This window comes from Eupeodes corollae, chromosome 1 (genome assembly GCF_945859685.1).
Source record: "Eupeodes corollae chromosome 1, idEupCoro1.1, whole genome shotgun sequence".
Taxonomy (NCBI): Eukaryota; Metazoa; Arthropoda; class Insecta; order Diptera; family Syrphidae; genus Eupeodes; species Eupeodes corollae.
In genome coordinates, this window is record NC_079147.1 from 39,884,768 (window position 1) to 40,028,946 (window position 144,179).

At 36.2% G+C, this 144,179-nt stretch overlaps 8 protein-coding genes across 14 annotated transcripts; 4 read left to right on the forward strand and 4 right to left on the reverse strand.

Moving 5' to 3' along the window:
* The first annotated feature begins 430 nt into the window (after positions 1-430).
* Positions 431-4,714, forward strand: LOC129954198 (uncharacterized). Its single transcript, XM_056067945.1, has 2 exons — positions 431-4,378; positions 4,448-4,714. The coding sequence occupies exons 1-2, from the start codon at positions 431-433 to the stop codon at positions 4,712-4,714; spliced, it is 4,215 nt and encodes a 1,404-aa protein (XP_055923920.1).
* Positions 4,715-10,284: 5,570 nt separating this feature from the next.
* On the forward strand, positions 10,285-34,915 carry LOC129939456 (actin nucleation-promoting factor WASL). Its single transcript, XM_056047512.1, has 7 exons — positions 10,285-11,278; positions 31,600-31,827; positions 31,904-32,003; positions 32,065-32,579; positions 32,649-32,801; positions 33,048-33,227; positions 33,295-34,915. The coding sequence occupies exons 1-7, from the start codon at positions 11,105-11,107 to the stop codon at positions 33,559-33,561; spliced, it is 1,617 nt and encodes a 538-aa protein (XP_055903487.1). The 5' UTR covers positions 10,285-11,104; the 3' UTR covers positions 33,562-34,915.
* A 5,858-nt stretch (positions 34,916-40,773) lies between these two features.
* LOC129939547 (DNA repair protein XRCC3) lies at positions 40,774-42,382 on the reverse strand. Its single transcript, XM_056047629.1, has 5 exons — positions 42,035-42,382; positions 41,835-41,966; positions 41,433-41,776; positions 41,164-41,367; positions 40,774-41,091 (listed from the first exon to the last, which is right to left on the reverse strand). The coding sequence occupies exons 1-5, from the start codon at positions 42,087-42,089 to the stop codon at positions 40,852-40,854; spliced, it is 975 nt and encodes a 324-aa protein (XP_055903604.1). The 5' UTR covers positions 42,090-42,382; the 3' UTR covers positions 40,774-40,851.
* Positions 42,383-49,087: 6,705 nt separating this feature from the next.
* LOC129939347 (uncharacterized) lies at positions 49,088-65,952 on the reverse strand. Its single transcript, XM_056047323.1, has 5 exons — positions 65,708-65,952; positions 65,380-65,526; positions 54,396-54,958; positions 53,992-54,303; positions 49,088-53,925 (listed from the first exon to the last, which is right to left on the reverse strand). Exons 1-5 carry the CDS (start codon positions 65,885-65,887, stop codon positions 49,515-49,517), a joined length of 5,613 nt encoding a protein of 1,870 aa, XP_055903298.1. The 5' UTR covers positions 65,888-65,952; the 3' UTR covers positions 49,088-49,514.
* Positions 65,953-72,610: 6,658 nt separating this feature from the next.
* Positions 72,611-87,837, forward strand: LOC129953894 (pre-mRNA-processing factor 39). 2 transcript variants are annotated; one of them, XM_056067426.1, is made up of 8 exons: positions 72,611-72,727; positions 72,983-73,089; positions 73,379-74,531; positions 74,596-74,768; positions 80,220-80,345; positions 85,491-85,765; positions 85,827-86,966; positions 87,035-87,837. In XM_056067426.1, exons 1-8 carry the CDS (start codon positions 72,685-72,687, stop codon positions 87,306-87,308), a joined length of 3,291 nt encoding a protein of 1,096 aa, XP_055923401.1. In that variant the 5' UTR covers positions 72,611-72,684; the 3' UTR covers positions 87,309-87,837. The 2 variants fall into 2 exon arrangements, with proteins under 2 accessions (XP_055923401.1, XP_055923400.1); XM_056067425.1 differs by having other exon boundaries at positions 72,652-72,784.
* A 6,883-nt stretch (positions 87,838-94,720) lies between these two features.
* On the reverse strand, positions 94,721-113,479 carry LOC129942958 (serine-arginine protein 55). 6 transcript variants are annotated; one of them, XM_056052139.1, is made up of 10 exons: positions 113,312-113,477; positions 112,999-113,148; positions 112,729-112,799; positions 112,528-112,638; positions 112,066-112,155; positions 104,309-104,390; positions 100,778-100,851; positions 100,422-100,718; positions 100,169-100,321; positions 94,721-95,674 (listed from the first exon to the last, which is right to left on the reverse strand). In XM_056052139.1, exons 2-10 carry the CDS (start codon positions 113,122-113,124, stop codon positions 95,572-95,574), a joined length of 1,107 nt encoding a protein of 368 aa, XP_055908114.1. In that variant the 5' UTR covers positions 113,125-113,148; positions 113,312-113,477; the 3' UTR covers positions 94,721-95,571. The 6 variants fall into 6 exon arrangements, with proteins under 6 accessions (XP_055908114.1, XP_055908111.1, XP_055908112.1 ...); XM_056052136.1 differs by having other exon boundaries at positions 104,309-104,405; XM_056052137.1 differs by having other exon boundaries at positions 104,309-104,405; positions 112,999-113,190.
* Positions 113,480-118,881: 5,402 nt separating this feature from the next.
* On the forward strand, positions 118,882-129,198 carry LOC129942061 (protein VAC14 homolog). Its single transcript, XM_056050856.1, has 13 exons — positions 118,882-119,125; positions 119,192-119,342; positions 119,402-119,632; positions 119,696-119,916; positions 119,986-120,106; positions 120,191-120,314; positions 120,380-120,582; positions 127,678-127,801; positions 127,872-127,980; positions 128,050-128,346; positions 128,405-128,484; positions 128,539-128,701; positions 128,768-129,198. The coding sequence occupies exons 1-13, from the start codon at positions 119,025-119,027 to the stop codon at positions 128,910-128,912; spliced, it is 2,070 nt and encodes a 689-aa protein (XP_055906831.1). The 5' UTR covers positions 118,882-119,024; the 3' UTR covers positions 128,913-129,198.
* Positions 129,199-136,864: 7,666 nt separating this feature from the next.
* LOC129941091 (uncharacterized) lies at positions 136,865-137,489 on the reverse strand. The gene is made up of 2 exons (XM_056049636.1): positions 137,330-137,489; positions 136,865-137,260 (listed from the first exon to the last, which is right to left on the reverse strand). The coding sequence occupies exons 1-2, from the start codon at positions 137,340-137,342 to the stop codon at positions 136,920-136,922; spliced, it is 354 nt and encodes a 117-aa protein (XP_055905611.1). The 5' UTR covers positions 137,343-137,489; the 3' UTR covers positions 136,865-136,919.
* Between the last annotated feature and the right edge of the window lie 6,690 nt (positions 137,490-144,179).

Here is a 144,179-nt window from a genome sequence, read left to right on the forward strand (position 1 = left end):
TCAAAATAAACGAAAACTTGTAAATACGCAAATCAAAAATTTGTTGGAACAAAAAAAACTAAATATCGAATCTGCAGACTCTTTAAAATCGCTTCACGATAAAAGTGTCGAATGTGTACATGCTCTTGCCAACTTAGGAATTGCGGTAGATATGTGGGATGCTATTTTAATTTTCATAGTATTTCAAAAATTACCATACCAAACCCAAAAAGATTGGGAAAACAAGCTAGGTGCAACAAAAAGTTTGCCTGACTGGAAAACCTTTCTAGCATTTATAGAAGGTCGATTTAACTCTCTAGAAAATATTCTAGACATGAATGAAAATCAAAGAAACCTTCCACCAACCAATTTTGTTCGAAAAAACGTTCAATTATCGCACCATACCCAGCCGGGAAATAAAAATACAAATTTCAATTGTCGCATTTGTAAAATGCCTCATAGCACACGTCATTGCAGAAAGTTTTTAAATTTGGATGTTAAAACTCGTACAGATGTCGTGAAAAAACATTCAATTTGCTCTAACTGCTTAGGCTATGATCATCATGCTTCAGTGTGCAGCAGCACAAATCGATGCTACAAGTGCGGACTCAAACATCATACCTTATTACATATTGAGTCTCAAAATAATTATCAACCAACTAAATCATTAAACACATACCAAGCAAATGCATCTCAGTCGAAACAAAATGTACAATCCTCAAATAATGAACCTCAACCACACTGCTCTAATACAGAGCCAATAAACTATAAAACGCATTTAAATCAAATGCAATCACAATCCTTATTGGCTACTGCCCTTGTTAAAGTTTTCAAACCAAATGGAGCTCAACTTATTTTAAGGGCTCTTATAGACCCAGGATCTCAAGCTACATTCATAACCGAAGATGCAGCTCAAATCTTAAAACTTAAAAAACATAAAACACATGCGATTGTTAAAGGACTAGGAAATACTGAAACTGGTACATCAAAATATGAAGTCAATTTTAAGTTATTCTCAGTACATGATTCTGATTTCTCTGTAGATGTTAGGGCTCTAGTATTCAATAACTTAACCACTACATTGCCCACCCAGAAATTTGATGCATCTAACTTCAATCATGTATCAAACCTGTTACTTGCTGATCCAACTTACAATACACCCCGAAAGGTTGATCTTTTAATAGGTGCCGATGTGTATTCGACAATAATTTTGGATGGCGTAGTCAAGGGAAGTACAGGAACACCTGTAGCCCAGTTGACCGAATTAGGGTGGATCTTAACTGGAAACATTCACACACAAAAAATTCCAATAACTATCCAAAGTCATCATACACAATTGGATGTCCAACTTGCTAAGTTTTGGGAAATTGAAGAAAATCTTGATGAGAGAAAATGGACTGAAGATGAGATTATGTGCGAAAAACATTTTAAGGATACATGCAAGAGAAGATTAGATGGTAGATATGAGGTACACCTTCCATTCAAAAACAACAAAAGGCCAGTCTTAGGTAATTCCAAACGAGCTGCATTAGCAAGATTTCTACAAATTGAAAAACGAATGAAAGCAGATAGTAACTTTAAAAAACTTTATGTAGATTGCATGAATGAGTACCTTACCTTAGGTCACATGAAAGAAGTGAAAGTTGAGGATGAACTAGGTCCAAACTATTTTTATTATCTTCCACATCATGCGGTTCTGAAAGAATCAAGTACTACAACCAAACTACGGGTAGTATTTGATGGTTCTTGCAAATCATCAAATGGACTTTCATTAAATGAATGTCTTATGGTAGGCCCACGCCTCCAACTCGATATAATTGATCTGGTGGCAAGATGGAGGAAATTTAAAATTGCTCTTGTTGCAGATATAAGCAAAATGTATCGTCAAATTTGGGTGGCTCAAGAAGACACACCATATCAAATGATCTTATGGAGATCATCCCCAAATGAATCCATAAAATGTTATTGTTTAAATACAGTTACCTTTGGAACTGCTTCTGCTCCCTTCTTAGCTGTACGAACATTACAAAGGTTAGCTGAAGATATTGAATATAATTATCCTCATGTAGCAAAGGCAATCATGGATGGTTTTTTTGTCGATGATCTTATATATGGATCAGATAATGAAGTTGAAGCCATTAGATTGCAAAAGGATATCGTTTCAAATTTACAAGCAGCAGGGTTTCCTCTCAGAAAATGGGCAAGCAACTCACAAAGAGTTATGGAGGGAATTCCTGAAAATTATAGAGAGATTAATCTTCCTCTTGATTTAAAATCAACAGATGCCATAAAAACATTGGGGATTCAATGGCATCCTAGTATGGACTACTTTAGCTTTAAAATAAACTTACCTGAAACTTCAAAATTATCAAAGCGATCAGTTTTAGCCGATATCGCTCGCCTGTTCGATCCATTGGGATTGATTTCTCCTTGCATTGTCAAGGCAAAACTTATACTCCAACAACTTTGGACTAGAAATTTGGCTTGGGATACACCTTTACCACAAGATATAGAAAAGTCTTGGACAGATCTTCGCAGTACCCTGCCAAAAATTTCACAAATACAAATACCACGTTGGATTGATTATGAAATCTCGTCCGAGGTGGAGCTGCATGGCTTTAGCGATGCTTCAGAAAAAGCTTATGCAGCAGTCATCTATATACGTGTCATACAAAATAACATTGAAAAAATACACTTAATAGCATCTAAAACAAGAGTAGCTCCAGTAAAATGCATTTCTTTACCACGCCTTGAACTTTGTGCAGCACTACTCCTGTCTAAACTAATATTCAGAATTATTAAAGCCATGCAATTTGAAAACATTAAAACATATGCATGGACCGACTCTATGATTACTTTAGCATGGATAAAAGGAAGCCCAACCACGCGCACCACTTTCGTTGCTAATCGAATAAGCGAAATTCAAAGTTTAACTAACATCGAATCCTGGTATCATGTAAACACAAAACAGAATCCTGCAGATCTAGGATCGCGAGGATTAACAACTGAAGAGCTCATTAACAATGAGATGTGGTGGGATGGGCCAACATTTCTAAGAAACTTTAATCCGCAAGATTATTCATCAAAAACTACTTTTGAAACACAACAAGAAACTAAAAAGGAAAGCAAAATCAATACAAAAACATTATACAATAAGAATTTTGCAACACTATTAAACTTTTCTTGTGTTGCAGCTTACTGTGTTACAACAGAAAACGAATTTTTAAGGAGAGTCTCCGATTTAAGAAGATTGATTCGCATCGTTGCAATATGGCAAAGATACATATCTAACTTAAGATCAAAATTAAATTCAAAAATGAAATTAGGATTAGAGAACAATCCACTTAAAATTGAAGAACTAAATGTATCTAGAACAACAATTACCAAATTAGTACAAAACGAACTATTTTATGAAGAAATAAAGGCATTAAATGAATCAAGAGCTATCCCTAAAGGAAGTGGAATTTTGAACTTAAATCCCTTCCTTGATAAAAACGGTATCTTACGTGTAGGTGGTCGACTTCAAAACTCCTATTTACCTTACAGTCAGAGGCATCCAATCATCCTCAAGGATCAACATCACTTTTCAAAACTAATTGCATGCGATGCTCATCAACGTACTCTACATGGTGGACAGCAACTCATGATGGCAGATATTCGAAACTATTATTGGATAACCAACCTTAAACGACTAGTAAAATTTACAATACACAAATGTGTAAGGTGTCATAGACATGATGCTATAATGCAAAACCAACTAATGGGAAGCCTTCCAACTGAACGTGTTATAATCACAAGACCCTTTACAAATACTGGTGTGGACTATGCTGGACCTGTTGAGATTAAAATGTGGAAGGGTAGGTGTAACAGATTCTCAAAAGGGTACATCGCCGTATTCGTATGCCTATCTACAAAGGCCTTACATCTCGAACTGGTCAGTGATTTGACCGCAGCAACCTTCATAGCTGCTTATAGGAGATTCGTAGCCAGGCGCGGAATATGCAACAACTTATTTAGTGATTGCGGAACTAACTTCAAGGGTGCAAGCAATGATCTCAAAAGAGACAGTAAATTCATAACTTCTGAATGGTCATCCACAGTTTCAAAAACTCTGGCCACGCTCTATACCACTTGGCATTTTAATCCTCCACTATCCCCCCATTTTGGTGGACTATGGGAGGCAGGGGTGAAATCCATTAAACATCACCTTAAAAGAACAATTGGCACTGCGAAGTTGACTTTTGAAGAATACTCTACATTACTAACTCAAATTGAGGGGTGCCTTAACTCACGACCTCTTTGTCCAATGACATCTGATCCAAATGATCTTAATGTCTTGACACCAGGACACTTCCTTATTGGAGGTCCACTCAATGTATTGCCTGACAGAAATCATACAGTAAAAAATTTAAATAATCTTGATAAATATAAATATATACAAAAAATTACACAAGATTTTTGGAAGCAGTGGAGCACAAGCTATCTTCACTTGCTTCAACAAAGACCAAAATGGTTACAACAAAAACCAAACATCAATGTTGGAGACATTGTCATAGTAAAGGACGACAATTTGCCACCCTCATTATGGTTACTCGCGCGGGTTATCGAATTACATCCGGGAACTGATGGTCTAACGCGCGTCGCTACCATCAAAACACAAAATTCAACGTTCAAACGGCCGATAACAAAATTATCCCCTTTGCCGGTAACAAATCCGTCGAATCCGAATACATAAAAAGCAATAGAAACTATACCTGAATATGTACATATGTATATATGAAATAAACACTACAGTGGAGCAGGAATTAAAGTCACTTTTAATTCTCAATACAATTCATGAACTTTAAAAAAAAAAATCAAATTTAATTCTAAAGCCCATATCAATTACCTATTTATAATACAACGTTATAATGCCCATATCAAAACAAACCTGCAATACACTTCTGTTTATATCAATAACGTCGAATAAAATCTTAACCTCAACTCTATGAATATCACTCAAGCCAAACAGATAACTATATTCAATTATAATTATCCTTGTCGTTTTATTGGGTCTAAGAACTAACTAACCTTGTTTCCTTCTTTTCTATAATTTTCATGATAAATCCGATGAATATTGTACTGAGATAAATCCAACAAAAACAAGGAGATTCTGGACGTCATGCAGAAGTCACCAACAGCATCCAAATACTTTGGGCGGGAGCAAACACTTTGGGCGGGAGCATGTTGCTTCCCAACATATTTTTTGTTATTATATCTTGTTATTTATATCTTAAAATCACTTTTGTTTGATTCGTATCTCAAAATTATATACATTTATTTATTTAATTTATTTAACTCAAAGAATTTAAAAACTTTATCTGCACATTTGACACCAATGATGAAGGCGGGAAAAACATTCGTTGGACTGAGATGCTGAGATGCCTTTTAAGAAATTGAAACACAAGGTTTAACAATCTCAACAACCAGTCAAGCGAATTTTTACCTTGCTCTTCTATATGAGATATTTTGATTTATATAACTAAATTAAAAACAAAACAAAAATCTAAATTTAAAATCACTATTAATTAACGCGTGAAAGAAACAAGCCGAAATCTAATAAACTGTCAAACACGAACTGTCAAATGTGCAGACTAAATATGCAGACTAGATTTGCAGACTATATGTGCAGACTGCAAAGCTAATTATATAATGATCTCTTTTCTTTTCATTAAAATTTAATTGTCATACTTTCATCATTACATGTTTTGTATGTATTAAATTAAATATGTATTTGCTTCACACTGCAAAAAGAAGTTAAGCATGTAATTGTATATGCTAAATTTAATATTATTCCAGTCTGCAAGAAATTTATGAAATGTCAATAACCTTTGAAATACTTATGTAATTATTTATATATCACAGCTGACTTTCATATAACTTTCAATAGCGAGGTGTAAAGTTTTCATACACTTGTAATATTTTCATTCTTCCTTGCAATTTAAAATAAACAAGTCATTTTTATAACGTGAAACAAAAATCCGTATTTTATTAAAACTTAAAATAAAATAATATTATTTCGTTGGTTATACCTTTGCCGCGAAACACGCACACTTTCTCACATTTAGTGTGTACTTAGCTTGTAGGCAAACCGAAATGTCAGTCTGAGATTCCGATCTTGGTAATGGAGTATTTTTGATCGAAAGTTCTGTGGCTCATTCTGAAATGTTGTTCGAAATACTAATCATCGTTCACTAACATTTTACGTTCCCAAATAGTGGTGGTACGTACCTGCATAAAATATTTAGATATATACAACATCATCTTATGGCTATCGGTTGTGATGGTACAAATGTGAATACAGGAAAGTACGGCTGTATTATCAGACTACTTGAGAAAGAAATTCAAAAACCACTTCAATGGATATTATGTTTATTGCTACCATTAAGACACTTATTTCAACATCTTGATGGATGTACTTCGGGACTTAACTCTTATTCTGGACCTTTGGGAAAAGCACTAGAAACCTGTGAACAATTACCTGTTCAAAAATTTCAACGTATTAAAAGGAATGTTCTGCAAGAAATGGCTAAAGATTTAAGTACAGATCAACAGTACTTGCACAAGATTGTGGCAGCGGTTTCATCAGGTGAGTTCCCACAAGATTTGTCAAATAAATCTCCAGGAAAAATGTCACATGCGCTTTGGCTCACCCGTGCCAACCGCATAATGCGTTTACGTTATATGTAACAACAGATAAAACTTGATCACTTTGGCCACATTTGTTGTTAAGGTTTACGCGCCATATTGGTTCTCCATCAAAAATAAATCATCGTGCAAGGATGGTATACAGCATCTTTTTAACATGATTATGGCTTCAAGATATCTTCTAGAAGAACTTAAGAAAGTAATCGATCTTGTCATTCAGCGGAATGGTTATTTCGCGCATCCAGAAAACATTCTTCTTGGCATGGTAACAGATAACAATAGACATAGATATTAGGGAACTGGCAGCTCGGCGTATATTAAAAGCTCGCAATATGCCTCGGTCTTCAACACCAAGGCTGTTTGAAGTGCCTCCTATAAATTTCAATGCATCAACGTATATCGATTTAACAAATTGGCAAGGAAAGGTTTCTGACCCACCGATTTTGTAAAACTTGTGTGACCACGGAAGACAATGCCTAAGTTCAAAACAAAACGAGATTTTCAACCATCTTAATTATAAAATACATATGTATATATATTGTTATTAGAATGAATTTAATTAATATGAATTAAAATTCTAATCATCAGGAGTATATTTTGGACAATGTTTTCTAACTATTTATCTTCAACTATTTTCAGCCATATATGTTTACTAAAATCTTGTATCAACTTTTGATTTTTGAAGTCAGTGCGGAGGCAGAAATTCTTAACCAAATTAATCGAAAAAACTACATTTATTTTTCTTTTAATATAAGGCACCAATGCCCCCCTATTAGAATTTCCAATCTTAAAAAATAAATTTCTTCATACGTTCTTGCTCCACCCTAATGTGGGTATTCTTTTATTTAAAATTTATTTGGGCATCACGACATTCGCTTTGGGTTTCTTTGAAATTTTTTTTTAACTTTTTAGACTTTGTGACCAATTTTGGTCAAGTAACGCCCAAACCTTATGAATTTGTAAGGTTTGGGCGTTATGGTTTGGGGCGAAAAGACTATTCGCTATAAAACAATCGTAGTTTTGCACGAAAAGTTTCGAGGCCATTTTAGGGATTTATAACCTTTTCATGATTTACAAATGGACAAATCGTTTTATAATTTTTTTCCGCATCAAAGTTTTAAAACACTGTTCTCTTTTTTACTATTTTCTAACGATTATTTTAAAGAAAATTGTTAAAGTGTCTTTATTTCAAGTATTATAATTATTTTTCTTTTCTTTTGAATGAAATCTTATTGGGGCCTAGAAACAAGAATTCTCTTTTAAATCTAAATAGGTAGAATCATTTTTAAGTAATCCAGTAGTACCAGTTCATTTCTAGTATGTCATTGATTTGAAATTTCGACACAACGTCAATCAGCTTTTTTAGAGACATGTTCATATTAAAACCCTTCTCGTTAGGCATACGGCTACACCTTGACTGAATAGCAACATCTCAGCTCTGATGTCACGACGAGATGCCGCCTTCAGTCAATGGAGACGTTACAAACTGGAGCACTTCCACAAATTGTATTGCAGACTGCGTAATCAAGTTTTCGTAATGGTCAGAACGGCAAAAAGACTTTGTTATGAAAATAAACTTGATTCTTTAACCTCTGGCTAAAAACTATGAAAAATCTGCGTGAAACCGTCATTAGCAAACAATTTAAAAAGCCTGTTGGTGACTTCGATTGTGATGCACACAGCAAAAAGTTTTCGTCCATGCCCTTAAACGTTGCTTCACCCGTTTATTCCCTTGCTGAGGAGGAACCAACTGCTATCAACAGCTCTCTGAGTTTTATAAGAAGACAAGAGTAAGACATTGTAGATTCAATAATGTCGATTAAATCTAATGCCACTGGCCTGGACCAAATGGACCCTAAGTTCTTGAGATTACTGCTTCCATACATACTGCTCTATATTACCTACATATTTAACAGCATAATGACTACTTCCGAGCTTCCTTTAGAATGGAAGAGGCCTAAGATTATTCCCACACCAAAAAAGCAAACAGGTACTGCTACAGAATTACGGCCGATTGCCATTCTTCCGTTTCTTTCGAAGGTGTTTGAAAAAACTATTTTGGGGCAGATCCTAAAATATCTAAAACAACCTGTTAATTACCTGTCAGTCTGGTTTTTGACCTACGCGCAGCTGCAAATCCGCCGTACTTCTTGTAACTGATGAAATAAGAATGGAAATGGACAGTTATCATGTTACATTGCTTTCAAAGGCTTTTGATACTGTTAACCACTCAATTCTTTGTAAAAAGCTGCGAATTAACTTTGGGGTTTCTTTAGAGTCCTGTAAGCGTGTTTTTGCGTATCTCAGCGAAAGGCAACAATGCGTGGTGGCCAATGGATACTCGTCCACATTTCTCAATGTTTGAGTCGAGTTACCACAAGTTGCTAAGCATTGTTTAATTCGTATTTATGCTGACGATGTGCAACTCCTGATAAGTCGACCTTTTGGGGCTAAATAGGAAGCAGTAGCTTTAATGAACGAGGATCTGCTCCGCATTTCACAGGGGTCAAAAAAGAACAATCTCCGCCTTAACCCTGTTAAATCAACATCCCTGCCCATCTATCACAAAAAATTTATCCTATCGAGTTTAAACCTGTTGAAACTTGGTTTCGTCCATTGAATATGTTAGCACTGCTAGAAACCTAGGAGCTGTATTCAATCGCACTCTCACTTGGAATGACCACATTAATTATGCCGTTGTTAAAGTCTTTGGAAGTCTCCGCCTTCTTTAAGTCACTCGAAATTTCATCCCGATCAAAACTAAACTGCTACTAGCTAATGGCCTTATACTACCAAATGTGGTGTATGGGTGTGAAATTTTTTGTAAACTAGACTGTTGCCCGCTACATTTATAATCTACGTCGATATGATCACATGTCCATTTTTGCAGTACGGATTTCAGATTGTAGCATAGGCAGCTTAATAAACTTTCGCTCTCTGAGTAACCTGCATCAAATCATCTAAGCACAACAACCTGATTATCTATACGGTAAGCTGAATTTTCCTCATTTCACAAGGTCATTTGCTTTAATATTACTCCGATACAATTTTCTAAATACTGGGCGTCAATTTTGTATTCATATTGTACGCCTTTGGAACTCTCTGCCCATCGCTATGGGAAGAATAAGAAGCGTAAGTAGTTTTAAATTTTTACTTTTCAACTATTCGTATTATAATTGATGTTAAATTTCCTTTTCTTTTTATAAATATGTAAATAGAATTCTTAGGTATAAACATAATTCTTATTCAAATTCTGAAATAAATGTAAAGGCTTGCAACATAAGACTCATGTCTTTGCTTGTAAGCGATTTTTGAAATGCATACAATACAAATACAAATACCTACACAAAATGCACTTCAACAATGAGGATATCATGTTGTTACAATTCATAACGTTATCGATTTTTAAAATATAGTACATTTTAGTCACAAATCATAAATACTTTGAATTTGTATCTTCAGTTCGCTTCGCCACTTATTCAACCGCACCAAACAAACATACCCAACAAAATTTCCAAAGCAAACATACTTTTTATACCAATCGCCTTGATTTGACATTTCTCATGAGTATAAAACTATTGGTATAAAAACGACACACAAAAATAAAGGCTGTCATGTCATTCGTTGCCAAACTCAAAACTGACTTTCACTCATTCATACGAACTACGAACGACAATTAATTGTGCAAAAGTGAAAAAAGTGAAAAATACCAAATGTTTTTCTCAGTTTCCCATAAATATTCACCTGAAAAAGTGTTTATGTCTCAATTGCTATCGATAACATTATTCAGATAAGATAATATTTGCCCGCAAAGTGCGATTAGATAAATCGCTAAATTGATTTTAATTATTCACCAAAACCAGAAGGGTTGCTTTTCCATATTCGTTTATTCTGTTTCCTGTTTTCTTCGATTTCAAAATAATAAAAAATAAAAAACTTGTGTGTTATGTGTGACATTTTTATTAACTTCATTTTAAATATTGATCTAATTAAAACCAATAAACATTTGCATTGAGAAACTTACTAAAAGAATTAGAAAAACAAATAGAAAAAGGAAAATCAAGTAAGCTGCAAGTACCTATAAATGTAAAATCCATAAAATCTGCTAATTTTTGTTCGCTGGAACAAAATAAAATAAAAGCAAAAGAAAAACATAAAAAACCTGACCCCCACATCGTCGTGGGTCTGACAACGAGCGTCAAGCTGTGAGTGACTCACGCGATTGTGCATAACTGGGGCTGGAGGTGCTTTTGTTATTTATTTCTTATTCGTTTTGTTTTGTCGTTGTCGTCGTCGTAGTCGTCGTGTTGTACTTGTCCTTTTGTTGTGTTTTAAGCCTCCCCAATGGGAGCTCACACCAAATTAAATTAATTCACATATCTGCAGTCATTCTCTGTCTTGTATATTATTTATAAATAACATTGAATTAAATAAATAAATGAATAAAACAATGAAACAGCAAATGTCATCAAGCGCTGCTGGAAGCGAAGGAGGCGGTGGTGGTGGCGGCGTTGGAGGTGGAGTCGAACGCCAGAAAATAAACAGTAGCAGTGATCTATTGACGACGAGCGAAAACGAGACCGTCTTTGGACTTCTGGGACGAAGATGTCAGGTGAGTTCTAATCTAAATTCAAGGATATTTATATTCATACATTAAGGTTGGTCATGTTCAAGTCAATTTCAAATTTGAACATACTACACACATAAATCAATATGCTGGAACGAAAGGGAAAACAACAAGGAATTGGCAAAGTTATGTGAGAAGAAACTTTCTATTTTTTTTTAGCTTTTTTGCTGTTCAAATGCAAAAATGGACAAAAGAAAAGAAAGCGATTTACGGAGATGTCTTGCTTGCTTCTGGCGTTTTTCATTTTAGTTTGTCCATAAGTTGTACATTTTACAAATCGACAAAAAAAAAACAGTAATAATTCGTAAATATACATAAATCTGTTGACAGTAAATGATTGTTTTGATATCAAAATATGTATATATGTATATATGTATAAAGATATGTAGGTATGTGCATATTTGTTGTTTGCTTTTGGAGGCTGAACAATTTTTTGAGTTATTTTTCACGTATGATAAGACCAAAGGCTAAATTAAGACTTTAACATAAAAACATTACAGTTGGGTGAGCGAACGCGAAAGCCACATTTTTATTTGAACTGATTTGCATACTAAAACACGTAGGAATGTTTAAGATCGAAATATTGTCACAAACTGATCACGTTAACGGTCGCCAGACAAACATACCTTGATTTGACCAGTAGCCTAAAATCTAGAAAAAGGGTAGATATTAGGTAAAGATAATAACAAATAGGAGAATGACCAGAGGCAGTGTCTGAATCCGGTTCTGGTCAAGTTGTAGTGGCTAAATATCGGGACTCAGGACAAAAAATATTTCTACATTAAACCGCTAGGTCTCAGAAAGAAAATAGTCCAAATTTTGATTTAAATACTTCTATTTTCAGTACGCAACTGGTTATTTAACTCAAATATCTAAAGACTAGAATATTAGAATTAAATTCGTCCCGCATTGCCATACACCTTAATAAAATTGTATTACACAATTATATTAGTTTAATTTGGAACATCAAAGAAGCAGTTTCAAAAAGTTCTAATCTATTATCAAAATGTCAACGGACTAATCATAAGGTCTACAAAAATATAACCATTCTACCACAGGATATAATCATTTAGACTGAAACTTGGCTAAACAATACATTCTTGGATACGGAACTCTTCTATTCGAATTATCAAGTGTACAGACGTGATAGACCCTGCTTAAATGAAATCGGCTCTGTAGGAGGTAGACTTTTGCTTGCCGTTAAGGTTTGCTTGATATGCACTTTGGTTGACGACTTTCATCAATCTGATGTAGAAATGATTTGCATAAAAGTTAAAACTAAGACAGGACTGCTATACATTATCGCTACATACATATATACCTCCAAGCTCTCCTAACAACGTTTATGAAAACTTAATTAATTGCATAGACAAAATAAACGATCAAATTGAGCCACAAGACGAGCTACTAGTCTTAGGAGATTTCAATCTTCCAAAGTTGATTTGGACTAAACAGACGAATATCAATTTTGGAACAATTAAACTTTATTTATAGCCGTTTAAGTATAAGCAGATCAAACTATGGTAAAAACAGTCCCCTCAACCAATAGATTTCAGTTTACAGCAAGCATTACTTTTTGGTATATTCCGCAAGCGATGATTTTAAAAGTAAAACATTTAAAGTACATTTTTTGAATACTTCTGTTTAGCTTTTTTTGCAAATTTTTTAAAGTGTTGTAAATCTATAAATCTAAGAATAAATGTAATATTAGTCTTGAGTTCTAACGTTAGTTTGTTTAACGAGCTCAATAAATAAATAAATTATTTGTTCGAGAACCACGTTCTTTTCTGGACCTCATTCCACCGATCTATTTGACTGTTTAATAAGAAGTGATTGACAAAAGATGGTTGATAAATTTATGAGGAAGAGAATCGGAGACAAAACGGAGCAGCAGCATTTATTTTATGATATCAGACTTTAACCCATTCGATACAACTTATATTGAATGGTTAGTAAAGTAGTTTCTATTCCCATGACGAAAGCTTCGTCAATACCAAAAGTTTAGACACACCATTAAATCATCGGTGAACCCAATGCTTCGAAAGTCATACTGACGGTCATTAAGAAGCTTTCGTTCTTTGAGATATTTCTTAAGCTGATAATTAATCATGGTATTGGAAAAAAGGTACGTGACTGCAAGTGGACGATAGTTAAGGGGAGAGAAGGATTCCCCGTTTTTAGGGACAGCTAGACAAATACTGTTATTCATATGCTCCCAAAATGACTCGTAGAGTAAGAAAGTTGGAAAAACATACGCCAGCGATAAAGAATTACTCTTCAGAAAAATTTCTAGGGATGCTAAAACTAAAAATTGCTCTGTCGATCTCTTCCCTATGGATGCTGTCATAAGCGGCTTTAAAATGGATAAAGAGATGGTGGGTATCGATTTGAAGTTTCTGTGTTTATTTCCAACACCTGCCGTACTGTGAATATTTGGTCGATATTGGACTTTCCTCACCTGAAGGTCCCTTACAGCGGAATTCGCTTGCCGGCATTCGTCGTCAAACCAGGGGTTTCGCTGTTGTAGCCGTGTGAAACCTAGCACTTCAGAGGCGGCATCTCTGATGGCTGCAAGGTAATGTTGCCACTGGTTTCCAATGCTTAATGCAAGCAGCATAGTACTTCTTTCCCTAGTTTTAGCTGCCGATGAAGCTGAATTTGACGTTGTTCTAAGGATACTTCGCGAAGTCTTCAGACAAAAGAAGTATTTTTTTATAATTTTTTGATTAAGAGGATGGTTTTTTAAATAATTGCTGACACAATGATCACTTCGATTTTTTTTCGTCGGGCTAAAGCAAAACATTAAAGATATAATACAAAACAACGTTGATTTATTCAATGCTTCTAATTTAAGTAGCCGATTTATTTTTGCATATTTTTGACAATTTGTCATAAAAGTTCAATAAGATAAATCTCTCGTATAAAAAAATAAAAATAAATAAATTGGGTGGCGCAACAGTCCATGAAGAACCAGGGCCTAGTGACTTACATCTCTCAACCATTCCTGTGTGCGAGTAATGTTGTCAGGAATGGAGGGGACCTACAGTTTATATGCCAATTCCGAACGGCTAATTTGAGCAAGCACTTTTTCATGACAAGAGTTACTCTTGGAGAATTTGTCAATTCCTCGCAAGAGGCAGTACCCGTGAAAAGACTTTAGATGGTATAGGCAGGGATCGAACCCAAGACCTCTGGCATGACAGTCCAACGCACTAACCATCATGCCACGGGTACTACAAAATCTCTCGTATACCCAAATTTTATATTTTGTTGTTAACAAAATAGTCCCTCAATTACCATAGTTGTTTTTTTTTCTCATATTCTCGAAAATGTCTGCTTCTTACCTTATGTCCGGCAGTGTATGTACATATATGTTTATTATTTAAATAAAAATAATAATAAATAATATAGCTAGTGTTTGCATACTCAAAATAAATTTACACTTTGACACATTTGTAGCAGAACTTAGGACATTACGTTTATTACAGATTATTACGTAGTCTAAAAGTTAAACTGACTAAACATTTGTATTTATCACTTTCAAAACGTGAATATGTTTTTTGTGAAGAGAGTGGAAATTGTCAGCTCATTTGCTAATTAGGCTTAATACAGTAAGCGCTTAAATATGTATATATCGAAATCATAAGATAGGTATGTACTTGAATATTTTTCGTAGCATTGGCTGTTCAATCTCGTGTTGAATAGGGTATCGTGGATTTTTAGATACCTTGTTGGCAGTATTAAGATAGCTGTCAAAAAATAAAAACAACAGCTTCGAAGTCAAAATTGTTGTTAGATAAAACATTTAATAGATAGTTCAACTGATTCGTCGGACGATGATGAATTGCTAGGTGCGTAACAGTTGAATAAACAAGAGAAAACCTTAATCTGTAATCTATGTCAAATTTCCTCTTAGCTCAATTGGAATTCTATACGATTAAAAATTTACTTGCGAAATCTCAGGTTTTAATAGATTTAAGGTCAACAGAAAACTATCCTAACAGACACGAGGACTATTATGAAGTGACAATACCTATATGTTGATATACAGCGGGGTTCATAGTTATAACCCATTTTAAAAATAGTGAATTTTTGTGTCATTTATAAACAATTTAAAAAAAAGGCTGGGATGCGACCCACACTGATAACTGATTTTAGTATTTTTTTTTAGTGTTTTATTTTTTGTAAAAAAAAACTGTCAATTCGATTTTTCTCAAAATTTGTCCCAATGTTGAAAACAATATTTCTTATAAGAAAAAATTAGTTAGAAGCTATTATCTCAAACTTTTCAACCGAGCCAAAGCCGCAAGACTAGCCTCTCATTGGGATTCCTACAAAGAATCTACAAGAAGGCACTAAGAAAATCCAAGCGATCTTCTTGGCGATCCTTCTGTGGCACGATAGAAGAAACTTCTGAAGCCTCTAGGTTACGGAAAATACTTTCAACTAGTCCAGCTATGCCAAGCTGCTTGAAAAATGCAGACGGCTCCTAGACAAATTCAAGTAATGAATCGCTGAACTTACTATTGGACACTCACTTTCCTGGTAGTTTTCTTACCGAAACTTAGAACAATTATATACGTTCAAGTTCAAATACAACATATCCACAAGGTCTGATCACAAAAGACTTCTGATACAATTGCACCAATCCTTAAGGCAATTTTTACCAGCTGTCTTTACCTGGTCCATGTTTCCTCGGCATGGAGAGAAGTTAAAGTTGTTTTTTTACCTAAAGCAGGTAAATGCTCGCAAGTCAGTCCTAAAGATCTATGACATTTAAGTCTATCATCATTCCTTCTTAAGACCTTGGAAAGATTGATTGATATCCATTTAAGGGCACGTATCGATACAAGACTTCTGTCTTCGTCTCAACATGCCTACTGTAAAGGTAAATCGGTGGAAACAGCGTTACACACTTTAGTACGCACCATCGAATATTCCCTCCATCATAAAGAGTTCACTTTGGTTGCTTTCCTTGTCATCGAAGGTGCCTTTAACAACGTGGACACATCTGCAATCACTTCTGCACTGACATCTCTAAATGTAGAGAGTTCGCTTCGGCAATTAATTCATTTAATGCTTACTAGCAGAATAATTAACTCAAAACTGGGCAACTCTTCTTGCAGACGATTCGTTAGTAGAGGGACACCGCAAGGTGGTGTTCTATCCCCTCTCTTCTGGAACCTAGTGGTGAATGAAATCCTAACTAGTCTAGATGCGGAGGGTTTCAGAGTGATAGCTTATAAGGACGACGTTGCTATAGCAGTTTCAAGAAAGCATCTTAATATCCTAAAAGAACTCTTACAAAATGCCTTAGACAGACTAATACTTTGGGCTGATCGGTGTGGACTGGGTGTTAACCCACACAAAACCGATCTGGTCTTATTTTCGAGGAGATACAAAATTCCATTTGTCAACCCTCCCTATATTAAAGGAATCCAATTAAAATTCTCTGACGAGGCTAAATACCTGGGTCTTGTCTTAGACAAAAAACTAAATTGAAAACGCAACGTACAGGAAAGAGTCAAAAAAGCTACTGTAGTTCTCTTTTCTTGCAAAACAGCTATTGGTAATAAATGGGGTTTACAACCCAGAATCACGCATTGGCTATACACATCGGTAATCAGACCGATTTTAACGTACGGTGTTGCAGTATGGTGGACTGCTTTAGAGAAAGGTATAAACAGGGATAAGTTAAATAAAGTTCAACGTTCAGCCTGCCTATGTATAAGCGGATCGCTTCGCACGACCCCGTCTGCGGCACTGGACACCTTGCTCTACCTTACACCTCTTGACATATTTAGTAAACAAATAGCTGCAAGCTCTGCTATTCGCCTCAAAGCTTCGTCGCAGTGGACTAACAACAACATTGGCCACTCCGTTATTCTAAGGTACTGAGAATCAATTCCAAAGCACACAGACTACACCATCCCCCAACTACAATTCGACAGAAACTTCCAGATTTCTATACCTACCAGATCTTTTTGGGAGGATAGGACATTCTTGGAGGATGAGTCAATCCATTTTTACACAGATGGGTCAAAAACAAAAGAAGGGGTTGGTGGTGTACTCTGATATAAGCTCGATAAAAGGTGTCATTACCGGGCACTGTCTAATAGGAAAGCACGCCACAAAACTAGGCGTATTCTCAAATTACTTTTGCAGAAGCTGAATGGATGAGGAAGAGGAAGAAACAGTTCTTCATCTTCTCTGCACATGCCCTTCTCTAGCTCGAAAACGCAAGAATTACATAGGAGAATTCTTCTTTAACGATCTAAATCATATCGGTATAATGAGCCTCTCACGTTTCGTAAGGGACTCAAACTGGTTCCATTGAGCTTAGGAGGAAGCCTCAAGATTCATGTGGTATCACAACGGGCCATTAAACTGGCCTAAGTATGTCCGTTTCCATCTTGGACAGCCACTATAACCTTACCTAACCTATTATCTCAAAGTTTTGAAAAGATATTTGAGTCGAAAATCTATTTTTACCAACTTTTATTAATTTTTTTTTATTTTAGGTTTTTATTTTTTCTCAACATTTTTCAGAATGTTTAAAACAATATTTCTTATAAGATAAAATAAGTTTGAAGCCTAAATTTCAAGTTTTTGCTCTGATACCGTCTTATATGTCTTTCCTTCCGCATATATTCTAATGACAAGAACTCATGAGAGCATGCGGGCCAATTCATTACATCAATAGTATTTATAACCAATAAATTGCTTTTCTGCTGGTATGGATTCGGGCATTATCCTGCTGCAAAATCCAATATCTCTCATGGTTATCTGCCAAAAAAGGTACCAAACTGAGTCGAAGAACTTGAATATAATCTCCTCTATTCATTTTCGATGAAATGAATTGCATTTCTAGACAACTCTTGGATGAGAAAGCACCCCATATCATTACCGAGCCGCTTCTGAAATGTCGCCTATAGAAATATTTCGTTTCCTTCCGTAAGTCACGCCAATAAGAGTGCACACGCACGATTTATTTTAGACCAATACAAGTTTGGATTCGCTGAATAGCTCTCCAAATCGTTGTTTTTGATTGTTGACGTAAAGAAGTCTTTTTTAGTGAATTTCCACAGTTTAACGCAAAATATAATTTCCATTCATTCCGTAAAAATGTTTAGTTACCAAAGTTCAAGTTACCTTATTATTGTTTTAAGGGTATGTTTAATAAAAGTGCTGCTAATAATAACAAAATTAATGAGTTACGTATATATTAAAAATGCTTTACACAAAGCAATTTATTTTTAAACATAGTCCCTCAAAAAGAAATTTTCAGGAATATTCCTGCAACAAACAAAACTAAAATTTGGCCTTGCAATTATCGAACTGCTTAAATGATGAAAATACTAATTTAATTGAGGAATCTAAACTAGCTAAAGTTGGCAATGGAACTTCACAAGTATGCTTCTCGTAGCATTGTCTGTACAAATAAATAAGGAGGCATCCGCCTATTGTTTTTTACCTGAACTTCTAACGTAGCCAAAAAAATGCTCTGAGCCAACTAAACCTGAAAAATTTGTCTGTTTTGTCGTTTTACAAAGTATTGTGTTACACTTTTGTCCATTTCCAATTATACTTAACCAGTTGCAGCTCATATTGCGTTAGCAAATATGTAATAAGCACTAATAAATTGTTAAACATGTATTTGTTCAATCTTATTTTATATACATTAACAACATTTATTTGGATTGAAATTAAAAAGCTATACAAATCTTCCAATTTAAGACTAAGACTGTGGATGTTCGCATATTTTGACCTTTCTTTCACATGAGCTTTGTTTCTATTCGCAGACAGCGACGAACTGTCAATTTATAATTACCCTTTTCAACAAACAAAATAAGAGAGAAATAATTTTGAGGTTAAGTTGAGCGCGAACAATTTATTCGTTGCAGTGTGGATTGTGGAACGCGAATAGAGTTTGACAGTTCGTAGCAACCACATTGCAATTCGTTGCTAACAAATTGTTTTTACAAAATTGTCTTGTTTTAGAGAACAAAATGCAAATTTTATTATCCTAACATAAGTGTCAATTGGTTTCTTATAATTTAATTGTGTTTTTGTTTCAAATTGACTGTTTGAAATGTGTAAAATCACGTTTGTTCGTCCATTCGTTCATTCGTTGTTCGCTCTCATGTGCAAGGCTCATAAAAGTGAGAATGTGTTTGGTTTTTGCATCATTTCACGCACACTTTCTCACATTAAGTGTGTACTTAGCTTGTAAGCAAACCGAAATGTCAGTCTGAGATTCCGATCTTGGTAATGGAGTATTTTTGATTGTGATGTGGGTTATAAATATAAACTATTATGTAGAGAACATCCTCAAATACAACTTCAACTAGCTTTTTTATCGTTTTGCATACCAACAAATACAAAAAGCTGAAATCAATTTTTAAGTTTCTTGATATTCGACCATGTGTTGGATCAGCTGTTCTATCAGATACCTACATACATATCCCAGAAATTCTTGGATTCCTTTTTTGACATCTGAGCTGTTTTTGATCAGCTGTTATTTTACACGTAAAACACTAACAAAAAGGTATCCGGATACTCTTTCTGTCTGAGATTGAAGGCAGCCATTAAGTTCAAGAAGAAACAATTTTAATTTGTTTGCAAATATTAGCATCAAAAGTATAAAAAAGATTGCAAATTTTATGTTTATTTTTGAAACAACATAAAAGATTTTCTCTGTAATCGCTTTCTTGGGTATCTATTTTTATTTCACGCTTTTGCTGCAATTTAAAAAATCAATTTGTTCTTGTGTTAATAAATATTATGTAGGTTAGATATTTACCCACAAAAAAAACTGTATCAGCAGATTTAACAGTATTTTAACGTTCGCTTGTTTGAAAGTTTGATACAATCTCTTAAATTCTAAAGACATTGTACTTTCAAGATTAACTACAAGCAGAAACCTTTAAAAGAAAAAAACACGTTTAAAGTAATAAAATAAGGATAAAAGTACTCTAATGTAGTGTGGTACATAATAAAACTGTACATCATTGATGGACATGTGAGTATGACAATATCCTCATCATGATGACCATGAAACTTTTTGAAATATATATAAAAATATGATTCTACTTGTGCCAGCTTTTATATTGATCAACAAAGTTATTTTTCCTCTACTTATCTTAAAAGGAGTATTTTTGTGTACCTATTTTGTATGTTTTTTTTACGTTGAAGTTGACGCAACAACAAATTAGGTTATATACAACGAGCAAGAGCAATATGCTTGCAGCAAAATGCGGATAAAGTGCACCAATAGCCCCGAGAATAGATTTGGCAGACGACCTTTATGTGTGCATAGCTCCGCTCCATCAACCATAAGAGCATTTATTTTTATTCTTCTAATTCCTACATAATAGGCCTACATAAATGATGAATGCAAAATAAAATAACCTTTCATTTAAAATACAAAATAAAATTCGATAAGCACTCATCTAAGTTATATCTTATCAAGAACCTCAAAAACATGATAAGTCATTCATTAGTTACAGAATAAATTTCTAAAAATATAATGATAAGTAATTATTTTTATTTGAAATTATTAATATTCTTGCTGAAAAAGGTGCGCTGCTATTGTTGGAATTTACAAATATCTTCTAGGTATAGTAGATAGATAATATAATATGAGTTAGGGTTTGTCATAATCATTCGCACACTTATTTGAGTTTTGCGTGAAATGAATGGTAAATTTGCGACGTTAATTAATTACAAACGAGTGAATCTAATTTATAATATTAAAATACAGAATTATAGTTATTGTGAACTGATTTTTGATAAAAATTTGAATAGGATTATACACTTAGGATAATTTATTTTGTTTATAACTAATAACAGGTTTCAATTCCAGCTTTTAAGAAAATTCTGTCAGTAGGCAGCTTCAGACGACGCGACGTAGGGACTTCATATACAGTCAAATGCAGTCATTAGTACAGAAAGTGCTAAGAGCTTCATTGTTTACAGATAACACTTTCTTAACAAAGTTATTCAATTGTTGTTTTGTTTTTTCTTATTCCATGTTTTTTTTTGTATTATTATTTTTTATAATTATTTTTTTTGTGCCACCATACGTATTTTACTTAAAACTAAACTATAAAACAAGTATGCAAGCCGGACAAGGCTTATAACCCCATTGAAGCCACCAAAACTTGTTCTCTCGCTTCACACTATCAGTTAGCACAGCCTTACTGAACCGAAGGAGCTCTACTCCGCCTTGTGCCATTACGTCCGGATTGTACTGGAGTCGCATATCCACGGTTCGTCGTCTGACATGGTAGATTTGTGGAACTCCCAATCTATCCTGTATCAGGCCGCATCTATCTAAAAAGAGGAATGCCTCTGGTGGAATGAAGCCGGTCAAGCATCGAATAGCATTCTGTGGTTCAACTCGGTAATATTTTTCTTATAGTCTTCGTCTGGTTTGGTTTTTGTGTTTCTTTTATTTGCAATGGCTGGAAATTTCAGGGTAGATTATTGTAATATTCGTGGGCTTAGATCGAATTTTCTTTCTGTGTACTCCCATACTGCTTTAAACAGGCCAGCTGTTTTGGCACTAAGTAAACCCAAGTGGGTGAGGATTCCGATCCCACTGAATTCTTTATTCAAGGGTATAACTTGGTGCCATTATTCTTTTCTCACCATGGTAATATACGTAATATACATTTGGAATGATGTTGCTTATCAATTTTTGCCACAATATGGTCTCTGCAGCAATTCTTTTTTCAATTTTATGTGGTTTAAATTTTCCGTGAACAAGCAAATCATTCACTATTGCTTCCTTTATCGAAGCCCAAATCTAGACAGAGTATCAAATTCTCGTGAATTTGATGCTTTGTCTGATTCCATCCAAAGAATTGTTTCGTCCTATCCTCGCACTGAAATCGTTGTTACGGGCGATTTTAATGTACACAATTCTTCATGGCTTCAACATTCGGGCCAGTCAACACCAGAAGGAGTGTGTGCTGAGATCTTCGCTGAGTTAAACCACCTAACTCAGCTGGTCAACGAGCCCACTCGAATATCGGACGTGGTAGGTCGAGCAGAAAACACTCTTGACTTGTTTCTTACCTCTGATCCTAGTAAGTACACTATTAGTGTTCTATCTCCTCTAGGCACATCTGACCATTGTGTCATATCAGCAAATTTCTCGTGTAAAAACTCTCCAGTTAAAGAAAGAGCTCCTATGAGAACCGTTTGGCAATACGAGAAAGCCAACTGGGACGGTCTCAACAATTACTTCAGGATCTTTAACTGGTCACTATGCTTCCTCGATAGTGACGTTGACGCCAGCGCTGATATGATCACAAGTTTGATTCTCCTGGGAATGAGAACTTTTATACCGAATAGGGTTAAAAGCATCAGACCTAAGGAAAACGCATGGTTCGATGCGAGCTGTAAAGAGGTTATTAGGGTTAAGAAGGTAAGTTTCCGTTGTTTTAAAGCCAATCCAACTGAGGAAAACCGGAATAAGTTCAAGCAAGCCAGGAAGGCCTGCAACGCCCATATTCGACGGACCAAATTTTTACATGACCAACAATTACGGCAAAAAATACTGCAATGTCCCAAAGGCAGTAAAAATTTTTGGTCAATTGTAAAAAATATGAGGAATTCTTCCTCTTCCTCGGTTCCTACGCTCGTTGTGAATGACACTCCATTTGTTAGCTCTTAAGAGAAAGCAAATCTCTTTGCTAGGCAGTTCGCCGCCAATTCAACTCTGCCAGTGAGTGTTATGACTCCGCCTGTACTTGAGCGAGTTAATGATTCTATGGGGCAAATCTTTTTTCGCACTCGTACTGTAGCGAGGGTCCTAAAAGATCTTAACATACACAAATCTGCTGGTCCGGATGGTATCCCCGCTATTGTTCTAAAGAGGTGTTCTTCATCGCTGGCAAAACCACTGTGTAAGCCTTTTCATCTGTCCTACTCCTCAGGTCTCGTTCCGAGCGGATGGAAAACCGCATTTGTCCAGCCTATTCCCAAAAAAGGCGAATCTTCCTCACCGTCTAATTATCAACCGATTGCACTTACGTCCCTTCTTTCCAAGGTCATGGAAACGCTGATTAATTATCAGCTCAAGAAATATCTTGAAGAACGGAAGCTTCTTAATGACCGACAGTATGGCTTTCGTAGCAATAGGTCCACTGGTGATCTCATGGTTCATCTCACCGAACAGTGGAACAAATCTTTACATAGCTTTGGAGAAAGTAAGATTATTGCACTAGATATTTCAAAAGCATTTGATAGGGTTTGGCATCAGGCTATCTTATCGAAAATGCGTGCTTTCGGTTTGCATGAATCCCTCCTTCATTGGATTAGTAATTACCTTTCGAATCGTTCAATATAAGTTGTATTGGATGGATTCAAGTCTGAAAACCACAAAATAAATGCTGGTGTGCCCCAGGGCTCTGTTCTATTTCCAACACTCTTTCTCATTTTTATTAATGATCTCCTGCCTGCAACATCTAATCCAATACATTGTTTCGCTGACGATAGTACTCTTAGCTTTTCATATTCGTTTTCAGATTCACACGCCTCTTCTTCGGATGTGGAACTGCAACGACAAAATATAATAAGCTCATTAAATTCCGACCTAAACAGCATTGTACAATGGGGAATAAGAAACCGCGTGGAATTTAATGCTTCGAAAACGCAATGCTGTCTTGTATCGTTAAAGCGAAATATACCCCCCTGCCATTATCCATAAATGGCACTTGCATCGAGGAAACTGAACATCTGGATATTCTTGGTATGTGTATCACCAACCACCTTTTGTGGAACGATCACATACGCGATGTCGCCAAAAATGCCGTAAGATGTTTGGGTTTTCTAAGGCGATGCAAGAAGTTTTTCTCCCCCTCTGATCTGGCTGTTATTTACAAGTCTTATATACGTCCAAAGCTTGAGTATAACTCCCATATCTGGGCTGGTGCTCCTGCAACTTACTTAAGCCTCTTGGATAGTATTGAACGTAGAGCATTTAGATTGATTGGTGATATTACCATCATAAGATCATTTACGTCACTTGAACATCGTCCAAATGTTTCTTGTCTCACCCTGTTTTACCGTTATTTTAATGGTTTATGCTCTAGAGAAATAGCCAGCTGCATTCCTCCCCTTAAACAGTTTAACCGTAATACTCGCGCTTCTAGGAATGCTCATCAATATACCCTCGAGCCCATCTTCGGTCGTACTGTCAAGTATAGAGATTCGTTCTTTAGCCGTACTATGCACTTAAGAAGATTCGGCTCTTCGATACAAGCCTGTACAGCGTCGCAAACACTGCCGCTCGAACACCCGCAACTACTCCATCTGGGAAGGGGTAACGTTGAACCACACAAGACAACCATAAACAATCATTGGCCGTATGAGGTCCATGTAGCAAATTACCTTCACTCTGGGGTCAAGCCGACTGCTGTAAGACAGCCGTTTCGTCAAAGGGAAGGCTCTTCTAGCCCTGGTCAAAGCAGCATTTATATGTCTGTCGAAATATAAATGCTGATCTAACCAGATACCGAGGTAGGTAGGTAGGTAGGTAGGTAGGTAGAAATGGCGATTTCAAGTCAACCTAGCCTGAGATCCAATTAGCGCTGTAGTGCGCCGTTTTGATCCCAAAAACTCGTTTGACCTTTGATTGAAATGGATAGATTGATAGAGAAGCTACATAGCGATTATGTTAGACCCATTTTGTCGCATTGAGAAAAAAGATTAGGTCTCTAATCTTTGTCTCAGATAGCTCATCAAGTTCGTGAAAGAATGCTTTTCCAATGTATTTCATTCTAGCCAAAGCAGGACATTTGCAGAGGAAGTGGATTATCGTTTCACTTTCTCTTTGGTCACTACAGCTATGGCAAAAAGTGTTGTAAGCGATACCCAACTTCTCTGCATGAACTCTTATAGGCCAATGTCCGGCACAAACCGTAACAATCCTGGCTATGTCTTGCCTTGACCTGCATAGAAGATCGTTTGTACGGGTTTTATTATAGGTGAACCATATCTTCCCAGATATAATGTAGTTGGGTAAATTGCTCCACCTTCGGTTTGATTCAGTTTGGTAGATAGAAAAGATTTTACCCTTCATAGCGCCAAGAGGAATGTTAACCATTTCCGCAAGTGAGCTATGAAGGGCCGATCCTTGCCTGGCTAGCTCGTCAGCCCGTTCATTTCCCACGATACCACTATGGCCCGGAACCCAGATCAGGGTGACACCGAGGTTAATATTCAGGCTCGCAAGCTCATCACGACATTGCTGGACCAATTTAGATGAGGATGTGGCCAAGTTAATGGCTTTGACAGCTGCCTGACTGTCTGTAAAGATAGCCGCATTTCAGTTTTGGTTTGGGCTTTGTTTAAGTATCTTACATGTCTCCTTATTGCCAGCAGTTCAGCCTGAAAAACGCTAGCAAAGTCAGGAAACCTAAAGGATTTAGCTACATTTAGGGACTCAGAAAAGATTCCAGAACCAACTCTGCACTCCATCTTTGAGCCGTCAGTAAAGATGGTTGTGTCGAAACCTATCGACACGATGTCATCCTCCCAATGACAGATACCGAAATACTTCACTACACTTTTGCTCGTTGATCGCTGCCCATGAAGATCAACGATGACCATCTTGCACCAATTCTTGCACGTATCCCTCGTGGCCCTAGCCAACGGAGTCCGGAACAGAATTGTCTCCGACTTCTGGACATTTATTTTCAGTTTCCAGTCGTCGCAATATCGGTGAATCTTGTCGAAATCACGCTGCAAGTGAATTCTAATAACCTAATAACTTACCACACGGTATCAGATGCCTTTTCCAAATCAACCAAAATAGCACCTGTGCATTGTTGTTTTGATTCATTCCATTGGATATCAGAAACGAGTTTAGACGCAGCATGAATTGTGTCATGACCCGCCTTAAACCCGAACTATTTATCCGGAATTATTTTTTTTTCGCAGCCCACTTAGTCAGAGCCCTATTGATGATCTTCTCGAAAATTTTGCTGATGCTCGGAAGAAGACTTATCTGAATAATATGCATGATTGAAAAGTGTGGTATAAATATCGATTGCATCCATCGGTAAATGTCTTAGTACAACGTTGTATATACCATCGACACCTGCTAACTTTTTGTTTTTATTGAATTGAAGATGAGCTGAAGCTCAACCTTCGTCACTAACAAGGGACTTGCTCCCGTTTGCTCGGCGATTATGGCATTTCCAAAGGAGTCGTCATTGAACCGCATGAAACCGCGGTTCTCAGTTCGCCATTGTGTCATATCATTTCGAAAGTAAAAGTGATTGAGTAGGGCTCTATTTTCCAGGTCGTGGTTGGGGAGAATGCTAACATTTACCTTGTACACTTGCTGGGAAGATGCTCCCACTTGAACTAATAAAGGAGAGATTGCCTTAATTTGATAGGAATTTTCCGCAACTTGTCAAAAAGAGACTAAAAATTTACTTAACTTCAAACCAATAATGTCGTCTGGACGTGCTTTTGTCTACGTCTGGAAGTGCTATTGTCTACGAGTTTAATTGATGTACTCAATTTCTCAAAACAACAATATATATTTTTTTGTAAAAACAATGATAAGTTTTACCGGCCGGGATAGAATAACAAAGAATACGTTTAGAAGTAGCCAAATACTAGAGCTCCAATCCAAGAATTTGTGTAGAACAATCAAACACGGTAAAGGTCACGTTATGTTTTTGTAAGTATATGTACTAAGAATATGTATGTACCTAAGCGTATGTCGGGAAGAGAAATAGCTTGTCTGATTCAAGACTGCTCTTTTGTCTTGCAACCGCTCGAAAAGTCACTGGACCTCTATTTCAACTTGTGGTTCAAACTTGAGCGGGAAATTCAAAAGCACAAGATAAAAAATGTCATCATCTGTCATCTTCATAAAGAATTTAGTTATGTCTTTAGAATCCGCACTTTTAACTGTCAAATAATTGAAGTCAGTACTTAGGCACAAAGATTAGTATTTTATTTTATTAGGCTCTCGATTCATTAAGGCCTTTGCTTGAGACACAATCCCCTGGTACGTTGCTTTTAGTCATCCAGGCAAAGGAATTAGTGGTATTTTAGTTTGATTCAACAGTCCACCAATTGAACTATGAATTCAAGGAGTTAACTTCTTATTACACAGAATATGTATACATATAGTTAAAATACATCACAAGAAACCACAACATCAGCAGATGTGCTAACAGAAGAGTGAGTTCTCCTGCCAGGGAAAAATATAAAGGTTTGAAGACACGACTACAGTACAAAAGAGGCTGCACAGCCTTCTAAGCTGCATCACTCTTTGAAGACGGTCATCTCAGCTTATTATACAGATAAAAGAACTTGTTTCTCACGCAATTTCAGAAGATATCTTCAGAAACTTATTGATGAAACAACTGCCAAAGACAACCCAGTCCATCCTATTGTGTAGAAGACCTCAAAACTTAAGATAAAATTTCTGACGTTAACTCCAATTCAAACATTGCTTTCTTACTAACATACTTAAGGTGGCGCTACAGTCCTGTGTGAACCAAGGCAAACAAACTTCTCCATCTAGCTCGGTCCCTATTTAGATGTCTCCAGTTTCGCGCTCCAAGCGCTGTCCTGTGAGTGTGGATTTAAAGACTTTCCGGACAGGAGCATTGATTTCCATGCGCTCTACTTGACCCGGCCATCTTAGTCGGTGGACATTTCCCTTCTGGCTAAGTCTACGTCGCTGTACAGCCCGTACAGCTCGTCGTTCCGTCTTCTCCTCCACTCCACTTCGATGCATAGGGGACCGTAGATCACACGAAGAACTTTTCTCTCGAAGCGACCCAAGGTGCTTTCATCCGCTTTTGTCATGGTCCATGCTTTTGCGCCGTATAGCAGGACGGGGATGATGAGGGTCTTATATAGCGACACTTTGGTCCCTCGATAGAGGACTTTACCACTAAATTGCTTTCTTAGTCCAAAGAAACAGCTTTAGGCAAGAGTAATTATTCGTTTGATCTCAGCGCTGGTGTTGTTTTCTGCGTTTACAGCGGAGCCTAGGTAGACGAAGTCCTTGACTACTTAAAAAGTTACGTCTGTCGATGGTGACGTTTTGCCCTCATTAACCGTTAAACGCATTTTTTACGGCAGAGAAGATTTTATAGGCGATGTTAAGTAGACTGATTCGTCTATAATTGGTGCAGTTTAGAGGGGCTCCTTTTTTCAGGATCGGGAACACAATACTGAGGTTCCATTCATCGGGCATGCTTAATTTATACCATATCTTACAGATAAGTTGGTGCATGCTCCTAACCAACTCATCTCCAGCTGCTTTAAAGAGTTTGGCATTCAAGCCATCTGCTCTAGCGGCTTTGTTAGACTTCAGCTTAGATATGCCAATCTTTACTTCGTCTACTAAGTCGGGAGGACGGGATTCTTGGCTTTCGTCGTCTATGTTGAATGGATCATCCTGCCAGACAGCGGAATTCGGTTCGTCTTCCCCGTTATACAGTTTACAGAAGTGGTCCTTCCATATCCTCAGCATTCACTGCGGTTCCACTATGATGTTTCCACTTTCGTCTTTGCAGCCTTTGGTTCTAGGTTTATGTACCTGTGAATTTCGTTTCACCTGTTCATAAAGCTTTCGAACTTCATTCCTGCTTTTAAAACTCTCAACATCTTCGACCGTACGCTTCTCATGCCCTCTCTTTTTCTTTCGGATAAGTCAGCGTTCCTCTCGCCTCTTCTGCTCAGAGCTCATGAGCAGCTCTCGTCCTTTTATGCAGCGCCGCTTTGCGTGCCTGTTGTTTGGCTGCATTTGCCTCCCAACATTCCTCACTAAACCATGGGTTCCTTGTTGGTGGTTTCTTGATATCCAGCACATCAGATGCGGCTTCTCTGATTGCATCTTGGCAATTTTGCCACTGGTTTTCGATACATTGTGTTGGTGGCAAAGAACTTCGAGAGAGGTTACTTGTAACTCGGTCAGAAAAGGATTTGGCTAACTCTTGCGATTGTAGCCGTTCGACGTTGTACATTCTCCCAGCATCTCCCTGTTTTGCCTTGGGTCTGGAAATCCGTAGTGCTCCCTTGGCTACAACGAGGTAGTGGTCCGAGTCGATGTTAGCTCCTCAAAATATCCATGATGCTGGAAGCGTGTCTGGTTTACGGTAGATTGATCTGGAGAACTCCAAGTTCCTTTGTGGATGTTTAGGTGTGGAAAACGCGTACTGTGGGTGGACCTCATAGTACATAGTATTAACTCAGTCAAAAGCGTCATATTGAGATTTGTCAAGGTGGAAAAGTGAGTCAGACAAAATTATAGGTTTTAGAGCAAACGTTTAGGGGCTGCAATTTCTCAACATAGACAAACTAAAGAAGGATAAGAGAATAGCCCTTCATGCATTACATGTTGTTCTGTACCAACTATCAGTAGACCTACACATTAAATATTTAGTATCGCGCATCGCGCTAAGGCTTTAAGAATCAGACTGTTGATTTTCCAGATACTATAAGTATGATAATATTACAGAATTGATACCATCCGATATTTTAGCCAAAAACAACGACTACTGCACTTCTGCCTTGAACTTTGGTAAGTGTCTTAAAGTCACATTTCTTACCAGAGGGAAAATGGTATGATTACGAAAGACTTCGATAAAACTCTCGTTACTGATGGTTCAAAGATGGAGTTGGTGTTGGCGTTGTGTTAATTTTTCTGACAGAATCCAACCGCAGGTGAAACAGTCTTACGGAATGTATTGTATCCCGCTAGATATGCCTACCTTTATTAAGAACCGGTTTATCGAACTTTTATGCAGACCTACGCATGATATAGCTAAGGCCACTGCACTATGTATCGGATATTGACCGGTAAGAGAGCATGCAGCAAATTTGGGTATCACCCAAAATACTCATTGCCGTAGCTCCGGAGACCAACATAAATGGGATATTGTAATTTAATTTCTCTGTAAATTTCTCTGGTCAGTTCTAGAATGTCAACTTTCAAAATGGCATTCCTTAATGATCTTGATAAACCTTCCGAAATGAAATTCAAAGGCCCAAAATCCTTTCGGAACGCGCTGAGTTGTATTTATATAGTATGTATGTATTAATCCCTTATAAAATATTTTTTTTCAATGCATAGGTCTCACGAGTTTATTTATCAAAACTGCACTTTTCAGCACCTATTAAGCCGCGCCGCGAGGGCTTCTTGGGACTGCCATTTCTAAATACCTACCTTGACATTCTTAACTTCCAAACTAAAGACAATGGGAAGGTACAGGCAACATAAGGAACATAATTTGCAGTCAACTTCCATCTTTGAACGTAAAATTTGACCAAGGCAATTAGTTAGTTTTCCAAGTGTCATGAATTTCAAATTCAGAACTTTACTTCACAAACCTCTACTTTAATTTCATAGTACAAAAACTAACAAACACATTATTGTCTACAAAACACTCCACAAACAAGTTTTGTATTGTAGAGAAATATTACTTATTTCTTTTTTAAATTTACAAGGAACCCTTTTATAGAAAATATTAAATGCAATTGTGCTGAAAACAAATAAATTCTAGAGTAGTAAAGCTCAGCTTTCACTTGAATGAAAAAAACATGATCAGTTGTCATTTTGACACAAGTTGAGTTGACTTGATAGTTAGGTAGAATTTTCTTGACTAACTTTCCAGACAACTTTCCAATAAAATTGCCTTAATTGAAAGCCATTTTTTTGGCAGCTGGCCAATCAGATGTTAGGAACTTGCCTTACTTTCAAGTCTCTTTGGCTGAATGCAACTTGAAAATAAATTGAGACTTTCCCAAAGCTAGAGTATGCAACGAATTTGCATTCATTTGGAAAAACGAATTGCATATACGTGAAATTAACTTTCTTCTATGGTGTCTGCAAATCACGGTAAAATAATTTTCGAGCCTCCCTGGGAATGAGTAAAATTTAAAAAATCACTGAGATAACCAGGATACCTGTTGTGGATGATATTTTGGAGTTGTCAAAACAAGTCAGAACTTCAGATATTTATCAAAGTTTATTCCAAAGAGGATGTGACGCATATGTAATAGACTGGAATATCTTGAGAAATTATAAATAAAACGAATACAAATCATTTAACCTCTGATTTTGCATAAAATGATTGTCCACTCTTTTATCCTGCACTTACTTTAAAAATTATAAATCCCTTTCATCGAGGTCATCTCGACCTAAATAATTTGTTGGCCAAATGTACGGATTTTGATTTATAATAACTTACTTTCCATTTAATTTTATAAAAACGTTAAAAATTTGAATATAAAATAATTTGTTTTTAATTTGTTTTTAGTCAATGAGCACGGCCGTTGTTCAAATATACAAAACCGAAGGATCTGCCCATTCACATTGGAAGAAAAAGCACACAGGAGTTGTGTGTTTTGTGAAGGACAGTTGCATACGTTCGTACTTTTTCCGTGCTTATTGTTTGATAAAAAATGAACTCATATGGGAACATGAGGTATACGAATCGCTAAAGCTTAACAAAGCTCGACCTTTTCTTTTAACTTTCGAAGGACAGGTAAAATAATCATTAAACAATCATGTAAAACAATTCAATACTAATTTAAATTTCATATTTAATATTATGTGTAAAGGATGGAAATGTTGGACTTAATTTTGTGTCCGAAACTGAGTGTGATAATTTTTATCGAATTGTCGAGGCTACAATGGAGACACGCAACCGAAAACGTCAAGGTAAGATTCTTTCAAATAGAAGTTTCAAACAATTTATGTACTATTCTATTTTTTTCTTAAGAACGACGCCAAAGATCAAGGTTAACTTCAGCACCACCCTCGGTGCCCAATGCCAAAAATAACAAACTTCAACTGCAACCAGCTGCAACGAATGTTTCCAATTCCGATGATCGGGTACAGATGCGCAACCACAGTACGGCAAAGATTCCAACATCACAACCCAAGGCCACATTTTTGTCCTCTGGCTTTTCGCTCCTATCGAACAATAAGGATAAAAAACCAAAATACAAAAAATCCGACATTAGCAATCCAACTAACTTTGTACACATTAGCCATGTTGGTTGGGACGTTAATAATGGCTTTGATACGCATGGCACGGAAGAAGATAAGAAGTTGACGAATTTCCTCAATAAAGCTGGTGTCTCGGAAAATCATATGAATGATCGTGGTACAAGAGAATTTATCTATGAATTCATTCAAACAAATAAAGTTTTCGAAGTGGAAGCGGAAAAAGTCGAAGAACCAAAAGCTCCGGAACCTGCTCCACCACCTATACCGAGTAGACAAAATCAGCTGGTAAGTTAAATAAAATAAATCCCTTATTGTTGATATGAAATTTAATAAAATGTTTTCTCGTTTGATTAGCCTCAAAATGGAACATCTCAAAGATCTGCACCACCTCCACCACCAGCTAGACAGCCTCCTCCACCTGTGCCCACTACAACACCTAGAGGAAAAGTACCTCAGCCACCTTCAAGGCTGCCTCCTGTGCAAACTATCGTAACTGCACCTGCTGCTGTAAGTTTCCGTTTAGTTTATTGTTGAAAAGACTTTTGAAATAATTGAGTCCTATGAGTCATACTTGAAAGTGGTCCACTTTCTGGGCCGGTAGTAAAGTCTTTGTTTTCTGCCAGTTTGTTGATCTGTTAAGTTCGGTTTCGGACACTTTCTCGAAGAAGTTAATCTTAACGAAACACAGGACTCAATTTTGAAATCAAATTATGTTTAGAATGTGCAATACAAATGTTTTATTTATTTCTTTAGCCTCCTCCACCTCCTCCACCACCACCACCTGTTGCTCCGCCACCTCCACCCATGCCAACTGCAACAGATGCACCATCAGTAACTTCCAACACTCTGAAACCCCCAGCTCCGGCGGTGCCAGTTGTAAACGATACGAGGAGTGCTCTAATGGACAGCATTCGAAAGGGAACAACATTAAAGGTATAATTAGTCTTTTCTAATCAACAAGTAAATAAAATAATATTTTTAAACTTGTTAACGTTTACAGAAAGTTGATACATCTACACTAAGTACTGGCAGCGGAGACTCACGCAGTGAACTTTTGTCAGAAATACGATCTGGAATTGAATTGAGGCCAGTCGAAAGTCGAGAACTAGCTCCGGCCTCGAACCGAGTTAGCGATGAGAGTTGTGGTACCGATGCTTTAGCCGACGCCCTTCGACGAGCTCTACAAGAACGTGGTCCTTATGTGCAGTTGTCTGACGATGATGACAGCGATCAAAGCTCAGAGAACGATGGTGAATGGGATGATTAAAAAAAACTTAACGAAACTGTATTATACAAAAAAGTATGTATTGTATAATACACATCATGACCACTTTTAAATATTTAGGGAAAAATAGTTCAATTGATTATTATTATAAATTAAAATACATAAATTATAAAATGTATTCTTATATCCCAACTCATGGTTGTTTGCACTTCATATCCATATCCGTAGATAGACTCTTTTTTCTCAAATGGTTTAATTATGAAAAAATTTTAAAAATTAAATGTAAAAAAAAAACAAAATAAAATAGAAATAACGCGGTTTAGGTGAAACATTCAGTTGATTTTTGGTGAGTTGTGAGTTTTCGAATTGAACCATTTGGTTAATTATATATCATACATGTCCCATCAAATCATTGTAGCACTTTTATGATTATGGTCTTTCCAAAAAAAAAACAAAAAAATCTTTTTAGGAAATTCTCTAAAATAACCAGAAAAATTTCAATTTTCAATTTTATTCTTAACCAACCCCAATGTGCCAAATGCAAAGGTTTAAATTTGTAATGAAATGTTTTTAGAAAATCTTAAAAATGAAATGAAAATGAAAAAAGAAAATCTAAGAAAAGAATGAAGACTCCTTGATAAACTAATATTCATCTAATGTGCCTAGATCCCCTAAAAAGGCTGCAGAATGAACTATTTTAATATTCCCATTAATAGATTTAAGATTTATATAAACAAAAAAAAACAAAACTTTAAAAGAAACAACTTAAATCTTAACTCTAAAAACTGAAAGAAAAAAACAACACAAACTTAACACAAATTATAAAATAATATGTATATGTAGTCAATGTATTTACAGAGAAAATTTGTATAATTTGTTTTCAAAAGAAAAATCAACAAAATATTATTCAGGTACATAAACATTAACATTATAATACGTTATCGTTGTTGTTAATAAAATGTAACATAATATAATACCTACATTAAAAAATAAAACTAACATTAAAAAAATGTGAAATTAATTAACAAAAAGGAAAAAAACAATTTGATTGAAATAATTTTAACTGTTGCATGCATGTTTGTTATAAATTGATGACGAAACAATTATTATTATTACTATTATTAAAAATAAATGCGTTTAATTTTAAATAAAACAAACATTTTATCCTATAAAAGGGCATTTTTCAGAAGAGCTTCAACCAAAGGTTGAAAGGCATTTTTTGATTTTAATGTATAATAAAACAAAAAAAAACTGTTATTTTTTCCATGTTAACTTTATTTTATTCCAAGAAAAACAAAAACAAAAACAAAACAAACTACTTTTAATCTTTAACCTGTATAAAAATTGATGTAAAGAGTTATTAACATGAAATAAATTATCTAGTATAATAACTAAATATTAGTATTTCCTTTAATGCCTTTGGATTATGTTTATTTATTCGAATGAATAAACGAGATAAAATTGAATGCACGTTCTTTTAGATCTATAATATATCAAATCCTCCATGGATATAGAACAAGCTTTCTTCATGGCTTGTCAAAGCGATCTGGGTAAGTGTACATCATAATACCAACAGATTCCATTGAAGATTATAAAGCAAGCAGAGCTCCAAAGCAACCAAAATGTTAAGTTTGAGCCAAAAAAACCTTGGTTTGATTTAGCTTGTTTTATGTCCAAGGGAAAATGCTCTTAAACACCTTAAATCCTTCAGAAAACTGAACCTGGAAACATGTCGTAGAAACTACTATGATGCCAACAAAAAATATAGGATTTTATGTAAAACTAAAGCTTATTTCGTTTACCTTACTAGGAGTCTTGAATATGTTCATTTAGCCCGAGAATGGTGAAGATTGCTAAGCAAATACGCGGATAGTCGATAAAAAGCACAACGTCAATAAAAATAAATTAATTTAAAATCCATTTTGAAAGCTTACTCGTACGCTCTTCCTCAGCGACATGTTCCAGAGTTAGATTACCCCATTGAACTGCACGAGATATATTTTGCTATATCTTCATCAAAAGATTTGAAAAATGATCTTCATGCGGAACTTCCAATCCGTATTGTTTTAAACGATCTTCAAATTAACACCCTTTTATATGAGGACGATATCGTACTGTTGTCAGATAATCCTTCCAATTAGCAACAGCTAATTGAGGGTTTTAAGAGTTACTGCATTCAATGGAATCTTGAAATAAATCTTGATAAGTCGGAAATAGTAATATTTCGCAATGGTGGAAGAAGAACAGCGTGCGAAAAATGGTTTTACAATAATTCAAAAATAAAGGTGTCTAATCAATACAAATAATGGATATATTGGCGTACGGTTTAATTATCACATGTCTTGGAATGAGCATCTAACAAACATATTAGGAGCATCTAAGAATTTCATCAATGCAACGTGGTTGAGACTGCTGCCAGACAATACCGTCCAACACTCAACAAATTTCAAAATATACAATGCCGCCTCAAAAGCTATTATGTTGTACTGTGCTCAAGTTTGGGGATACCGCGAATACAACCAAGTCGAAAAATTGCAGCGCTTCTTTATGAAAATATTGCTTTTTACTGCCCGAAAATACGCCTAACTATGCTCTGCACATTGAAACGTTTTTTAACGTCCCTCCAGCTACATTTTTTTTATAAGATGAAATCTAAATCTTCCTAATAACAGATTATCCAATATTTTATCGAAAGCCATTACAAACAAGAAAATCTTTTGGGCTAAGGAATGGTTGGATCTTTTCCATGGATGTTCGTTGGATTTTTCTTTTGACATGAATCTACTTGCATGGCCCAGCTTACATAACATTCTCTTACTGAAAATGAAAGAAAAACACTGGACTGAATTTACAGTTAGTGCGACACAGTCTCAATATCATGATGAATAGTGCAACTTAATGTACCCTGGCATATTGAACTACTTTGATGACCCCAATTAACGTGATATGATTTCCATCATTTTTAAAGCACGCTGCAGGCTCCTTATTATCAATGGAAGAGCCTTCCAAGGAGATACTGATGGAATATGTACATTATGTAATATGAATGAATCGGAAAATATTATGCACTTTATTGGAACCTACCCAGTGTTTAAAACGTACAGGAGAACATTCTTGGCAGCAGCATACTTTCTCATTCTCAACGTTCTTAAAGGCTACTCAAATTTATATTACTTTTTAAAAGCGTCAATTAAATACCGCAATCTTATTATAAATTAATTTTCATAACACATGTACATACATATGTAACGTAATCTACTTACGAAGCTTATTTATTTTTTAAATTTCCTTTTTAACCTTACAGGCAACTTAAAGTTACTGTCAAAACTAATTTTGAACTAGCAATACTTAATTTTTGTAAAATCTTTTTGAAAATAAAATAATATATCTATTTATCTATCATATCCTCCATGGAATATAAAAGCCAATTCATTTGTATTGAGCCTTGTTCACTACAGTAAAACAAATACAAGCAATGCAGTCTACCAATCACTGTTCTCAAGTATCTCATCAGAACTCAAAACTGAAGGCTGGAAATTTATATACACTGATGGATCCAAATCAAAAGATAATACATCGTTTGCAGTCACATTTGAATATGGCCAAATCCTCAATATGCATCCTTCCATTTTCAACGCAGAAGCCTTTGCTATTCTGCAAGCAGCCAAATCAATAAGAAATTCTAACGACAAGTTCGTAATGTGCCCTGATAGCATATCAGTCCTGAAAGCAGTTAAAAATCCAAACAACGATGCAGATCTTATTTACGCGATAAGAACCAAGATAATAATGAAGCCAAATAAAATAAAACTGATGTGGACTCCAGGTCATTCTAATATACGTGGAAACGAAGAAGCTGATAAAGCAGCAACCTCTACCAACAAATCACCAGTGTAAATTCAATATATAAACCAAAAAAGACCTGAAAACCCAAATACTGAACACCTTGAGAAGAAAACAAGAAATCGAATGGAGCCTATACCACCATCATTATAAAAAAGTTAATGAACTTAAGACCTACCGTCAATACCCTACAAACGTATCGAAACAAAAAATCTACATCTACATTCAATTACTAGTTAATAAAATATAATAATAATAAATTTTAAGGGCCGATGTTGAATGTGAACCACACCTAAACGTCAAGGTTTTTCCTGCATTTCATTTGAGATTTCTCAATTTCAGAGTAAATCAATTTGCACCATGGAATGCTTAATCGATTGATCGTTAAAATTTTTAAGACTCATTATGGAAATAGGCGATTAAATCAAATCGACCTCTTGAGCGCCGCCGTAGCTTTAATAAACTAGGATCTACTCCGCATTTCACAGTGGTCAAAAAAGAAAGATCCCCGCCTTACTTACTTACCTACTTAAGGTGGCGCTACAGTCCGGGGTGGACCTGGACCTCAACTAACATTCGTTTCCAGCCAGCTCGGTCCCTAGCTAGCTGTCTCCAGTTTCGCACGCCAAGTTGGTTAAGGTCTTCACGCGGTCTTCCTCTACAGAGCCGTCCCTCGGGATTGGATTCGAAGACCTTCCGGGCTGGAGCGTTGATGTCCATTCGCTCTACATGACCCAGCCATCTAACCCGTTGGACTTTAATTCTGCTCACTAGGTCAGTGCAGCTGTACAGCCCGTAGAGTTCGTCGTTATATCTTCTCCATTCTCCATCTATGCGTACGGGACCAAAAATCACCCGAAAAAATTTTCTCTCGAAGCATCTCATCTTTCTTTGACAAGGTCCAGGCTTCAGCGCCATAAATGAGAACCGGGATGATGAGTGCAATATAGATGGTGATTTTAAATGCTCGAGAGAGGGCTTCACTTCTCAATTGCCTTCTAAGTCCAAAGAAGCAGCGATTTGCAAGAGTTATTCTTCGTTTGATTTCAGGGCTGGTGTCGTTGTCTGAGTTTTGGCGTTGTCTAGGTAGACAAGGTCCTTAACTACCTGAAAGTTATAGCTGTTTATGGTGACGTTTTGTCCAAGAAGTCGTCGTTCAGTGTCCTTTTTTGATGACAGCATATACTTGGTCTTGACCTCATTGACCACTAAACCCATCTTCTACGCTTCCGTCGCAATGCTCAAAAACGCTCCACTGACATCACGCTTTGGTCTTCCAATTATGTCAATATCATCAGCGTATCCAAGTAATTGGATTGACCTTTGGAGGATTGTGCATCTAGTATTGACGGTTGAGTTTTGCACAATTCTTTTCAGAGCGATGTTGAAGAAGTCGCATGACAGTGCATCGCCTTTTCTGAAATCTTTTTTGACATCAAATGCATCGGTGAGATTTTTTCCGACCTTGATAGAGGTCGTCCACCGTCATTCTGCACAAACGGATAAGTTGCTCTGTAGAGCTCTTCCCTATGGATGCTGTCATATGCGGCTTTAAAATCAATAAAGAGATGGTGGGTATCGATTTGAAGCTCCTGGGTTTATTTCCAACATCTGCCTTAGTGTGAATATTTGGTCGATAGTGGACTTTCCTGGTCTGAAGCCACACTGATAAGGACCAATCCAAGTTGTTGACTAACGGCTTCAGACGTTCACATAATACGGCAGAAAAGATATTATATGCAATATTAAGGAGACTGGTGCCTCTTTAGTTGGTGCAATTTACAGGGTCGCCTTTCTTATGTATCGGGCACGCTTTCATGCTCCTTACCAAGTAATAGCCTGCTGCTTTAAATAGTTCGGCAGCGATGCCGTCAGCAGCTTTGTTTGACTTAAGTTTAGATATAGCAATCTTCACTTCGTCAAGGTCGGGTAGGCGGAAATGTTGATCTGCGTCGTCTAGGTTGAGTGGCTCTATCTTCTTTACAGCGGAATTCGGTTCGTCATCGCCGTTATATAATTTGGAGAAGTGGTCTTTCCATATTCTCAACATTGATGTTAATCTGATCGTCTTTACAGGCTTCGGTTCGTGGCTGGTACCCTTGTGAGGTTTTTTTTACCTTTTGGTAAAATTTACGAACCTCATTCCTGTTGTGACATCCCCCTATCTCCTCGATCGCGCGCTTCTCATGCTCTATTTTTTTCCATCTAAGATGCTGGTGTTCCTCTCTCCTCATAGAGCTTGTGAGCAGTTTTGATACTTCTGTACATCGCCGTTTTGTATGCCTGCCATTCGTCGTCAAACCAGGGGCTTCGCTGTGGTGGCCGTGTGAAACCTAGCACTTCAGAGGCGGCATCTCTGATGGCTGCAAGGTAATGTTGCCACTGGTTTTCAATGCTTAATGCAGGCAGCATAGGACTCCTTAGGAGGTTATTAAAGACTCGATCGCAAAAGGACATGGCAGTCTCTTGCGATTGTAGCCGTCTAACGTCGAATCTTCACACAATACTTCCTTGTTTTGGCTTGGATCGGGATATCCGTAGGCGTACCTGGCTACAAAGAGGTAGTGGTCCGAGTCAATGTTGGCCCCTCGGACCGTTCGGATATCCTGTATACTGGCGAAGTGTTGTGCGTCGATTGCAATGTGGTCAATCTGGTTGACGGTTGATTGATCAGGAGATTTCCATGTCTCCTTGTGGATATTTAGATGTGTGAACTGCGTACTAGCTACCAAAACATCTCGCAACGCAGCGAAATCGATCAGCCTGAACCCTTTGTCGGAGGTGGTGTCGTGAGGCTGTATCTTCCGATTATGCCACCAAAGATGTCTTCTCTTCCTAGCATGGCATTCAAATCTCCTAAGTTTAATGTCTTAGCCAGGGCACTGCTCATATGTCTTGTCCAAGAGCTCGAAGAATATGTCTTTCGTGTCTTCATCTTTCTCCTGCGTTGGGGCATGCGCACATATTAGGCTTATGTTGGCGAATTTAGCCTTGATGCGGATTGTCGTGAGTGATGCGCTCGCTCACACTGTTGAAACTCAAGACTTTTTGCATGAGTTTGCCTTTGTTCTCGGTAGCAGTCGCCGTAATATATATCGCAGTATTTGGTTTGCACGTGGTCTGTTAAGGGATCTAAAATTCCACGTACAGATCCGAAGGTCGTTGTCCTTATTTCGTTTGCGCGGGTTTTCAACAGTGAATCCGTCCGTATCGTAGTCTTGTTGGTGCTTCGCAACTAAAGGTATTTTGTACGTAGCCAGGAAGTCTCGTTTGCTGCCCCAACAACTTTCCACTGGGGATAGAACACAATCTCCAGTTGAGGTACTAGGCACCGATGTTCACCGCGGGGAGGTGAAAGTAGGAGTTGATAGACAGATGTGGAAAATTAGTTTTAAAAAAAACTTAAAAACATTAAAATTCACTTTTAAGCTTGAATATATTATTTTATTTCATTTATAACAACATAATAAAGATTTAATATTTATCACTTTATTGCTTAGAAAGTACCTCATCAACACTGCAAATCCCTTTCGATGTAATCAAAAATTCTGTAAACTCATTTGGACTGTCGGGCGAATACATAATCTCAAATCTTCTCAACGATATCAAATGTTTATCCACAGAAATTTGCTTTGGAATTTTTGATATTTTTATCCTCGTCCGACCTAAATGAGCCCATGCCAAACCAAGACAGGGGACATTTCTATTTGCATCATTTACCGTTGTTACCTAAATAAAATATATAAACTTTAAATAATGAAATACACAAAAGAATGATGTACAGGTCTTCTTTTTAATTACCTGATTGACACAAACCACTCCACAATTGTATTTATCTCCATACAATAGCAAGCAATTGGCGAGTTTACGCATTTGCTTTGCTCTCTCGATGATATTTGAATTCATGCGAAAAACGGCAGCAACCGAATCGATTATAATCAAACCAATAGTTGATGTTTCCATGAGTTTAAGTAATCTCTGGTTGACGCATTTAAGCAAATCTTCCTTAAATTTTATTCAAATTATTTTGACTTTCTTGAATTATTCTAGACACGAATATAGTTTCTTACACTTTCAATGATATGTTCGATGTAAATATTTGACAAATAATTTATTTTCTCGTCGGGATATCTTTTACTGAATTCTTCGGCAAGCTGATAGAGACGTTTCGATGGGAAAGCATCTTCTGTGCATATAAAAGCCGTACCCTTACCTAGACCACCATTTTTTGGAGATAATTGAACTGTGAGACTTAAATGTAGAAGAATCTGAGTTTTTCCTGCCCCCGATTCTCCACAAATCTCTGTTATACCACGGGTAACAATGCCACCACGAGAGCACTTATCCAATGCCTCGCATCCGAATGAAATACGAGACCACTTCGAAGAGTATTTTGGAAGAAGTAAATCTCCAGCTAGGGATAGAATGCAAGAATGAATTTATGAAACCTTTATTCGTAGACCATGACAAACCATTAACAAAGTTCTGTTCAATAAATTTTGCAGCTGCAGTTTTGAGAATTCTTACATCGTCCGCACTTGCTCCAAAGCTTAGTATTTTTTCATTTGGAGTCACTATGATTTCACGTGGTGAGGTCAAATTTCCTTCAAATGAGACATTCAAATCTTTAGTTAAGATGGTAATTTAATATAATGAATAAAGTTGAAGTTACCTTTAGCAGCTATTCTTTGGACATTTTGCGGCAATTCTTCATAGAATTCGGCCATGGTTATTGGATTTAAAATTAAGGATTCAGGTAAATAAAAAGGTATTTAACTTATAAAGAGTTATATTTATATTTTTTTGTTATAGAAAAGGATGTTTTTCTTATTGGTTTCGCAAAACAATCGACCTTAATGTAGGTCATTTTTGTGATTTGTTACCAGAGGAACCAGCAATAAGAAGGTGATAAAGAAACAAACAAATAAATCATCCTCGGATATAAACAAAATCAATTTTTATTTCTTTTTCCCGCCAACAAATTTCAAAATTTATTTATGTTGTGTAAACAAAATAATTTCACCAATTGACAGTAAGAAACATTACGTGAGACGTTACGTTTTATGGGATAGATTTTTAGTTTGATTTACATTGCATACTCTTAGTTGTGTGATGCAAATATAATCGATAGCTTCGTTATTTCACTCATAGGTGGTTAAGTACTTTTTTTTTTTAATTATTTGTATATGAAACGTTTAAACGGCATAACGCAAGGGCTTATTTTGATTATTTGAATAGGTATTTTAAAAACAACTTAATTATGCTGGTACGTGGATTAGACTCTAGATTAACATGTTTTATGAGTGTCAACTCGATCATTTGACTTATTTATTTGGGATTCTTAGCTTAGTAGTTTTTTTTATATCAAGGGAAAATATTTGAAGAGAGATTGAAAGTTTTAACAAATTTGTATACACTTGTTCCATATGAATATAAAAATAAGCGTTTGGGAAAATTGATGATATGCTTGCATGATGAACCAAAAATTATGAACAAAGGATACTTCGAAAATTGGTTTAAGGCAAGAAATAATGTTAAAAAGACAGAGTTATAAGGTTTCAATGGTACATTTAAATTTCCGTTAAGAATTGATTTCTTCGTTGCGCATGGAACACTATTGCAATTGTTGTTTTTTGTTTGTGATAAGTGTAACTTCGCATTTTCTTGTTAACAAGAGCGGTAGAACTGTCAAATTTTCAGCTAATTTTTTTTAATTTTATTAGTTTATTTGCCAATCAATTCAAAAAATTGCCAATCTGTCAAAAATCTACTAGGTCTTCAGATTCGATCTTTAATTTAAATAATTCAATTTATTTTGCCCCATGGAATGCAAAAATAGGGAAATTTTGTGTTTTACAGATCTAGATCAAAACTACATTAATTTATTTTACCCATAGAAAACCCCATTTTTTTAATGGTTAGTAGTCAAAGTGAATAGATAATAATCAACAAAGCACTCTATAAATTATATTTGTTTATAAATCCTCATATACATTATGTACATACATAAATATGTATGTACATACAAGTTAAAAATTAAATATAAACAATCTTGACAGCAAATTGTGGAAAAGCCGATACCAACTTACGAATTAGGCTCGAACGACTATACATTTTTTGATTAAATATAATAAAGAATTTAAAACCAGTCGTTGTGGGTCTCCACAGAGGAAGTTAAATAGAACAGTAGAAATGACGTATGTCATCTTGGACAAAACGTCACCTTGGACAGCTATATTTGAGGTACTATCCCGGTTCTCATTTATGGCGCTGAGGCCTAGACCCTATTAAAGAAAGATGAAAGCGTCTTTGGATACTTCGAGAGAAAAATTCTTTGGGTGATTTTTGGTTACGTCTGCATGTTGGACAGTGGAGGAGAAGAAAAAACGACGAACTGTACAGGCTGCACAGCCAGTGACACTGACCTAGTACAGAATTAAAGTCCAACGACTTAGATGGCTAGGTCAAGTAGAGCGAATGGACATCAACGCTTCAGCCCGGAAGATCTTCGAATCCAATCCCGAGGGACGGCGCAGTAGAGGAAGACCGCGACTCAGGTGGCGCACTCAGTTGGGTGAAGACCTCAACCAACTTGACGTGCGTTTTGTTCGCATTTCATATATAGTAAAGTGAGAAATTCCCAACAAAACGATCCGCAGTGGCCAGATTTTTGTATTTAAAAATTGGTACAACTGAAAGAAGATATGTCAAAATAATAATAAAAACACACAAATAAGAAGAAAGTTTTGTGAAAATCAAAAGTCAAAAAAATTAACTTAACAAGAAAAACTAATAAAATGGATCATTTTCGCTTTTTTGATGCAGAGGCAGTAGAAGTCGATGGCACATCGTCAGTGGCAGTGGCAGATGGCTGGGTAGTATGCATGTCATCAGAGTTTTCATCTGATGGTTGGGTAGTATTATCCTCTGAAGTTTCACTTGAGTTCTAAAAGATTTAAACAAATATACATATATGTATATGGCCAAAGTAAACAAAAACCAAAAGATAACTTACTCCAATTGCGGCTGCTCCATGACGTTGTGGACGTTAGTCAATATGGGCTTGCTCCCAAAAAGTTCGTCCATTTGTTCCATAAACGGAGCAACACATGGTTCTGCTCCAGTGCGGTTGTTGTTGTCTATGGCATATTTATACGCACGCACTAGAGTTTGGATTTTTACCTCCAATTGGGAGCTGGTCGTATCGGAGTCCTGAAGCAGAAAGTAATTTTATGTATATATGTATGTAGGAAGGTATAGGTACTCGAAATAGTTACAGCATAGCCAGCGGATAGCATGTCTTCTAGAAGATGTTCATATCCAGTTTTTTTTTTTTGCGGCTATGCTGGAACTCATCAGCTCTGGTAGCATAGAAATCGAGAAGGGCTTCTGTTGACTCCTTCGTCCAGTTCTTCTTTTTGCTTCTAAAGAATATTTAAATGTTTAATCATGTGGTTTATAGACTAAAATTAGTTTTTTACCTTTTTCCTGTTTTTTTTTGTGTTTTCCATTTCACACTTGACTTGGCGGCCGATTTCACAGTTTTAAGTTTAACCAAACAAATTTGGCATAAAATAAAACTTCAAAAAGGGGGTTTGTTCGTAGACTACTACATTAAAATGTGTGGTTCTTTATATACCTGAATCGAGTTAAGATTTATCTATTCTAAACTGAGATAAACCTTTTTTGGAAACATACCAAAACATAAATATCTTTTCTATTGTTTTTTCTTGCAAAATAAGATCAGTTAGTCCATTTTCACTAACAAAACTAAATAATATCAACCGTAATAGATTCTTTTTTTCCGCAATGGAAAACACACATGATTCCAAATGCAGAAATACTAAACGAACACAGCCATCGAGATACAAATGCAATATCAATCGTACCAACATTTGAGAACGAAATCACATAAGATCCATTCGAGGCTCGTATAAATGTCAAAAACCTATCCATAGTGAGATTCTACTCTAACTTTTATAGGTGTTATTGTCACTATAGATATTGTTTTTGTTATTCGTGTAAAATCCTACTTTACTATGGATAGATCTCCCAACAAAATACTACAAGTGACGTCGCATGACAGTGCATCTCGTCTTGTGTAAAACCGTTTTTGGCATCAAATCATCGGTAAGAACTTTTCGACGATATTTATGGAGCACAAACGGAGATGTTTTACAAAGATGCCAAAACTGGACATTCTTCTGTAAAGATCTTCCCTATAGATCCCCCAATCGGCTTAACAGAGATCGGATCGTGGTACAAATTGCAAACTGTTGTAACATCTCTATTTCTTCGATCGCGTGTTTCTCATGCTCCCTTTTTATTACCAAGAAGCCGATGTTGCTTTTTCCTCTCCTGCTCGTAGAGCACGCTCACAGCTCTGGCTCTGCTGTGCAGTGTTCAGACATCCTATATACTGGAAAAGTATTTGGCGTCAATCGCAACGTGATCAATTTGGTTGAAAGTTGATTGATCAGGAGATTTCCATGTCCCCTTGTGGATATTAAGATGTGTGAACTGCGTACTAGCTACCAGAACGTCTAGCCCCGTAGCTAAATCGATCAGCCTGTCTGTTGTTGGACTCGGTGTCGTGTCGTTTGTGTGATGTCTTCTCTTTCTAGTTTGGCGTTAAAATCTCCTAGGGCAGTTTTAATATCATAGCCAGGGCATTGCTCATATGTCTTGTCCAAGAGCTCGAAGAATATGTCTCACATATGTTAGCGAATTTAGCCTTGATGCGACTCAAGACTTTTTGTTCCAACAACAAGTCCACAACCAAATTGTCGCTGCCTTTGTTCTCAATAGCTATCGCCGTAGTATGCATAGCAATGTTTTAGTTTGCGTTGCCCGGTCCATCCCATCGTACTTCTGGGATGGCGGTAATATCTCAATTGCAGAAGTTTAGGCGATGACGAACCGGATTCCGCTGAAAGGAAGATAGAACCACTCAACCTCGGCGAAGCAGATCAACAATTCCGCCTAACCGACCTTAACGAAGTGAAGATAGCTATATTGTTTGACTTGAGTCAAACAAAGCTGCTGGAGCTGACGGCATCGCTGCCGAACTATTCAAAGCAGCAGGCGATGACTTGGTAGGGAGCATGCACCAGCTCATCTGCAAAATACGGTCGGAAGAAAGCATGCCCGATGAGTGGAATCTCAGCATAGTGTGCCCGATACATAAGAAAGAAGACCCTCTAAACTGCGCCAACTACAGAGGCATCAGCCTCCTTAACATTGCATATAAGATCCTCTCTGCCGTATTAAGTGAAAGTCTGAAGCCGTTCGTCAACAACCTGATAGGTCCTTATCAGTGTGGCTTCAGACCAGGAAAGTCCACTATCGACAAAATATTCACACAACGGCAGATCTTGGAAAAAACCCAGGAACTTCAAATCGATACCCACCATCTCTTTATCGATTTTAGAGCCGCGTATGACAGCATCTATAAAGAAGAGCTCTACAGAGCAATGTCTAGTTTTGGCATCCCTGTCAAACTTATCCGTTTGTGCAGAATGACGATGGAGAATGCACGCTGCTCTATCAAGGTCGGAAAAGATCTTACCGATGCATTTGATGTCAAAAAAGGTTTTAGACAAGGCGATGCTCTGACATGCGACTTCTTCAACATCGTTCTGGAAAGAATTGTGCAAAACTCAACCGTCAATACTAGAGGCACAATCTTCCAAAGGTCCATCCAATTACTCAGATACGCAGATGATATTGACATAATTGGAAGATTGGTTTAGTGGTCAATGAGGGCAAAACCAAGTTTATGCTGTCATCAAAAAAGGACACTTAACAACGACGTCTTAGACAATATGTCACCATGGACAGCTATAACTTCGAGGTAGTTAAGGACTTTGTCTACCTAGGCACCGCTATTAACACAGACAACGACACCAGCGCCGAAATCAAACGAAGAATAACTCTTGCTTAATGCTGTTTCTTTGGACTAAGAAACAATTTAGTGGTAAAGTACTCTCTCGAGGGACCAAAGTGTTGCTATATAAGACCCTTATCATCCCCGTCCTGCTATACGGTGCAGAAACATGGACTATGACAAAAGCGGATGAAAGCACCTTGGGTCGGTTCGAGAGAAAAGTTCTTCGTGTGATCTACGATCCCGTATGCATCGAAGGTGGGTCGAGGAGAAGATAGAACGACGAGCTGTACGGGCTCTACAGCGACACTGACCTAGTTAGCAGAATTAAAGTCCAACGGCTAGATGGCTAGGTCATGTAGAGCGAATGGACATCAACGCTCCATCAACCTCCCGGAAGGTTTTCGAATCCAAACCCGAGGGACGGCGCAGTAGAGGAAGACCACGACTCAGGTGGCGCAACCAGGTGGGAGAGGACCTCAACCAACTTGGCGTGCGAAACTGGAGACAGCTAGATAGGGACCGAGCAGGCTGGAGACGCATGTTGGTTGAGGCCCAGGTCCGCCCCGGACTGTAGCGCCACCTTATGTAAGTAAGTAAGCTGAAGTTTAGGGCTTCCGCTAACTGTTCGGCTCCACGTGGTCTGTTAAGGGACCTAACATTCCACGTACAGATCCGAAGTTTGTTGTCGTTTTGATTTATTAGAATTTACATTAAGACATGACGTATTACAATGGGCAGGTTAGACAACATAAGGGACTTTATTCATTCATTCTTTGAACGTAAATTTTTACCAAGGCAAATAGTTACTTTTTCAAAAGTCATGAAATTCAAATTCAGAACTTTACTTCACAAACTTCTACTTCAAGTTCATAGTACACAAGCTACCAAAATCATTATTGTCTACAGAACACTCCTCAGGCAAGCTACAAGTCCATCATGATTTGTATTGTAAAGAAATATTACTTATTTCTTTTCCGAATTGACAAAGAAACCATTTTCAGAAAACATTAAATGGAGTTTTGCAGAAAATAAATAAATCATAGAGTAATAAAGTTCAGCTTTTAGTTGAATAAAAAAACATGATCAATTTTCATTTTGACATAAGTTAACTTGACTTGATAGTTAGGGAGATTTTTCGTGGCTTACTTTCCAGCCAACTTTCCAATGAAGGTGCCTTAATTGGAAGGCAAATTTTTGGCAGCTGGCCAATCAGATACTAGAAACTTGCTTACATGTCTCTGAATCTTCCTAATATACCTGTGTAGTTAATTATTTATAGCCATAGCTGTAGCTATCGGAATCCCTAATAGTTACTTGCACTTAGGAATGGTTAAGAGTTGAGAGAGACCCTGGTTCTCTACAGCGCTACCAAATTTAATACACATATTTTATAACTTAAAACGATATTGTACGATCTTTCTACTCTTATGCCTTAAAACCCCTGCTTTTTTTATGAGCTTCTTTTGTAAATATGTACATATATATTTATATAATTGATATATTGAAAAATAAAAAATTGATTTAAAGGTGCCTCAAGAACAAACTCGTGATATGTAGAACCTACCAAACATTAGTTAATATCTGAGATATTTTTGTAAATGATTAAACGAAATAATCAATGTGAAAACAAGAAAAGAAATAATTGTATTTACTTTTATTTATTTTTATCTTAAGTTTCCTAATATTATCCGTATTAGATTCTTAAATGTTACTACAATCAAAATATTCAATAAATGCTTAATGTATAATAATATTATAATATATAATAATTTGAAAACTTTCTTTTTCTTATTTTCTTCTTATTTTCAACTTTGTTTTTTATTTTTCAGTTGTTGATTTAAAAATGAAACTAATTTGAAATATAAAATTGAATACTTTTACATCTTAAAACACTAAATGCTTTTACAATTATAATGTATTATAAATGGATTAATGTATTTATCATTTATTTCTTTTTGTTATTTTAATTATTTTTCTTTTGTGTGAAATATATATGCTGTGGTATGCTATGCATAAACATTTAATACAAACAAAAAAGGAAAAGAAAACAATTAAAACGAAAGCAATAAAATTCTACAAAATAAAATAATAATAAAATAAAAAATTAAACAAAAATATATAGCAACTATTATGAGATTTTGTTGTGTTTGTTGTTTGTTTAAAGAGACTTTTCTATATGCACTACAAAATTAAAACTAAAAGGATTTTTCTGCCTGGCACTAAACTTAAACTTATGTATGCACGGTACGTTTATATATTATTCTTATGTGATATCAAAATTAGCACGATTTTCATTCATAGCGTTATTATCGTCAACAACGTCATCATTTGATCGATCGGCAATGGCATCAGCCAAAACATTCCCCAACTCATCCTGCAATTCCCTCTCGATATTCGCATTGTTATTGTTTTCAGCAATTTCATTTAAGTTCTCGAAATCATTGAATATGGGCACAGGATCTGGATTGGGATTGGAGTTGGGAGGTGGAGCTATAGCAGCAGATCGTGATCTTAAGACGCTTTCGTTGAATTCAAAATTGTTAACCGCAACTGCATCTTCGTTAAGGAGATTCTGGACTTCTTCGCTAAGCACGGACAAGTTAGTCAGAGACGTGGATGACATTTCAGGTGATTCGTGCACAACGACTGGTTGTTGGACTAGGGAAGTTTGTAACTGTCCAGCAGTTGGTGGACTGAGATAGTCGGTGTAATTAGATGGATCGCTGGTGCAATTGTACGCCACCGCCGCCGCCGTCGTCGTATAACTTGAACCTGGGGTGCTAAATTGTTGAAATTCCATCGGGGATGTCGGCGGATGCGACGGAGGCAGAATGTTAAACCCAGATTCACTTGTAAGCTGCGAATTTGGAGTGACTTCTTGTGTGTCATGGTGGTTATATGAGGGTTCCATGTTTGGAATAGAATTGCCAAGAGAATGTCCTAAATCAAGAAGAGTTGTGGTATTTTCAAATGCATTTGGAGTGTGATTTGTTGGTGCACTCAGATTTGTTGGGAGAGGGTTTTGTGGAGGCCCCATATCGCCTTTATAACTTATGTGATCATCAATGGAGGAATAGCTATTGAGAGCTCCAGGTAGATGAGAATCTATTAAAGCGTGTACTGGTGTGGAAATAACTGGAGAGTTGAGTTGCACATCATTCAATGGTTGGAGTTCACATAGATTTTCTCCTGCTGCAGCTGTTTCTGGAGTTGGACAGCTGATGTCTGCTTCAACTAAACCCACCGGACAATACTCTTGTGACGGGCATAATCCAGCTCCTGTGAGTTGGGAAAAATTAGGCAACTTTCCGCTTTCTTTCACTTCAGTGTCTTGGTAGGCGTTTGCATTTTGAATCGCTGCTGTTTCTACGTCAAAAACTTCACCAATTGACTGGAAGGGATTATTAGAACCGATCATAAGAACATCACTAGTAGCTTGATCATTGTTAACACTTTGTATTTCAGTGTCTGTCGAAGCCATAACTCCTAGGGATTCTAACCCACTCGTAGAGCTGGCATTTGAAACTTCAGGGTATAAGCCTCGATCTAGATCATTTGTCATTGCAGTTTCTTGACTATTCATTTCCATGGGAACTTCTTCTTGAGATAGCAGCGCAGGTTCTTCATTGTAAGAGCATGGATTAGGTTCATTCACTTTATTTTCTAAATCATCACAGACTTTGGCTAAATTAGTGCTTTCCAAATTTGTCCCACAAGAAGATGGTTCGTTTAGGATCTTTAACTCTGTCGATTTTTGAGATTCTAGATTAGTTTCTGTAACATACGTTTTATTTCTCTCATCCTCTTTGTCGAAAGTGTCTAAATTGTTCGGGCAGGAAATTAAAGTTTGATCTGTACTTTCAACGCAAGTTAATTCAATTCGAGGAGGCTGGGGAGATTCTCCATAAATTATCGACTTTTCAGTTTCACTCGTTGTTTTCAAATCCTTTAAATTTGATGTTGTCTGAAGTTCGCAATCAACTTCCATAAGACCTTCAGTAAGATTTTCATTTTTCGTGATGCCAAAACTTTCTGGTTTTGATTGGCACTCATTCAAATCAATAACTTTTTTCTCAGTTTCCAGAAGCTCGGTGGTGGTTGAATTTAAACTCAATTTGTCATCAGAACTCTTTTCTTCTGATTCAGTCTTTTTACTTGTTTGAGGACAATTAAACTCACTGTGAACTGTGAGAATTTGTAAGCCCAATTGTGGCTGGGAAGTTGGTGGTGTTTCCTTCTCCTTGACAACGGCAATTGTTGTTGCCACCTGTTGTTCGTCATCTGAAGGTAAATCACGATATTCCCGTTCAGATTCAGAATCACTCTTGTTGGAATCATCATCACTGCTAACCTCTTCTGAATCGTTGTCACTGCACTCTTCATCTTCATCGTCGTCTTCTTCTTCTTCGTCTTCCTCATTGTCTTCAAGTTCTTCATAAACAGAATTCTCTAAACCATCATCAATGTACTCCTTTTCTTGTTTAATGGTCAGATTATTGAAATCGATATTGGCAATGTACGCATTCTCTTCAGCTTGTTTCTTCGAAATTACTGATTCCATCTGTACATCTTCTTCTACTTCTTGTTGTTCTTCAGCTTCAACTTCAGCTTCTTCTTCTTCATTCTTCTCAGCTTCTTCTTCTTCATTCTTCTCAGCTTCTTCATTATCCTTCTCAGCTTCTTCTTCTTCTTCGTCCTCCTCTTTTTCTTCTTCATCTTCATCATCTTCTGCTATATCTTCTTCCACTTCGTTCTCCTCTCTTTCCTCTTGATGTTCTTCATACGCAGGATCAACGATTTCCTCTTTGATGCTCACTTGACTAAAGTCAAAGTTATTCTCATTATTCTCAGCTCTCTTCTTGCTGAAATCTTCGCCAGCCTCGTCTGCTGACGAGACATCAGATTGAGGATGATAAGAAGCAACCTCATTACCACTGGAAACGGACACAATTTTCGGCACTGGGTTTGATTTGGGAGCAGTTGGTTGCCGTCGCTTCCTCTTCACTGGTTTCCGAATAGGCTTTTCCACGACTTCTGCTCCCGAAGTCACACTGGCTATTTGTAGCATGGGTATGAGGTCTTCTAAACGTGGCTTAATATCAATTTCTTCTTCTTCAGTTTCTTGAGTGGTAGGATATTCAACAAGAGAAGAAGCACCATCAACAAGAGGTAAAGAAGTAAATTCTTTTGATGAAAGAGACAACTCCATGGAAGGAATTGGTTCCACCCAATCAGCAGGCGGTTCCTCAGGTGTCAAGTTTACATGTTCTTCAGAAGAATATGGTGTTTCTTGTGGCATTGATTCTTCGGTTTCATCAGATCTAGTAAATATTACACCCTCGGAAACACATGATATCTGCAAGGAACCACTCGTTGCTGCAATAATACTTGGAGTATTTTGACTAGATGCCTCCTGATCCTCTTTCTTCTCTCCTTCATCTTCTTCGGGTATGTTTATTTCTTTTTTAATGTTGATTATTTCTGGTAATGGCATTGGTGGCTCCTCGTCAGCCACTTCCGAAACAACTGGATTATTCGAAACAAGTGCAAGATGTTCATTTTCTGGAAGGTTGATCTCAACTGGAACTTCATTATTAACCGTAACTGCTGCCGTCGCGGAAGTATCATTAGCCGCACTACTTCGTTCGTCCTTTTCAGGCGACTTATTTCGGTCTTCCTTCCGCTTTTTCTTCTTCTTCTTTTTCTCACTTTTCGGTGAATCCATGAGAATCGAGTTCAGTGTCCCATGCTCTTTGGTTATCTTGAGCTTGAGAATTGGCTTGGGTGCAAGTGGGGATGTTGAATCTTCATCTGTCTTTTTATGCGTCGCCTCTTCCTCGGTAGTTTTGTTCACATCTATTTCATGTTTGATGTTTACCTCGATGTTGTTGTACAAATCTCTGTAGCCTTCGTCGATTATCTCCTGTTTGATTGTTCCGACAGGTTTGGTGGGGGTTTGTTCATCGGCGCTGTCAGAGTCATCGCCATTGTGATGGAAATCGTCACCACCGCACGGCATCGGGGACCCAGGAGGCGATTCTAGTGGCGGTGGTTCAGATTGATCCTTCACCTCTGACGAAGAAGGTTTGTCATCATCAGCGAGGGAAGGATCTTCTCCTTGAGTTGGCTCGTGTTTGATGCTCACCAAAGTTGTCATTGTGCTCTTCAGAAGCTTATCGAACCGCTTCAAGTCCTTCTTTGTGATGCGTTTACCTTTGCGACTGCTCTTCGAGGGCGATGATGACCCAGCCTCGTCATGCAGAGAAATATTGCCTGGAATAACCACGCACTGATTTGAGTCCATCTGAGGCGGGCAGACACGCGCAGATGATGTCGATTGTACTGTAACGCTTGGAATTGTCGTCGTCGGCAGAGCAATTGTATTAAGCGGCGGAATGGGTGATGTTGGGAGTTCAGCCTCGTTTTTGACTTGAATATTTGATGTCATGTAGGGGGGAATGCGCTGGAACGCTTCAGCGCATGTTGGAATGTGTTTTAAGTAGTCCTCCTTCCACTTGAGAGATTTTTCACATCCCGGACAGACTAATCCCTTCGAAACACAAGAATGAATATTGAAGAGGTAAGTGGTCTCATAGTTGCCGCTGCAATCGGGGCAATGCCAATCGGGAATGTGGGTGTCGAGATAGGCAATTGGACTACAATCTCTGATGTGTCTAAAAATGGAAAGAAGAAGAAAAAAAATAAATCAATAAACATTCGAAGAGGCTGAGTGTTCTTACTTAGTGTAGGTGTATATGCTGCAAGAAGTCTCAGAACATTTTCCACATTTAAACGGTGTCTTCGAGAGCTTGTGCCACAAATTGTGATTCTTGATTTCCATATTTTTTTTGAGAGTTTCGTTACATTGGACACAATGATATCGCTGTATGGTTGGGATGTGGGTTGCTTTGACGTGCTTATCAAGATTAAGTTTGTTAACGAATGCTTCACTACAAATCATGCACTTTAATTTTAATTTGGGGTTAATTTTTGAAGACGCGGCGGGGGCCAGGGCAGGTTGTGGATCTGAAGTTATTGGTGTCTCCTCTTTTCTAAATAAAATAAAATTGATTAACTAAATGGAAACAAAATTTATCGGTTTGTTTGTTTTTTTTGGAATAACATCTTTTTTACTTTGACTCACATTTTGGTTTCCAACATTCCTTTTTTAAGCTTTTCCGCCTTCACAACAAGCTGTTTTTTCAGTTTGATAAGTTCGACTTTTTTCTTCTTTGTTGGTTCTGGCAGTAATACTTCTGTTGGTACCTCGACTTTGAGTTTCTTTTTCATGATTTTTGTTAGTTTCGCAGATCTTGTATCTTTTTTATTCTCTTTGACTATTGGTTCAGCTTTGAGGCGTTTTTTGGATAACGCAATCTTCCCAAGCGGTTCTGATTTTGGTGTTACTCTTGGAGCAGGTTCTTTTTTTGGTTGCCTGCCTGTGCCGGTGCCTGGTTCGATTTTAGTTTCTGTTTCAGTGGCGTTACTTAATTTGATGCGTTTCTTTTTGGTGGCGGAACTGGTTGGAATATTGGTTGTGGATGGTTTAATATCATCATTTATGTCAATTTTGATGTCCTTTGTAATAACTTCCATATCAGCATTTCGACGCTTTCGACCAGCTCGCAGGGGTGTTACTTCTGGAAGGGGTTCTTTGATGTCTTCGCATTTGAGATCAACCGAAGAACAGGGAACAATTGCTGGGGCCTGAAATTTTAAGCAAGAAAAAAACGATTTAGAATTGAAAACAGAACAAGCAAAAAATTAAAAAGCAAATGTGATCTTGAAATACTCAAAAAGTCTCACAGGAATTTGGTTACTAACTGTTTAATGAGACTTTTTACATTTTTTTATTTCGAAGGCTGACGTACGGATGTTCTATGCAATGAGACTACTATTGAGAATTTTAAAACTCGGAAAACTCGATCGAGGAAGAGTAAGTCCTACGTCAGCCGTAAATGGAAAGGAGACAAGCTCATAAGAGCAATTGCAAACTAGTGATTAAACATACAAATAATGCATGGCTTTCAGAAAAATCTTGGGCAAGGATCAACGAACGCAAACAGTTAAGGGCTCGAATAACTGCTGCACAAGAGGAAGAAAGAAACGTTCTGGAGTCCTTGTATCGCATGAAAAAAAGAGAGGTTGACCGCAGTGTGCGCCGCGACAAGCGTAACTACATCAACGCATTGGCGCAAGAAGCAGAAGATGCTGCAAACAGGTGCGACAGCAGGACCGTTTACAGAATAACCAGAGAGCTGACCGGTTCACACAGCTCAAAGCAACACCTGGTGAAAGAAGTAGACGGTACTGTGTTAAGTTCGGTGGATGAGCAAGTCAGAAGGTGGAGAGAACACTTTTCTTCGGTTGTAAACCGAGTGTTTGCAAACAACGTGCAGCCGATAGCTTCTGAAGCGCCTGAAAAAACTTATCCCCGAATCCGTACTGCACCTCCCAGTAAAGATGAGATCGTTCAATTAAAGCACTTAAGAACAACAAAGCGGTAGAATTTGATGGAATCCGCTCATAAAAGAAGCCTGGACCTCTGAAAGCTTCCCCCATGAGTGGAAGAAGGGTATTGTCATCAACCTCCCTTAAAATGGCGATGTTACAAAGTGAAAAAACTGGAAAGGAATTTGCGTTCTACCAGTCGTAGAAATAGTAGCAAAAGTTATACTGGAACGCATCAGAGAACGCCTTGAGGCCACACTTGATATCGAACAAGCAGGATTCCGCGTTGGATCCTCCTATATTGATCATATCAACACCCTGCGGATCATTATTGGACAGTGCATTGAATATTGATAACCACTAGGAATGCTGTTTTTCAACTTCGCGAAGGCCTTCGATAACGTTAACAGGAAGTGCATCTGGTTAGCTTTGCGCAGGAGAGGCATCCCAGAAAAACTAATTGTTTTATTAAAGCAGCATATGATGGATCCAAGTGTCACGTTCTGCACCATGGTAGGTTGACAGATGATTTTGAGATTCGAAGCGGAGTCAGGCAGGGCTGTATTATGTCGCCATTATTGTTTTTGTTGGTGATAAGCGATGTAATGCGCTCAGCTCTGTCAGGTAGCGGAGGGATACAACGGACTTTGACATCCTATGTAAAGCATTTGGATTACGCGGACGATGTTAGAATGTTAGCACTTGGAAGGTTACATCAGCCATGACAAGAAAGCTGCGAACCTTCGTAAATAGACGTCTTCGTAACATTCTAAGGATTTTCTGGCAAAACCGTATATCAAATGAGGTCCTTCATAGAAGGACAGGTCAGGAACCTATAATACGAAGACGTAAGTGGCAATGGATTGAGCATACGCCTCGATAAGATGACGACTGCATTTCAGGCCAAGCAATGCAGTAGAATCCGTTAACACAATAAGGAAGAAGAGCTGGACGACCGAGAAGCACAGGGCGCAGGACAGTCGAGGCGGAATCAGCGTCACTAGGCAAGAGTTGGAGAGAGCTGAAACACATGTCCGGAAACCGTACACGATGGCGCATAGGCGTAGTAGGAGCCCTATGCCCTTTAAGGGGTCCCCAACGGACTTAATAGGTCTGAGGAAATGTGTTTAATAAGCTCAGGAGAACAAAAAAAACGGCTAAGAAATCAGTCTTGAAGAAAACCATCATTTGTGAATTAGAAATAAACCAAGATCGAGCTGGGACACAAAAGTTTTATCAATCGACCCAAAACATGACACAATACATTCCGTGAGGACAGAGAGGAAAATCTTATCAATGATCCCGTGGGCATACTGGAGTGATAGGATTCCTTAACTGTCTGCACACCCAGGAAGACTATAAGAAATATTAATGAAAAAAAAATTAGGTGGCGCAACAGTCTGTTGAGAACTAGGGTCTAGTGAAATTAAGAACTGATCAAATCTTAATTCTAAGGCAGTTATTAGAATATCTAGAATTTAATATCTGAACTTATCATGTGATTATAGACTTTAAGGCAACCTACAATATTACAGACAGGGTGAAATTATGCAAAGCAATGAGAGAATTTGGCATCCCGACTCAACTATGTAGGGAAACTATGTAAACTAAACTGTCAAAAAATCAATTATTCTGCTCCATAATCGTCAAAAAAATCGTTTAAGCGATAGTGTTGTCTTTTTCTTATTAACGTGAGTCGCCGAACCGATAGCGTTTGGAAGATAGCTAAATTGATATCATTGATTTTGAAAATTTTAGGTGACGGAATTTAAATGATTGAGTTCCCAATGTAAAATGACACCTTGTTTAGCCGTTTTTTTGTTTATATTATACGCGCACTCAAGGGGATATGAATACCCTTATCATGATTAATCACAGTGCGAGCAATTAAGAATGGAGGATAGGATTAGAAAAGAGATACCGATGCTTCTTGGTTTTGAATGTCTGCACATTGTAATCAGTAGGAAACATTGAGTCTGGAAAAGCATTCCACATTCGTGTGGTGTGTCCGAAATTGGGCTCAAGGGTTAACTGATGAGCATTCCCAAAGGAACAGGTATTACGGTTGAATTGTTTAAGGGGAGGAATAAAACTGGCTATTTTATTAGAGCATTGTTTATGAAAGTAGCGATAAAATAATGATAGGCATGATACAAAAATTTTTTTAAGACAACGGTCACGTATCATCTTTAGAGGTTATAAGAGCACCTGCCCAGATATGGGAATTGTACTCGAGTTTCGGACGAATATAGGCTTTATAAATTATAGCCAGATCAGTAGGAGTAAAAAACTTCTTGTACCTTCGAAGAAAACCTAAAAACTTATTGACAAATTGTGTTAAAAATGTTCCTGCAAAGCAATTTTCTTGTACCTAATAGAAAATGAAAATACAACTTTCAACAACAATATTCTAATATATAAAATTCTCCTGTCACAGTGTTAGTTGCCATACTCCTCCGAAACAGCTTAACCAATTTCAATGAAGTTTTGGATATACATTCGGTAGATCCCTAGAATAGGTTTTTATCTATTTTTTATATTTCTAAGTGCTATGGTTTAATTGCATAAATATCGTACACGGTGCAACTATAATACGATAGTAATGAAGCATTGATTACTATTGAGAATCTTTGCATTATTATTGCCAATTATTACTCAGCCATTGCGGTATGCATTCACCAAATCGAAATGCAACTGATTTAATAGGCACTGAATTGAATCGTAAACTAAAATACAATACTGTAGAAATGGCAGCGATTATCTCTCGCATTGTCCCACTAATGAATGAAAAAGAACCATTTATAACCACGTCATGCTCGCAGTTTCGGCAGGACAAGGTGGATTCTTTTGTTCGATGCGTGTTCAAATTATTCAAGATCCACCCGCTGAATCATTCTCAAAACAACTGTCAGATATAGGCAACGGAAAAGTTACTAAAGATGAAACTGGATGCATTAAATTACCCGTCAATTTCTGCATGATTTTTGATTCACAAGATGATCTCATTTACCAGATATTTCCCGATATACACAGCCAATATACAAATCATTAGTGGCTAGCAAAAGGAGCAATTTTAGCAGCAAACAAATGTGGATGTCAAAGAAATCTTTTGATACAGTTTGTGATTATCCAACTGAGTTTTTGAACTCATTGGATTTACCATCAGGCATGCCACTGTATAATTTGCAACTAAAGGTTTGATCGCCGCTAATTTTGTTTCATAATTTGAACCCACCACGGTTGTGCAACGGCACGCGATTAGTAATTACAAAATTAATAAAAAATGTTATGGAAGCCATAATTCTAAATGGCAAATTCCGAGGTAAAATATATTCTTACTGCGAATCGCTATTATACCCACAGATGTGCCAATTTAATTCAAACGCCTTCAATGTCCAATTGGATTGGCATTTTCAATTACTATCAAAGGGTCTCCAGGCCAAACGATGTCTGTTTGCGTCTTAGATTTGAGCACTTCATGTTTTTCACAAGGACAATTTCACATGGCGTGATCTCGAGTGGGCAAACCATTCAGTTTGTTTTTATTGGGGAAAGATGGGATCACAACAAATATTACATTACATTACATTTCACACTACTCTGCAGTCTGCACATAAATGTACAGAGTAGAGAACACAGCAACTTGAGCAATTAGATTATGTAAGGTGATAACAACACAAGACATTAATACAAGACGGAAGGACAGAAGAGAAAGAACAACAGAAAGAAAGAACAGATGACAACAGCACGCGGTAGGTTTCGAGACGGTCCCCCATCTTTCTACTAACCACGCTCACTGTCACAACAAATATTTAACACTCTGTTTCATTAAGGGACTGATATTGTTTTTTTTTGTAGTATAGTCATAATTAGCGATATGTCGATATGTATATAATTTTAAAGAATTAATTTTAATAAATTTAAATTTTGTTTTAGTGATTTGTTATTTATATTTTGTCACTGTTTACAGTGCTCTATACCTCTCCCATTTATATATACCACATCTTAATACACTTACAATATGTTAGGTAATTATTTCTAGCACAATATTCTCTACAAATTATTTATATAACAACACAACGTTTGTCGGTTCAGCTAGTTTAATATAAAAATTTATAATTGTAATAATTTATCTATTTTGGTTTTGTTCAACCCTTTCGGTTAGCAAAGGAAGCACTCCAGATGACACTTAAATGACTAGTTTGACAAACCGATTTGGTTCAACTTAATGTTACCGAGGCTTTGGCTATCTGATACTATATTTACGTAATGATCCCCCAGTGTACAGGAACATTCAGGCCTATTCTGTTTTTCATCAGGGGGAATTTTACTTGAATTTTTACTAATCATTATTCTGCTATCCATTCGAAGTGAATTTGTGTATGTCGGTAATGTCGTCGGTAATACTGCGTGGTATTCTTCTATTCACGTGAAAGCATTTATTCTACACAATTCAGATCCGCATATAAAATGCATCGGATTTTTCATTTGATGTCTGGTTTGTTAATTTTTGTTAGCAAAATGTAAGTGAAAACTAATTTATTGCTAAATTTAGAATATTTGTTTTATAAATACAAGAATATTAACATTTTTAGGTGAACGAAGACACTTTTTAACATTTCTCCGAAGCTCTCTGTTTGAGGATTCTCCTATTTCTCTGCTTACAATTGGAATAAAAAGTCCAATACTACCCATTTCCAAAATTACACAAATTATTATGTTTAGGTGGATTGATTGAAGTTAATTTTTGTATGAATCAAAACAATTTATCCAACATTACCAAGATTTTTACATGAACAGCTGTTTATTTAAATGTTATATTGGTTTGGGATAATGTAGTTCTCCCCGATGGAAAGCAGAATGCAAAGACAATGTAAATGGGAATCGAATGGGTAAATCGAATAACGATCCACGTGAATAGCAGATTAGGACTGAATAAGTTGATCAATGGATCGACGGTTGATTCAATTTATTAATTATTGAAATAAAAATCGGTAGTGCAAAAATTAATTGAGAAAAAAGTATGGCAATTTGAAAACCTCCAATTTGTTTTTATTATGAATGAGCGTCCCATAGATGTTTTTTATATTTTCTTAAAGAAATAGTGTACAAAAATTTGAACTTTTCGACGAAGATGATAAGTTAAATTATCCTGTTTTTGTGGAAATAGCTTCGCTGCTGAAATTGGAGATTTGAATAGTTTTAGGCCGCCACCTCAGGATTTTATTTGTTATTTTGTTTTCTTCTTTTGGAATTTGGATTTCAGATGGATTAATAATCTCTGATACTTTTTTGAATTTTTTTCGGAAGGATCTAAGCTATTAAGCTCTTTTGCAATATTTTCTCGCTTTGACCCTTTGGCAAGTTCATTATTTTCTTACATTAACTTAACCGACCCAATTTTGTTTGTGTGATGTGCGATTGTTTAAAAATCAACAATTTAATAAAAATTAAAATACCGACAGATATTTAAAAATTGATTGAAAAATTTCAATTCATGAATTGATAGTTAATTATCGCAATAAGGGTTAAATTATCACCTAACTTGCATCAATATAGTATCCCATGACAACGTAGAAGCAAAACAAGCGGACGGCTGCTCAAATCCAACAAAGTCTACTGTAAAGGACATGTGAAAGCCACCTACCTTTTGACCGAGATCGAGAGGCAAGTCGTGTTGAGAATTCTGGCCTCGAGTGCTAGGAAGATTTCGGACACACTACAATTATGAACTGTATGCAATCTATCTTAATTCGTTTGGAAAACTTGTCAGCAGTAAATCCATCCATATCCGAAGCTTGGTTGACGCTTCGCAACTATTTGAGCCAAAAAAGGGTTTAATGAGGGCAAAACAAAGTACATGCTGTCGTAAAAAAGGACCTACAACACTGACGACGTCTTGGTCAAAACGTCACCATCGACAGACGTAACTTTGAGGTAGTCAAGGACTTCGTCTACCTAGGCTCCGCTGTAAGCGCAGAAAACAACACCAGCGCTGAGATCAAACGCAGAATAACTCTTGCTAACCGCTGTTTCTTTGGATTAAGAAAACAATTGAGTGGTAAAGTCCTCTCTCGAGAGACCCTAATCATCCCCGTCCTGCTATACGGTGCAGAAGCATGGACTATGGGCTATGGATGAAAGCACCTTGGGTCGGTTCAAGAAAAAAGTTCTTCGTGTGATCTACTGTCCCATATGCATCGAAGGGGAGTGGAGAAGAAGATGGAACGACGAGCTTTACGGGCTGTACAGTGACGTAGACTTAACCAGAAAGGTAAAAACTAAGATGGCTGGGTCACGTAGAGCGCATGGAAGCCAATGCTCCGGCCCGGAAAGTTTTCGAATTTACACCCACAGGACAGCACAGTAGAGGAAGACCGCGGATCAGGTGGCGCGAACAAGTGGAAAGTGACTTCACCCAACTTAGAGTGCGAAACTGGAGACATCTAGCTAGGGAGTGATCTAGATGGAGACGTTTGTTGGGCGAGGCCCTAATTCACACAGGACTGTAGCGCCACCTTAAGTAAGTAAGTAATGCAATCTATCAGGAACTAGATATATAGTGACAAAAAAATAACCTCGATGGACTATACTGGTAAGGTCATCTAGTTACTGTAAATGAAGAAAAACCGCCTAAAAATGTGCTATATAAGTGACAGCGTTAAAGATTATTTTTGAACTTGAGAGATTGCGTAGACTACTGCCCATATGGACGCAATAGGTAAAAGTGTAAAGACTTGCTGGAGAGAACACTAACTGGACCTCTATAGTGAGGCCAATGATGATAAAAGCCAGGCTATACCAATCTATACATTAAACTTTTTTTTTGTGGGCCCAAAAAATTGAACGATCCAACATAAATTGAAAATGCAACCAACCACACATAAAATTAGTTTAAAGTACTGCAAACAAAAGACCTATTTAAAAATACACGCAGAAAGCCTTTCTAGCTGGGACCAGATTGCAGTGTTTCAAAACGCCAAAACCATGTTATTATCATATTAAAACAAAACATCAATATTTTGAATTTTCTAAACGTTCGGTACTGAGTAAATTCCCATAATGTTAATGAGGCCTAAATAAATATTTATAGAGAAGAGAAGATACAAGGAGTGTGTAGGTCTCAATCTGGCAACGTTTTTTTCGGAGTTCGTCTTTTTGACAGCTGTCACTTGATATACATACAGGCATGGACATTAAAATAGAAATACCAGAGTTTAAAAAATTCAATTTTAAAAAGATATTTTTTTTAAGTTTGGTCTTTATATTCTTATTTTTTTTTCAAGCTAAAATTATTCATTATTTGTAGTAAAATTATAACATCAAATATTTTAACTTCATAAATGTTTAAGAAGGAACAAATTTAGTGGACATTAAAATAGATAAAAGAATTAAATGCAAAGCCATTCTGTAAATTTTTTTAATATCTGGTTGCCTGGCCCTTAGCTTTAATTACAGTGTGACATCTGTTGGACATTGAATCAAATAATCGTCGGCATCTGTTAATTAAAATATTGTACCACTCCAGTTAAAACCATCCTCCACAGTTTAGTTTAATTTTGTTAAATGTTTCCCAACCGCGACCTTTAAATCTCCCCTAAAATCTTCTATGGGATTTAAGGCAGGCAATTAGAATGGCCACTCCACTACGTCGATTTGTTGGTCCTTAAAATACTTTTGAGCCGATTTGGATGTGTGCTAGAGTCTTTGTCCTGCTGTAGAACACATTTGAGAGGCAGGTTCCCATCCGCATAAGGCAGAATCGTGTCCTTCATGATATTCACCTTCATATTTTGATCCATTTTACCCTCAATCAATGTATTGTTCCAACGCCATACCAAGAAAATTAACCTCAAAGTATGAAACTGCCGCCACTATTCTTGAGCGTTTTTTGGATGTATTTGGGATTCAGTTCTTTCAAATTAAGCGTTCTGACGGTTTGTCTGCCATCACTTCCGAACAAGTTTATCTTTGTTCGTCCATCCACAAAACATTACTCCACTTTTTGCCTCCTGCTGGCCCACTCCAATCAAAATGATCGTGGGCGCGTTGTTATATTTTTCTTTTTCTTAGAAAGGTCACCATTCTTGCGATCCTTCTGAGCAATTTAGTTCTAAAAAGTCTTCTCTGAACAGTTCTGGAAGTGATTGGAAGCTCTAGTTTGTTTTTTATTTCTCTGAAGACTTGTAAGGATCTTTTTTTGAGACGCAAATTATCTTTCAGGCTATTTTTAAGGTTGTTTTGCTTGGTTTTCGCTTTTGTTTTTTTGGCGCTCAGCTTTTGCAATCAACTTTTGAGATCTGTTCATTATTATGGCTATTTCCCTCAAAGATTTTTATTCACTTCTTAGAACTAAAATTACAATTTTCTGTAATTCTAGAGAACAATGCTAACCGCGACCCATGTTTTCCTTAAAATTAAATGCAATATTATTAAAATAATTTGAATTTACATCCTGAAGTGAACTTATTGTTTTATAAAAGTTAAACAAAATATGTATTAAAAACTAATATTTTTCATACTAGTTAAATATTAATGTCTCTGTTCCAATGGGTTTCTATTTTGATGTCCACAAAAAGCAGTCTTACTTACTCCAAACAATCAACAAGCAAAAAAAAAAACAGAAATCCATAAGAAAGTTAACGGTTAAAACTGCTTCTAATGCATGTTGTTGTTTTAATTTGGTTTTACTCTTAGAAACTGTCTCTGTGCCTATTTTAATGCCCATGTCTGTATCGAAAATTTGAAAATCGTGCAAATTCATTATAAAAATAATGGTTATCGGTCGAAATTGTCACCAACGCACCAAAACGCTATTGCTACTGTGAAGCAAACTATCGATAAAGACCTAAATGCGTCAATGTTTAAAGTGATCCTTGTAAGTAATGGGGGAATGCTGTAGAAACATGATTAATTGAAAATTGAGCCTTTCGTGTAGAATTTATTCGAGCCAGTCGCGGTAATTTGCCCAAAATCAAAACATAATGGCAAACGCAAACGCTTATCTTTATAATAAAGACAAATTATGGGCCATAAAAAAAGTTCTAATTGGGAATTCCAAAGATTTGTTCAACCTAAACCAAACTTACTAAATATACTTATAGCTATCAAGGTTTTTAATTTGTTTTTCGCTAAATTTATAAAAAAATAAACTGAATGGGTAATTCAAGCGGGAAGTTTTTGTTTTTATTTTAGTTCAAGAAAGCTTATTGGTCTATATTACTCGAGACAGTTCGAAGTTTCTATATCTACAGCAATTTGGCCATTGGACATAGGCTTACGAATAAAAAGGACATCCCTTTGGACTTTCCCCGACTCCCAGGCATATTGTTACTTCTTTTTAATGAATACAAAAACCACTTTTAGTGAACAAACAATAATCTCTAATAAGAAGAGCTGAAAGTATATTTTCATGACAATGGTGTTTACCCATTCCTGAACCTCTTCACTTGTTTTGCTACAGAAATCAAGAGGCCTACCGAAGGTGTATCATATACCTACACCTATCTATAGTTACACCTTGCGTCTACAAAGTGTACATAGGCACATCTTGTACTTTTTCATGCAAATATTCTTTAGTATATTATTATGTCTACACACTCCTTCCATAATTACTTTCAAAAGAAATACAAGACAGACTTAATTACATTTGTTTTGTAACAAAACTCAAAACTTACCTTAATCTTAGGTTCTGCTTTGATTCCAAGAAGCTTGCGAGTTTGTCCATCGGTAGCATAGCACATTTCGCGAAACTCGAAAAAATCATTGATCTTGTCAACGCACAGAGTACACATAAATTGTGGCATTTTGTCATCCTTGGTTATCTTTTTGGGGAAAATCAAAAAATTTAAACAACATTTTAAGTAAACAAAATTACAATTTAAACACCGAAGAAAGTAAAAGTATGAAACATAAATATACATAGATTGATATAAACAAATAATTTTAACGTCTGCAGAGCAAAAGAAAAATATAAATAAATTATAAAACAAAAACAACACACACCATCAGACCAATGCAATCGAAAACTTTCTTCCATAATTCGGGTTCTCCATCTTCTAAATTAACAATATTCGCATCGTCACGAACTTTTATTTTGTCCGGATTATCGATACCGCAGAGGCGACAAATTTTATAAAGATTTGCCCGAAGAGTTTTATCAATTTTTATTGCAAAACGCTCCATTGCAAAGAATGGAGGCCGTGCGCTTTCTTCAGTAAAAATTTTTGTGTAAGAAAATCGTTTTTGACAATTACATTTTTTGAGTGTACAGGGTGGTTAAAACAAAAAAATAGAAAAAGTTGTTGTAATAAAGATGGGAAAAAGTGATGCCAATATTAACTTTAGAGCGATGTTTTCGATTTTTTAAGTCCCCTTTCACATGCAGATGTGTGAACCCAAGCGTCTACCAGTGGGGAGGCCTAAGTTCACTATTGTGAATGATTTTTCGTTAAATATTTGCGTGAAAGTGTTCCTATTTATAAAGTGTGACATTTACAGATTTATTTATTAAATCGTATTAACTATGGCGCAAAGTTAATTTAATTTAACAACGCCTTTAATACTGAATAGATTATTAAGAAAAAAAAGTACAAGAGTTTTGAAGGCGAAGTACGTCAAAATCAGTTCATTTGAATATAAACGCCGGAATAAAGCAAATTTGGCATTTAAATGTCAATTTGACATTTTAAAAGAGGGTGTGAAAAATATGTTTTCCATAGTTTTGAGGAAATATGGATGGTTTTATTTAATTTCTGATTGATTACGTTAAAAGGCGGCTAAAGTAATAAAAAACTCATGATAATGAACTTTGAATATTCCAACTGATTTCCAAGTGATGGCAGCTATATGAAATTGGAAACGCAATGAGGTATTTTTGTTTATAGGACATGAACTTATCCTAATTCAATTTAATGCTTATATCTATTTTTTAAAACTTCCTTTACTAAATTGATTCAAGACGATTGAGCAGATATTCATAGATTCAGCCAAACCCATTCTCTGTCAGATATGGAAACGTATCGCAAAAGTGTTTGCTTCTTAAAAGGCTGAAAATGTGCGCCTAGATACGAGACATAAGCATGTTTTTTGACATACATGGGTTTCCACAAGTCTTCGGCGCAATATTGCACCAATATTTAAATTGATTTAATAGACTAATTCTTTCGGCGGCTGAAAACAACAGTCATAGAGCCAATTTTACTGATTTTTTTTTTTGTAAAATTTAAGAAAAGGATTTGGATGAGCTTTGTTGTGTGTATATGCCACAATCCATCTTTTGCTAACAAAATTACTGAATAATGTCATCAGCCCCCTTAGCGATGTCCATTGGCTGCCTCGGAACTATGATTTAATTTGGTAGGTCAAGATTTTATATTTATCTGCATCTACAATTTAAAACAAATTTGGAGCGAGCCAGAAACCGAATGTACAAAGGAGTGACATATTCTTGTTCGCATCTGCATAATGGCACATCCTTATATTTTTAAATATATTGTAGATATCAGCTCTATTTCATGTGAATTAGACAACTACTCACTAAAAATGAAAGAAAAAATCTGTTATTATACAGAATTTTGTAAGTTACAGCTGCTGAATAATATAAAAGTTAGTATGAAACCGTTCAAATGGTAGACATGTGCATTCAAGAGGACACAAGCGTCCATAGGTTTTTTCTTAAAACCAACCTCTGTCTATCAACTCCTACTCTCACCTCCACGTGGTGAACATCGGGTGCCTAGTACCTCAACTGGAGATTGGGTTCCAACCCCAGTGGAAAGTTGTTGGGGGCAGCAAACGAGAGAGGTGGGGAGAGGTGTTTCCACTAAGGCACCTTTCCTTATCCAGACGGCAGCGGAGGAATTCCCGAGATGGAATCAACGGTGGCATCTACAGTTCCAGTAAGGTTGAACTACTTAGTGAACACCTTATAGGGCTTCTTCGACTTATTCGGAGCCCAGGCCTGTAAGGAGCGGTTTTATCCGGCTCCCCATCCTTGGAGTTATACTTAGGATCTGGCCCTCCAGGTTGGAGGTTGTGCGTCGGGGTGACTTCCTGGCCACGTAAAAACTTTCAAAGTTGCGAAGCACCAACAAGCCTCGGATACGGACGGATTTACTGTTGACAACCAACGCAAACGAATAAAGGACAACGAACTTCGGATATGCACGTGGAATGTTAGGTCCCTTAACAGACCACGTGCGGCCGAAGAATTAGCGGAGGCCCTAGAACGATATAAAGCAGATATCACCGCCATCCAGGAAATACGATGGGATGGGCCGGGCAAAAAGAGGATGAAAAACTGCGATATTTACTATGGTGACTGCTATCACGAAAACCAACAGCGCTTATTTGGATGCGGATTCGTCATTGGAGCCAGACTTAGGCAAGAAGTCTTGAGCTATAGGTGCATCAATGAGCGCCTCATGACCATACGCATCAAGGCTAAATTCGGCAACATTAGCCTGATATGCTCGCACGCCCCCACAGAAGAGAAAGACGACAACACCAAAGATATGTTCTTCGAGCTCTTAGGCAAAACATATGAGCAGTGCCCTAGCTTCGATATTAAAATAGTCCTGGGCGATTTTAATGCCAAGCTAGGAAGGGAAGACATCTTTGGTGGAATAATCGGGAAAAACAGCCTGCACGACAACACTTCCGATAATGGATTCAGGCTCATAGATTTTGCTGCGGGGCGAAACGTCATGGTAGCCAGTACGCGTTTTCCACACATCAACATCCACAAAGGAACTTGGACTTCTCCAGATCAATCTACCGTCAACCAGATTGACCATATTGCGATCGACGCCAGACACGCTTCCAGCATTATGGATGTACGAACTTTCCGAGGAGCTAACATCGACTCGGACCACTACCTCGTTGTAGCCAGGGTAGCACTTCGAATTTCCAGACCCAAGGCAAAACAGGGAGGTGCTGGGAGAAGATACAACGTCGAAAATCTACAATCGCCAGAGATCGCCAAATCCTTTTCCGACCGAGTGACAAGTAACCTCTCTCGAAGTTCTCTGCCGCCAACACAATGTATCGAAAACCAGTGGCAACATTGCCAAGATGCAATCAGAAAAGCCGCCTCTGATGTGCTGGGTTTCAAACAGCCACCAACAAGGAACCCCTGGTTTGATGAGGAATGTCGGCAGGCAAATGCAGCCAAACAACAGGCACGCAAAGCGGCGGGCATGAGAAGCGTGCGGTCGAAGATGTTGAGAGGTATAAAAGCAGGAATGAGGTTCGAAAGTTTTATGAACAGGTGAAACGAAATTAGTTAGTACCCGTAGCATGATGGTTAGTGCGTTGGACTGTCATGCAAAGGGTCTGGGTTCAATCCCTGCCTGTGCCACCTTAATTTAAAAAAAAAAATAATTTTCGCGGGTACTGCCTCTTGCGAGGAATTGACAAATCCTTCAAGAGTAATTCTTGTCATGAAAAAGTGCTTTCTCAAACTAGCCGTTCGGATTCGGCCCAAAATTGTAGGTCCCTTCCATTCCTGACAACAGTACTCGCACACCGGAATGGTTGAGAGTTGTAAGTCACTAGGCCCTGGTTCACAACGGACTGTTGCGCCACCCCATTTGATTTTTTGAAACGAAATTCACAGGTACATAAACCTAGAACCGAAGGCTGCAAAGACGAAAGTGGAAACATCATAGTGGAACCGCAGTCAATGCTGAGGATATGGAAGGACCACTTCTGCAGACTGTATAACGGCGACGAAGAACTGAATCCCGCTGTCAGGCAGGATGACCCATTCGATATAGACGACGAAAGCCAACAATCCCGTCCTCCCGACTTAGACGAAGTAAAGATTGCCATATCTAAGTTGAAGTCTAATAAAGCCGCTGGAGCAGATGGCTTGAATGCCGAGCTCTTTAAAGCAGCTGGAGATAAGTTGGTTAGGAGCATGCACCAACTTATCTGTAAGATATGGTCGGAAGAAAACATGCCCGATGAATGGAACCTCAGTATTGTTTGCCCGATCCTGAAAAAAGCAGACCCTCTAAACTGCACCAACTATAGAGGAATAAGTCTACTTAACATCGCCTATAAAATCTTCTCTGCCATAATATGTGAACGTCTAAAGCCCATCGTCAACAACCTGATAGGTCCTTATCAGTGTGGTTTTAGACCAGGAAAGTCCACAGTTGATCAAATATTCACATTACGGCAGATCCTGGAAAAAACTCAAGAGCACCAAATCGACACCCACCATCTTTTCATCGATTTCAAGGCCGCATATGACAGCATCTACAGGGACGAGCTGTATAGAGCCATGTCTAGTTTTGGCATCCCTGCCAAACTCGTCCGTTTGTGCAGGATGACCATGGAGAATTCACGCTGCTCCATAAGGGTTGGAAACAACTTAACAGAACCTTTTGATGTCAAAAAAGGTTTTAGACAAGGTGATGCGCTGTCATGCGATTTTTTTAACATCGTGCTTGAAAGAATAGTGCAGAGCTCACACGTCAACACTAGAGGCACTATCTTTCAAAAGTCTGTCCAATTACTTGCATATGATGATGACATTGACATAATCGGAAGAGCTCAGCGCTTTTGTGAGTATTGAGGCAGAGGCAGCAAAAATGGGTTTAACGGTTAATGAGGGCAAAACAAAGTACATGCTGTCGTCTAGAAAGGACATACAACACCGACGTTTTGGTCAAAACGTCACAATCGACAGACGTACCTTTGAGGTAGTCAAGGACTTCGCCTACCTAGGCTCCGCTGTAAACGCAGAAAACAACACCAGCGCTGAGATCAAACGCAGAATAACTCTTGCTAACCGCTGTTTCTTTGGACTAAGAAAGCAATTGAGTAGTAATGTCCTCTCTCGAGGGACCAAAGTGTTGCTATATAAGACCCTTATCATCCCCGTCCTGCTATACGGTGCAGAAGCATGGACCATGACAAAAGCGGATGAAAGCACCTTGGGTCGCTTCGAGAGAAAAGTTCTTCGTGTGATCTACGGTCCCGTATGCATCGAAGGGGAGTGGAGGAGAAGATGGAACGACGAACTGTACGGGCTGTACAGCGACGTAGACTTAGCAAGAAGAGTAAAAGTCCAACGACTAATATGGCTGGGTCACGTAGAGCGCATGAAATCCAATGCTCCGGCCCGGAAAGTCTTCGAACCCGCACCCACAGGACAGCGCAGTAGAGGAAGACCGCGGATCAGGTGGCGCGCACAAGTGGAAGGTGACCTCACCCAACTTGGAGCGCGAAACTGGAGACATATAGCTAGGGACCGAGCTAGATGGAGAAGTTTGTTGGGTGAGGCCCTAGTTCACACAGGACTGTAGCGCCACCTTAATTAAGTAAGTAAGTAAGTATGAAACCGTACCGTAGCGTGATAGTTTTTTTTTTCAGAAGTACTGACAAATACACTCATATTATAATTCATGTTATGAAACGTACTTCCCCATTCTGCATAAATCGTTCCATTTGCAAATAATATGCAGTTTAAGTTTAAATTTAGCTTCCATACAAAATTCTCTCCAAAACTTAAAAATAAAAAAATAAATTAGGTGGCGTAACAGTCCATGAAGAACCATGGTCTAATGACTTACAACTCTCAACCATGCCTGTGTGCGAGTAATGTTGTCAGAGATGGAAGGGACCTACAGTTTATATTCCGAAACCGAACCGCTAGTTTGAGAAAACACTTTTCATGACAATAATTACTCTTGGAGGATTTGTCAATTTCTCGCAAGAGCAGTACTCTCCGAAACTTAGTCAAGCTTTAAATAAGAAAAGCATTTTATCCGCGCGATACGTAGACCGAGCTTAATTTCATATTTAAATTTCAAAGAGTACACTACTGTTAAAATTTACTAGACTGCTTAATTGTTCGGTGCACTTATTACGAGTTAAATTTTGACAGATTATTGGAGGTCGGTGCTAAAAGGGGGAATGGCTGGGTTGAACCTCTTAAGAACATTTGCGAATTCATAAAATATCATTTGCTGAGAGATTAATTTAGAGTAAAACAAAAATTGAAGCAGAACTGTATGTAAAAAGGTCCTGTACAGTCGTAAAAAAAATTGTAGTTTGCGTGTTTATACTGTGGCATGCTTAAATTTTAAGGAGTTTTTTTTAGAAGAAAGTTTTTCGGAGCCCAAAAAAACGAAATAGAAATAACTAATAAAAAGAATTTGAGTTCCGGAAGAAGAAAACGAATTTGGCGATGTTTGTGAGGCAAAATCATTTAATTTGGAACTTGAAAGATAGAATAACAACAAAAACATTTGTTTAAATTAAGCGTTTGCTTTAAATGTTTGCTCGAGCTATGTAGTATCCTTCAGCGAACAAAAATGTTTATTACAAAAATAAACGCATCGATTCAGAATCCGATGAGTAAGCTGTGGAAGAAGTCAAATGTCAATTTTGAGATGTCTATAATATTAAAAATATCAAAAGCTCACTCTGAATCTATTCGTAACTCATTCGGCAGATTTTGTCAACATGATAATATCGAACCTAAGAATGAATGAAAAAATACAAATTTAAATGAAGAGCTGTAATGTTCTCATATCTATTAAAACGTGTACGGGAATAAGATAAATCAGCTGTTTACTTTCAAATAAATGAGAACATGTGGTTAAAAAAAAATAATTCGTAACAAATTTTATCTGTGATTTTTCATGCCTAGCTATTTGATTTTATGTTTTTAATTTTTGCAAAATTTCCAAATTTTCGATACATTTACAATGTTTAATGTAATTTCAATTATTCGTATCTTTTTTCTGGCAAAACAATCTCAGACTAGCAGTTCGTTCAAAGCAGTACCCAAAACAGCAAAGTGTGACATGACCTTAACATCGCAATTTATTTCAGAACCTTGCTTGCTTCCATTTGTTTGATTTTTTCTTTCGATCTGTCCAATCATTTTTCACTGAACACATTTTTCATTTCGTCCGTCGTCCGTCTAGTACATTTTATTATAATAAAAAGAAGTTTATTGAAAAATGGCGTCGTTGAATGAAGAAGAAAACGTTACGCATGAAAGTGGTAAGTTATTTCGTAAAAAACTTATTGTAAAAATCGAGAAACCCAGTTTTGATAAAGGTTAGTACTCGATCTTGAAATATCCAACATATCTGTGGACGAAACAACACGAATCAACCACAAACACAACGTTTTGTTTCGGACCCGCCATTTATCGGCTTTTCGGTTTCTTTTTTTTATTCAATTCGAGTAACAAAATTTTATGCCTAACCATTTGATTAACAAATTATTTTAACCAAACCATAATTATCTAAACAGGTCGCCGCACGAGGTCAGGACGAAAGGTGACTGCTCCAACACCCAGTTCCCCTGCTATCAAACCAGGTACCAGGAAGCGATCCACAAGAAAGCAAACGCAAGAACAAGTAAGTTTTAGTTTAGTTGTTTTTTTCTCCCCTAAAAAACTTTGTTGAGAATTGGTTATGGTCTCCCAACATAACCTTAAAAGTTCAGACCAATTGTCCAGGGGCTGGGCTTGATAATGATGAAAAAGATTGCAGTATGTCGGCAGGTGTGGCGTTGTTCCATCTGCCATGATTCCCTTTTGGGAACGTGATTACTTGCAAGGGCCAACTGAATCGCTTGCCAAAATTTGGCTAATTCGTTTGTGCAGATGGCATTCACTATACCTTGAGTTTTTTTTTCGTTGTATAGGTAATTGAACCAGAGCCCGAGATCATTGAAGAAGAGGAAGAAGCAAGTTCATACTCGGAACAGTCGGACATAATTAAAGAAATGCTTGCCGAAGCTGCCCAGGGGGTTATAGGAGATGGAACGTCACGTTCTCAGCAAATGAAAACACTAGAAGAGGACGGGATTTGTTTGATTGACGATGATGAGGACGACGTTCAGGAGATTATCGAAGAAGTAGTTGAGGAGGAAATGGTACACTCAGACTTGATTGAAGAAGTCCCAGAAGATGAGTTAATGGAGGAGGAAGTTCATACGGAACTTGTTGAGGAAGAAGTCGCTATTGAGGAGGTGGATCATGAAAGTCCTCATCAGGAACACCACGAAGATGTGGTGGAGCAAGAAGTAGTGGCAGAGTTAACAGATATTATCGATGAAGAGCTTCTGACCGAGACGGTTTCGGAGAACGAAATGGATACGGAAAACGACACAGCCCAAGATGGCGAAGATCCCAACGACGCAACCGCTGCCGCTGGAATAAATGCCAACAATGTAGACGATGAAAAAAGCTCATCGTTCCCATTTGGCAATGCCGCTCAGAATGAGAACTCCGAGAATGGACAAAATGAAGTCATTGCAGGCGAATCGGAAGAAACCAACACAAACGAATGTGTTGAGAGTTCCCTGTTGGCCAGCCTAGCTGGGGACAATGCCAATAGTCTGCCCTCGGTGGGGGAGGAAGAAGGAGATGTTAAGAATTTTGTCGAGAAAATGGTTACTCAGGAACAAGATGAAGATGAAGAGAGTATATCGGAACCAGCCATAGCTGAATACACACAGAACAACAGCAGTGATGCTACATTGATAAACACAGAAATGGTGTCCGAAGATGAGCTTCCAATGCCAACTAAACCAGAGGTCAACGATGCCGAAGAAGTGTCCGACGAGGAGCTACCAGCGCCGCAGAGAGCCGAACTACCTGCCGATACGGAAGTAGTTTCAGAAGATGAGCTGCCAACGAATGGCAATAGTGTTGCAAAGAAATTGGATGCGCCAGCAACTAAAAGGAAGGCAAACGAAGAAAAATCATCCGCCAGTGAGGAATACAATCCAGGAAGTCCAACCGGTGAGAGTAATGATGGACCAGTAGAAAAGAAAATCAGAGTTGATGGAGAAGGTATTTGTTTTATTTATTTTAATTAAATTAAACTAATGGAGAGTAAATTAAATTAAAATTTTAGGTGAAGAACCAAAAGAAAAGGAGAAAGAAAAAGAGAAGGAAAAAGAAAAGGAAAAGAAAAAGGAGAAAGAGAAGAAAAAGTTACCAGATCTTGAAAAATATTGGAAAGTAGTTAAAGATGATCCAGCTGATTTTACCGGATGGACGTATCTTTTGCAGTACGTTGACCAGGAGGTAAGATTAACAACAATAATTAAATTATTTTCAGCTTAAGAAATATCTGCAAGAACAAAAGGGCAAGCCGGTTCATTGATCGGTAGTATGACATTAAAAGTAATAGGTTTCCATTATGTCTTATCGAACAGTAGAACAAATCGTTACATTGCCTCAGCCATCCAACAAACTTTTCCATATAGCTCGTTCCCTAGGTAGATGTGCACTCCAAGTTGGGTGAGGTCACTTTCAACTTGCGCTGTCCACCATGCGCTCTTCGTGACCCAACCACCTGAGGTGTTCGGCTTTTATCCTTCTGGCTAAGTCTACGTCGATGTACAGCCCTTACAGCTCGTCGTTCCATCTTCTCCTCCACTCACCTTCTTTGCACACGAAACCGTAGATATTACGAGTAACTTTTCTCTCGAAACGACCCGCTTTTGTCATATTCCATGCTTCTACATCTTAAAGAAGGACGGGGTGGTTCGAGAGAGGTCTTTCCTGCTCAATTCTTTGCCCAAAGAAACAGTCGTTAACAAAAGTAATTATTTGTTTGGTGTCAGCGCTGGTGTTGTTTTCTGCACAGCGTAGCCAAAAGACGAAGTTCTTAGCTATTTAAAAGTTACGTCCATTGATGGTGTCGTTCTGACCGAGACGTCGGTGTTGTAATTCCTTTCTTGATGACATTATGTAATTTGTTTTGCCCTTATTAGACGCTAAACCCATTTTTGCCGCCTCTGCCTCAATACTCACAAAAGCCCCGTTGACATAACGCTGAATTCTTCTGATTATGCCAATGTCATCACCATATTACTCACTTACCTACTTACTTAAGGCGCTACAGTCCGGGGCGGACCTGGGCCTCAACCAACATGCGTCTCCAGCCAGCTCGGTCCCTAGCTAGCTGTCTCCAGTTTCGAACGCCAAGTTGGTTAAGGTCTTCACCCACCTGAGTGCGCCACCTGAGTCGCAGTCTTTCTTTACTGCACCGTCTCGGGATTGGATTCGAAGACCTCCCGGGCTGGAGCATTGATGTACATTCGCTCTACATGACCCAGCCATCTAAGCTGTTGGACCTTAATTCTGCTAACTAGGCCAGTGTCGCTGTACAGCCCGTACAGTTCGTCGTTATACCTTCCTACGACGCTCTCATCTTTCTTTGACAGGGTCCAGGTCTCAGCGCCATAAATGAGAACCGGGATGATGAGTGTGTTAAAGGTGGTGATTTTAGATGCTCGCGAGAGAACTTTATTACTCAATTGCCTTTTAAGTCCAAAAAGGCAGCGATTTGCAAGTTATTTGTCGTTTGATTTCAGCGCTGGTGTCGTTTTCTGTGTTAATAGTGGTGCCTAGGTAGACAAATTCCTTAACTACCTCGAAGTTATAGCTATCCATGGTGACGTTTTGTCCAAGACGTTGTTGTTCAATGTCCTTTTCTGATGACAGCATATACTTGGTCTTGCCCTCATTGACCACTAAATCGTCTTCGCTTCCGTCGCAATGCTCAAAAACGCTCCACTGACATGACGCTTTAGTCTTCCAATTATGTCAATGTCATCAGCGTATCCAAGTAATTGGATGGACCTTTGGAAGATTGTGCCTCTAGTGTTGACGGTTGAGTTTTGCACATTTCTTTCCAGAACGATATTGAAGAAGTCGCATGACAGTGCAATGCCTTGTCTAAAGCCTTTTTTGATATCAAATGCATCGTGAGATCTTTTCCGACCTTGATAGAACAGCGAGCATTCTCCATTGTCATTCTGCACAAACGGATAAGTTTGACATTTTGCCGTATCGTCGATTTTACCGTATAAGCCAGTGTCAATATAGTTTAAATGAGTATATTCAGACGATACGGCATTTAACTGTATACGGTAAATTTACCGATGAAGTCGATTTTGTCATTCGGTTTTGTCTCTGCAAATCGTTTTCGGTCGTACGGTAACAAAACCGATTCGGCTTATCGTGGCAATGTATTTATAGACAGTGCGTTCAGACGATTCGATATTTTGACCGATGGTGCGTCGTTGGGCTACTGTCGAATAATTTATTGCTGGTATAAAGTAGTTTTTGTATACGAGTACGGTGTAGGGTTGGTGCACGGTTAAATTAACGTCAAAAGACACCGAATCGAGAAAATATCCGACACGGTGAAAATATCGAATCGTGTGAGATTCCTCTCATCGGGCATGCTTTCCTCGGACAATATTTTGCAGATGAGTTGGTGCATGCTCCCTACCAAGTCATCGCCTGCTGCTTTAAATAGTTCTACAGCGATGCCGTCAGCTCTAGCAGATTTGTTTGACATAACTTTAGATATAGCTATCTTCACTTCGTCAAGGTCGGGTAGGCGGAATTGTTGATCTGTGTCGCCTAAGTTGAATGGTTCTATCTCCCTTACAGCGGAATTCAATTCGTCTTCGCCTATATAATTTGGAGAAGTGGTCTTTCCATATTCTCAACATAGACTGCGGTTCCACTACGATGTTCCCCTGATCGTCCTTACAGGCTTCGGTTCGTGGAACCTCACGAACTTCATTCCTGTTGTGACAACCATCTATCCCCTCGATCGCGCGCTTCTCATGCTCTCTTTTTTCTATCTAAGAAGCCGGTGTTCCTCTCTCCTCTTCTGCTCGTAGAGCTCGCGAGCAGCTCTGGTCCTTTTATGCAGCCCCCTTTCGTATGCCTCTTGTTTAGCTGCGTGCGCTTGCTGGCATTCGTCGTCAAACCAGGGGTTTCGCATCTCTGATGGCTACAAGGCAATGTTGCCACTGGTTTTCAATGCATAATGCAGGCAGCATATGCTATTAGAGACTCGATCGAAAAAGGACATGGCAGTCTCTTGCGATTGTAACCGTCTAACGTCAAAACTTCTCACAGTACTTCCTTGTTTTGGCTTGGATCGTGATATCCGTAGCCCTAACTTAGCTACAACGGAGTAGTGGTCCGAGTCAATGTTGGCCCCTCAGAATGTTCCGACATCCTGTATACTGGAGAAATGTCGATCGCATTCCGGTCAATCTGGTTGCAAGTTGATTGTTAGGAGATGTCCCCTTCTGGATGTTGAGATGTGTGAACTGCGTACTAGCTACCAGAACATCTCGCCCGTAGCGAAATCGATTAGCCTGAATCTATTGTCGGAGATGGTGTCGTGCAGGCTGTATCTCCCGATTGTATCACTCTTCCTAGCTTGGCTATAAAATCTCCTAAGACAATCTTAATGTCATAGGCAGGGCACTGCTCATATGTCTTGTCTAAGAGATCGAAGAATATGTCTTTGGTGTCTTTATCTTTCTCCTCTGTTTGGGCATGCGCTTATATTAGGCTTATGTTGGCGAATTAAGCCTTGATGCGGATTGTTGTGATTCGCTCGCTCACACTGTTGAAACTCAAGACTTTTTGCCTGAGTCAAATCCACATCCAAATAGACACTGTCTTGGTTCTCGGTAGCAGTCACCGTAGTATACATCGCAGTCTTTTAGTTTGCGTTTGCCCGGTCCATCCCATCGCAGTTCTTGGATGGCGGTAATATCTGCCTTGCAGCAGTTTAGGGCTTTCGCTAATTGTTCGGCTGCAAGTGGTCTGGTAAGGGACCTAACATTGCGTGGGTTTTCAACAGTGAATCCGTCCGTATCCGAAGCTTGATGGTGGTATTTTTTACTTGACCAGGAAGTAACCCCGACGGCACAACCCCCAACCTGGAGAGCCAGATCCTTAGAATAACTCCAAAAACGGGGAGGCGGTGTTCTTGGGTTTTTTCCAGGACCTGCCGTAATGTGAATATTTGATCGATTGTGGACTTTCCTGGTCTAAAACCACACTGATAAGGACCTATCAGGTTGTTGACAATGGGCATAAGACGTTCACAAATTACGGCAGAGAAGATTTTATAGGAGATGTTAAGTAGACTGATTCCTCTATAGTTGGTGCAGTTTAGAGGGTCTCCTTTTTTTAGGATCGGGCAAACAATACTGAGGTTCCATTCATCAGGCATGCTTTCTTCCGACCATATCTTACAGATAAGTTGGTGCATGCTCCTAACCAATTTATCTCCAGCTGCTTTAAAGAGCTCGGCATTCAAGTCATCTGCTCCAGAGGCTTGTTAGACTTCAGCTTAGATATGCCAATCTTTACTTCGTCTAAGTCGGGAGGAAGAGATTGTTGGCTTTCGTCGTCTATGTTGAATGGATCATCCTTCCTGACAGCGGAATTTGACGTTTATGTACTTGTGAATTTCTTTTACCTGTTCATAAAATGTTCGAACTTCATTCCTGCTTTTGAATCTCTCAACATCTTTAAACGCATGCTCTCCTTCCTTCTGAGAAGTCGGTGTTCCTTTGTCTTCTTTTGCTCATAGAGTTCGTGAGCAGCTCTCATCACTATGCAGCGAAGCTTTGCTTGGCTGTTGTTTTGTTGCATTTGCCAGCCGACATTTTTCACCGAACCAAGGGTTTCTTCTTATCTCGGATAAGAATTTGGCGATCTTTTGCGATTGTAGCCGATCGAAGTTGTATCTGCTACCAGCATCTCCCTCTTTGTTCCTCGGAAAGTTTGGACGTTCATGATGCTGAAAGCGAGTCTAGCTTCGGTCGCAATATGGTCAATAGGGTTGACGGTGCATTGGTCTGGAGAACTACAAGTTCCTTTGTGAATGTTGAGATGTGGACAACGCTGAGCTTACATCCGCTATCCATCTCTTCTGAGAAGGCGTTTACGCATTAAGCTTATGTTGCCAAATTTGGCATCGATGCGAATGGTCATAAGAAGCCCGTTGAAGCACATGTAGATGAAGGCTTGTAGCCTAAATCAAGCTCCACATCACTTGACGTCACTAAAAATAGTATAACTCGCTTCTCTCAGCAAGAGCTCCAGTTCCTTACTTAATTCTCCTCGACAGTATTTAAAGAAGAGCTTTTAAAATGATTTATGGCATCACTGTTATACTGGAGCTTCAATTGATGCTTATCAGTTTAACCTTGAGCCCAGGATCCGAGTCCGAAGACTCGTCCCTTGGCCGCACTCTCCAATATGGAATGCCTTATTAAGCTTTCTCTTTCTTTGTCATTTAAATGTTTGAGAATTCAAAAGCGCACTGTCAAATAAACCTCTTTCTCACCCCTCAAAAATGTTCCTTATGCTTTCACTTTGTATCAGGCATTTTAAAGGGATACAGAACCCTTTGAGTTACAGTCAATTACAATATCAACAAAGTGCTACTTTTTTCTCACTTTTGAAATAAGTTTTCAATACTTTCGTTGTTAAAACGTAAACTGGTTCATTTCTCTCTGAATACACTGAATTTCTGCCAAGATTTCAAATAAATATCAGTTGTCAAAATAACCTTTCATTTTAAAAAAAATGTCACAAGATAGTCAAATAAATAAAATAATGGTAGTGTAACCTTCTTAGATATGACCCAATATTGTCATTCTATATGTAAATTAATTGTCGTAAATTATTGTGAATTTTCAGACTGATGTAGAAGCCGCCCGGGAAGCTTACGATGCATTTCTATCCCATTACCCATACTGCTATGGCTACTGGCGCAAATATGCCGATTATGAAAAACGCAAAGGAGTCAAAGCCAATTGTAACGAGGTGAGTAAAAATGAACTTTCAAAAAATGAGATTCTCGAATTCTGTTCAAGCCCGCGTTCTTTTTTCTATGTTCTAATGTTCTTAATGTACGAGAATTAATAATCTAATAATCATAAAATAAAAATAAAAAAAAAAACGAAACCACTTCAACTTCAAGAAAGAAATCTTCATGCGCAATAATTAACTTTTAACATTTATGAATTTTAAAGCTAATTTTAAATTAGTTTTGACAAATTAATTCTTTTTTGTAACAAAGAGAAAGACGACATTTGTTTTTTAGAGAATTCCTAATCCTAATAATAACGTTAATATCGCATTGCAAATCACATACATACTACAATTAATCTATAATTTCCAACAGCCTACGTTCATGGGCACTTGTTGCTGTTGTAATTGTGCAGTCGAGCTTCCTCTGTTCCTCTGTTCCGACGAGGACGAGGACACAGTTGTTGTTGTCCTTAAAAATTTCCTGAATAATGTTATTTTGAAATATGTGAAATTTATTATTTTGTTGTATACCAAGCAGCACATCATCAATGTTGGCATTCAAAAAACTGATTTTATTTCTTATTTTGAAATCGGATGATTAAAAAAAAATGATGATTTTCAATTCAAATGATAAAAACTTTTTAAAAACAATAAAATAAATTAATGCGCCATTGATGATGGGCTACGACATGAAGTATAATAAAAAACGTATTGTTATTTACCAAAAGAAATTCTATGCTACAAGAAAAATTATTGCAATAAAGAAATACAACTTTCCATTTTTTGTCTCATAAATATAATCGTTTCTACCAACAACAAACAAAAAATACAGTTTCGTTTTAAAGTTAATACAATTTTCAATTTAAGTTTAAACAATCATTCATATTTTTGTTTCCTCTCAACAACAAAAAAAGAAATAGTCTAGTTCTAGTTTATGGGTGAAAGTGATGTTTAGTTTGAAATATTTGTAAATATTACTGATTGCATTTGCATTTTGTTGTATTTGTTCTTGTCGTGGTATTTTGATTCCTATTCGTATATTATATAGTGTGAGTTTAGAAAAATTATTATACAAAAAAAAAATCATTTGCCCAGGCGTAAGTACGAAATGGTATTAAAAATGAAATATTTCAATTATTATTTATTTAATCATTAATCACCTAATAACATTCAAATACTATTTGTTTTAAAATTAAATTTAAAAAAAAAATAAATAGTTTCTTACAACAGGTTTAGGAGGCCAAATTCCAGCGCGTGTGTTGCAAGATATTACAAGGAACAAAACAAATTTAATTTCTTTCAGTTAAAATATAAAATCTGCTGTTGAATCGCAAAATGTCTGTTAATTTAAGACGAAAACGACGATGTGATTTTTTTTTTTAAAGTTAAGTTAAATTCGATAGTTGTTATAACTTGAAATGTAAATGTTCTGAAAGTTATTCTTTTAAGAATTCATATTCCAACAATAGTTGGTAAGATTTAATTTACTATTCGGCTCGAAAATTGAGTACAGTTCATTAGTAAGTAAGTCATTCATTCATTTACATTAATTTACAAAATTTTATACAAATTTTTGAATTTAGGTGCTATGGCTATGCCGTCAGCCAGGTTGACAAACAAAATAATTAATAATATTTAAATCTATACTTATAAATATCTTTCAAAAATGTACATACTTAATGCTTTCCAATCATGCTCGTTAAGAATGTTTATAGTCTCTTGTAGAGCAAGAGTATTTTTCCCGAAAAAGTAGCGTCTTTGAGTTTTTAAATATTGGACAGATACCAATGAAATGTAGACAATCTTCTTTTTATTTTAAGTTGCACAGGGTACAGAATTGGTTCAAACTACCATTATAAGGACTTCCATTTAAGTTGAGAACTTCACATCTTGCTTTAAAGATTAGGGATATCTCTTTATAATTCAGTGAATCCTTAAAATAATTTCTGGCTCCCAGATTATAGCTGAGCTGACTGTAGATTGTTCTACTGAATGAGTCTTGAGCTTCTTCTATCAGTGAATTCCTCATTATGTCCTCATTTTTCTCTATGATGCTGTACATTTTTGTTCCTTCAATTGGTTCATTATTGTAGTATCTCCAAAATCGGGACTTTATCCAATCTTTCTCATTTCCTGGGGAGCACTCTGAATCCAAGTGAGAAGTTTTTCGGCCTTTGTGGATGCATTACTCCGTATAAACTAACCTAACCTACATTCGGGACTTACAATTCTCTCGAACGTGGTAAAGAGATCAGAGTGCCTAAGTACTGATAGGACCATGCAGCTGTACAGCAGCAAGCTTTAAATCTTTAGTTTGGTTTCTGAATTTCTATAGCTTTTAGAGACCTTACACCCTATTCGTACCACGTTTTTCTACAAGTAATTTAAATGCCTTGCTTTAAATTCATGCTCAGTTATTTGTATTATTATTTTTGAGCAACTAATCGTCTCCCTTCAATGAAATCAAAGACGTTTGAGTTTATGGCTCTTGTATGCCATAATTAGTGCGGTTTTGGGATACATGCATTAGTTGAAAACTACTGGTATTGTGGATACCTTCATGGCAGTTTAAACTTAACAATTTTATAAATAAGGTTAATTTGTTACACCAGTTAAAAATTTATGAATAAAAACAATGCAATTATTAACTGTCCTTTGCCACAGAGGCTGAATTTGAAGAAGCTTTATCCTATGTTTAAAGAGAGGGGAGATTATAAGGATCAGACTATGGTACCCCTCTTAAGGCGAAACATATAAAATCGCGTTGAACAGATTCTATCCTGTTCTTGTGGATCTCTTAAAAGGGAGGCCATATTTGGGATGGGTACTCCAGATAGGGGCGACCAAAGTGTTATATAGAGCTGAAATTAATTAGAGCAACGCTTAACAAGTCCTTAAATAGACTAACGACCGAATTAATATGCTCCGTGAAATCGAGATTCGAATTAAAAAGATTTTCAAGATCTTTTTAACTAGAAACTAGAAGAACGTTTTAAAGAGAAAGTCATTGCCTGACATTTATTTGGATTAAGGTTAAGCTCGTTTTTATTTGAACCAAATAAGAAAACTTTTAATATCCTCTTGGAGTTGTAATCGATCGTTTAAAGATTGTATGCTATTGAAGATTTTAATATCATCTGCATAGATTAAAATATTACTAAATCGTACAAAAAGGAGTACATTATTGATTGCTAGGATAAAGAGTAGAGGTCCTAAATGATAACCCTGAGGAACTCTTCATTTGGCAATAAAAGGTTTGGAGAAGAACTTCTGAATTTTACGTGATAACACCGTTTTTGAAGATGAGATGTAATCCATGTGATAAACTTATGATAATATGAAAAGTTGGTCAAAACCTTTGGAACAAGCTCCAATGAGCAATTATGCAAAAATGCAAGTAGATTAGTAATTGTGGAACGTCTTCGTATAAACCCATGATGTTGATTACATTTAATGTTCTTGCAGTTAAAATTTAAACCAGCACACACAACTAGTTCAAAAAGTTTGAGAGGACAGTTTAGATAGTTGTCTGTAATTAATGATGCCAGACCTTTTAAAAGACTGATGTAATAAATGCCTTCTCCATGTGGCTGGGAATTTATCTGAGCTCAGAGACAATTCGAGGAATTCCAACTGCCCCAGAGGAAAACTCATCTTTAAGTAATGCCAAGTAATTCAAAATTTTGTCTAACTTCAAAGAAAGAAAAAGAAAGAAATTCTCATCTATTTTTATTGGAGCGTCAATGAAAGATTGCTGAAAGTTGCTGGAGTACTAACTAAGCTATGATTATTATAAGTAAAATTTACTGGTCAGATTTCCAATTTATATTGACAAATTTTCAAAAGCTTTTCTCTTTAAGCTGAAGAGAGCTTTTGCATATCTATAAGATATTCGGCATATACATAATTGGAAAAAGATATAAATATACTCAACGATCTTCAGAGGACATTCATTTTCCAAGCACTTTTTCTCTTGTTCCAAAGCATTTTATGCTCTTCCGTATGCCATGTATTCCGTATGTATAAAATATTTGGATATTTTAAGAGGAACAATATTCCAAAACCTTTTAAAGGATTCCAAAACATTTTAAAAGTGTGAAACTTTTTGTTATAATCTTCTCAGAAAGCTATTTCCTAGTAAATGCCTGTCCAAGTCAAGTTTGGGATGGCATTTATCTATATTCGATATAGCAAAGTTTGATTGAACTACTGCCTTACTTAAAGCGTAGATGAAAACACAAAATTGATTTCAAGAACAGCCAACTTGCTGTAAGTCCTGTTGAAACGAACATAATGATGCTTCTAAGTAAGACTCAGCTTCTGATGTGACCCAATTAATGCATGGGAGGTTAAAGAAACCTAAAAGAATAATATTCATATCGAAACCAGCGATGTCCATGATAAACAAAAGCTACCACATCTCAAATATCAGTAAAAGGTTATCAGTTGAATGTTCTTAAATATACTTTATATGTGTAGGGTCCGCTTCTTACGTTCTATAAAAAAGCCCCTGATATGTATTACTTTTAGTCGTATTATCAATATATTGTTGCTGGTATAGTATAGTTATAGTTATAGTTCCTAAAAATGTTCTGTGACGTGCATGGTTTCGTATGTTACATGTTACTTCTTTTCTCGGCTAATGAAATACAAATGAGTTAAAAGCTCCCATAGCCTCATTAGGTACGAAATGAATAACAAAAATATTGTCCTATTTTGAAGTCGCTTTATTGATGCTATAGAACATTCAAAAGGTAAACAGCAAACTCATTTTCTTCACTTAAAACACTTCTATAACTGATTGAGTTTAGTTTGTACATTGTTCTGTCTTGCAACACAAAACGTGAGGAGCGCAACAACTTTATTTGTAGTTTTTGTCCTTGTGTTCATTAACAAAAAGAAAACAGTATACAATTTCTTATCATCTTCGTAAATTCTTCTCCTCAAATTTTATCACATTCTCCCAACACCTAAATAAATAAAAGCAACTCCAAAAAAGCTAAGTATGCTTTGAATTTCATTTGGTAAAACTAAATATGGCACAATTTCCCTATTTCTTTTCTTTCTTTTTTATTTTCGTTTTCTTTGCCTCTATATCTTTCTCCACATGTGAAACAAACCAAAAAAAAAAACAAACGTATTCTGATCGCTAAATAGGTGTTCGAACGTGGCCTTAAAGCGATTCCACTCTCCGTCGATCTCTGGATACATTATTTGACGCATGTAAAATCTAACCAAGGTGACAACACCGAATTCATTCGATCGCAATTTGAAAGAGCAATAGCCGCATGTGGATTGGAATTCAGATCGGACAAACTGTGGGATGCATACATTAAATGGGAAACAGAAGCCAAACGCTTTCAAAATGTGACAAAAATCTATGACCGGCTCCTGAACATTCCAACACAAGGCTACAATGGACATTTTGGAAAGTAAGATTGGACAAACATTGCTGTGACAAATTCTTTTTTATTAACTTACTATAATTTCTAGTTTCCAAGATTTAATCAACAATCATCCTGCAAATGCAACTATTTCTGTAGAAGAATTCAAGAAACTTCGAGCCGAAGTACGCGAAGCTTTGAAGGCTTCAAAAGAAAACAGCAAGCAACAGCATATAGACAATGAAGTACCTGTTGGTGCGGGAACAGAAGAGAATGAACCAGAAGAATCAGCCGATGAAGCTGACGATCACGTGCGCTCAGGCGAGGAAATGACTGCCATAAAGGATAAAATTATATCAGAACGAAGGAAACTACACAAGGCAACGGTGGCGGCAGTCATAGCTCGCTGGACGTTCGAGGAAGGCATAAAGCGACCCTATTTCCATGTGAAACCCCTCGAGCGTTGCCAGTTGAAGAACTGGAAGGACTACCTCGATTTTGAAATCGAAAAAGGTGATCGGAAGAGAATTTTGATTCTATTTGAACGTTGCCTTATCGCCTGCGCGCTCTATGATGAGTTTTGGCTCAAGCTTATCCGCTATCTGGAAGCACAAAGCGACCCCGAGTTGATAGGTGTCACGAGAGACGCCTACTATCGGGCTTGTACCATTCACCATCCGGACAAACCAAGTTTGCATCTGATGTGGTCCGCCTTCGAAGAGTGCCAGAACGAGTTCGAAAAAGCAGCTCAAATCCTCATCGATTTGGAGAAAATCTGTCCGAACCTCCTACAGATTGCCTATCGGCGGATAAATGTCGAAAGACGTCGGGGGGACTTCGAGAAGTGCAAGAAACTCTACGAGCACTACATAGAAACAGCGAAGAACAAGAACATTGCCGGAAGCTTATCAATCAAATATGCCAGATTCTGTAATAAGATCTGTGGAGACTTGGACGGAGCAATTAAGGTGTTGCAACAAGCGCTAGAAAAGGATCCGGCCAACACGAGGGTGGCCCTTCAGATGATCGATGTTGCTCTGCAAAGGTCGAAGGTTGACGAGAAAGAAGTCGTTTCAATTATGGACAAGTTTATGGCTCGGGAGAATGTAGAGTTGGAGCAAAGGGCGCTGTTCGCTCAGAGAAAGGTCGAATTTTTGGAGGACTTTGGCAGTAAGGCTAGCGGTCTTCTGGAAGCACAGAGAGCCCTCCAAGTTGCCCTTAACAAAGTTAACGAAGCTAAGAAAAAGAGGTTTGCTACTTAAACAGCTTAATTGATAAATAACTTAAAATTTAATTTTTCCCTTTTTTTTATTTCAGTGAAAATAGTCCAAATAAGAAATCATCATCCTCAAGTAGTAAAGATGCTGGTGCTACATCAAATCAAGCTCAAGCAACAACCGCGTACAACAATAGCACCAGTGGCTCGTCGGCGAGCTACAACTATGGTTCAGGTACAAACGCCAGCTATTACGGCCAAAGTGGTCAAGCATACCCACAGCAACAGCAGTACGATGGTTACTATAACCACTGGCAATACGGCTCTGGCTACAGCGGGTATGGCCAATGGAGTGGCTATGGAAACTATTATTAGGATCTAAAATAGTTTTTACTAATCTATTTTAAAATGATTTGTTTTTTTTTCTAACTTTAAAATTCTTATAAACATCGTTTATATAGTTTTACATGTTTCTGTTGACGATCATTATTTACTGTACTTACCTAAAATTAAACGCTTAAATTGAGTTTTATTTACATCAAATTCGCTCTTTTAACTTTTCTTTGTTTGGTTTGTTTTGGCAAATGGATCTTTAAATATAACAATCATGATATTTGATTTTGTATAAAATGAAAGCTTTCAATGAAGTTTCAACAAAATAGTAATACGCGAAATTATGATAAATATAACAATATACATACATATTTATATATGTACATAAATATACAAATTTATTATAAGCAAAAATACAATAAAATAGTTCTCAAGGTCAGCCTATAAGAATTACATTCGAAATTTAATAAACAACTACAAAAAAAACAAGGATAATTATTTGTATTTACGGTTTAATTAATAGTTTTAATAAATAAATACGATATGAAGAAATTATGTGTTTGTTACTTCATTTAACTGTTGTTTTGATAAGAAATTTAACTATTTCCAGCTCGGGGTAGGTAGTTTGCAAAAGCAGAATAACTTGTAAGTATCTAGGAGCAGAATATGAAATTTGAAATTCGTATTAAAAATTTGGAGGGGCAAACCTAATGTTGATTAAAATCAAAAAAAAAAGAAAGGTTTAGGAAAATATTTCACCCCAAACATTTTTTCGGCTGAAATTTTACTTTATTAAATTAAGAATGTTATAATTATTGGGCACTATCGATAATTTCCCAGGGAATTTTATTTCCCACGGAAATTTTCATTCCGGTTTTTTCATAAAAGTCAGCCTAATATAGACCTGGATAAGACATGATCGTAAAGATTTACGATCTAACAAAAGATGAATTGCAGAAGATACGAGGAGCGTTCAATATATACCCCTATTACCATTGGCGAGTCGAATGAATAAACGTGTGAGTGTGAGAAATTGGTATTACCGTTGGCGAATTGAGAACCGTTGATTCGACTTAAATGTCATTACTTTTTCGAAGTTTGGTCTCACTCTATTGTCGTTATCGAATGTTCGTTAATTTGAACGTCATTCGAGTTATTTTTTGTCGAACGTTCATATTGTGTGAGAAAAGGTCGAAGCTTATGCAAAAGAAATGTCGGAAAATAAAACAATGTAAGTACATATGTTTATTTCATTTCTTTTATAAAATAACATGAATCAATGAATTTTTTTTATTCAGCTGCAAGAGAACTAATAAAAATCAGTTCGAAAAGCAAACTGCAACACAGACAGAGGTAGTAAAAATCGAAAAAGAAAAGTTAAGTTTTCTGTCCGACATCGCCAGATTTTCCAGAAAAAGCTACGAAATTCAAAGAGAGAAGCTTGCTCTACTAAAAGCAGCAGAAAAAAGGAAAGAAAAAGAAAATTTCGATAAAAACCGTCGCCATGCTGAGTATCTGGAAATGGAAACGAAAAAGCACGAATTGGAGATGCTTAAATTTAATTTAAAAAATTAAAATAATTTTTTTTCCTTGTACTTTTCTTATAGTTATGAATGAATTCTTTTCCTTTTTTTCTTGTTAATAAAGAGTTACGACTTAATTTTTAAATCAAATATATTTTTTATTATTTATGAAAGCAAAATAAACTTGAACTTGAATTTCATCCCAATGTTGTTTTTTATTTACAGAGATTCCATTATTTGATTTCTTCTGCGTTCGGCTTCAGCACTGCTTGGAGTTTCGAGTTGTATTCCTTCTGTTAGTAAAGATATTTCCTCTTCTACAATCTCGGGATCTGTAACTCGGTATTTTATACAAATGTTATGCAAGGCACAGCATGCATTCACAATTTGTTTTGCCTTTGAAGGAGCGTAATGCATTTTCCTTTCATTTAAAAGACAGCGAAATCGACTCTTAAGAACGCCAATAGTCCTTTCTATTATATTTCTGCCTTTGGCGTGTTGCTTATTGAATAAAGGCTGCCTTGAACCGGAACTTACGTTTCTGAAAGGAGTGAGCAAACAAGACGATAGTGGGTAACCGGCGTCTCCTAAAAATAAGAAGAAATTATTGAACGACGAAATAAAAATAAAAATATAAATACTACCAAGGAACATTGAACGTTCTCCTCTTTGGTACCACGTTTCAAGAACTGACTTAAGATTACTGTAGTTCCATACAAAGGAATCATGGGTCGATCCAGGATATCTTGCGTCAACATAACGAATACACAAGCTATTCTCTTACTATCATTGCGTTTAAACTGTAATATCCTTTTCGGTTAAGATACTGATGACGTAACTCAATCGGAGCAACGATTCCTATATGGGTCCCGTCAACACATCCAATTACTCCTTGTAACCTGGACGTTGAAAAAAAATAGTTTCGTGCATTTTGTTTCTCATCGGATGACATGTTGAGACTGATCCAGGTTGGACATAATTTGTCTTCGATTGCACACACAACTTCTTTTAATACTATGGAAACCGAGGATTGTGACAGGCCTAAGTCAAAATCATTTCCTACGCTGCTTTGATAACTCCCACTAGCAAAAAATCTAAAGGCACAAGCTAATTTTAGTACAGCAGGGATTGAAGAGGTGCTTGCATTTTTAAATTGGCCTTCCAACTTGTTTAATACGAAAACAAACGCTTCCTTATTCAGTCGAAAATATGATCTGAAACTTAAGGAATTTATTAGAATTAAAAGAACTTCCTGCACAAAATATTGTTTCTACTTACAGATGATTAGGGAGTTCCAATACATGAGAGTTGTCTCGAATATTCTTGCGCAGTCGAAGTATTCTTACTTTGTTTCTGTTATTTTCGTTTTCTCCAAAAAAACAAATCTATATTGCTTATCATTTTGGTTTATTTTGTAATTTTATTAAATACTCGTATGAAAATTATCAATTAATGAACACAACAGTTTTTTTTTGAAATTTCATGAGTTGACGTTTATTATGTCTGTTATTTTTTTTTTTGTATGGTAGCACTGAATTTCGAACTCGAATTGTAAAGTTCGCCAACCGTAATACGTCGAATGGGTTAGTTCGCCAATGAAAACATCTCACGTCGAACGTTCGATTCGCCAACCATAATAGGGGCCATATTCTCGGTATCGGGGTGAAGCTGTGGTTATATATATAAATTGACTTATTTATCAAGTAATAGTAATACTATTATTTTAGTGATTTCATGTACTGTTTGTACAGGAGAAAGCATCAAAGAAGTCGAAAAACTTGTTTTTGAGGATGCCCGAATAAAGGTGAAAATGATAGCAGAGATCACCAAGCTTTCAACTGGTACCATTCACACCATTCTTCATGACCATCTTAACCTTTCAAAGGTCAGTGCAAGGTGAGTGCTGTAGAGCTTTTGGGGATATATTGTGAGAACACCGACGGTGTTATGGATCGAATCGTTACTGGGGACGGAACATGGGTTCACAACTATGACCCTGAATGCATACAAGAGTCCATGCAGTGCCATAAAAAAGGAACAGACCCCCGAAGAATTTCATGGTCACTCCGTGTACTGAGGTTTTGATTTCGAAGAAATCCATAACCCACTCTATAGTCCAGACCTTGCCTAGTGATTATTTCCTGTGTGAAAAAATGTCTTCGTGGAAAAAGATGTTCGGATGATGAAGATCTCAAGTCGGTAATAAATGGGTATTTTGCAGAGAAAGAGGGTTTTAAAAAGCTTATCTAAAGATGTAACAAATGCATTGATTTTAGGGGAGATTATATTGAAAAATAATTTAAATTGAATTCGCATTTTCCTTCAGATCGATACCGAAAATATATTAAACACCCCTAGTATATTCATAAACATCATAAATAAAATCCTCGTCGCGCAGATGGTGCATCCACAATTTTTCAACTGCAGAAGTACATGAGTTAAAAGTAAAATATAAATTGGGGAAAATATAAGTTTTATAGGAAAAAAGAAGCTGCGGGTTTGAATTTCTAATCGAAAGAAAAAATATCATTTAAAAAGAATTCAGGTCTGGAAAAAGTTCATTGCGGAGGACGGTATTCTTTAAAATTAAGACTGGGTTTTACATTGAAATCTTGGTTACCAAGAAAAATCTCTCGGTGGAAATTTTTGTGTAACTTTTATGAAAATTCTGTGTCTATTTAAAATCGTACTCACCTCCTGTAGAATAAGTCGAATTGTCGATTGCCACACTACATTGGAAAATTTCGTAATAATTCATTTTGTTAGAAAAGTTATCGCCTCTTCAGATTCATTTGGTTTCATAATCGAAAATAATCTGCAATCTAGTCTAAATGTTATACAAAGCTACTTTCATGACTGGGAAATAAAAATCAATGCTTCAAAAACGCAACCAATCTTTTTTACTCCAAAAAGAAAAGCCTGCTTTTTACCAAGCAATAATCTTCTTATGGATGGCACAAGTATAGAAATCTGACGCAAAATATCTCGGAGTGCATTTAGATAAAACATTAACATTTGGCTTACATATACAAAAAACGATTCAGAAAATAAATCATTCAGTTAAAATTCTTTATCCTTTTATTAATCGCAAATCAATGTTTAGCACCGATAATAAGCTTTTAATATACAAAGTGGTGTTCCAAGCTATCTTGTACTACGCTTCACCAGTATAGGGTAATTGTGCAATCTCTAATATACGACGGCTGCAGACAGCTCAAAATAAGATTCTGAAAATGATTCTGAAGCTTCGAAGGTCATTTTCAACTAATGAACTTCATACCATTTTAGCTATGGATATGGTATCAGGAAGAATTGCCAAACTTAATGAGCGATACCTTGCATCATGTACTGTATGTCTGATAATACCTTGATTTCAAACCTAGCTTCACAATGACTTTCTAATAAATTATCTATTTTTTTTAATTTAATTTACCTGTCTATTTGTTTAATTATTAACCTATTTGTTTATTTAAATATATATTTATTTGTTTGTCTATTTATTTATTTATTCATATATTTATATTTTTATTTTATTGATATATTTATTTTAACATTATTTTATTCTGTCTATTCTTTTCTATTGTTATTATTTATTTATTTACTTAGGTATTTTCTTTTATTATTTTTTTTTGTATTTATTTATTTATACATTTATTGATGTATTTATTTTAGTTATTTTAATTATTATGTACTTGTATTACTCAAACTTTGGTTTGAATCCTTTTTTTTTAATTTTACCGCCCACCTTCCTTCATTCTATTTTCTTATTGTTTTATATGTAGGTTTTTATGTAGCTTTTCCTTCAATACTATTTCTTTCTGTATTTTTTGTTAATTAATATAATAGTTATAATATTGACAGTAGTAAGGTAGCCTTTTACCATGTCTCTGTAAATTGTGCAATTTAGTTTAAGAAAAAATATTATAACATTGATGCTACAATAAAGATAAAGAAAAGTTATCGATTTAATTAAGATTTAAAATATCGGTTTCGTCATTATAACCCCGTCTATGTAAAACATACTCGTGATTCCCCATTATTTTGTCAACCTTGCTAAATAAATTAATTTCTTGCTTTATAACTCCAAATAGCCAAAGAAATATAAATCGGTAGGACTTGCTGAAATTCCTCTAGCAAATGTCATCAAGCGAACTGCTTCATCGCGCTTATAAAAGAAGCCTAGACTACCGAAAGCTTCCCCCATGAGTGGAAGAAGGGAATAATCGTCAACCCAAAAAAGGAGATCTTACAAAGTGCGAAAACTGGAGAGGAATTTGCTTTCTACCTTGAGGCCACATTCGATGCCGAACAAGCAGGATTCCGCGCTGAATCCTTCTGTGTTGATCATATCAACATCCTGCGGATAATTATTGAGCAGTGCGTTGAATACCGAGCACCACTACACCTGCTGTTCATCGACTTCGAGAATGCCTTTCATAGCGTCAACAGGGAGTACACCTACATAGTTAGCTTTGCGGAGGTGAGGAATTCCATGAAAACTAATCGCTATTATAAAAGCAACATATGATGGATCCAAGTGTCATGTTCAGCACGATGGTAGGTTGCCAGAGGATTTTGAAATAAGTAGCGGTGTCAGATAGGGCTGTTTTCTGTCGCCAATATTGTTTTTATCAGATAGCGGAGAGATCCAATGGACTTTGACATCCTATTTAAAGCACTTGGATACGGCGGACGAGATCTCATAAGATCTTTCTCCAATCTCCATCAAATGACAAGTGTGAAGAGAGAAGCAGAAGTCTGAAAATTAATTCCGGAAAAACAAAAATGATTTGTTGAAGTGGAGAGCTTTCAATACCTTGGAAGTATCGTATCCATCGAAGGCGGAACCAAACAAGCCGTTATCTGCCGCATCAGCAAAGCAAAAGCTGCGTTCGGTATTTGGAGGAATAACTCTATCAGCTTAAGAACAAAGGTACGACTGTTTCGCACGAATGTCGAATCTGTGCTTTTTTATGGGTGCAACACTTGGAAGGTTACTTCAGCTATTAGAGGAAAGGTGTAAACTTTTTTGAATAGATGTCTTCGTAACATCCTAAGAATTTTCTGGTCAAGCCGAATATCCCATCTTTCATAGAATAACAGGTCAGAAACCTTGACTCTATAATACTGCTTTGCAGACTAAGCAATGCAGTGGAATCGGCTCACACAAAAAGAGCTGGGGTGCCAGCACGTAACTTGATACAACCGAGTTTAGTCGATACAATCGAGCATTGGCAGCACACGTTTTGGTTTAATCGAGAGTCCTCGATTGTTATCTCTCTCAAATATCTTCTTTTGATTTTAGCATAGGACACTTCTTCGCCTTCACTTTCACTCCCGAGTCAAAGAAACACATTTCGAAAAAAAAAAACTTAAAATTGAAACTAGAATAAAATAATTTCAAAGAAAACTCATTTGACATTTTATTTTATAGTTCACATGACTTTTTTAAGTAAAAGTCACAATGGAATTCGTCTCAAATTACGTGCTATCAAAAATAATTTGTTTCGAGTTGATCGACAATCCTCGATTGTATCAAGTTACATACGTGCTGCCACCCCTGGACGACCGAGAAGCACATGGCGCAAAACAGTCGAGGAGGAATCAGCGTCACTAGGCAAGAGTTGGAGCGAGCTGAAACACATCTCCAGAAACCGCACAATGGCGCACAGGCGTAGTAGAGGCCCTATACCCCTTAAGGGTTTCCCAACGGACTTAACAGGTCTGAGGACCTTAGTAAGTATAGCTCCAAAGAACATTCCGCCAATACTTTTCTCTATAAGCTCATTTTTTTCTCTGTAAGTATATTTTTTCCAAATGAATCCACATCTGAATACAGGATCACTATAAAGGTCAACCTCATGCAGGAGATATCGACAACATAGAAGGTTTTCTCAACCTATAAGCATATAAACTCCAAACGAAAGACAATTTTTTTTTTAATTCATACTTTATTTTATTTATTACTGAACCTTAAACATATATACTGTCAGATACAAACAGAAGTTTTGTTTTTAAAATAAAAAAGTAATTTCTAGATACCGCTATTAATATTATTTTAAAAACGCTGGACTTTACTTAGTTATTTTTGCTGTTGTAACTTCCTTTGTGTAATTGTGTTTTTGATATCAGCAATCAACTATTATATATTTTTAAATGAACGCACGCCACTTTAAGTTGATTCCGATTTATGAGCCCGGGCCAATACTTCTCTCTATAAGAAGCAAATTTGTTTTTATTATTTAAATTATTTCTTTTGTTTATTTTCTTTACACCATAATATTTAAAATATAAATAAAATTCCACGAATATATATATAGATATTTTTTTGTATATATATGCAATTATCAAAATTCCAAAATAAAATACATTTATTAGAGAGAATGTATAGTCTAATAAATGTAGTTTATATATGAATGTATTTTTGTTTGTTTTCTTTTGTATAAAGTCCTTAATAAATTTATCTTATGAAATTTGCAAAAAAAGAAAACTTCCAGTTCTACACTACACAATAAAAATGTGATTAATATTGTTTTTTTTGTTTATAGAAGAGAAAATTATGTTTGTTGAAATCAAAACAATTATGTAACTGTGAAAAATGTCAATTTAAAGTTAAGAAACTTAGGTGACAATATTGTATTGTTACATATTATTATCCCTAAGAATTGTGTTTGTTTGTTTTTTTTTCTTTTTTTTTTAAACTTTCTTTTGTTTTCTCGTGAGAAACTGAAGCGCAAAAACAAAAAAACTGTTACGTTAAAATTATCATAAAACTAAGCCATTTAGTCTTCCATGCTCTCGTTATTTCTATCGGGTGACATGTTACCGTTCTTTGGGGAAATGGACCGTGAGCGTGATTTGTTATTTTCCGATCCAGAACGATCCCTGAAAGTAGATTTAAAGAAAAGAAATATATGAATAATTTGGTATTGGTGTCAACAAGAAAAAAAAAGGAAAACTAAAAAAATTGTATAAACTCAGCATCACCTCTTCTTTATTTTAATTTTAAATGCCTTTGTAATGTGCATCCAAATTCATGCGGCTTTGTAATAAAAATAAGAATTCATTTGTTATGTTGGTGCAATTGTTTTAAGATTACCCTTACAATTATGTATATAAAATAAAGAAAAGAAATAAGTTTAAATGTGTGCCTTTAAGTGTTTCATTTACAAATTCAATTAGTGGCTAAGCTCAGAATGAGAAAAATACTTCATGACAACAGTTTTGTTTTTCTTAATTTTACTTGAATTGATTCTAGCTTAATATATTAATGTTTTTTTAATCGTTAGGTTAGGTTAAATTGATGGGCCGGCGATTGATCAGTGACCTGGTACCTGAGTCAAGTCGCTTTGTCCATGTACACATTCAACATAAGGCTTGGTTTAATCGTGGTTAGACATATCCTTTGGATGTGGATATTTAAATATCGCTTGTTGATATACTTCTAAAGGGTGTCCCAAAATTAACGCAAGATTTGGATTAAATAGAAAACGCCGTTTTTAGTCTTTTGATAGTTATATTTTTATTGACTCGTAAAGTACATAGGATAGGGTTATGTATGGAACAACACATCGGACAAATGGCCTCCATGGCTTTGCATGCACATGCGCACTCTTTTGTTGAAATTTTCCATGACCATTCTGCATAAATGTGGCTGAGTTTCGTTGATGCAGCGTTGAATCTCCTTCTTTAATGCACGGGTGGTTGTGGGCTTGTTGACATAGACTTGTGATTTCAAATAACCCCATAAAAAGAAGTCTAATAGTGTTAAATCACACGATCTAGGAGGCCAATTTTGATCACCGAAACGAGAGAGTACACGACCTGGAAATGTCTCATGCAGTAATTGAATTGTTTCACGGGCTGTATGACATGTGGCACTGTCTTGTTGAAACCACATATTGGACACATCAATATCATCCAATTTTGGCAGAAAGAACTGTGTAATCATGTCGCGATATCGAGCACCAGTAACAGTCACTGCTTGACCAGCATCATTTTCAAAAAAATATGGCCCAATTATGCCTCCAGCCCAAAAATCCACACCTTACAGTCACGCGTTGTGGATGCATTTGTTTTTCAACAATCACATGTGGGTTCTCCGAACCCCAAATGCGGCAATTTTGGCGATTGACAAAGCCATCAAGATGAAAATGTGCTTCATCGCTTAGGATGATTTTGCTCGAAAAATCAGGGTCCATTTGTTGATGTTCAATAATCCATTCAACGAACTCTCTTCTCTGTCCATGGTCATTAGGCTTCAAATGTTGTGTTAATTGAATTTTGTAAGCATGAAGACACAGATCTTTGGTGAGTATACGCTGAAGAGTTTCTTGAAATTTGCAATTCTTGTCCACGACGTCGAATTGAGGTTCCTGGATTGTCAGCAAGACTCTCACGCACTGCTTCGACATTCACATTTGAACGGCTTGTTTTTGGACGACCAAGGTGTTTGGCGTCTCCAACGGATCCAGTCTCCATGAATTTTTCAATTAATCTCTTCACAGTTGACGAAGTTAAAACACTATTCCGACCATATTTTATTTTGTATGAAATTTTCGAACTGCAGCCGCCAAGCTTTCACTATTTTTGAAATATTCTTTAATAATGAAAACACGTTGTTTTATCGTGTAACGCTCCATTTTTAATAACCCTATACTATTAGCTGTCAAATTGCATTTTTTCAGGGTTGCCAACACTTCACTGCACAAATGGCGGGAAATTCAAATCTTGCGTTAATTTTGGGACACCCTTTATAATGAGGTATTTACTGCTATAGTGTCCGTCACTCAGTGTTAGGCCGTTCCTGAAATGTTGCCCTTAAAAGAGACTAGACATGTTGGGAAGGAGATAAAACTCTAGGCTTGGTGTTACTATGGATGTGAATTTCTAGAAGCCTCTCCAATCTTTTAAGAATAAAAAATGTGAGACTAATAATTGGTCTGTAGTTTATAGCCCTAGTGAGGCTGGGCTTACTGCGCTAAAAACTACTCTGATATCGCATCACAGCTCTGGAAACCACTAACTAATGTTGTTATTTATTATATTGTTAAGTTGCAGGATTACGAGAACATCACTTTTACGAGAACATCACTTTTACGAGAACATCACTGGTGATTTGAATGGTAGAAAGGACATTGTATCCTATCCATCGTTATTTTCACCATGATTGCAACTCGGGAAATTCTCGCTGACTCATTAGTCATACTATCTTTTCACAGAATTTTCTCCAAGAGCTACGTTTTGCTTGTTGAGATTCTGACTAATTCTTCTATGACAGTGACTCCTCCGTCACTTTCTTGTCTGGAAATAGATGAAGGGTGATGTTCTGTTCTTTGTTTTCAAGGATATGATCAGGATATGGGTAGATGGAGTTTGGTGTGGGAGTGAAGGTGGTGGCATATGTAGTCGTGCTATAAGACGTTGTTGCTGCTTTGATATAAAAGTGGTATCTTATTTTCCTCCTCCATTTCTGACAACATTACTTCCACACAGGAATGGTTGAAAGTTGTAAGTCACTAGGCCTCGGTTCTCTACGGACTGTTGCGGCAACTTATTTATTTATCTTATTTTTCTAAGCGTTTGCATTAGTAAGCAATTAATGAATGTCGATTTGATTTCAGTTTCGTTGGTTCGCAAAATTTTCAAGAGTATATGATAGCTAACAGTCTAAAAATTAGTAGTAGTAACCGAAAGAGTTCGGGAAAGAATACCATTTGAATACTATCGACGTTCTATATACCATTTGTTTACACCTCGACTATTAAAAAAGTTATTGTTTTCGAATGAAAAGGTTTTATTTTAACGTAACCATTACTCTTGCTTTTGAGGAAATAATGTTAACAAACAAGCGGTGCCCGATTAATTCATCAAGATCGAACAGGCGGCACTAAAAAGTGGGGTTATTAGTGAGGCAAACAAACTAAGTACAAGGTGGCGTTGACTGTGGGAAGAATAATTGGTCTAGAAATGAAGGTAGCAGATCACGTATTTGAAGTAGCATAGAAGAAGAAATAAACGGGCGATTGCTCTAAACCAACAGAGCCTACTTCAGTCTTTCGAAGATCTTAAATCCGGGCAAGCCTTTTTTAGGCGCGTTCTACAGGAAAGGCTTGCGGAGAGTTCTTGGTCCCTCGTGTGAGGAAGGACGATTCCGGAGACGCTATAATCATGAACTATAAGCAATCTACTTTAAAGCTAACAAAAATTAATCTTGGTAGACTCAGGCGGACTGGACACGTAGCTCATATGAGGGAAAAGGAACCAGCTCGGAAAGTAATTTGTAGTACAATCCCCGGATCCCGGTTTTCGAGCAGATCATGATGATAAATGTGAAAAAATTGTACCATAGCGGTATGGAAGAAAGTTTGGCTAAGGGTTTAACAAATACCCATTTCAATTAAGTTAGATGAATTCTACATGATTTGCCTCGATAAGTCCATTTTATAATATTATTTAAAGAATGGATTTAACCGAAGCAGTGGTAACAATGTCAATAGACAAAGGTCAAAGTCCACTACAATTAAGAGCTGTAATTAAAGGCTGAGGATGGTTATTTTGGATGAGACTAGATTTTTAATATATCTTATATAATGGCTTAATGAATGAAATAACAATAAATATATAATATTATATAGCTTTATATTTGCGACAAGCTTATAGCACGAATACGTATAAGGTGTCCCCATTTCAAGGATCGCATTTTTAAATGCAGGAATCACGTAGTTGAACACTTTTCATCTTTTGCGTTTTTGGATTGTGCCCTTCTCATGAGACACCTTATAGAATGAGGGCATTTCCCTGGACCTATCTGATTTTTGTAAGAATTTCCATAAATGGCGTATAAATTGTCGAAAATATTAAGTATTCTTTCTATTTATATAGCATTCGGCATTCGCAAATAGAGACACTGCACCTTCTTGTGACTTAGACTTGATAAAGTGACAACAACACAAAACAGAATAACAGAGGAGAAAGTACTTCAGAAATAAAGAACGGATGAAAACAGCACGCGATAGGTATCGTTTTGTTTCATATGGACGGATGAAGTCAAATGGCAAAGGTACATGCTGGTTGTGGTTCTAGTGAACGTGATCGTTATATACGCCGCTCTTCAAATGCTTAATAAAATTAATTAAAACCGATAAGATAGTGTAATAAATATCTAGAAATTCCTAAGGTAATTCTGTCAACATGACAATATGAACTTTATATGAATTATATGTGTTATACTATAAAATTTACTTTGATACTTATTTTACAATCTAGACCTATGGTTAATTCAAATCTTAGTTTAAGAAAAGGTGCAAAATAAAAATTAAGATGATGCTGATTGTTTAGAAAAAAAAACTTTGGATTCAATAAAAAATAAAACCTTACCTCGAGTGTGAATCTCTTCTGGACTTGGAGCGTGATCTAGAACGCGATTCGCGCTTAGAATGTGAACGGGATCGTGATCTAGATGATGCACGCTTCAATGAACGGGAACGTGAACGAGACTTTGACTTGGATTTAGAAACATCTCTTGATTTGCTATAAATTAAATAAAAACAAAACAAAGAAATTAATAATTATTAAATTATTAAAAAAAAAAAAACAATTAAAAAAGTTTTTAAAGAAAATAAAAACTTACTTAGAACGGGATCTTGATCGTGATTTAACAACTGACTTGGACTTGGAACGAGCTCCACGAGATTTGGAGCGGCTATGAGACTTTGAACGTGATCGAGATGAACGACGAGACCTGGAGCGAGAACGTCTGCGTGAGCGAGACCTAGAACGTGAACTCGAAGAACGAGATCTTCCACGTCCACCGCTGCGTCCTCCACGACGATCTTCAACCAAACGAACACGGCGACCATTCAAATCAGTATCGTCAAGTTTTTCAATTGCTGTCTTCATATCAGACAATGAGGCGAATTCAACAACACTATTTAAAAATAAATAAATAAAATAAAAATGATTGTAAAAATAAAGTAAAATATTTACCCTTCGTTGCGCCTCTGCTTATGTGCATCTGCATAAGTTACTTCACCTGCCTGACGCATATAGTCTTTCAGATCCTTTACACGAAGAGAAGAAATTAAGTTAAAATAATTTGTCAAGTAGCCCAAAAAGAAATATGGATCGTTTTCCAGTTTATTTAGAACACACACAAAAGAACTGTTTACCAATCGATTAACCTGCTTTTATAACTTCAATCAAACTCAATAGAGAAATTGCATCTTCCGGTTAGGCAGGAGAAACAGGAAGCAGGAGCCACGCTGCTCTTGTATCATCTATTTTGCGTGTGCGTTCGGTCGGTGGTGACGGAATCCACTTGGAAGAATGTGATTTCATATGATCAAACGATCATTTCTTTTTGTTTGTTTGGGAGAAGCAACCAAGAAGACGACATACATTATAACCACCCCTTTTTTAGCCCTTATTTTATTGACATATAAAAACCCTAGCCTAGGAGGTCTGGTTGGGTTGATTCTGAAGATGAAAACGACCGTCCTCCATCCCTACATCATCCGCTTGGATAGTGTTCTTTTGAGTTTGTATTGAAGTTAAAACCAATTATCGATCTTCAAACAACAAAAATTTAAACATTAATTACTTCAGTTCTTTTGTGTAATTGTTTGTAAGAATTATTTAATAATATAAGAAAAAATATAAAATAAATTTCATATATAACCATGTTTTTAGATGTTTTTTGTTTTTGTTGTAAATAAAATACTTTTGTTCTTACATAAAGAGGATGACACAAATTATACTCTTCTTTATCGTTCTTATTTAGCTTATAACCCATTTGTGTTACACACGCATTTTCTATAGCACTTTGGTGATTTGGATTTCTATTCAGTTTCACGTTTAACCTGTTTCTGTGTGTTTTAAGAGGAAGAAGTCAACAAGCTTTTTTGTTTTGGACGGACTGCCTGTCGTCAACCAGTCGCTGACAGGCCTTGCTTTTGATTGTGTAAAGATAGATCGTTTTCTACACACGTCTGGTATGACTTTGAAACAACATCGTCTCCGAGATTCTTTTCTGTTTTTGCGTGGATTAGATCAAATCATGGGCGTGATGAGTGGTATTTGTTTTGTATTTTTTGGTGGCAGGTTAGTTTTGAACAAGTTATTGTACCAAGTCCAGCGAGAGTGTATCACAAGCATTAGCTTCAGACTGAAAAAGAATATACATACACAAAAAAAAGATCGTCTAGTCAGTTTATGGTATCTTCAAGTCAAGTTAAGTAAGTCTTCTCTGTTGTTTTTGTTTGTCTGTAGAAGTAGTAGTAGTTTTTTAGATGACCACATCAGGTTGGGCGGACCGGACGCACGCACATCCCACGCACATAGATTAGTAGAAGGAGCTTCATCGGCCAAACCACACACATCAAGAGAAAACGAAGAGTTTGGTTGTGTCACACAGGCTGTCCTCTGGGGGCGCATTAGCATTGCACATTATTTGTTCGCACACGCATCTCTTATCAACAAAGGGATTACCGTGGGTATCCTTTAATAATAATATACTAAACTTTACTTTAAAATATCATTTAACAATTAAAAGTAAGAAGAAGAAACATCTATGATGTTTTTATAAAACAATTACGTCTTTTTTTTTATTAACTTTTTCCTTTTTTTTTGAATCATGTAAAATACCAAATAATGAATTTTGCGAATGACCCGAAGAAGAGAGTAGCTGCTCTAACTCTAGCTCTAGCTCAGCCTCAAAACCTTAGAGGAGGAGATTGGATTGGATTGTAATCATCTTGACCCGTCTCGTCTGAGATAGTTTTTTTTAGTGGCGTCTCAAATACACGTCTGGACAATAATTGGAAGGGCTGCATAAGGACTTCTACTTCTATATAGTTCGAAAGCTCGTAATGGACCCATTTGAATATGAAAATAAAAGCTTCGAATCGAACCCGGTCGGTCATCAATCTTGCTGTTGAGATTGTGGTTACTAAGTTAGGAGGCGTTATCATCGCTGCCATAGAGGGGCACACAGATTGTTTCTTGTTTTAAATGGGATGCACATCTATTACGCACGTTGACGATCTCTATAGCCACCATGGGGAACCTTGGCTCTCATTTGTCTTCGCTTTGCTTCGATTTGAGTTTTTGGTTTGGTGGTTTTGGGAAAGAAAAAGCGATCTCTTCCTTGACCCTCTGAGAGAGACTTACATAGATATATGTCACCTAAAACGGAAGTTCACTTCTCTAACATCAACCCTATTGCCGCCGCATGGTTTGGGGCATCACCACACATGACATGAAGTTTGTTGAGCACACACGCATAGCATACTACTTTTTGGGATTAGCTTTGAGTTTGACCCTCGCTCGTTTCAAGCACCTCACTCATCGCGGCGATGTTTATTAAGCTAGCAGCTCTAGCTTTTCACCTGGCAAGCGGCGGCGTCGCAAAGCAGATACGGTTGAGGAGGAGAGGTTGATTTCTTTTGATTGTGAGTCATAAGAACGAGGACCCTGCGACGTCTGTCTCTATCTCTCTCTCTCTCGCCCTCTTTTTTTGTCTGTCTCTAAGAAGTCATCTGGGAGGAAAACCTTATATGCGTTGTTTGCTCATTAATGGGCACCCAGACCACACTTCCGCTTTCTCTCAGAAGGAGGATACACACATAATTTGGTTAGCCATCATCAGTTTGCCTGCCTTGAATTGCTCATCACGACCCAATTTCAATTGTTGGTTGCAATTCTTCGAAAAAATAATTTAATGCGACACTTTAAATTATTTTTTACGAAATCATTAAGTTATGCATAAATATATATAAAATTATAATATATACAAACAAGTTTATAAACAAAAATTCTTTTCTAGGAAAACAGAAACCTTATTATAAAACAAAAATTAAAAAATTGTTGTTAAGCTAACTAAAAACATTTGTATGGTTGGAATGTAGTTAATTAATTAATAATGAGGTGAACAAATAAAGTAAGATTTCTTCACCTATGAGAAAACAGTGCCCATAAAGGGCTCATGCAAGACTAAGATCGAAATAATTATACACTTGTTTCGTGTTTCATCGTGTGTGTTATCAATCAATTATCATCTACTTAAAGCAAAATTATCTTATTTTTTTGAGTGAGTGTACATTCATGTCCCAAGTTCGTCGCCAGGATTGGAGAGATTTTTAGTAGTGTATGTATGTGTTTGGCCCCTAAATCTAGTCCCCCCTCATTTAAGAGATCCAATGATGGCAGGTGGTGGTCTATTGGTCATATTACATGGATGAAGGTTAGCTATTTGCATTTGTTTGACTGTGCTCCTACGTTAACGGTATATATATTGTGTGGGGAGTCCATGAATGCACTGGATGTGTTTTCACTTTGAGAAAACTTTTGTTTGAAAATAAGATAATTATGCCTCTTCCTACATGAGTTTTAATTAGTTTGTATAAAAATTCAATAAAACAACTTATGCATATAAAATATTTGTTTCTTTTTAAGAGAATAAGAACTTTGGAAGAGGAATATATATGAAAAATAAAACCTTTTAAAAATAGAAGTACATACCTGCCAGCTGACACGGCTCGAAAGATTCTCAACAATTAGACGGTACTCGGTGCGTAATGGTGGTCCGTATCTTGAGGACGATCTGGAATTTTTGGATCTAGTGAATTAAACAATTAAATAGTTATTTGTGACACTGCTGCACATAGTTAGACATGTTTTTTCCTTTTTTTCTTTTCTTTTACTTAGACGTTAAATGAGTTTAATGGTGTCCATGTCTACACAGAATCAGTGTCACATGTCTACACAGAATCAGTGTCATATGAAAGAAAGATTTATGTAAGATAGTAAAATGCAATATTATAACAACCGGTCAAAAAGAATACAAATAAAATGTTATTAACATACATATGATTATTTGAATAGGATGCGACAAAAAGTTAAGGCACACAATTCAGTGGGAGACAAGACAAAGAAATGCGGATAGAAAAACGCATATTGTTTATCACTTGAAGGTAGTTAATTTAATAGTTAGCAACTTAAAAAGTATTAATGCATCACTAGACACTCATCTACATCCGCGGATCAACCAGAAAAATTCGATGTTGAAATAACATTATCTCCTTTGACAAACTTTTAACTTACTCGAAATGAGCGTTTTTCGATTTTAAATTAATATTCATATTCATATTCATATTCATATTCATATTCATATTCATATTCATATTCATATTCATATTCATATTCATATTCATATTCATATTCATATTCATATTCATATTCATATTCATATTCATATTCATATTCATATTCATATTCATATTCATATTCATATTCATATTCATATTCATATTCATATTCATATTCATATTCATATTCATATTCATATTCATATTCATATTCATATTCATATTCATATTCATATTCATATTCATATTCATATTCATATTCATATTCATATTCATATTCATATTCATATTCATATTCATATTCATATTCATATTCATATTCATATTCATATTCATATTCATATTCATATTCATATTCATATTCATATTCATATTCATATTCATATTCATATTCATATTCATATTCATATTCATATTCATATTCATATTCATATTCATATTCATATTCATATTCATATTCATATTCATATTCATATTCATATTCATATTCATATTCATATTCATATTCATATTCATATTCATATTCATATTCATATTCATATTCATATTCATATTCATATTCATATTCATATTCATATTCATATTCATATTCATATTCATATTCATATTCATATTCATATTCATATTCATATTCATATTCATATTCATATTCATATTCATATTCATATTCATATTCATATTCATATTCATATTCATATTCATATTCATATTCATATTCATATTCATATTCATATTCATATTCATATTCATATTCATATTCATATTCATATTCATATTCATATTCATATTCATATTCATATTCATATTCATATTCATATTCATATTCATATTCATATTCATATTCATATTCATATTCATATTCATATTCATATTCATATTCATATTCATATTCATATTCATATTCATATTCATATTCATATTCATATTCATATTCATATTCATATTCATATTCATATTCATATTCATATTCATATTCATATTCATATTCATATTCATATTCATATTCATATTCATATTCATATTCATATTCATATTCATATTCATATTCATATTCATATTCATATTCATATTCATATTCATATTCATATTCATATTCATATTCATATTCATATTCATATTCATATTCATATTCATATTCATATTCATATTCATATTCATATTCATATTCATATTCATATTCATATTCATATTCATATTCATATTCATATTCATATTCATATTCATATTCATATTCATATTCATATATATTTGACTGTGTAAAAAGTGCTGCCTTGTCTTATCAACTATAAAGTTTATTAATCTAAAATAAAGGTTGTAGCATCTTATTCAAATAACATTCTGTTTATCAAATATTTAATGTTATATCACTTTTAAAAAACACAAGACCGGTGGTTAAAATAGATAGATAATGATGATTACGTTTATTATTCAAATTTCTCCTCCTTCAATGTAATTTTTAAATTATCAAAATATTGATAAATTCAAACTTTTAGTAGGTATATTATTTTTCATTGTTTATACTAATATCGGTTAATTTAAGCTTTTTAAATAAGCTAACATCGTAAACACAATCCAAAAATAAAAAAGAACTGGCATTTTTAAAATTAAATTTCTAATGTTGAATATTTCTATAAAATAAAAGGGGTAGTTTTTATTTTGTTCTGCAAATACATTGTTTCCTTTGGGTTCCTACAAAAAGTAACTAAAACCATTCCTATTTTAGAATTATGATGTGAGCAATGACCGGGCTCATGTCTAAAACATTCGTAGGGTTCCTATTATTACTTGCGAATCGCCAATAAAATATTAGCCGAATGTGTCTTTTGGAATTAAGTTAAAAAAAAAAATGAATAAATTGAAATGTTGGCCTTTTCTACATTCTTAAGTTAAGTCGAACACACTGCGTATTTCGAAACAACAGTCGCACCTATATATTTATACAAGGCTGCACCTTTTGTCGCAAGGTCAAAAGAGTGGCACTTCTTTGGAGGAAAATTATGTGTCCCAAAATTTGCAGGTGAAAAAACAAAACAAAAATAATAAACGACAATTCTTCGAACCTTTTTTAAAATCTCGCATCATAATCTGTATCTCTTAGATAAAATCTTAAAAAAAAACAGGCAAATTCAATAAAGAAATAAATTTTGTAATTTGAATTGCAATTTGGAATGCTGAGTAGTCCGAGCCATTGTTTTGCATATTGGGAAATTTGAGAATTTAAAATTTATAAACAAAATACTTTTAACGCAACAAGTTGCAAATTTTAGAGACATTTCCAATATTTAAGTATTTAGATTTGTGGGCACAGATCAAGTTCATAAATGTAAAAAATGCAGGAGGCATTCAAGATGTATATTATTACATTATTTTTCTATAATATCAAATTCCATTGATACAAATATTCAGTAAAGAAGGCTGAAAGTTAAAATGCGATAAAATCTGGATTGATGTTAGTTTTGCTTGAAAATAATAAATATATATGGGCGTGTGCAAGAAAATTAATTCTGGGGTGGAATCGGGCAAGGTGATAAGTAATCTCTACATTTTTGTAGGGTAACTGAGCTCAATTTCATTAAATAAAAATTTTCAAAATAATGGAAAATAAATGAAAACAAAAAAGTGATAATTCTGGCTTCAGTCATAAGTATTTTCGGTCACTAGAATGTTTTTTGAAAGGGAAAAAGATGACCAAGTAACTTTTGCAGCATATTTTTTATAGGCGATAACCATCAAATTATTATATTATTTTTTAAGTGGAGCGTGTTTGCAAGTGTTTACTTAACATAAGTCTGATTATGATAAGAATTTTTTTGAATTGGGTAGAAATAAACAAGTTACAGCGTAACAATAATCTTAAAAGAATATAAATTAATTCTTAAAAAAAACATTGTAGAAATACTTTAAAAAAATGTTGTTTCGAGTCAATAAAAATCCTCAATAGTTTTTCGTCTTAGCCTGTTTTCAATACAAGGAAAGCTGAAGCATTTATGCTTAAACGGTTGAAATTGTTAAGTAATTTTTAGTTTATAATCTTATAACTAATGAGAAGCTTCCGGAAAATAAGTGAGACCATAAAATGATTTAATATGTATCGAGATTTCTTCTTTACAAAAATACCGTATACATTTGTTATTTAAAACAATGTTGTCTTTTTACCGTAGCCTTAAAAACTGGTATGGACATTTAAGTAGCCACAATTACAAACATTGTTTTATAACAAAATTATGGGACCTTTAGTTTGTTGTTCTTGGCTGTCTTCTAAACGTAAATTTACGAAAAACGACTACGTTGTGTGGCCATTCGCAGATCAATAATTCGAGACTGTTTGTTTTTGAGCACAAACATTCCCATTTGGATTATTTAATTTACTTTGTTATAACAATAGAATATAATTTCTTAAAAGATAGACTATGGGGCGTGGGGGACACTGTTCCCCAGCATAGAAATTGGCCATTTTGGCTTTAAAGGAATTCTCAAACTTATTACCAACCAGAGCGAAAAAACAACTAGGCCAACCAATAGAAACGGTTGAGAAGCATTCAAAGCACTTTTGAGCCAAATTACTGTTAGGTTTCCCTGCTAGAACAGTTTACAGAAAACTTGTAGAAAATGATTTGCACGGGCATTTCACAAGGAGAATGCCCTTTAAAAAAAATGTTTGGAATTTGGTCGTGTAGAGCGACGAATCCAAGTTCAACGTTTTTGGCAGTGACGAAAACAGTATATGACGGGTCATCCATTGAAAGAATTAGACCCGAAATACACGAAAAAATTGTAAAACATGGAGTTTTCCGTGATGGTTTGGGATGTTTTACATCATCAGGAGTTGGTGCATTTTGGCAAATAAATGTACAAGGACATTTTGAACAGCCATTTAAAAAGGGATTATGTTGACAATTTACCGTTAGCCTGGATATTGCAACAGGACAACGACCCGAAGCATTGTTCTCAGGTCGTTAAATCCTCCAGGACTTATATATATTGATGGCTTTATTGTATGACCACGACTGTATGTATATCTAAAAATATCATTGTTTTATGGACCGATGTATTCAACTAGTTCAAATTACACCGGTAAAGCTGTTAAGCATAGAGGAGGAACTATTATACTTAGGAATTAAAAATGGGTCAATTTAAGTACGTTGACATTATGAAGAACACAGTGACCCGATATGAATATTAATTTACCAAAATATGCAAACAAAAATTTACAGAAAATCAATCCAATGACATGGCCTTCACATTCACGTAATTTAAATCCAATACAATATTTGTTTGAGGACTTAAAACAGGTAGTAAGAAGGCAATACAGAAAGCAGTATTTTGGAAGATTGTTCAACAAGAGTGGTGGAAAGTGTTGGTTGGACAAATTCCTACGATAAGTTGACTCTATTCCAAACAGGCGCCAATATTTCCTTTTAAATTGTTGTTTCTTTTTTCAGTAATAGGGAAATATGTTAATTTTTTTTTATTAATCGTAAAATTAATATGTTACTTTAAAACCTTAAGGAACAAAAAAAGCCTAAATTTAGAATAGGTTTAGTATTTTATGAATTAATATTTGCTTTCTTAAAACCTTATTCCAGTGTGACGATTTTAATGTCCACATATGTTTTTGGGGACGATAATATCCTTTTCAGACAGCAGAAGAACTGTAAAATTTTCTAGGTTAATGTTTTTTGGAAAAAGAACGCTTTAAAGGAGTCATCCCATGTGATAGGTTCAAAAAATCGATTTTTTTGTTTTTGGGGATGTTAAAGAAGATAAAATAAATAAAAGAATCTGTGGAAAAAAGGACCATTTAAACTTACTGATAAAGTTATTCAGGAAATCTTTAATGAATTTTTTGAAGCTAATTTGAAAGTAATGTCAGTTATGGGATGCTTATGTTGAGAAACGTGATGAAAAGCGAATCTCATGTTCTGAGCGGCGCGTAAGTGATGCCGTTAAACAAGCCAGAATTGATTCAAAAGCTGAACAATCTGCTTTGAAAGAGTTTTAAGAAGAACAGGAAGGAATACTCTATGCACCAGGCATCGCCAATTGAAAGGTAAGTTGATATTTTCATAGTTAAGAGGACTTGAAACTTTAAACGAGTTTTTTCTCAAAACTGTTTTTTTCTTCAAAATTTCCTATCTCAAAAACGGCTTGACCGAATGACTTGAAATTGTATGGGTTGGATTCATCTAATGTAAACATGGAATAAAACAATCGACAAGCATAAATTCCAAAAATTTCGAATTTTTTTATGGCAAAAAAGCAAAATTCGCGACTTCGCGATGTCTTCGAAAAGTCTAGTTTTTGGTATATTCATTTGATAATAGTTTATTCCATGCATTTAGCCTCACAGATTAAAACTCCGTTTACTTTTTTTTTGTTTTAGATAAGCCAAATACCCAAATAAGTGGTACCCGTGGCATGATGGTTAGTGCGTTGGACTGTCATGCCAGATGACTTGGGTTCGATCCCTGCCTATGCCATCTAAAGTCTTTTCACGGGTACTGCCTCTTGCGAGGAATTGACAAATTCTCCAAGAGTAACTATTGTCATGAAAAATTGCTTTCTCAAAATTAGCCGTTCGGAGTCGGCATATAAACTGTAGGTCCCCTCCATTCCTGACAAGTGACAACATTACTCGCACACAGGAATGGTTGAGAGTTGTAAGTCACTAGGCCTTGGTTCTCAACGGACTGTCGCGCCACCCAATTTATTTACTTTATTTAAAGAGCCGGAATCGTGGAGGAAGTGCGAGACCATTTTTTCGAGGTGGAGTTGTTCACACCGGTGTAACTCGTGTTCTGTACAATACTTTTAATTCAAATTTTATATTTATTGTCGAACTATCTTAATAAATGATAATAAACTTAATAAAGTTGTGTCTTTTATTGGTCGTAAACAAAAAATCCTAAAAATGGGATCACCCCCTTAAGACGAAGTGCACTTATCATGAGATTTGATGTGGGAAGATAGAGTAGAATACACTATTTTTTGCCGAATAACTAATCATCAATTCTCAAAAATATTAAAAATTCTTAAATTCCACAGGCTTTCTTGTGGGGAATAATTATTGATTTGTTTCACTTCGTCCTGAGTTAGTTTCTTATGACAGCATTAAAAAAAAAACTCCCAAACAAAATTTTGGCGCACATTTATTAAAAGCTCAACCAAGTGATATTCAGAACAGTCGCGTCGTTACGAAAATGACAGTTCTCTTTGCGATAACGTAAGTTATGAATAGTATCATACTTTTTTATAGCATGCTATGAAAATAAAGTTGCGATGGCGGTATTTCCGATAGTAAAAACATTCTTTAAAATTTGCCCTGGATTCGTCGCTAGTGGTGACCGCATGTTAGGAAAGTAATGGGAAACTATAACTTTTCACTTATCACAATAATCGATTCCACCCCTTAATTTCCAGTACCGTATTTTCGTTTTATCTACTTATCTTTGTATCTGGTAAAGAAACTGCATATTGATAAGGGACAAATTTAGTATCTCGTATATTTTTATCTTCTACCTACCTATCTATTTTAAACAAACGGTAATACCTTCAATATCTTATCCTATCTTACCTCCCTACCTAAAATGCAATATACTTTACAGATAATCGATTGAAAGGTGGCTTAAATGTGTATTTGTGTTCAACTTGTTTTATTTGAAATGGTACCGTTTCTTTTTATGGTATAGTTTCCTTTTGATGCATTTTATATCCATTACAATTGTAATGGCCATCAATTTCTTTTCCATATTGCAATCTTCTTTAGCAAGTTTGTTAAAAGAATAAATTGTTGTTTAAAGGGAAACCTTTCATGATAACTACCTACAATTCTATAATCTTTAAAGGTTGTGCTTTGAAATGCATTTTTTTTGTGTTACCTACCTAACTTTTAGGTGCAACGTTTACGAATATATTTATGTATATAAAAAAAAGTAACTACCCCTGGGAAACATACATAACATAAAAATGTCTCTACTTCTATAAAAATATACCCCCTTGAAATCAAAGAAAAAGGTCTTAATAGATTTGTTTGTTTGAATTTAGAGATTTTGAATAAATTCCGATAAAATTTGTTTTTTAAAAAAAGATTCAATTAATCTATTTTTTTGTTTGTTTTTAAAATATTCGAACCTGGGATCATCTCCAGATTTGTCCGTCCTGGATTTTTTGCCATCATCACTATCACGCCCTGGGCTCTTACGACTATTGTAGCCTCTACGTCTATTGAAGATGGAGAAAAATGATTTTCAAAACAATGAGCCATATTCAAGCGATTGATTGTTGATTGTTTTATAAATTAAAAAAAAAATCTTTCTTTTATATTTTTAGTTCATAGTGAAACAATGAAATTATTGTTTCTTTTTTTAAGAATGATAGTGACACGTTTCTAAACGTAAACTTATTATTTACGTTGAATTCTTAATATTATAAATATATTTATAACAAATAATTCAATTGTCGTCTGGAGTAAACAACAAATAATATATTTTCTCATTTATCTTATCGTGAATTACTTTTTAAGACAAGTTTTTATTTTATATTATTTTTTGGAGCAAAAAAAAGGAAAGTATAAAATGAAATTAGTATACTCACTTATCATTGTAGCGCCCTCCGCCGCCGCCTCCGCGACGACTGTTGTAGCGGTCGTCGTATCTATCTCTATGGCTACCTCTGGCTGTTCCCCTAGCCGGTTCCACAACCACCCTTCATAATTTTGGAATAAAAGACAAATACACCCAAAAAGTATTTTAAAACATTTAAGACAGGATTCGAAGCAAAATAGTGCAAACTTACCTTTCTCCAAGAAGCTCCTTCCCGTTCAACTCGTACACAGCGTCATCTGCGTCGCGATAATCTTCAAATTCCTTTTTTGAAATAGAAAATCAAAAAAGCCACATCAGAAAATATTCAATCAACACAAACGTAAACTTAATTAAGTTAAAATTGAAAAATAAAAGCGTCGCAAAAGCAAAAATGTCGATTTATCGATTTCACAAGCGAAAAGCGACAACCCAAAAAGCGAGTGTACTAGAAAAAGCAAATGGAATAGAAAATAAAACTTACAACAAAACCGTAGCCATTTTTGATGAGAATATCTCTGGTTCGTCCGTAGCCTTTGAAAAATCTTTCCAAATCCCTTTCTCGGACTCCGTATGGTAGTCCTCCAACATAAACCCGAGATCCAACCATATTTTTGTTTGGTATTTATTCACTCTGCGATTTTAATTGCAAGAAAAGTTTTTAATTTTTTGGTCACTAATGAAATTTTTGTTAGTCAAGTCTCAAACAAAATGGCGTCGATAGGTAGAAAATTTTTATCGATGCGTAGGTTGTTTGGAAAATGTTTTTTTTTGTTTTTATTGCAATTTCAGCTCACCTTTAGATGGATATTTTATTTAAAAGTTATAATTAAGGTTACAACAAATAATTGTTGATGAATTTAAATGATGAAACACAACTTATTCGGTGGAAATTCTTTAAAATATTACAAGTAGTCTCAAAACAACGCCAACCTCGCGGCAACTGCAAAACGGAAATGGTCGAGTTTGTAATTTAGACATTTTAGGTTAAGGTCTCTGCTAATTGAATTTGGAATTCCGGATGATGAAAAAGTGATGCCAATTCTTATAATTTTGAAGATTTTGTATTTTCGAGACGTAAATTAAAGAAAACACTTACGTCTTTTAAAAATATCATTAATCTCGATTTATTCCTTAATTAATAGCAGATTTATAGTATCTGTACAGAAATCTAACAAAGGTAGAAGGATTAATTAGAGTGCTGGTGCAATAGTAGCTTGACTATCATTTTGTCGAACTTGTGTATAAGGCGTCAATAGCATTGTCAATTCACGTACAAGATGTGGACTACAAGTAGAAAATTTCGCATTGGTGTCATCTTTTCCTTAACGCCTTTGTAGGTTAAGAAAATTTTGAACTTTATTTTTGTATTTTATTTATTTTGTCAAGACAAAAAAAGCTTTTGAAACATAGAAACTAAGCACATATTTTTTATGAAATTTGACAAAACAAACAAGATCCAAAAATCAATTTCAAACGTTTTTCCATATTTCCACTCAACTTAGTCTGCTATTACTCGATGAATCTAGATGCATGCGACATCTTCGAATTCTTCTTTGTGATCCTATCCTGTTTCTCAAGTGCTATTACACGTTGAAACTAGATTCATGAATCTATTTTGACAGTTCTCTTTCATTTTTATTTCGTCATCGACTTGTTTGTTTGTCTGTTTACTTTTATTAATCGAGAAAATTTTGTTATTCTCTAAAATCAATAAAAAAACATTTTGTTTTGTAAAATTTATGAGTTTTATTATTAAAATATAATTTATAATAAAAAACAAAGACATAGATTCCTACAAAATGAACTGTCCGTCGAAGTTTGCTTCTCGAACCACGAAACCATATGAAGAGAATAGCAAAAATACGAATAAGAGAACAGAGAAACGTCAAATTGTCGCAAGGAAAATTTTACCCGTGCGACACAGGTCGATTTTCTTGCGTCTCATGTTTTCGAATTTTTTTTCTCTTTTGCACTTATGTTGTTCGAAGTGTCGCATGCATCTAGATTCATCGTGTAATAGGAGACTTACAGAAGCGCTATTAGCGTTAAGGATTAGATGACACGAACACAAAGTTGGCTACTAGTAGTCTATATCTAATAGTTCTATTTTAAATAGATTTTGTATAAACTATTCAACCTTTTTGAGTTCACTTTTATTTTATTTTCATTGTCGTGGATTGGAGTTGTAATAACGAAACAAACGAAGCGACATCTAGGCAAACATCAATAAACTAAAAACTGCAAAGTTTGGTGAGAGTTTAAATTGATTAAAATTTTAATAAATTCAATAGGTCAAGTTCAATCGACTTTCATTTTTTAAGTTATAATTACAATTTTTCAGAAGTTTAGCTAAACAAGATATTCTAAATTTTAGTTTTAAATTTTGAAAATAACAAAAAGATTATAACTTTTTAAAATAAAAAGTAGAAATAAATTGCACTGAAAATTGGCAGTCTTATTTAAATGAATTCGCTAAGCAGATGAGTTATACAGTACATAAGAATTTATGTAGGCGACTTATGTATGTAACGTTGCGAAAATTCCCACTTATACAAAATTCTGCTATAAATGTTAGTTACACAATGCTTATGTCAAAAAAAAGTCCCAAAATGGAGCAATTTATTTCATTTATCTGTCTATCAGATAAAAATATTGTTTGTCATAACAAATAAAATATAAAAAATTGTGTTGTGAGTGGAAGAACATATGAAAATCAATTGCTAAGTTAAGAAGAACTGCTAAGGCTATAATAGTTGTTTTGGCATTTTCCATACCTGATAATAAAATGCGGAATATTTGATTCCAGACGGCAAAACATCTTTCCACCGTGTTATGAGTAGCTATATGAGATATACTGTATCTTATTTCAGCATCCGTTCGAGGATGTAAAGCGGGGGTAAAGGGGATATTAGTACAAGGGTATTCACAATTTCCAAGCAGACTACCATTGAACTCCCCATCATCAAATTTTTGTGTAATTTAGTTTTTCCTAAAAATTCGTGAGTCATGAGTGCTACGTCTCTCCAGTGGCAAAAAATGTCATGTTTTTACAGTTGCATCGCATACTACTTGCGTATTCAGCGAGTAGTACCCTTTTCTGTTTATATAGTACTGCCCTGATGTGCCACCTACTTTTGGGATCCTTATGTGGGTACAGTCAATGGCCCCAACCACCTTTGAAATCTCCTGTATTTTTAGCTAGTCCGAAAAAGAAGTTGGCATTTAAATGAACAAAGGTCTTTAAGTAGCTAATCCTCTTGCCTCTTGGGAAAGAAAACTAGAATAAAAGTAGAGCCTTCGGATTTCCTGTAATATTGGACAAAGTGCTAAAAATGCAAAACATCTTCGTTTTGACCAAGGTTGCAAAGGGGGCACACAGGGTTTAAGTCTGTTCTATGTGTTCTATAATTCAAATCGAGCATTTCCGTTCTTATCTTGAAGATCAAGCTCATTTCCGTAATTGTAAGCTCTTCTCTAAAATAGTTTCTTTCACCGAGTTTCAGATTAAGCTGTCTGTATATATTCCTGGATGTTGATGCAGTCCCTCTCGCAACACAAAGCCTATACATCGAGTCATCTATAACAGAGATACATTCATATAGTGCATTTTTTATTGCTTCCAAATTGTCCACTGGCAATGATATTGAAAGGTTATGTGCTATAGCAAGATCATACCAGTTTTTGACCGGACTATATCCACAACTAAAACAAATTTCAAAGAGTCTTTTTTGCAAGTTTTGGTCAGATCGCTTCATAACTTTGATAATAAAATCGGCGTTAGCCTTTTTAGTTTTTCAAGAAAATTTGAGGTAACCCTGACTCTAGGTGGATAGCATAATTAGGAGTGTTGATAGGTAACCTAAAAATTTGCTTATTATGGGACTATGCAACCTTGTATAAGTTTTATAAACAGTATTTTTGCGCTAAGAGGCATTAAAGAAATTACATAAATTTATGTAGGCTCTATACAGAGTTTTAAATAAGACTGTGTGTTTAAAAGTGTTTCTTAAAAGTTTCATTAACTCTCTTATACATAGTTTTTCTATAAAAATAGTATAGACTCAGTATATTTCGTTCACAGCTAAGAAGCACTATCATGGATCTCATTTCCACCAACAAAGGTTCTTCTTTACTCTTTTAATATTGGGCATTTTCCTATGGAATGAGGCAGATCACGATGCGGCTAAGTTTAATCATATTAGCTCACCTGTTATTTTGAAAACCACAGATATCTTTTATCTTTTGATTGAAATCGATTTTAAGATAATTATCATGTAGTTTGGGGTATTTTTTGGAAGTAAGAAACAACTTTCTATGTATTTCTTCATAGATTTTCTACAGATTCATATTTTCTGTAGCCCCAAACTTGAGTTGCATACATCATTATAAAGGGTTGTTGATTAAGCGCGGGCAGAAGTTGAAATGGAATATAACAAGCTGTGTGTGAGGTATTAACAAAATTATTCAAACGCTCGCCTCGCCTTTTTTCGGTAGCAGGGATCCTAGTGGTTTGCTGTGTGGCACGTAGCTACGTCCACACATTTCGTCTAGGTTCATATGGTTCAATTTGGGGCATAAGAAATTAGTTATCATCGTTATGTAGCCTTGGTTGTTGACGGTGACCGAATCACTAACATCGTTTTCAAAAAAGTACGGACCAATTACTCTGCCGGCCAAAAATCCACACCAAACGGTAACTTTTTGAGGATGCATTATAACCTGGTGAACCTTGTGAGGGTTGGTGTCATCCCAAAATGGGAGCCTTCCTAAAGATTCGAAGCCCAGTTAGCGAAGAACGGCTTTGTCTATGGTCATGAACTTTGAGCTCCTGCGTCAGTTGGATTTTGTACGGGTGTAGCCCAATTCCCGATGCAAAATTCTAAAATTTGAAGTTTCCGATAGGCCAAGTTTTTGTGTACGGCGAGGAATAACTGCCACGGGTTCTACTGCACACTTCCATGGACCGCAACGATGTTCTCGGCCGATCCTGCGTTCCTTGAACGTACGGGTGTTGGTTGATTGTTTAATGATCTAGTCCACCAAACGTTGAAGAGTCTACCGTGAAATGGGCGTAATGCGCGCAACGTTTGCGTTAACGAACACTCATTTTGATAATGAGAATTAACGGCAAACTGTGCTGCAAGCAAATTGGCATAGAGAGTGTAATTAGAAACGAGCGTAGGAACCGACGTAGATGTAGTGTTATGCACATTTTTTTACAAATGACCAAACATTTTTCTACCATTATGTTTTTTTTTCTTGTTATTTCTGGTCATGCAAAAATGAAGCCTCATATATGTATGTCCGTTACAGGTCTTTCTAGCTTGAACTCATTTCGGTTTTCCTCAATTGGGTTGGCTTTGTAATTCCGGAAACTTACATTTTTCATTCTAATAACCTCTTTACAACTCGAATCAAACCATGATATTTCCTTGGGTTTGAAAGATTTTACCCTATTCAGGATTTAATTTCTCATTCCACAAAATAATAAAGTTTGTAATCATATCTGCACTGGAATCCACATCACTATCGAGGAAGCACAGTGACCAGTTAAAGTTCCTGAAGAATTCATTTAGACTTTCCCAGTGGGTTTTCTCATATTGCCAAACGATTCTGGTAGGGGTATTAACTTTAACTGGCGTTTTTTGGCTTGACAATATATTTATTGGGATCAGAGGTAAGAAATAAGTCTATTGATTTAAAACAAGTGCATTTTAATTTCTGAAAGGGTTCAATCGTGCCGAACCTACTAAATATGCTCGTGAAGCAATATGCTTCAGTTTTTAACTTGGGGGATATTTTCAACAAGATTAATTAAATTTTCTAAACAACGTTCAAATTTCAAATTTAGCTCAGGTTTAAGCTAATGTTTGAAGACAAAAAAAGACTACTAGAGCTACTACCCTTTATACTGAAAAATAAGAGAAAAATGTTATTACTTTAATAATTGTATTATTATCTTACTTGCTAGAACAAGCGTCAGATGTCAAAATATAAATGTTAATTTAACCAGCTGTCTCTGCATGTTATAATAATAATAAATAATAACAGATATCCTTAGCTTCCCTGACAAAATAATCTTGTTGAGTTTAAAAGTCCGTTATATTTTTCTTATAGAATCTACAACATTCTTAAGGCCACATCTATTACATCATAATGTTTATGTCGCATAATTCATTAAGAAAGAAAATAAATACAAAACTAATTTCACAAAACTAGTTTCTCATTACAACTAAGCAACTTCTTTTGGATTTACTTTTAAATGTGGCCTCGGCATTAAACATAGATTGGCAATACCGACTTCTTGGCATCACTTAATTTAACAACAAAATTTGACATTTCAAACAAAAGTTTGTGACGTTTTGTGAAAAGATTCAGATTCAGAATCGAATCGGCTGACTGGAAGAAAACTTTTTCTACAAACTCATATTCTTTTAAGCCAAACAAACATTTATTTTCACACGCCTTTAAACTACTTTGTAAATAAATTTATTATAAAACTTAAATATGGCATCATCTCCTTACCTCCCTCTAAGCGAGTCATGTGCCAAAGCCTTGGGTGACAAAGTGTATGAAAAAAGACGTTTGGCTTCGAATGAAATTGATAAGTAAAAAGAAATTTGCTTTTTTAAAAGAACTTAAGAAACTAATGTGATTCTTGTCTTCTTTTAAAGAACCGTAGCAGAATTAAACAACAAAGGGAACACTGCACAAATAAAGAATCTAATTGAGATCTTATCAAACGACTTTGCTAAATCAAGAGATCCAAATCGACGCAAGGGCGGATTGATTGGTTTGGCTGCTGTTAGTTTAGGCTTAGGAAAGGTAAATACTAAGTTTTAGAAAAAGTTTGAAATATAATACAAAAACGGGTACGAATATAGGACACTGAGAAATATGTTGGCGATCTCGTTACTCCAATACTCCATTGCTTTTCGGATCAGGACGTAAGAGTTCGATACTTTGCCTGTGAATCGCTGTACAATGTCGCTAAGATTGCAAGGTCAGCTATTATTCCATATTTTTCATCGTTATTTGGAGCCCTATCTCAATTAGTTACCGATTCCGATAAGATGCTTAAAGATGGAAGTGAATTGCTCGATAGACTTTTGAAGGTAACATAATAAACTTCAAGTCTTGTTGGTAGATCTTTGTAGTTTTATATGAATCTTCTCCAGGATATTGTCACAGAATCATCACAAACTTTTGACCTTGAAGCTTTCATACCACTTCTAAAGGAGAGGGTATATGTAAAGAACTCACAAGCACGTCAATATGTGATTTCATGGATTTCCATTTTGAATGCTGTTCCAGAAATCAATATGATCTTCTACCTCACAGACATTCTAGATGGACTATTTTGCATGTTGGAGGATAACACAATCGAAATTCAAAGAATGTAAGAAGTTAATTATTAATGATAAAAAAGTGAGTTATTGTTATTAAATCAAATGTTTTCTAATTCAAGGTGTGAAGCTACAATAGGTCAGTTTTTGAAGTCAATTCGTTTGGATTCGTCATCGGTGAAAATGGAAGACACAATAAACATATTAATCACTCACGCACAATCCACTAATGACCTCATTAAAGTAAGATTAAAAAATTTGAAATGAAAGAAAAAACCGAAGTTGCAAAAAATAATAAATCCTTATCTTTTTTTGATTTCTTCTTAGAATATCTCAATCACATGGATTAAGGAATTTGTACAGATTTTTGGGTCGGATGTTTTGCCTTTTGCTAGTGGAATTTTTACAGCCACATTGCCTTGTCTCGAATATAATGTTGAGTCGAAAAAAAGTAATTTTTCTTATTTTTGTTTTCTTCTTAAGCAACAATGTGATTATTTGTTCTGTAATTTTTAGACATCAAAGAATGCGCTGCAGCTGTAAACACATCGATGCTTCAGTTAATTTCGTCAAAAGATCAAAAAATCAACAATATAGCTAAAATAGATCTAAGATCTGTTATGGAGGTACTCAGGCAATATTTAACGCACAATTCGGTACACACAAAAGTTGCCGTTCTTAAATGGATACATCATTTGTTTTTACAAATTCCAATTGAGGTAAGTTTTCTACTTCTTTTTTAATGCCAAATTTTCTCAAAACTAAACCAATCAAATATGTGCACGAACATCTCTAAATGTAGAGAGTTCGCTTCGGAATTTAATTCATTTAATGCTTACTAGTACAATAATTAACTCAAAACCGGGCAACTCTTCTGATAGACGATTCGTTAGTAGAGGGACACCTTAAGGTGGTGTTCTATCCTCTCTCTTCTGGAAGGTGAATGAAATGCTAACTAGTCTGGATGCGGAGGGTTTCAGAGTGATAGCCTATGCGGACGACGTTGCTATTATAGTTTCGAAAAGAATCTCAACACCCTAAAAGAACTCTTACAAAATGCCTTAGACAGGCTAATAATTTGGGCTGATTGGTGTGGACTGGGTGTTAACCCATACAAACCGATTTGGTCTTATTTTCGAGGAGATACAAAATTCCATTTGTCAACCCTCCCTATATTAAAGGAATCCAATTAAAATTCTCAGACGGGGCTAAGTACATGGGTCTTGTCTTAGATAAAAAACTAAATTGGAAACGCAACGTACAGGAAAGAGTCAAAAAAGCTATTGGTAATAAATGGCGCTTACAACCCAGAATCACTCATTGGCTATACACACCGGTAATCAGACCGATTTTAATGTACGGTGTGGCAGTACGGTGGACTGCTTTAGAGAAAGCTATAAACCGGGATAAGTTAAATAAAGTCCAACGTTCAACTTGCCTGTGTATAAGCTGATCGCTTCGCACAACCCCATCTGCTGCACTGGATACCTTACTCTACCTAACACCTCTTAATATATTTAGCAAACAAATACATACCTGCCAGCTCTGGCATTCGCCTTTAAGTTTCAAAGCAGTGGATTAACAACAACATTGGCCACTTCGTAACTCTAAGGTATTTAGAATCAGACTACACCATCCTCCAACTGCAATTCGACAGAAACTTCCAGATTTCTATACTTGCTAGATCTTTTTGGGAGGATAAGACATTCTTGGAGGATGAGTCAATCCATTTGTACACAGATAAGTCAAAAACAAAACAATGGGTTGATGGAGGTGTGTACTCTGAACTACTAAAATCAAGTCTCTCATTCCGCCTTCCCAATCATCTCAGAAAACCCTTACATCTTTCGGCTTTTTTGGTGACATCTCGTATGTTCCGTAAATAGTGGTTGGTGATACACATACCGAGAATATCAAGATGTTCAGTTTCTTTAATGCAAAAACAACACATATTTTTTTTATAATAAGCCGATGTGGAACTGCAACGATAAAAGATATGATGAGCTCATTAAATTCCGACCTAAACAGCGTTGTGCAATGGGGAATAAGAAACCGCGTGGAATTTAATGCTTCGAAAACGCAATGCTGTCTTGTATCGTTAAAGCAAGTGCCATTATCTATGGATGGCACTTGCATCGAGGAGACTAAACATCTCGATAATCTTGGAATGTGTACCACCAACCACCTCTTGTGGAACGATCACATACGCGATGTCGCAAAAAATGATGCAAGATGTTTGGGGTTTCCAAGGCGATGCAAGACGTTTTATCCCCTCTGATCTGGCTCTTATCTACAAGACTACGTCCAAAGCTTGAGTATAACTCCCATATCTGGGCTCGTGCTGCTGCAACTTACCTAGACCGCTTGGACAGTATTGAACGTAGAGCATTTAGATTGATTGGTAATAATACCATCACACGATCATTTACGTCGCTCGAACATCATCGTGAAGTTTCTTCTCTCACCCTCGTTTACCGTTAAACCCTCGAGCCCAACTTCGGTCGTACTGTCAAGTACAGAGATTCGTTCCTTAGTCGTACTACGCGAATGTGGAATGCCTTGCCACACTCTGTCTTTCCCAGGCATTGCAAACCAATGTGCACCGACTACTTCTTTCAACCTCTCTCTCCCTTTCCTAGTGTTTAAACTGTGTCTTTACATAATAAGGGTAATATCCCCTTGAGTGTGAATCTGAAAACGTATATGAAAAACTAGTCGTCAGCGAAACAATGTTTTGGATTAGAAGTTGCAGACAGGGGATCCTTAATAAAAATGGGAGAGTGTTGGATATAGAACAGAGCAATAGGGCACACCAGCGTTTATTTTATAGTTTTCAGACTTGATTCCATCCAATGCTACTTGTATTAAATAATCTGAAAGGTAATTACTAATCCAATGAAGGAGGGATTCATGAAAACCGAAAGCACGCATTTTCGATAAGAGAGTCTCATGCCAAACCCTATCAAATGCTTTTGAAATATCAAGTGCAATAATCCTACTTTTTCCAAAACTATTTAAAGATTTGTTTCACTGTTCGGTGAGATAAACCATGAGATCACTGGTGAACCTACGAAAGCCGCATTGTCTGTCATTAAGAAGCTTCCGATTATCGAGATATTTCTTGAGCTGATAATTAATCAGCGTTTACATGACCTTGGATAGAAGGGACGTCTGTCGGTAATTAAAGGGTTAGGAAGATTCGCCTTTTTTGGGAATAGGCTGGACAAATGCGGTTTTCCATCCGCTTGGAAAGAGACCTGATGAGTACGACAGATAAAATTGGTTTTGCCAGCATTGAAGAACACCTCTTCAGAACAATAGCAGGGATACCAACCGCACCAGCGAATTTATGTATGTTAAGAATTTTTAGGACTCTCGCTGCAGTACGAGTGCGAAAAAAGATTTGCCCCATAGAATCACTAACGCGCTCGATAACAGGCGGAGTCATAACGCTCACTGGCAGCGTTGAATTGGCGGCGAACTGCCTAGCAAAGAGATAAGCTTTCTCTAAAGAGCTAACAAAAGTAATGTTATTGACAACAAGCGTAGAAACCGAGGAAAATTAAGAATTCTCATACTTTTTACAAATTACCAACAAATTTTATTCCGGTTTTCCTCAGTTGGATTGCCTTTAAAAAAATGGAAACTTACCTTCTTAACCCTAATAACGTCTTTACAGTTCGCATGGAACCATCCGTTTTCCTAAGGTCTGATGCTATTAACCCTATTCGGGATAAAAGTTCTCATTCACAGGAGAATCAAACTTGTGATCATATCAGCGCTGGCGTCAACGTCACTATCGAGACGAGCATAGTGACCAGTTAAAGATCCTAAAATAACTATTGAGACCGTCCCAGTTATCTTTCTCGTATTGCCAAATGGTTATTTTAAGAGCTCTTTTTCTAACTGGAAAAATTTCCTGATAAGACACAATGTCAGAGGAGATAGAACACAAATAGTGTACTTACCAGGGTCAGAGGTAAGAAACAAGTCAAAAGTGTTTTCTGCTCTACCTGCCACGTCCGATATTCGAGTTTGCTCGTCGACTAGCTGATTTAGTTGGTTTAACTCAGCGAAGATCTCAGCACACACTCCTTCGGATGTTGTCTGGTTGAAGTCGATTTTAGTGCGAGGATAGGACGAAAAAATTCTTTGGGTGGAATCCGACGAGGCATCAAATTCACGAGAAGTTGACACTCTGTCTAAATTAGGGCTTCGATAAAGAAAGCAATACAGAACAGAGCCCTGCGGCACACCAGTATTTATTTTGTATTTTTTGAAACTTAAACCCATACTACTTTTATTGAACGGTCCAAAAAGTAATTTCTAATCCAACGAAGGAGAGATTGGTTAAGAACAAATGTAAGAATTTTTGACAAGAGAACCTGATACCTCTTCAGAACAATGACCCTTCGGATCCGCGGATTTATGAGTGTTGAAATATTTTGGAACTCTGGCTGCTGCCATACAATCATTTAGGCCTTCCTGTCTTGCTTCAAACTTGTTTTTGGTTTTCCTCAGCTTGGTTGTCATTATAACAATGGAAATGTACTTCTTTAGCCCTAATAACCTCTTTGCAGCTCAAATCAAATCTTTAGGGATAAAGCTTTTAACCCTATTTGGGATGAAAGTTTTCATTCCCAAAACAATAGAACTTGTAATCATATCTACAATGAACTCAACTTCAGTATCGAGGAAGCATAGTGACTAGTTAAAGATGCTGACAAAATTGTTCACGTATTGCCAAATGTTTCTCTAATGAACTATTTATTTAACTGAGAAGTTTTGACACGAAAAATAAGCTGATAGAAAAAAATTGTGGAATGAGCATAGAGGAGATTAGGTTCTGAAATAAGGAACAAGTCAAAAGTGTTTTCAAGTGTGCCCAAAGCTGACCTATGTACATTTTTGACGAGTTGATATGCGGCCCTATCGAGGTAACCGTCGGAGCGGAACTTTTTCCGCAACTCATCCCTTTTCGGAGTTTGAATTCCGGTTTGAGGTAGCTGTCATCGGAAGAAATTTTACGGACATGAGACGACAGAATGCGATGGATATAAATTTCAGGCAGAGATGTGCAAATTAACCGATATATGGAAAATGCGATATATTTTCGATAATATTTTATAAAATAATGACAATAAGCCTTTTAAACCATGACAAATTTTTGGCAGAAAGTAATTTATTGCTTATAAAAAGAATTTTTTCAATTATAGTGCGCTAGCATTTTTAAGACATGTAATTAGATGCAACGATTTTTAAATCAAAACTATCGAATAAAGTCCCCTCCCTATTTCAAACATATGTTTTTGTTTCCATTTGAAGTGTCAAAGAAAAAGAATAAATTGAAAAAAAAAAACTGTTGAAACATAAGTTTTATTTATTTATTTGACTTTATACAAGCAATAATAATAGGAAACGGATAGTGGTGGTTTATTTTTGGACGCTGAATCAAATGAGATTAGGGCGCAAAATAAAGAAAATAGGATTCAAGTTATGAAATTTTCGAGCATGAAGATTTAAACAATACGGAAGAAGAAATTCATGAAATTCAGACTAATTTGCTTCGAAGCCAAGCAGCTACAATTCGAAATGAAATAGTTCAATTCAACTTTGATGGATAAACATTTATGAAAAATAAATGTATATATTTGAAAACAAAAATACCACAAGCCTTCATGGTGTTTGTCTTTGGTTCTTAAAACTATTTTAATAAAAAGAAAAAAAAAAAGAAGACAAGAACTTGTCGGAGGACTTCGGAAAATTGTAGGTTTGTATTTGTCAAGAATAAAACAAAACAAGTACTTCATCGCAAAGCATCGCATGCAAATTGCATGCGTTGAATTTTTCGGAGAGAATGTCCGATCAGCTGATCGGACAACTACCTTGTTGAAGCAGAATGTCTCCGATTCGGAGGAAATCTATACATACGGAACCTTAGATCACATAAAGAACTTTGCTAACGAAACGAATCAATATGGTTTCCATGCCTCTGCAACCTATAGAAGGCCTGGGATGATAAACGTTTTATAAAGCGATACTTTGATTACTCGAAAGAGGGCTTTACTATGCAATTTCACAGCGCTGGTGTGAGACTAAAGGCCCAACTATAATAGACATAAGCTAGCATATGCGCGCATAAGTAAACGTGCGAATACAAAGAATCTCAATACGAGTGAACATAATGGAGTCTAGCTCCGTTTCGTTAACTTAAGCACACTTAAGCAAGAGCGATCCCAGTCGCTCGCCGCATAAGTAAAACCTGACATGTAGATACGTGAGCAAAATTGCATTATGGCTATGCAGTAATTTTGCAAACTTAAGTGAATTTTCGTTGGTTTTTTGACATAAGCTTATGTTTGCTTATGCCTATTATAGTTGGGACTTAACTCCTAAGCTACCTAAAATTAAAGTCTGACAGCATGTACTTAGTCTTGGATTTATTGACCGCTAAATATTTGACGTGAATATTTAATCGACTGTGGACTTTATTGGTCTAAAGCCACGCTGATAGGGACCTACCAGGTTGTTGACGATTAACCGTCGTTCACATATTACGACAAAGAAGATTTTGTATCTGATGCTCCTCCTCATCCTCCTCCTCTATAGTTGGTGCAGTTTAGTAGGTCTACTTTTTGTAGTATCGGGCAAAAAAGTACGTTCATCGAGAATGGCTTTTTGATAAGTTGATACATGCTCCTAACAAAATTATCTCCGGCTGTTCGTCATTCAAGACATCTGCTCCAGCGGTTTGATAAGACTTCAGCTTATATATGGCAATCTTTACCTCGTCTGAGTCGGGAAAGCGGATTGTTGGCTTTCGTCATCTGTATTGAATGGAACCTTCTGCCTGACAGCGGAATTCGGTTCGTCGTCGCTATTATACAGTTTGCAGAAGTGGTCCTTCCATATCCTCAGCATTGACTGCGGTTCTACTGACGTATCCACTTTCATCTTTACAGCCTTCAGTTCAAAGGTTATGCATTTGCAAATTTTTTTTCAGCCTCTCATAAAACTTTTGGATTAAATTTCTTTCTACACCTGAACCTGTCAACAACTTCCACTTCTCATGCTCTTTCTTTTTCTTCTGTGTAGTCGGTGTTTCTCCCTTCTGTTCTGCTCATAGAACTCCTTAGCAGCTCTCATCTTTCTATGCAGCGCCGCTTTGCGTGCTGCATCAAACCAAGGGCGGCTTCTCTGATTGCACCTTGGTATTGTTGTCACTGGTTCTCGATAGATTGTGTTGGCGGCAGGGAACTTCGAAAGAGGCACCTTTCGAAGTTCCCTGTCGGAGAAGGTTTTGTCGATCTCTTGCGATTGTAGCCGTTGAACATTGTATCTTCTCCCAGCATCACCCTTGGATACAACGAGGTAGTGGTCTGAGTCGATGTTAGCTCCTCTGAAAGTTGGGACATCCATGATGTTGGAAGCGTGTCTAGCGTCGATCGCAATATTTTCAAGAAAAGAGAACTCCAAGTTCCTTTGTTGGATGTTAGGTATCTGAAACGCATACTGGCTAGCATAAAGCTTCGCCCCGCAGCAAAATCATGAGCTTGAATCTGTTATCAGTTGTTGGTGAACTGCATCATCTGTCTATCTCTGTAAAAGTGTTTCCTTAAGATTTCCAAATCAAGCATTTGAATTAATGCATAGAATATTGTGTATTCAACGTTTAAACAAACAAATTGTTTTATTTTATTTTTTTAATTTATGCTAAACAACACAATCTGAACGGTTCTTCGAGTAGTTAAACGTTTTTCACAAAATAAACAACTATTGGGTGTATCTTCTAAACTTCTCTTATTAAATTTTAGATGTCATCACATACCAACAATTTGTTTCCAATTTTACTTGGCATACTATCGGATAACTCTGACGAAGTTGTACTCCATTCTTTAGCTGTTCTAGCTGAAATAGTAAACTCCAAACATTCCAATGGTAAGAAAATAAAAAGAAACTGACAAATTAAAAAAAAAAATAACTTTTAACTCAAATCTTTTATTTACAGATTCATCAGATTTTAATAAAACTCACTATCGGAAATTTTTAATAAGTCTACTTAACTTATTTAGCGAAGAAAAACAGTTTTTAGAAAAACGTGGTAGTCTCATTATCAGGTAAACTTATACAATGAGTTTTTCAAAAACAAGTTATTTATTATTTTGTTGGTATATTCAAAAATGCAGACAATTATGTGTCCTTCTGAATGCCGAATACGTTTATCGGACATTTGCGGAAATAATCGACGAAGAAACAACAAATATGAAATTTGCTTCAATGGTAGTTCGTTCGTTGAATATGATTCTATTGACGTCGTCGGAGCTTTTTGAACTGCGGAATTCCTTGCGAGATATTGCAAACGAAAAGTCAGCTTCTTTATTCAAATGCCTTTATAAGAGTTGGGCCCATTGTCCGGTGTCAACGTTGTCCCTTTGTTTACTTGGACAGTGCTATCAGCATGTATCGGAGTTGGTTGTTTTATTGTAAGTGATTTGATGATGTGTTTAGTTGAAATATAATTAAAAATATTTTGCATTTCAGTGGAGACTTGGAAATAACTTTGGAACTTTTGAACGAATTAGACAAATTGGTTCAATTAATTGAGTCACCAATTTTTGCAAGTATGTGTTTGTTACTTTGTTTTGATAGAATTTAAATTAATTGCCTTGATTTAGCTCTCCGTTTGACATTGGTTTCGAAAGCAAATAAATGCGCTGATGCTCAGCACTTGGCGCATGCTTTGTTTGGTATTCTTATGCTCCTGCCGCAGACTGAAGCTTTTGATATGCTTAAAAATCGATTACAATGTGTACCAAACTACTGGGGTCAAGTGCCAATGTAAGTATTTACTTTCTTTCTTATCTTTTATTTTTGGTGAATTCATTTTTAAATTATTTATTAAAGCGATGGAAAACACTCTCTAGAAAGTAAGAGTAAAATTAATTTCAATGAATTACTTGAATACTTTGAGAAAATCCAAAAATTACATCGGGAGCAACGAATGATACAGAGAAAGCGCAGTGTTATGCAATCAGAAGCTTCAGCGTGACTTTTATAGTATTATTAAAAAATATATATGTTCTTAAGACAAAGACGATAACGATAAAAACAAAACATCATCCGAAATATATTATGTAATGTTTTGTTTTGTTTTATTTTAATTTTAATTTTATTTAATTCACTTGCTGTGATTAAGCTCAAGCTAAATTGTTTCTTTTTGAGCTTTTATTTTGTTTATTATAATTTTAAATGCACTTATAAGAAATGACTTATTAAAAATAAAATAAATAAATACTATTATTATAAATAAAATAATTATACTTTTTATATATCAATTGATCGCAGTAAAATCACTTCAAACTCTAAATGGGGTAATTTTATGAAGATGACCAACGATATGGTTTATAAATAATTTGTTTAATGCGATAACCGACAAAATTGAACGTAAGCGTAGCATACAAAATACTATTTAACATATTTGGTGAGAGTTTTAGGCCTTTGTAGAACAACAATTTGCAAATCCCAGTGCGGCTTCGTCGTTTTATATCAACTACATACCAAATATTCACACTGGAGATGACTAACGAGAGACCTACCATATTTTTATCTGCTTTGAGGCTATGATCGCATCTTTTGTCAAGAGGGATTATGGCTACCATCGAAATCGCTATGCACGGGACACTGATTCAGTTGTACTTTTTAACGGGAGCTGCACTGACTTCCATGTAGATGCAGGGATGCTTTATGCTTGTCTGCAATCTGGGAGGAAGAAGTGCTCACTTGCACCTCTACGTGGGTGCCCCTGGGGAGCAAGTTAGAGAAATCAGTGGAGCTCGATACTGATCAATTCATTATTATTAAAAAAGGCACCGCTTAAAACTGCACTAAGAAAATTCTCAACTTGTGAGCTAACGCAAGAAGCTACGGTTTACTTCCTTCCTAAAATTAAATTTTACGATTGTAGGTAAACACAGGACTGCCGTCCTTCCCCTGGGGCTAGGGGTTGACTTACTGATACAAATTATACAAACCCAATAAGTATCAGAAAATATACAAATCAAATGACTAAGTATTATTAATATTTAATATAAGTTTAAAAAGTCTGAAGTGGAAATAAAATCAATTTTTAGGAATGATGTACATTAGCAGACAAAGGTCGGCTGATTGCATCCCACAAGCTGAGGGTTTCTTCCCTAGATGTCACTTCAAAGACTAAATTATCATACCACTGATTATGTGGTACCACGGGACATGTCAAAGCCCCCTGGTTAATACCAGGAACATATGCTGGGATGGCCTCCTTGTGAGAGTATCGTGATGGATGTGGTTTATCCTATATGCATAGAGTATTGATTTTATATTACTCAAGTATCAATATATAGATGAACAAAGCCAATACCAAAGGTTAACAAAGAGGTGAATTTGTTATGTCTTGGTAGCTTAAAAAGAGGAACCCACTCGAAGCATTTTGCCAAATAAGAGAGAGTAAATCTTTGTGTAAATCCTTTTGGTTAATTTCAAAAAATAAGCGAATAAACAATGCGAGGGGCAGCAAGTGTAAGAACGTGCCATAAAATAAAGGTTCACTTTTAGGTGTTGATGTTGTTAGCAATTATTCTCTATGTACTGTTTTAACATTGCAAAACACAGTATGCAATTAGGAAATATTTCTTCTGAACTTTTCTAATATGTAAACGTTAGGGTAAGGAGATTTGTGACTTTTTCAATGTGGTACTGGAGTAGATAGTCCTTAGGCCAGGCGTTAACACGGAAGGCTTTATCTGCAACAAATAGGTATAGTTAATTACTAAGAACTGGGAATACGAACGATGTAGTCATCATCGGACACACCCAACGTGCCTTTTAAGAGTTCTTCATATCTTGTGATCAGAGAACGGTTGAAACTAGTTGATCATCAAATTAACGTTAAGTTAAGGGCCCTATTATGACTCGCGAGTCGCAAGAAAAATTTAATAAATGTAACTATTTGGTATTACCGTTTGCGAATCGCCTAGTTGACATTCGCCTAAAATGTCAAAAAAATAGCGAATTGAAATCTCGCTCTATTACCACTATCGAACGTTCGCTTTTATCTGTCAGAATCGGTCGAACTGTAATTCTTCGTGACTTGAAGAAATTTACTGTTAAATTTGAAATCGGTGGTTGTTTGTTTGTTTTATTTTGTTTTGAGAATAGTTTTGGAAAATAAAGTAAAATGAGTGGCACTGGAAATAGAAAAAGGCAATGAATGCTTAAAATTAATGAATGCTTAACAATTGCAAAAATAATAAAGAATTTTATTTGTATACCTAGCATAAAAAGAACCAACTCCAACCAATTTTCAAAGCTCGTTGAAATTATGGAGGTAAACCCCGAAATTGCGAAAGATATAGGATCTTTCGGATCTTCAAAAAAAAACCAAGCAGAATATTGGAATAGGTTTGCCATTGAGCATTTAATAATATTTTTCATAAATATAGGTTTGGCTTGACTACAAACTAAAATTAAAAAAGAAAATCGCAGACAATAAGAAGGATGTAGTTGCAACTGGTGGAGGACCTTATGGGCAGCTTTCTCTATCTCCTTTGGAGCACGCAGTGGATGATCTACTCAGCCTTCAAAAGGCTGTGAATCCTTCAGGGAATACTTTTGGAATACGTGCTCTTGAAACTGAAGTATTTCAACATCTTGAAGAATCAGAAGTAGATGTTCAAGATATAACATTGCCATAATCTACACACCAATACTTTCTCCGCTCTTTCGTTTTCATCTTCATCTTCAAAAAATAAATCAACACTGCTTATCATATTTTGTTTTATTTATTTTACTTTTTTCCAAATTGTAAACAATATATCATCAACAATAATTTTCAGTCTTTGACGTTTCACCGAGTCATGACGTTACATATTTCACTTCTTAAAGTTGGTAATATTGTTTTCAAAAGCGAACGTCGAAGTTCGCCTTTCATAATACCACGACTTAGGCAATTCGCCAAATCGTTCGACTTGAGTCGAACGTTCGACTCGCGAGTCATAATAGGGCCCTAAAAGTGGTGAACATCGGGTGTCTAATACCTCAACTGGAGATTGGGTTCCAACCCCAGTGGACAATTGTTGGGGACAGCAAACGAGAGAGGGGAGGGAGAGGTGTTTCCACTAGGCCTATAAAGAGTGGTTTTATCTGGCCCTCCAGGTTGGGGTGACTTCCTGGCTTCGTAAAACCCCATAGTTGCGAAGCACCAACAAGCCTCGGATACGGACGGATTTACTGTTGATAACCTGCGCAAATGAATTAAGGGAAACGAATAAAGGATATGCACTTGGAATGTTAGGTCCCTTAACGTGGGCTCAGAAAGCAATTGAGTGGTAAAGTCCTCTCTCGAGGGACCAAAGTGTCGCTATATAAGAACCTTATCATCCCTGACCTGCTATATTTTGCAGAAGCATGGACCATGACAAAAATGGATGAAAGCACCTTGGGTCGGTTCGAGAGAAAAGTTCTTACTTTATGCTTGTATTTTATTTTTAAGAACAGACTCGAGTTTTTTTTCCATTTTTTAAAAAAGGGAACAAATGGAATAAGATATGACCATGCGACCAAGTAAGAAAATTATGACCAAATTTGGTCGTAAACGACCAAACTGGCAACAATTGAGGAAATTCTCCTGAGTAATTCTGTTTCTGGGATTCTGATCTACCATATGTACATTTATATGAGTTATTATTTTTCTGATCTTTTCTAGTAACTCTTGAAAGCTTTTAAAGAAAAACAACTTATCATGTTATGTTTGTACACACAACCAACAGATGTTAATATTTGAATTGAAAAGATAAGAGGTATCAAGTTTTACTATAAGTACCTAAACAAATAATGCAATTTGTATTCTTGTGTCTTAATGATGATTCAAATTCAAAAAAAAGGTTTAAAGTCTAAATGTGATAGAGTAAGTTGAAAAACTTGTGTTTACCATCCTTTTGATGCAACCCTTTCTCTATCTCTGAAACGGTTGAGCTTATCAAACAATTTTTGAAAACAAATTTTTAGCAAAATTGTACGGATGTAAACTTCTAATCTGAACGTCGAACTTGTCGAGTTGCAGAAGCTGAGTAAGTTCAGTGAAGAATCTTCTCCAGATGAGTCCTGAAACTAAAGGACGTTCTTATCTTTAAACCTTCCCAGAATCATCACCCCTTCCCACATAAACAAGGCATACAAGCCAACGTTTATGTCACCAACTCATATCCCACTTCCCACGTTGTAATGGCAAAAAAGGTAGACAGCGTTCCTCTCTCCGATGCTCCTTCTCACTCTAGGTAACCTAGACTCACATATCAGAATGATGCTCTTAACATCAACTGACTCCTCACCCTTTCTTTTGTTCTCCAACCTCCTCTTATCTTTATTGGGCTGGATCTAAGGTGTGAAACGACCCGTGCCGATGATCAGCTTGGCGGGGGGCCCAATTCAAAAATAGCACAGTCTCTAACGGAGTATCCGGATACCTGGCGACCTCTGGATTAAATAGCCTTATCTGTATATGCGAATCTCTGTACAGACGGCCCTATCTTTCTCCGCAACGCGTGGGACCAAAAATGAAAAACAACAAAAAAGAAAAAAAATTATGAGACCGGTATCTCTTCAAGACCGGGCGGCAGTTTGGCGTCAATGCCTGTTGCCGTATCTCCTACGCCCAACACAGAGAAGGAAGTAGTGGCAATCCATGGACCTCCTCTGCTGTTTGTAGCGACGAGAGTAGGAAGGTAGCAATACCTAATTTCAGTAGTGGCAGGGTTGTGAATAATGGCCCTACCACTACTAATGAGAAATGGAAAGGGGAACTCAAAAAAAGATTCCAATCGAACCTGCTGGTATCGAGGACATTCTCGAGATGGTCAAAGTTTGTAATCCGTCCCTTTCGACGCATAACTGGAAGATAGCCAAGCTAGAGGAAGTAATGGGTTTTTAAAGGATCGCCATTGTGGTACTCAATAAAGAATCCTTGGCTCCTCTAGCCTTGACCAATGGCTCCATAAACTATGGCTTCAAATCCATTAAAATTCAAATTTATAAAAAAATGAGGTTAACGTGGATAGCGGGCCTCCAACAACAACCGAAGGTGAACTTGTGGTTGGTGGGCCTGGGACGACGTCTTCTCTCCTAACATCAGAGGGTTACGATGCACCCTTGCCCTCTCCAATCATGACTCCACCCTATAAAAAAGTCGAAGACAGTCCATCGTTAATGGAGACTGAGGACGACCTAAACATGATCCTTCTCAGCGAGGACGAACTCTTGGGTTCATCCTCAGACTCAGAGGATCAGAACAAAACCATAGTGGAAGTTGATCTGCCTAACTGTAGACAAAATGCTGCTCGACCTCACTTCTTCTCAGTCGGGGAAGACCAGAGAGAAGACATTGTCTCGATCCAAAAGCCATGGATTGTGGGATCCGTTGTTCTTGGACTCAGGACTCCTGGGTACTACACACTGCATGTGACAGATAAAGGAGAGCCTAGATCTAGCATACTAGTGAAACGTAGCATTAATAGATTTTGACTCCATAATTTCAGTGACAAAGATATCACCATAGCTAGGCTGGAAACAACCAAAGGAAGTTTCCAGTCTCTCCCTGGAGACGGAGTCAACTTCCCTTGGAAGGTTTTTTTAATACGTTCTAAGGTAGGCGGCTGCATGTTAGAACATTTTTGCATTGCAGAAACGGCAAAGATTAGGGTATCAAATCAGGATCATCGCAACCGTCGCTAAAGTTGGAAAGACATGTTGAAGGACGCCCCCAGTAGCCGAGTCGATTATGGTCATCAATGTGTGCATTTTCTAATTGAAACACTGATTGTTACCCTATTTTTTAAGAGCATATATAGACAGAATTCACTTATCACTTATCATCACTTATCCTCACAGTGGTCCTTAATCTAAAGGAAGAATCTTCTTTGTGGTTATATAATATCCGAAGACACCTGACTATTTATTTAAAGTTAAGATTGCCAATTAAATAAAACTTTTTCTATAACTTTTGATGGCATTAATTCAAGTCCTCTTGAAGCTGGACTTTTCGGTATTTTGACGATATAACATTTAAAACTTCAAAAAAGCACATGCATATGTATGTATAGAAGGCTTTTTGAGGCTATTTTAATTCACGGATTAGTTCTTTTTCAGTTAAATTCTTGCTGGGTTGGCATCGATTCTGCTGAGAGATGACATGTCTTAGTAGCCAATACGCATTTTCCACAACTTAAAATCTAAAAAGAAACGTGGGGATCTCCAGTTTAATCTACCGCCAATCAAAGTTACCTCTTTCGAAGTTCCCTGCGGCCATCACAATGTATCGATAACCAATTTCAACATTGCCAAGATGCAACCAAGATTTTAAACCCTTGGATAGATGAAAAATTTCGACAGCTGAACAACAGGTACGAAAACGCTGCATAGAAGGGCGGGAGCTGTTCACGAGCCCAATAATGAGCATAAGAGGATAGAGAGGAACACCGACTTCTCAAAAGGAAAAGAGAAAGTGTGAGAAGCGTGCTGACGAAAGCAGGTGAAACGAAATTCTCATGGTATAAACCTCAAATCAAAGGCTGTAAAACGAAAACATTAAAGACCCCTTCTGAAGACTAAATAACGGCGACGACGAACAGAATCCCGCTGTCCAACAGGATGATCCATTCAATATAGACGACGGTAGCCAATAATAGCGTCTTCTCGACTTAGACGAAGTAGAGATTGCCATATCTAAGCTGAAGTCTAACAAAGCCGCAGATTGGAAATATTTCAATTAGGAGCATACACCAACTTATCTCTTAAAAATGGAGAAAGAATTGTGATAGTTCCTTGTGTGTGAGGTTTTAATCGGAAGAACTCAGCGTGATGCCAATTGGGCATTTGTGTGAACTGTGGATTGAAACAGAGGCTACAAAAATGTAAATTCGGGTAATGAGGTCAAAACAAATTACATGTTGTCATCGAGAAAGATGTAGTTGTTGAATACTTTGTCTACCTAACTCCACATTGAATGCAGAAAATGGACAGGTTCAGACAACATAAGGGACTTCATTTGAATTTTGAAGTTATCTGCATTCCTTGAACGTACATTTTGCCCAAGTCAAGTAGTTAGTTTTTCAAGTGTAATAAATTTCAAACACAGAACTTTACTTCCCTAACTTTTACCTTCAGTTTATCGTACAATAAAAACCAGAAACATTATTGTCTACAAAACAGTCCTCAGGAAAACTACAAGTCCATCCCAATTTGCATTTCGTATTGTAATGAAATTAAATTTATTTCTTCTCCAATTTGACGACAAACCCTTTTACAAAAAAATATTGAATGAAAATATTGTGTGAAAAATAAATAAAATGAAGTTCAACTTTCAGTTAATTTAAAACATGATTGATTGTCATTCTGACATAAGTTGACTTGACTTGATAGTTAAAGAGATTTTGACTTTCCCTTGACTTGACTTTCCAGTCAAGTTTCCAATAAAGTTGCCTTAATTGGAAGGCAATTTTTTGGCAGCTGGCCAATCAGATGCTAGAAACTTGCCTTACTTTCAAGCCCAATAACAATAGCCCTGATATCAAACGAAGGATTACATTTACTTACTTACAGTCCTGTGTGAACAAGGGCCTCACCAAACAAACTTTTCCATCTAGTAAGGTCCTAAGGTCACTTTCCGCTTGTTCGCACCTTCCTCTACTGCGCACTCCTGGGGGTGTGGATTCGAAGACTTGCTAATCGCCTTTTCTTTGGATTAAAAATACAATTGAGTAGTAAAGACCTTTTCAAACAACCAAAGTGTCATTATATAAGACACAAATCATGTCCGTCCTTACAGAAGCATTGAACTTGATAAAAGTGGAGAAAAGCTCCTTTGAGTCGTGAATCCTTTAAAAAGTACTTTGTTTGTTTGTTATTATCGTTATCTTTTGTGTCTGTGAAGTAGCTTCCAACTTTTCTTAAAACAATACGACTAAATAATTAATGTTCAATGCAATTTTATTAAGGAATGTACATAATGTCCTTGTATTTTATTTTAATTTTCTGATGGTGTACTCGATGCAGCATTCTGATTTACATTTTGTTCATATTGATCTGGTGTACTCAATGGAGCTATAAGTGGTTCCCATATCCATTCGTCCCATGGAACACATTTTCTCAGGCTATAAACGAATCCCTCTTCATCGGGGCATCTTACTGATGTTGCAGCCTTTCCAAGTTCCGAGCAAACCCAGTAACAAGTTGAATCCCAGAAGTTCCTATAAATTTTATCTGTGATTTCCTGCTCAGTTTTGCATCCAGGACGACCATCACCAGATTTCACAGAGTTTGAGCTTACTGCTGCGACTGCCAGAACAGCCAAGAGACCACAAACGACTTAAAAAATAAAATAAGAACAATTACTAAACCTTAAAAACTACAATAAGTCGCCATAGATCGCCTTACCCAAGAATTTCATTGCAAAGAAAAGAAGTAAGTATTTTTGTTTCCTCGTTCGAATTAAGTTAAAAGATGGTGACCAAGAATGAAGAACATTGAAATTTATAGCAAAATTTTGTTAAGACTTTATCGAAAAAATGAAAATAAAAATAGTTTCTTGTTGATTGGAAACTGATTCGCAATAAAATGATAACATTATTCTTATGAAGCAGAAGCACTCGAAAAGAACAACGCTCTCTCTGACACAATGACCAATGTACATCATTTTAAATATCATCACGAACATTATTTATTTAAGATTTCATTTATTGCTGTGAGATCATAAATTAATTATAATTTATTTGTTTTAATAATATGTAAAAACAAATTAGTTATTTAAATAAATACATTTTGTTTGTTTGTTTTAAATATAAAATTGTGTAAATTTTAAGATTGTGTACTTGCGTGTATATCATTTTAAGGAGTTCAAATTTCAGGACGGAAACAGAAAATGTTGTTTCCGGTTGGACGGACATCTTGTTGATGAGACTTGTACATTTTTGTTTGTATAAATCACAAAGTGAAGAGGTTATGAATAATTTTAAACACAGTGCAGCTAGGAAAGTAGGAAAGCGTAAGAACAGTGGTGGGAAATTAATTAGATACGGTTCGATATTTAGAACAAAATATTCTATTACTGTTTCCTACGAGTAGGTACTATGCCTTTGCAAAGTCTGTAAAAATAAGATCTGGGGGGGGTCCTCTCCCGAAAAAGGAAAACGACAACTTCAACCCGTCAAATCTTCGGTCGATAAGTCTTCTTCCGAGCATCGACAAAGCTTTCGAAAATATCATCAATAGGGCTCTGATTAAGTGGGCTACGGACAACAAAAGAATTCCGGATTAACAGTTCGGGTTCAAGGCGGGTCATGACACAATTCATGCTGCGTCTAAACTCGTTTCTGATATCCAATGGAATAAATCAAATAACAATGTTCAGGTGCTGTTCTGGTTGATTTGGAAAAGGCCTTTGACACCGTATGGTTAGAGGGTCTTTACCTAAAACTGAGCAGGCTTGGCATAAGTAAGCCGTTGTTGTATATACTTTGTGATATGCTTAACGGTAGAAAGTTTGTTGTCAAAAGTGGCAATGTAACTTCTACCACAACATTCTTAATTAAAATGGTCTTCAACAGGCAGCGGTGAATTCACCGATTCTCTTCAGCATTTACACCTGTGATCTGATATGTAGTCTTACAAGGCAATTGCGGACGCCGACGATCTAATTGCGTACAGAACGGCCCGAAAGGTTGAGGTTATTAGAATTCACTGGCAGCGTGGGACTGGAAACTAAAAATAAATGTCCAGAATTCGGATACAATTCTGTTCCGGACTCCGTTGGCTAGGGGCACGAGGGATACGTGCAAGAATTGGGGCAAGAACTAATTAGGAACGATTATAGAAATTTTATGTACTCCAAATTTTTATTAAAATTCTTCTCTATAAAAGGTTTTAATTTTTTTTCTTGCATATGTACATATATATTTTAGTATATTAATACAAATAAACAGAATTTTTACAAAAAAATAACACAAAATATAAAATTAAATTTGAAGTCTTACTTCAATATTTTGTCGGAAAACCCTTATTTTTTATTACTGCCTTACACCGCCTGTGCATTGAAGCAATTAGGTCCTGACATTTTTCTGGGGTTATGTTTTCCCAAGCTGCTTTAGAGATCTCATATAATTCATTTATGTTTTTTATTTTATGCTTATTTACTTCACGTTTCAATTCGTTCCAGAGGTTTCCGATAGGGTTTAGGTCCGGGCTACACGAAGGCCAATCGATGACATCAAAAGAATTATTGGAAAACCATGCTTTTATTGCTCGCGCAGTATGCTTAGGGTCATTGTCCTGCATAAATTTCCAAGTCACGGGCAACTCTCCATCTGCATAGGGCAGTATAACGTTTTCAAGGATGTTTATGTAGCTTTGGGCATTCATTATTCCTTCTATGCGATATAACGGAGCGGTTCCCTTATATATACATACAACCCCATAGTATGAGACTTCCACCTAAATGTTTAAGGGTGACAGTTGTGTACTTAGGGTTGAATGCTTCGTTTTTTGGTCGTAGAACATATTGCTTTCCATCGGAACCGACTCTATTTGATCTTAGTTTCGTCACTCTACAATATTTTTTTCCATTGTGAGATGGTCCAGTTCTAATGTTCTCTTGCAAAAGCTAACCTAGCCTTTCGGTTTTTTTGGCCGATCTTCCAAATAGCTGGCTCTCACACAATCGTTCTCTAATAGAGCGTGCTGGAAGTGCATTTGGGTCTTCACCGAAAATTTAATTTCGTATTGCTCTAGAACTCAAAAATGGATTTTTTTTCGCAGCACGAACAATTAACCTATCCTGGGCTTCAGTGGTTTTACGGGGTCTTCTCCGTCTTTCAACGAGTTCTGTGGTTTTCAACATATTTAATGGCATTGAAAACCATCGTTTTTGAGCAATTAAGTTTATTTGCAATTTTTTGTACAGCTTTTGTTCTTTCCCATATCTCTTTCTTAAAACAAAGTGTGGACTTGTAATTCAGTTAATTTTCAAACAAAAACTTACTTACAAATTTTTAAAACGAAATAATAAAACAAGAAACAAATCGTTCTTAATTAAATCGCCAATTGAAATAGTATAAAATTTATCAAATAAACAATTTAAACCAAATTATACTAGTACAATAACTATGTAAGTTGATGTTTACGTTAAAAAAGAGATGCAAGAAGGAATAGCTGTACTTTTCATGTTGGTTTTCATCTCTCATGATCAACCAAACGGTGTTACCAGGAGTTGGTAAAATCGTTCTTAATTAGAATTTTTTTTAGAATTTATTTCCCAACTCATGTTTCAGCTCAAATGAAAAGGGCTTGTTTTAGTTCGCCACAACTGTAGTTGATCTTCAAGGTATCTGGTTAGATCAGTATTTATACTTCGACAGACATATAAATGCTGCCCTGACCAGAGCCAGAGGAGCCTTGGCTCTGACGAAACGGCTGTTTTACAGCAGTTGGCTTGACCCTAGAGTGAAGGTAATTTGCTACATGGCCTTTATACAGCCGATGATCGTTTATGGTTGTCCTGTGTGGTCCAAAGTTGCCCCTTCCCAGATGGAGAAATTTCGGGTGTTCGAGCAGCAGTGTTAAATACGCTATACCGACTTATATCGTGTATTACTATTCCAACGAGGTCTTATACAACGGGGCTCGAATCGAAAGAATGGACAATTTCGTGATAAAACTCGTTCGAGGTCAAATTGCAAGAGGTATATCTTCGAACAACAATTTAATTTTTGGGGCGTTCTATCCGAACGACGAGTATTTTAAAAGTGCAATCTTGAGCGGCTTCATTCCACCAGAGGCATTCCTTTTTTTAGATAGATGCGGTCTGATACAGGATAGATTGGCAGTTCCGCTAATCTACCCCATCAGACGACGAACCGTGGATAGGCGACTCCTGAACAATCGGGATGTCATGACACAAGATGGAGCAGAGCTCCTTCGGTTCAGTAGAGCTGTGTCCGAACGGGACCGAAGTGATAGGGTGAGGTAGAAGCCACGAAATCCTGCGTTCTTTAAGTTATGATTTGAATGACGTTAGTGCAATTGATCTAAATTTAACGCTGTCCTACTGTGGTGTAAAGCATGAAGAATGGTTTTGCCAGTGTGAAAGAACAACTAGCGGATTTGTGAATGCCAAGCCGATCGTTTAATACTCCTGTACGATGATGTAGTGCGAAAGAAAATTCGTTTCAAAATCTTATTTAAATTCAATGGAAGAGTCGAATTAACAGAAATCTTTGATACAAGAAAATACTCTTTATCTTTGAGCTTAAAATAGGAGTGTCATATTGTTTCCTGCCTTCATTAGAGAATCATACTGCCCTTGGAACAACGTTTATTATGTACTATACATTATTATAAGAGTGGGTATAGTACATAAGAATGTAACTTTGATAGCACATCAGAGTAATAGTTCATATTTTGTACGGACTTACTAAACTAATTTCAATTAGAAAACGACAGCTCAAATAAGGTCAAGCTTTAGTTCACTCTCGCTTTAAAAAAAAAATAATCTATAGATATGCTATGGTTGGAGAAGTACAGAGTCCAGCCTAAAGCAAACAGTGCACACTGTATGACAATGCTTTTGATTTTGTTTGGAAATATCAAGTAAAGCTGTGAATCTTCTGAAATCAATGTTGAAACAATACGTATGTCTTATATTTGGGATGGAAAAATAACGTCGACAGAATTTGAAACCCAGACGGGAGTAAGACAAGGATGTGTGTTGAATACTTTGCTCTTAATTTTTTATATAAATAATTTTTTGAGATAGAAGGGTATTGATTTTAGAGGTTTCAAATTTTCATGCCATATTTTTTCCGATGACATTGTTTTTCTTGATGAAATAGGGGTTGATGGCAAAGAAACAGTACAGATTCTATCAGACATCCGACGAGCGTCTTCGAAACATGTTTGGATGGTTTAGTTGACATTTTCCGTCCTAAATTTCTGCTACAAAGTTGATAAAACCAAATAGTCAGCCTACAACTACATTCCACATCATCCGTACCTAGATATTTTATGCGATATCTGCAACCAGTTTTGGTTTAAAATTCCGACTAAAAATGTTTACTTCTTTATATATTTTAAAAATAAATGCCATGTCGAAATCAAAATACTGCCATTCTATATTATTTTACCTAAATAGCAATCGATTACCTGCAAATTAAAAAAGTACATTAATTACAAAAATTGTTACATTGAAAACTAATTTTATATTTACTTTTGTTATTATTAATAATAATTAATAAATAAGTTGTTATACTCAATTATATCAAATTGTCACGCTATCTATTAATTTCAAAACTTCCTATTCCTCATAGCCGAATGTTTACCACGAAAATTAACCTAATTTCAATGTTAGCAATGTAATTAAATTTAGATAGAAAGATATAAAAACATTTCAAGAATAAGGATATCACAATGATTTAAAAATCGAGTATAAAAATGTTGAAATTAAAAGGCGACTTTAAAACAAAATTAAAAAATAGAAACTTTACTTTATAACTTTATACTGAAAGTATTGGAGTTAAACGTATTCGGTTACGTTGGATGAGAGAAAAACTTTTATAGAATTGGGCAGGTTCAGGCAACATAAGGGAAGGGACTTCATTTGCAGTCAACTTCATTCTTTGAACGTACATTTTGACTAAAGCAACTATAGTTGGTTTTTCAAGTGTCATGAATTTCAAATTCAGAACATTACTTCGCAAACCTTTACTTTAAGTTCATAGTACAAAAAGTACCAAACAAATTATTGTCTACACAACACTCGTCGGGCGTGCTACAAGTGCATCACGATTTCGATTTGTATTTTGTACCGTAAATTAATATTTTTTATTTCTTTTCCAAATTCTCAAGGAAACCTTTTACATTTACAACATTAAATGAATTAGTTGTAGAGAAAATATATAAATAATAGAGTAATAAAGTTCAGCCTTCAATTGAATGAAAAACATGGTCAACTGTCATTTTGAAAGAAGTAGACTTGGCTTAAAAGTTAGGGAGATTTTTCTTGACTAACTTTCCAGTCAGCTTTCCATAAAAATTGTATTAATTGAAAGGTAATTTTTTGGCAGCTGGCCTATCAGATACTAGAAACTTGCCTAACTTTCAAGTCCCTTATGTCGTCTGAAGCTGCCCATTATAACCGCATTGGATCTCCTCTTTAATTGTACAGTTGTTTATAATTATATTAAGTATATTTGCAGCTTCTCTTCGGTTACATAGATTGAAGAGTTTCGTCATTTCCGGTTTAAAATTTTAACTTTTTATAGCTTTTACTGATTCCGACCATATATCGTTATATAAATAGCACTAGTTTCTGTTGCGGAAACAAAACAATACTTTTATAAAGAATTAAGATGTCCTAAATTTAGATCTTGCCTTTAAATTTCCCTCTCACAAATATTCCCATTTAAAAATGCTATGTACAACCAAATACGGGGTTTTAAGGTTTAATTTAAAACACAATATATTCCTTAATAATAAATTGAATGATGGTTTTGCAAAGTACAAATATTTGCCTTTTAAATATAATTTAAATCATTTTTGTATCTCGATGTTCATATGGTATAGACATGTGCATTCAAGAGGACACAAGCGTCCACAGGTTTTTCTCAAAAACCACCTCTGTCTATCAACTCCTACTCTCACCTACCCTCGGTGAACATCGGGTGCCTAGTACCTCAACTGGAGATTGGGTTCTAACCTCAGATGGACCGGGCAAACACCTCCACCTCCGAAAACGGATTTAGGCTGATCGATTTCGCTGCGAGACGTTCTGTTAGCTAGTACGCAGTTCACACATCTCAATATCCACAAGGGGACATGGAAATCTCCTGATCAATCAACCGTCAACCAGATTGACCACATTGCGACTGATGGATATCAAGGTCCAAGCCAAAACAAGGAAGTATTGTGAGAAGATTCGACGTTAGACGGCTACAATCGCAAGAGACTGTCATGTCCTTTTCCGATCGAGTCCCTAATAACCTCTTAAGGAGTCCTATGCTTCCTGCATTATGCATTGAAAACCAGTGGCAAGATTGCCTTGCAGCCATAAGAGATGCCGCCTCTGAAGTGCTAGGTTTCACACGGCCACCACAGCAAAACCCCTGGCATCAGAAGCGCGTTATCGAGGATATAGAGGGACGTCACAACAGGAATGAGGTTCGTAAATTTTACCAAAAGGTAAAAAACACCTCCCAAGGGTACCGACCACGAACCGAAGCCTGTAAAGACGATCAAG

What these genes read in the sequence shown, in the direction of transcription:
- LOC129953894 (XM_056067425.1), top strand. Translation starts at nt 72,685, where the DNA reads ATGGCGTCGTTGAATGAAGAAGAAAACGTTACGCATGAAAGTGGTAAG. An exon ending in GAAACCCAGTTTTGATAAAG is followed by an intron (nt 72,785 to 72,982) that starts GTTAGTACTCGA and finishes TTATCTAAACAG; the next exon opens with GTCGCCGCACGAGGTCAGGA. An exon ending in AACGAAGCTAAGAAAAAGAG is followed by an intron (nt 86,967 to 87,034) that starts GTTTGCTACTTA and finishes TTTTTATTTCAG; the next exon opens with TGAAAATAGTCCAAATAAGA.
- LOC129939456 (XM_056047512.1), top strand. Translation starts at nt 11,105, where the DNA reads ATGAATAAAACAATGAAACAGCAAATGTCATCAAGCGCTGCTGGAAGC. An exon ending in TTCTGGGACGAAGATGTCAG is followed by an intron (nt 11,279 to 31,599) that starts GTGAGTTCTAAT and finishes ATTTGTTTTTAG; the next exon opens with TCAATGAGCACGGCCGTTGT. An exon ending in ACGCAACCGAAAACGTCAAG is followed by an intron (nt 32,004 to 32,064) that starts GTAAGATTCTTT and finishes TTTTTTCTTAAG; the next exon opens with AACGACGCCAAAGATCAAGG.
- LOC129939547 (XM_056047629.1), bottom strand. Translation starts at nt 42,089, where the DNA reads ATGGCCGAATTCTATGAAGAATTGCCGCAAAATGTCCAAAGAATAGCT. An exon ending in TGAACAGAACTTTGTTAATG is followed by an intron (nt 41,777 to 41,834) that starts GTTTGTCATGGT and finishes TTCTATCCCTAG; the next exon opens with CTGGAGATTTACTTCTTCCA. An exon ending in GAGTGGTTTGTGTCAATCAG is followed by an intron (nt 41,092 to 41,163) that starts GTAATTAAAAAG and finishes TATTTTATTTAG; the next exon opens with GTAACAACGGTAAATGATGC.
- LOC129942958 (XM_056052136.1), bottom strand. Translation starts at nt 113,124, where the DNA reads ATGGTTGGATCTCGGGTTTATGTTGGAGGACTACCATACGGAGTCCGA. An exon ending in CGAGCCGTGTCAGCTGGCAG is followed by an intron (nt 100,852 to 104,308) that starts GTATGTACTTCT and finishes CTTCGTGTAAAG; the next exon opens with GATCTGAAAGACTATATGCG. An exon ending in CGATCAAGATCCCGTTCTAA is followed by an intron (nt 100,322 to 100,421) that starts GTAAGTTTTTAT and finishes TTTAATTTATAG; the next exon opens with CAAATCAAGAGATGTTTCTA.
- LOC129954198 (XM_056067945.1), top strand. Translation starts at nt 431, where the DNA reads ATGCCTCATAGCACACGTCATTGCAGAAAGTTTTTAAATTTGGATGTT. An exon ending in TGCCTGACAGAAATCATACA is followed by an intron (nt 4,379 to 4,447) that starts GTAAAAAATTTA and finishes TTTTGGAAGCAG; the next exon opens with TGGAGCACAAGCTATCTTCA.
- LOC129942061 (XM_056050856.1), top strand. Translation starts at nt 119,025, where the DNA reads ATGGCATCATCTCCTTACCTCCCTCTAAGCGAGTCATGTGCCAAAGCC. An exon ending in TGCTCGATAGACTTTTGAAG is followed by an intron (nt 119,633 to 119,695) that starts GTAACATAATAA and finishes AATCTTCTCCAG; the next exon opens with GATATTGTCACAGAATCATC. An exon ending in TAATGTTGAGTCGAAAAAAA is followed by an intron (nt 120,315 to 120,379) that starts GTAATTTTTCTT and finishes TGTAATTTTTAG; the next exon opens with ACATCAAAGAATGCGCTGCA.
- LOC129939347 (XM_056047323.1), bottom strand. Translation starts at nt 65,887, where the DNA reads ATGGAGCGTTTTGCAATAAAAATTGATAAAACTCTTCGGGCAAATCTT. An exon ending in TCGATTGCATTGGTCTGATG is followed by an intron (nt 65,527 to 65,707) that starts GTGTGTGTTGTT and finishes TTCCCCAAAAAG; the next exon opens with ATAACCAAGGATGACAAAAT. An exon ending in GGAATGTTGGAAACCAAAAT is followed by an intron (nt 54,304 to 54,395) that starts GTGAGTCAAAGT and finishes TATTTTATTTAG; the next exon opens with AAAAGAGGAGACACCAATAA.